At 34.3% G+C, this 144,179-nt stretch overlaps 7 protein-coding genes and 1 pseudogene across 8 annotated transcripts; 4 read left to right on the top strand and 4 right to left on the bottom strand.

Moving 5' to 3' along the window:
- The window catches only part of LOC131625764 (uncharacterized), a 19,628-nt pseudogene extending 2,104 nt beyond the window's left edge, over window positions 1-17,524 (bottom strand).
- A 24,736-nt stretch (window positions 17,525-42,260) lies between these two features.
- LOC131625754 (plasmodesmata-located protein 3-like) lies at window positions 42,261-44,220 on the top strand. Its single transcript, XM_058896592.1, has 3 exons — window positions 42,261-43,276; window positions 43,692-43,799; window positions 43,916-44,220. The coding sequence occupies exons 1-3, from the start codon at window positions 42,493-42,495 to the stop codon at window positions 43,921-43,923; spliced, it is 900 nt and encodes a 299-aa protein (XP_058752575.1). The 5' UTR covers window positions 42,261-42,492; the 3' UTR covers window positions 43,924-44,220.
- Window positions 44,221-44,351: 131 nt separating this feature from the next.
- Window positions 44,352-49,973, bottom strand: LOC131625753 (pentatricopeptide repeat-containing protein At1g25360-like). Its single transcript, XM_058896591.1, has 4 exons — window positions 47,134-49,973; window positions 46,864-47,015; window positions 46,377-46,575; window positions 44,352-45,912 (listed from the first exon to the last, which is right to left on the bottom strand). The coding sequence occupies exon 1, from the start codon at window positions 49,670-49,672 to the stop codon at window positions 47,285-47,287; it is 2,388 nt and encodes a 795-aa protein (XP_058752574.1). The 5' UTR covers window positions 49,673-49,973; the 3' UTR covers window positions 44,352-45,912; window positions 46,377-46,575; window positions 46,864-47,015; window positions 47,134-47,284.
- A 9,277-nt stretch (window positions 49,974-59,250) lies between these two features.
- Window positions 59,251-63,552, top strand: LOC131625752 (uncharacterized). The gene is made up of 4 exons (XM_058896590.1): window positions 59,251-59,515; window positions 59,625-59,738; window positions 61,152-61,529; window positions 63,093-63,552. Coding segments are annotated over exons 1-4 (750 nt in total). The 5' UTR covers window positions 59,251-59,514; the 3' UTR covers window positions 63,350-63,552.
- A 664-nt stretch (window positions 63,553-64,216) lies between these two features.
- LOC131625750 (uncharacterized) lies at window positions 64,217-66,739 on the bottom strand. Its single transcript, XM_058896589.1, has 6 exons — window positions 66,163-66,739; window positions 65,809-65,981; window positions 65,643-65,721; window positions 65,366-65,548; window positions 65,060-65,232; window positions 64,217-64,678 (listed from the first exon to the last, which is right to left on the bottom strand). Exons 1-6 carry the CDS (start codon window positions 66,634-66,636, stop codon window positions 64,621-64,623), a joined length of 1,140 nt encoding a protein of 379 aa, XP_058752572.1. The 5' UTR covers window positions 66,637-66,739; the 3' UTR covers window positions 64,217-64,620.
- Window positions 66,740-81,534: 14,795 nt separating this feature from the next.
- LOC131625740 (uncharacterized) lies at window positions 81,535-84,287 on the top strand. The gene has a single exon (XM_058896580.1). It carries the CDS (start codon window positions 81,833-81,835, stop codon window positions 84,098-84,100), a length of 2,268 nt encoding a protein of 755 aa, XP_058752563.1. The 5' UTR covers window positions 81,535-81,832; the 3' UTR covers window positions 84,101-84,287.
- Window positions 84,288-87,441: 3,154 nt separating this feature from the next.
- Window positions 87,442-89,643, bottom strand: LOC131625739 (uncharacterized). Of its 2 annotated transcripts, none has more exons than XM_058896578.1 (3): window positions 89,525-89,643; window positions 88,896-89,210; window positions 87,442-87,660 (listed from the first exon to the last, which is right to left on the bottom strand). In XM_058896578.1, the coding sequence occupies exons 2-3, from the start codon at window positions 89,200-89,202 to the stop codon at window positions 87,605-87,607; spliced, it is 363 nt and encodes a 120-aa protein (XP_058752561.1). In that variant the 5' UTR covers window positions 89,203-89,210; window positions 89,525-89,643; the 3' UTR covers window positions 87,442-87,604. The 2 variants fall into 2 exon arrangements, with proteins under 2 accessions (XP_058752561.1, XP_058752562.1); XM_058896579.1 differs by having other exon boundaries at window positions 89,521-89,631.
- A 13,100-nt stretch (window positions 89,644-102,743) lies between these two features.
- On the top strand, window positions 102,744-105,059 carry LOC131625737 (putative F-box protein PP2-B12). The gene is made up of 3 exons (XM_058896577.1): window positions 102,744-103,167; window positions 103,248-103,366; window positions 104,444-105,059. The coding sequence occupies exons 1-3, from the start codon at window positions 102,898-102,900 to the stop codon at window positions 104,859-104,861; spliced, it is 807 nt and encodes a 268-aa protein (XP_058752560.1). The 5' UTR covers window positions 102,744-102,897; the 3' UTR covers window positions 104,862-105,059.
- Window positions 105,060-144,179: the final 39,120 nt, after the last annotated feature.

Raw genomic sequence — 144,179 nt, 5'->3', positions numbered from 1 at the left:
AGAACTGGTGTAAAACAAATTTTACTTAAACCTATCCCAATTTATATCAATAACTAAATTCAGAATTTTGTAAAACTGATTCTAATATTGCACCTAAATAGATATCAATACTCATAAGTGTCTAAAACATGGAAAGAAAGAATTTAGGTGTATAGCTATTCAGACTAAAAGTTATATGGTATAAATGAAAAAATGAATTCAAGTAACATAAAGTAGATTGTTGATAACAATAAATGAATAAAAGTTACCTGGTATAAGTTGTGTGACGTAATCATTTAATTCGTCGACGACCTCAATCGTTGAAGCCAAAATAGCTCTACTTTGCAGAAAATGCGGGTCTTTGTAGTTGTCCACCAAATTGGGATAGGTACTTGAAATAATTGCTTCAATTGGGTCATTGAAGTTAGAGATTAGAAATTCTTCAGGAATTGAAAGTTCAGCATAACCATCATTAGGTTCAGAAACTTTGCCATCGCCTATCCGAAGTATCCAATTTGAGAATTGTTCAACTTCTTCAATTGATGAGGTAGAATTACCACTTTGTAGCCTCATATTCTTGGTAAGTTTCAAGACCTTACAATGGTCCCAAATGTAAGAAGCATTAATGGTAGAGTGTATAATATCAGACCGACTCCCTCTTGGTACGACAGGTAGGATCTGTCTAAAGTCACCGCCAAATACAATGACTTTTCCCCCAAAAATTGGATTTGTCCCATTATTAGTTTCACTCATTATATCTTTCAAACTTTTATCAAGTGCCTCAAAGAAAAACTTATTGGCCATGGGAGCTTCATCCCATATTATAAGATCAGTTAATCTCAGAAGTTGAGCAAGTTCGTCTTTTTTGTCTATTTTGCAAACTGATGTTTCAATAGTTGGGACAGGAATCTTAAATTTGGAATGTGCTGTTCGTCCGCCTGGTAACAATAAACTTGCAATCCCGCTTGATGCAACATTTAGTACAATGCCTTCTTTTGAACGAATTGCGGCGGAGAGGGTGTTCCACATGAAAGTTTTACCTAATAAACACGACAATATATTCAGAGTTTGCAGTTCAATGTTATTTCATTAGTTGCATGGTATAAGAAGCTATGTGTTAATATATTTATATTTCAGATCAATGTAGCCGGATGTTCAATCAAATATATGCAGTATGTAAATAGGTGCGGTGTATATAAAATGTCAGTTGTAAATAGGTGCAGTGTGTATAAAATGTAAATAGGTGCAGTGTATATAAATAGGTGGGTAAGTTGTAAAATTCAAACCTGTTCCACCATAGCCATATAGGAAGAAAACTCCTCCACTTTGTGAATCAACAGCTTCCATGATTTCCGAATATATACGCGTCTGTTCATCTATAGGCATAACCATAAAAATCTCAGCGACACTGCAATGTTATAATAAATTCGGCTAACGACATGTAACAATGTAATATTGACCTGTCAAAGAAGAAAATAGCTTTTGATGTAGAAGACTTTGAGCAGCGACATCATAGTTTCTTTCGTCATAAACTAATCGATTACCAAGAGTATCAAGGACATAATTATCCGGATATGGCATTGGTTTGAAATCTTTCAAAGTTCTTCCGTTATTTTGTAACAGCGACTCTATTTCCATCAAAGTCAGTTGCTTGATTTCGTTATCTGTGAGTGTTAGTCCTGCAATGAATTAAAGTCATATGTGGAAATTTACAAATCAAAAGTGACATAGTTCTGTTAATTATCATAACCTGGATTTTTTGCCAAGCATCGTTGCTCATATAAAATACCGTCCGATAAGTATTGCCAAGTGGTATACCACACATGCTCTGACCGATCCATTGATGCAGACAACAACATTGTGACAAATAACTTTCTAAGGAACAGACTTGAACCCCATAGGTGCACCTCTTTGATTGCTTCAATAAACTCACGATCATCTTGCAGAAATCCCATGGCGAAGCATGCATCTCTGAAGGTTTTAAGCTGGACTCCATCTACCTTTTTGATGTCGTCATAACTTATGGGACCTTTCTTCGTGGTTAACATCATTCGTAGATAATATAACTCTCTTGTACATTGCGGAACCCACATAAGTCGACCAATTGTGTATCCCCGCTATCGTGGCTTCCAAGTTCTTGTTTTTTTTACATATACAAATTTTGAAACAAATTGTCCATAAGTTAGCTGCCTTGCCTCTTCATATTGATTATTTGCCTCGAACCAAGCCGTAAACATGGATTCTGTAACAGATGGCTTAATCAAGACATCTCCAATTTGCTCGTAATCTCGAAAGTAAACTGAATGCTCTCCTTCCATGTGAAAGAACAATCTCTCCACAGCAGGTTTCCTTCCATGTATTGAGTATGAGAAAATTCGCCAGCAAGCTTCACTTGGTGAAACATATCTACAATCTAGATATTGCTTGATCTCATCAATGTTTCTATCACCACGTGTGTTAGTTGCCTCAGATGGTACGATAACAGTTGAAATTCTACCAGAACCCTTGTTAATATATTTGAATAAGTACTTGATTGAAGTACTTTGGTTGCACCATTCCATATTTATGTGTGCTTCATACTTTAACAACAAATTTGGATTATGAGGAACGACATGACCGTTATGTAGTATTATACCGTTTTTCTCAATTGTGTTACCATTGTCTCTTCTTCTGTAAATAGGGTACCCATCTTGATCAACTACAGTTGTATTTTGAAACTTTTTGGGATAATACTTTGAACACCTGCCCTCCTTCATGCATTGTGCCTTTGTATTAGCAAGACCACAAGTACCATGCACCATATGAGTCTTAACCAAATTATACAGCCTTGGTTCCAAAATTGGATCTGGTATTTCAGCCGAAATAATCTTATCGATGTCGGAAGGAGCTGGATACTTGTTTGAAGGATGCAAGAAAATAAGAATGTGGGCATGTGGCAATCCTCCCTTTTGGAACTCAATCGTGTACATGTCTACAAAATAAATGATTCAACATATTCAATTAGAAAATGCAGGGATTATAAATAACTTATAAATTATAGTGCGTGAAAAACTTACACGCAAGAACTTTGCCTAAGATACCCTTCTTAGTTAAATCTGATAAAAGTTCATCAAGCTTTAGTTTGAAGATCCTGGAAATAATATCCGGTCTATCTTGAGGCTTCAAGTGAAGAGGTGCTAGTACTCTTTTTATCTCTGGCCAATTAGGATTGCAAGTAAAAGTGATGAATAAATCCGGAAACCCAACCTTGCTACAAATTGCCATTCCATCGTAATAAAGTTGATCCATGAACCGTCTACTTCCAACGTAGGATGATGGCAACACAACTCTTTTACCTGTGCTAGAACCAAGTGCTGCACTGTCATCACCCTCTTCATTGAGATTATTATATTTGGAAACTCTTAATTTTGACTGATTGTTACGTAGCCACTTTAATCTTTCAGATTCCATCATGGTGTACCCATCAACCAAAAATTGTTGAAAAAGTCTTCTTGATGATAACAAAGTCTTTGCCTCAGCGGATCTGGATTGAATACGAAATGCAAGCCACTCCCTAATTGTGAGTCGATTACGCTTGTTGTCATCAAATATTTCCAAATCACGATGGGCCACGTTAGGTCTATAACCATCCTCACCATATGGAAAAATCAATGGATATTGATATGCTAGATAACTTGCATGAAACTCATCTATTCTTTTTAGTTTTCCACTTCTTTTTTCCATAATAATGTCTCTTTCCTCAGCAGTGTCAACATCACCAACAATTAACGCCGCAACTTCAGACACGGTAGGTTGATTGTAGATTCTACCGTCAGTTTTACGGTCAGAAATGAGTCTCAACTTTAAGTTATGGACGTTATCAATGTTAATTCTTTCCCTGGCCATTTGGAAGCTTTTTGCATGACAGTTGTGTTCATAAAACATTGCTGACAGTTCCTGCACAATTTCCGGATCAAAATCGGTGGGATTCCTAAAAAAAGAAGATTCCAATGCATTAGTGACCAAATGAGAGTTGAGTGCAACTTGGTATGGGAACTGAAATCAAAAATAAAAATAATTACGTTAGACCATGCATTCTATTTTCGACCTCATTTTCGGTGTCATATATGTATAGTTGTGCGAACTTTGGTTTTTGACCTTGAAGAGGCAATAAACTACCAATTCTATGACAAGATTGACCTTGAATACGTATTGTGGGTGGTCCACAACCATTGTTGTACTTGTTATCTAACTTGGCACCAGGAGATGTGAATGCGAACATCATGTTGTAAACTCGTATTTGTTCTTGGAATTTTCTGCTCCTTACAGATTCATGATCAAAAAGTAGCCTTTTTAGAACGGGAGGCGGTGTTTTCAATTAAGGTAGTTCAACTTTTTCGTTACCACAACACAATGAATATTTAGGATTTGCAGAGTGCTTGTGTTTCTCCATCCTCTCTTGATACCACATCAAGGCAAAACAGTATCGACATTCAATCAGTGGATCGCCAACATCGTAATATTCTATGAATATAAGTAGATAATTGAGGGGACAAAGCTCTATTAATGAATTCAAATATAGCAATCATTTTAAGAAATATTGAACCATACCGTTTGATGGGCGAGGAATGGCATAAGTTTCGGTAACGTCCTCATACTCTGAACTATAGTCATCATCAGAATCAATAACTGCTAACATAGTAAACATGAGTAATTTGTTTTAAAAAATTGCATATATACATAGATACAACAGTATATTTGGTGTGTCATCATATATAATTGAGTCATAAGAACGACAGTCATGTATTGTAGGACAAAAGTACATGTTGATTGTATATATGCAAACCTGCAAAAGGATCATAATAAGAATCATCTTCGCTTTCACTTTGAAAATCCAGATTCACAGTGGACTTGAAAACTGGAGTTGGGCTGTTAAGTGGTGGAGATTTATCGGGAACTATAGTTGGAATGTTTTCAATAGCAGCACTTTGGTTGTCAGTGATTCGAGATGTTCCAGATATTGGCAACAAAGTAGGTGTCTTTGGAGGCTGCAGCGGCAACTGTGGACTGTTTTAGAAGTCAAAATAAATTGGATTAATGCCAGCCATTGAAACGTATTAGTGTAAGGACATAATAATGCAAATAACAAATCATACACATGATTGGTAGAAGTAGAATAAGTCAGGTTCTCTTTGTACTCCATTTCACTCCTTGGCATTCTTTGGTCTTCTAATGTAGGTTTGATTGCAAAAGTTGGAAATCCAAATGATTTTGGTGGACGCCCACGTCGGGGAGTGCCACCATATTGGCATTGTGGAGTACTAACAAAAACATAATTTGAGACGGAAAAAATTCCAATATATAGTAGTGTTATGTAAATCGTCGAAGTTGAGTAAAAAAATTGAAACAGATATGAATGCCACAAAATCAAACCTGTTATGATTTGTCGACGATCCAGTTTCAATATGTCCTTGTGCATATCTTGTAGTGTTGGCATCAATTTGTAACTTCTTAGGCCTGTTAGAACAAGATTTGTTCTTATCAATTATCTTAGTTTTGATGATAACAATAATATGAATTTTGCTTAAGATAATATGGTACTCTAATCCAATGCAATTTCCCTTTCAGGAAATATATAAAGAGTACGCATAATTCAGCGCTCAGAAGTTGTATCTCAAATGGTTCAGTATGCAACATCAGAACATGGTCTGGCAAGACATCAGAAGATGGTCGAAGCAGAATCAGAACATGGGTCTATGAAAGCATCAGAAGAACATGAGATCAGAAGCACTGAAGATCAGAAGATGGTATCACGCTCAGAAGCACTTCAAGGTCAGAAGATCAGAAGATGCTGTGCACCAAGCTGTTTGACTCTGATGATATTCAAACGTCGTATTCACAAACATCAGATCAGAAGGAAGTACACGTGGCAGACTACGCTGACTGACAAAAGGAACGTTAAAAGCTACTAAAGGCTACGTCAGTAGACACAGCGTGAACAAGGCTCGAGGTAGTTGACAAAAGCGTATAACATTAAATGCAAAGCTGTACGGAACACGCAAAGCATTAAATGCATTCAACGGTCATCTTCTCAACGCCTATAAATATGAAGTTCTGATGAGAAGCAAGGTTAACGATTCTGCACCAAAACAACTTATATCAAACTTGCTGAAACGCTGTTCAAATCTAAACTCAGAATCTTCATCTTCATCAAAGCTCACTACATTGCTGTTGTAATATCTTAGTGAGATTAAGCTTAAACGATTAAGAGAAATATCACAGTTGTGATTATAGCTTTTAAGAAGCATTTGTAAACTCTTGAATTGATTACATTAAGTTGTAAGGAACTAGAGTGATCGGTTGATCAGTATACTCTAGGAAGTCTTAGCAGTTGGCTGAGCAGAAAGTCTTAGGAGTGAACTAAGCCTAGAGTGATCGTGTTGATCAGTAGACTCTAGAAAAGTCTTAGGAGTGAACTAAGCAGTTGTTCCTGGAGTGATCAAGTTGTGATCAGAAGACTCTGGAAGACTTAGTTGCGGCTAAGTGGAAAACCATTGTAATCCGTGCGATTAGTGGATTAAATCCTCAGTTGAGGTAAATCATCTCTGCGGGGGTGGACTGGAGTAGCTTCGTTAACAGCGAACCAGGATAAAAATAATTGTGCATTTTATTTTTATCGTCCAAGATTTAAAGTTACACTTATTCAATCCCCCCATTTCTAAGTGTTTTTCTATCCTTCAATTGGTATCAGAGCCTGGTTCTAAGGTGCAAGCACTTAACCGTGTTTAGAAAAGATTCAGGAAGAGAAAAACGCTTCATTTAAAAGATGGTTGATGAAAGTGAAAAGACTACATCTACATCTGGCTCTGCTGAGCAATACAACGGTAACAATGGTTATACTAGACCGCCGGTATTTGATGGTGAAAACTTTGAATACTGGAAAGATAAACTGGAAAGTTACTTTCTGGGTCTAGATGGTGATCTATGGGATCTTCTGATGGATGGTTACAAACATCCAGTAAATGCCAGAGGCGTGAAGCTGTCAAGGCAAGAAATGAATGATGATCAAAAGAAGCTTTTCAGGAATCATCATAAATGTAGAACTGTTTTGCTGAATGCTATCTCTCATGCTGAGTATGAGAAGATATCTAACAGGGAAACGGCCTATGACATATATGAGTCCTTGAAAATGACTCATGAAGGAAATGCTCAAGTCAAGGAGACAAAAGCTCTTGCCTTAATCCAGAAGTATGAAGCCTTCAAGATGGAGGATGATGAAGACATTGAAAAGATGTTTTCGAGATTTCAAACTCTGACTGCTGGATTGAGAGTTCTTGACAAAGGATACACCAAGGCGGATCACGTAAAGAAGATCATCAGAAGCTTACCCAGAAGATGGGGTCCTATGGTGACTGCATTCAAGATTGCAAAGAATCTGAATGAAGTTTCTCTGGAAGAGCTTATCAGCGCCTTGAGAAGTCATGAGATTGAGTTGGACGCAAATGAGCCTCAAAAGAAAGGTAAGTCTATTGCATTAAAATCAAATATCAAGAAATGCACTAACGCTTTTCAGGCTAGAGAAGAAGATCCTGAAGAATCAGAATCTGAAGAAGAAGATGAACTGTCCCTGATCTCCAGAAGGCTAAATCAACTCTGGAAGACCAAGCAAAGGAAGTTCAGAGGCTTCAGAAGTTCAAGGAAATTTGAACGTGGAGAATCTTCTGATGAAAGAAGATTTGACAAGAAGAAGGTCATGTGCTATGAATGCAATGAGCCTGGACACTACAAGAATGAATGTCCAAATCTTCAGAAGGAAAGTCCCAAGAAAAAGCTTCATAAGAAGAAAAGTCTTATGGCAACCTGGGATGAGTCAGAAGATGATTCAGAAGATGAGCAGGCCAACTGTGCGCTGATGGCGACAGAAGATGACGGATCAGAATCTACATCAGAATCAGATTCTGAAGAGGTATTTTCTGAACTTACTAGAGATGAGTTAGTTTCCGGTCTAACTGAACTTCTGGAACTCAAGTCTCAGATTAGTCTCAAATACAAAAAGCTGAAAAAGCAATTTGAATTTGAAACAAAGAAGCTTGAGTTGGAGAATTCTGAATTAAAAGAAAGACTTTTAAAATTATCCAATAATGTTGGATCTCCTTCTGATTCAGAAAAATCCACTCCTAGTCTAAACCATATTCTGAAAGAATATGATTTAAGTTTCAGGAAGTTCTTATCTAGAAGTATTGGCAGAAGTCAGCTAGCTTCTATGATATATGCCGTATCTGGAAACAAAAGAGTTGGCATTGGTTATGAGGGTGAAACCCCATACAAACTTGAACCTGTTGATGAGATGAAAATCACATACAAGCCATTGTATGATCAGTTCAAGTATGGCCACTCACATGATATTAGGCACACTTCACATGCACAAAGTTTTCACATTACACACACCAAAAAGCATGTGACACAACCTAGGAAATATCATGAAACTCATATTAAAAATTATCATGCTGTTCCTCTTATTGCTTATAATGTTAAACCCAAGTTCAATCAGAACTTGAGAAAATCTAACAAGAAAGGACCCAAAAAGATGTGGGTACCTAAGGATAAGATTATTCCTATTGCAGATATCCTTGGCTGCAAGAAGGACAAAGCACAACATGTCATGGTACCTGGACTCTGGATGCTCGCGACACATGACAGGAAGAAGGTCTATGTTCCAAGACCTGGTGCTTAAGTCTGGAGGAGAAGCCAAGTTCGGAGGAGATCAGAAGGGCAAGATAATTGGCTCTGGAACTATAAAGTCTGGTAACTCTCCTTCCATTTCTAATGTACTTCTTGTAGAAGGATTAACTCATAACCTCTTATCTATCAGTCAATTAAGTGACAATGGTTATGATATAATCTTCAATCAAAAGTCTTGCAAGGCTGTAAATCAGAAGGATGGCTCAATCCTATTTACAGGCAAGAGGAAGAACAACATTTATAAGACAGATCTGCAAGATCTTATGAGTCAGAAGGTGACTTGTCTTATGTCTGTTTCTGAAGAGCAGTGGGTCTGGCACAGAAGATTAGGTCATGCTAGTTTGAGAAAGATTTCTCAGATTAACAAACTGAATCTGGTCAGAGGACTCCCTAATCTGAAATTCAAATCAGATGCTCTTTGTGAAGCATGTCAGAAGGGCAAGTTCTCCAAACCTGCATTCAAGTCTAAGAATGTTGTTTCTACCTCAAGGCCATTAGAACTCTTGCACATTGATCTGTTTGGCCCAGTCAAAACAGCATCTGTCAGAGGAAAGAAATATGGATTAGTCATCGTAGATGATTATAGTCGCTGGACATGGGTAAAATTCTTAAAACACAAGGATGAGACTCATTCAGTGTTCTTTGATTTCTGCATTCAGATTCAATCTGAAAAAGAGTGTAAAATCATAAAGGTCAGAAGTGATCATGGTGGTGAATTTGAGAACAAATCCTTTGAAGAATTCTTCAAAGAAAATGGTATTGCCCATGATTTCTCTTGTCCTAGAACTCCACAGCAAAATGGGGTTGTAGAACGAAAGAATAGGACTCTGCAAGAAATGGCCAGAACCATGATCAATGAAACCAATATGGCTAAGCATTTCTGGGCAGAAGCAATAAACACTGCATGTTATATTCAGAATAGAATCTCTATCAGACCTATTCTAAATAAGACTCCCTATGAATTGTGGAAGAATAGAAAGCCCAACATTTCATATTTCCATCCTTTTGGATGTGTATGCTTTATTCTGAACACTAAAGATCATCTTGGTAAGTTTGATTCCAAAGCTCAAAAGTGTTTCCTTCTTGGATATTCTGAACGCTCAAAAGGCTACAGAGTATACAATACTGAAACATTGGTTGTAGAAGAATCAATCAATATCAGGTTTGATGATAAGCTTGGTTCTGAAAAACCAAAGCAGTTTGATAATTTTGCAGGTTATGATATTGACATATCAGAAGTTGTTGAGCCAAGAAGCAACGCATCAGAAGCAGAGCTCCTCAGAAGCAAAGAACCAGAAGATCAAGTATCAGCTTCTCTGGAGGATCTAAGTATTTCTGAAGAACCATCTGTCAGAAGATCATCCAGACTCATCTCTGGTCATTCAGAAGATGTCATTCTTGGAAAGAAGGATGATCCAATCAGAACAAGAGCATTCCTTAAGAACAATGCAGATTGTCAATTAGGTCTTGTATCTTTGATCGAGCCAACTTCTGTTGATCATGCTCTAGAAGATCCAGACTGGATAATTGCTATGCAAGAAGAACTAAATCAGTTCACAAGGAATGATGTTTGGGATCTTGTTCCTAGACCAGATGGATTCAATATAATTAGTACAAATTGGGTCTTCAGAAACAAGCTCAGTGAGAAAGGCGAAGTGGTAAGGAACAAAGCCAGACTGGTGGCTCAGGGTTATAGTCAGCAAGAAGGGATTGACTACACAGAAACCTTTGCACCAGTGGCCAGGTTAGAATCTATTCTTCTACTAATTTCTTTTGCCTCTCAGCATAACATCACTCTCTATCAAATGGATGTTAAGAGTGCCTTCTTAAATGGTTATATAGATGAAGAAGTTTATGTCCATCAACCTCCGGGTTTTGAAGACTCTATGTCTCCGAATCATGTGTTTAAACTAAAGAAATCATTGTATGGATTGAAACAGGCTCCCAGAGCTTGGTATGAACGCTTAAGTTCTTTCCTTCTGGATAATGGTTTCACTAGAGGAAAAGTGGACACTACTCTCTTTTGTAAAACCTTTAAAAAGGATATTTTAATTTGTCAAATATATGTAGATGATATTATTTTTGGAACATCTAATGCTACACTTGGAAAGGAGTTTGCTAAGTCTATGCAGGCTGAGTTTGAAATGAGCATGATGGGAGAACTCAAGTATTTCCTTGGAATACAAATAAATCAAACATCAGAAGGAACATTTGTTCACCAAACCAAGTATGTGAAGGAACTTCTGAAGAAGTTTAATCTTCTGGACTGCAAAGAAGCCAAAACTCCTATGCATCCAACATGCATCCTAGGTAAGGATGAGGTAAGTAAGAAGGTAGATCAGAAGTTATACAGAGGTATGATTGGATCTCTCCTATATCTGACTGCTTCTAGACCTGACATTCTGTTCAGTGTTTGTTTGTGTGCTAGATTCCAATCAGATCCTAGAGAATCTCATTTAACTGCTGTTAAGAGAATTCTAAGGTATCTGAAAGGTACTACTAATGTTGGTTTAGTTTACAGAAAATCTAAAGAATACAACTTAGTAGGATTCTGCGATGCTGACTATGCTGGAGACAGAATTGAAAGAAAAAGTACTTCAGGAAGTTGCCAATTTCTTGGAAGTCATTTGATCTCCTGGTACAGCAAGAAGCAAGCAACTATTGCTCTATCAACCACAGAAGCAGAATATGTCGCGGCTGCTGGTTGTAGTACACAGATGCTCTGGATGAAGAGTCAGTTAGAAGATTATCAGATATTTGAGAGTAACATTCCTATATTCTGTGATAATACTTCTGCTATATGTTTATCTAAGAATCCTATTCTTCATTCAAAAGCTAAACATATTGAGATAAAACATCATTTCATAAGGGACTATGTTCAGAAGGGTGTTATTTCTTTAAACTTTGTTGATACAGACCATCAATGGGCTGATATCTTTACAAAACCCCTGGCTGAAGATAGGTTTAAGTTCATTCTGAAGAACATCAGTATGGATTTATGCCCAGAATGAGAAGATGAGAAGTTCTCATGTATGAGTATCTTCTGAAATGAATGTGGAACATTTCTTTTAATCAGAAGTTCTGATTGAATTCTTTTAGAAATCATGATTCGGTTATTACTAACGTTTCATTGTCTAAGTTGATTCAGAACCTCTTTTAAAGCAAAACAGCTGTTACGTTTTATCTCGGGATGGTAAACTTGTCGTTACTATTCATGGATAAGCGCGCGTGCAGTTGAAGGGACGCCGACCATAGGTAACTGTGCTAGTCACCTCATTTGTCTTTATTATCTCTCCTCACGTCACGTAACATTAAATGCTTTTCATCATTCGTTTCACTTTATTTTCTTTTAAATACTCTTCAAAATGGTTTTTGGTTTCCTATCTTTTTGTTTTCCTCTTAAAAGTTTTCTCTCTCTCGGTTTTCATTTCTTCTCTCAAAACCTAGCGTTCACCCTAAGCCTGTTGAAGCTCCATGACTCAAAGGCGACAGATCTCTGTGCATCTCGGGATGGCTCTTCTAATACCGCTCAAGTCAGACTCTTCTTTGATGTTGTTATCAACTTTCATCCAAAGACAGAAGACTTTCTTGAGTTGTGGGAAGATATACTCAACTTCTATGTTGAGTTTCTTGACCGAATGTTGTATTTTTTAATTTTTGTAGTCATTTCCTCTTTGGAAATTCTACTTTGTAGTTTTCTTTTCCTTGCTGCTTCTGCTTGTTAAACATAGGAACCTTTTGTAATATCTTTTGATTATCAATGAAAAAGTTTCTTTGTTTCACATTCCAGTGTTTCTATTTGTCTTATGCATCTGAATCTTTTTAAATATTCTTTTTGATGTTATGACAAAAAGGGGGAGAAAGATAAATGATAAATGATTTGATTAAATCTATCAGTTGCTGGGTAACAAGGCTCCCACACATTCACTAACAAGAACTGCAAGTTCTATATGGTTTAAGTGTTTTGCAGGTACAGAGAAGTGAAGAAAATCTTCAGAAGCAAACACTAGAAGCAAAACCATGGAAACTGAAGCAAGCTGAGTGCTGTCAAGCTTCAGAGATCAGAAGCAAGAAAGAAGAATGAATCAGAAGCACTGATAATAGAATTTGAATATCATTGTCTATCCTGTTCTGACAAAATTCTATTTGCTCTGATACATATAATGTTATGGCTCTGATACATTATTTGCTCTGATACATTATTTCAGCCTATATGGCTCTGATACATATAATGTGTTCAAACATACATTTTATGTTCTAACTCGTTCATGCTGACTTTTGTCGTTTAGTTTTTGCTCTGTAACATTTCAGGATGTAGAGATGCTCAGATGATGCTCTGGTACATTCAACAATGTTCTGATACAAATCTAGCATGAAGTGATGTTGGTAGACATTCAAAGTTCTGAAGCTATCCGAGGGAAGCAGAAATCAGAAAATGTGAATGTCCTAAAAGATCCAGAAAATTCAAGTTCTGAAGCTGTCCTGAATGGAAGCAGAAATCAGAAGCTGTGAATGTTCTGAAGATCAAAGAAATTCAAGTTCTGAAGCTGTCCTGAATGGAAGCAAGAATCAGAAGCTGTGAGTGTTCTAAGGATCTAAAGAAATTCAAGTTCTGAAGCTGTCCAATGGAAGCAGAAGTCAGAAGCTATGAATTTTCTGAAGACAAAAGCTTATATGATCGTCTCTACCGAAATAATCAGGGAAGTCTTTTATCAAAGTTCTTCGAGTATTTATTTCAGGGGGAGATTATTTATCTCAGGGGGAGATTGTTAATCTCAGGGGGAGACTTATTCATATGCTTATGCTATAGCTGTGTAATTTGTCTTTTGCCGTCTACTCTTTCTGATCGCAAATTCATATCATTTATATATGTTTTTGTCATCATCAAAAAGGGGGAGATTGTTAGAACAAGATTTGTTCTTATCAATTATCTTAGTTTTGATGATAACAATAATATGAATTTTGCTTAAGATAATATGGTACTCTAATCCAATGCAATTTCCCTTTCAGGAAATATATAAAGAGTACGCATAATTCAGCGCTCAGAAGTTGTATCTCAAATGGTTCAGTATGCAACATCAGAACATGGTCTGGCAAGACATCAGAAGATGGTCGAAGCAGAATCAGAACATGGGTCTATGAAAGCATCAGAAGAACATGAGATCAGAAGCACTGAAGATCAGAAGATGGTATCACGCTCAGAAGCACTTCAAGGTCAGAAGATCAGAAGATGCTGTGCACCAAGCTGTTTGACTCTGATGATATTCAAACGTCGTATTCACAAACATCAGATCAGAAGGAAGTACACGTGGCAGACTACGCTGACTGACAAAAGGAACGTTAAAAGCTACTAAAGGCTACGTCAGTAGACACAGCGTGAACAAGGCTCGAGGTAGTTGACAAAAGCGTATAACATTAAATGCAAAGCTGTACGGAACACGCAAAGCATTAAATGCATTCAACGGTCATCTTCTCAACGCCTATAAATATGAAGTTCTGATGAGAAGCAAGGTTAACGATTCTGCACCAAAACAACTTATATCAAACTTGCTGAAACGCTGTTCAAATCTAAACTCAGAATCTTCATCTTCATCAAAGCTCACTACATTGCTGTTGTAATATCTTAGTGAGATTAAGCTTAAACGATTAAGAGAAATATCACAGTTGTGATTATAGCTTTTAAGAAGCATTTGTAAACTCTTGAATTGATTACATTAAGTTGTAAGGAACTAGAGTGATCGGTTGATCAGTATACTCTAGGAAGTCTTAGCAGTTGGCTGAGCAGAAAGTCTTAGGAGTGAACTAAGCCTAGAGTGATCGTGTTGATCAGTAGACTCTAGAAAAGTCTTAGGAGTGAACTAAGCAGTTGTTCCTGGAGTGATCAAGTTGTGATCAGAAGACTCTGGAAGACTTAGTTGCGGCTAAGTGGAAAACCATTGTAATCCGTGCGATTAGTGGATTAAATCCTCAGTTGAGGTAAATCATCTCTGCGGGGGTGGACTGGAGTAGCTTCGTTAACAGCGAACCAGGATAAAAATAATTGTGCATTTTATTTTTATCGTCCAAGATTTAAAGTTACACTTATTCAATCCCCCCCTTTCTAAGTGTTTTTCTATCCTTCAAGGCCGTCCACGACCACGTTTGCATTGACTAACATTACCAGTAACGTCGTCTTTATCATGCGCTGTGAACCTATTCATAAGATTAGTTCCTACATCTTGTATATTCAAACACCTCTTCTGATTCTTAAAACCATGATAGCTAGGAAGAGGTAGGGAACCTCCAAACATTGCACTTAGTGCCTCTCCTTCAGCAACAACTTGTTCCACCGATTTTTTGTTATTTACAAATGTTGTTATATCCGCAAGAGGGTTTCTCGAAGAAGTGGTAGGAGTTGTGTATATCGGATTAGCAGTAGAGCATGGAGATTGAAATGTTCCAACCCCATTGTTGGAATTAAGCGCTTTAGGTTGAAGAGCAGTTGTCTTGAGACGTTTTATGTATTTTTGTTTACGTATGAGCATTCTTCGTGCTCGCGCCCTTTTAGCCGACAAATGAGGATAGTGATCCATATATTTCAAGAAACTGTCATAGATTCACAGCAACATCAAATAGTTAACTTGGCAATACATCCATCATAGCATGAAAGTCAATAAAAAAAACCACTACATTGTTAAAAGACATGTGATCAAGCATGAAATCAATATTCTATGTATGATGCATAGAGAGATTGTGGTCAGACAAATGAATTGATAGCTCTGAAAATCCTTGCAATTTATATAGATTCACATCATGTAGTAATGTTGGTTTGTGTACATGTATTCATTCAAGGAAGGTGATAATAAGATGCACCAAGTATTCACAGTAACTTCAATGTTAATATTTGGAAGAACATTAGATTGTGTACCTGAGAGATTAAGCCTTGATATTTCTATTCAAGTGAAGCAATCAACAATAATCTGATGAAAGTATGAAATGAATGGAAGAGTGCTTAGTTAACTTTAGTCTCTATTTTATTTAAATTTGGCGCCACTTTAGCCACTTTGCACCAAGACATTGAATTCAAATGGATTTTAATATATCCTTTAAAATAGTTTTTTATTTGTATTAGACTTATTTAGCATATATAAAATAATTTTTAAAGTAACTGGTGGTTGTTGGTGGCTCCTAGCAGACCTATGTAGGATACTTGACTTTGGGAAAATGAAAATGACAACTATTGAAAGTGACTGCATGGCCACCGATAGGATGCAAGCAATATATATTGTATTATATAAATAAATTTGACATGCTTAAAAGATGAAAGTATGACCATGGCCATGATGCCGTTTCTGCACCCCTTGTTGATAGTGACATGCATTTAATGTTTAGGAAGTGTTGCAAGTCAAGTAAAGTAAAGTTGCTTTTTTATGCTTAATTACTCGAGTGCTTTAGGTTTCCAACACAATCACCATCATTTGTTTCTTTCTTGTATGTTTTAAACCATGCATGTTTGTTATTGGATTAAGTATTATTAATAATTCAAAATTTAGTAACACAACTATACATATAACCAATGTTCATTTTTTTAAGATCATTGATATTGATATTTCAAACAGCCCTACATCACATTCAGTTAGCATTGTTACGATCATTGAAAAGAACAAACTATGGTTTACACAATTGATATTTCAAACTAACTTCATTTAGGATTCAGTTAGCAATGATAATATTATGTTTACACAATTGCATCTTTAATAAAGTTCCTACTTTATTCCACCATCCATTATCTGTTATAATATCAATTCTACATATTCAGCTCAAAGGCATACATTTAGTAAAGTGATTTCACAAACAAATCTACATTTATTTAGGCATTTTATTTGCTTAACTGCATATATAAGTATTCTGCAATATGCTTTTCAAATGGTATATATTGTACACATTGTCTAGAGTAAATAGGTATTCAAGTGATATTAAATAAGTGAGCTGCAATTCAAACATCAAGCAACACATTTAATTGTATAGCTGCAATTCAAACAACAATACTGAGAGCAAGTATCTCATCATCCATAGCATTTGAGGATTACATGAAATTCAAAAAGTAGAAAACACATGTCTGGACAACAACTTTCTAAAAGTGATGTAAATTGCATAGCATAAGCCCATTCAAAAAATATGATAATCTATATATGGTAGACACATGAAGAACAACTTTACTCCTTTTTAACGTGCTTGACTTTGGTGGCAGAATTCCGGGGTGTTAGATATTTGATCGGAGAAGATTCCTCGTTTGCTATGGCATCAGCTTCCCTCTTCGATGGCGTCTTAGTAGAGCTAGTTTCAGAAATGGTTACTTCAGCAGCAAGTACCTGCTAAAACAAAACACAAATATAAGTTAACGCCAAAATTGAAAAGGCCATTTAAAGTAATTGTAAAAACAAAGAACTGACAGAATATTCAAATACAGTGCACCAACCTTATTCAGGTTAATTGGCGTTATCGGCAGCGGAGGACTGATTTAGGCAGGCACGACATTGAACTGGGCAGGCACGACAATTTGAGATTCAATTTGAGGAACATCGGCCTTTTCCAGGGTGGCAACCGTAGGAGCTAGAGTTGGAGCCAAAACTGTATTTTCTGTTCCTTGGATTTTTGAAGTGTGCTGCAAGTATACAGTTGTTGAATTATCAAATAATTGTTTTATAGTAATATATATATATATATATATATATATATATATATATATATATATATATAAGGTAAACCTTAAAGAATTTATTACCTCGTTTGGGTTAAAGAATTCGTCAATCCGGTTGTAAACTTGACTGTCAGAATTAATCATCACAATGGAGCACTGCCTAAATTTTAAGGTGTACTTCACACGGAAAGCCAGCTTTTTCTTCAGAATAACATCAAGGTAAGTAGGATATATTTGTGGGTGATCCTCACTAGCCTAAATAACAAAAAGAAAACATTATAGCTATACATTTAGCATGATAATGATTAAAGGAGGAACAAAATTATAAGATAAACCTTTTTTATTATCTCCCTCAAGCTGGCAGCAGTCATCCCAACAATTGGAACACAATCCTTGTCTCAAAACATAAAGGTACAAACATAGCCATTGTACTCAACATCAACTTCAAGTTTGTACCTACATTAAGAATATAGACAAATTCAAGTAATGACTTGCTATTTGCATACCAATTAATGAGTAACAAATAAAAAACTGAAGTTCATAGTATTACTTCGTGACTTCGATATTATTGGGTCCACCGCAGTTGCATTCAAATGGTAGTTCTGGATCCTTTACTGCCTTGCTGCAGCCCGAGCAACATATATAGTACCATCCAGATTGTGCAGTCTTGAACCTCACAGTAGTGCCAACGGTCGTGCAGAAGAAGTCCTTGTCATGAACAAAGGAAAACGTTAAAATTTTTATATATAAGTACATAATTTGAGTAGTGTGCAATTAAACTCATGCAAGGAATCATTAAATAAACCTGATGTTGTCCCTTAATTTCAGCAATGGGCCTGAATTCCCTAGAGTTGGTCCAAAATTTATCATATTCAGAAGTTTGCGTGAGACTTTGAGAGATTTGCGGGCTTGGTTTATAATCGCCTAACCTGAAAGGTAGCAAGTTGTATGAAACCTAATTAATTAATAGAACAATGTACGATATGATTATAAAGGTCAAAGGATCTTACTTAGCTTTGTAATCATTAATTTGTGGATGATCATGGTTGATGAGTAATTTACTTCCATTCCATGCATTTGACAAAGTTGGTTTGCTTATAACTGCAAGACATTTCAAAATATTAAAAATCAATTTATTTCAAAATATTAAAAATCAATTTATGCATTACCAATTTACGCAAAGGACAAACAACTTACCCGCACTCGGTTTGCACCAAGCATGGGTTAAAACAATGATGGAAGGGCTGCCATTTGAATTTGAGTCAAGGAAGTGACTTAGTTTGAAGCAAAGGAATCCCATAAAGCTGCTTCGATCATGTTACCGTCCAAGTCACTGATCATAATGTTAGCACAAGCCTTCTTGTTGTTGCCAGCAGTTTGCTTTCGAACGACTTCATGTAATATTCCGATGACATCTAGTATAATAGAGAAAAAACAAACATATCAGGTATTTTGACATAATGCAACAGTTTGGTATAATGTGAAAAATAGTAGCTTAACTTACCATACAACAAATCATGCTTGAAACTTCCAGAAAGAAAATCAGAAATAGGCTTGAAAGCAAACTTATGAGGAGGTATGTCTAGCTGCGGGTTCTTATAAAGTGTGGTTGCATTATTGAATAGAAGCTTTAGAGCATTGTCGCATGCCTTTAATTGGATATCATTTTTCAAAGGCTCACCATTATACAATGTATATGTATCATGCTCTTTCAACACATCCATCCAATGATTGTATTCTCTAGGTTGTGTAACAACTTGAATTTGATGACCCTAATCAACAATCAAATGATGAGGAATGAAAAATGAAAAACATAAACAAAAAATTAAATATGATTGAATTGGAGATGGAAATCTGTTTACCACCTTTGCATCTTGAATGATCAGCTCGACATGTAACTGGTCGTTTCTCTCTTGGACAGTCCACAAATCAGTAACCCTAACTGCCATTTTCCAAACCAAGCTTCCTATTTCCAAGTCATGCACAAAAATTGGAGGCCCAGACATCCTGCATAAAGGAGACATGAAAAAAACCAGCCTTCAATAAGTAATGCTTTAAAAGCAGTCTCATCATGCATGAAATATATGTACGTGGGAACTTAAAGCTTTAAACTTTGGAGTAAAACCGAAAACAAAAGAGGTCAAAAAAATATAGAAAAACGAAGTTCACAGAACGGTCTCACAAAATATTCCTTCACGAAATAAAACGGACAAACCTAAAAAACATGGCATCCTTAACAAAGCAAAAAGGAAAAAACCCTAATAAATGATGTCCATTAAGGAGAATAAATAAACACTAGAAAGAGAAGTTGAAGTGTGAAATAAACATCAACGTACCAGAAGCTTGGATGAAAGAAAAATGGATGAAAGAAATACTTCAAAGGATGAAAGAAAAATGAAACTAAAAGTGTACAAAAGTATACGAAAACGATAGTTTCAAGAAGGATTCAACATGCAATCAGAAGATTGAAGGAATGACAAAACGAAGAGAGAGCATAGAGATAGTTTACCTTAGAGAGTGAGCTTCAAGAGAGAGAAAGAGTTTAGGTTACAGAGTGAGCTTCAAGAGAGAGAGAGTTTTGGTTTGAGAGTGAGGTTGTTTTTGAGAGAAAAGAAAGAGAGAGAGCTTCGTGAGAGAGAAAGAGAGAGAGTCTTGAAAAGACAAAGTTGGTAAAAGCACTCCAACTTTTGGGTGTTTGACAAAACAAAAGATATGTAAAAGTGTTCTAAAATCTATTGGGTAGTACAGGTGGCAATGTGAGAAACGTTGTGGGAGGTGGAATAAAACAATGTTTATGAAAAGACAAAGTTATCCTTTTTGCAGTGTAATTTTTTAAAAGTGGATGGGCAATATTGTAAGTGTGCTTGCCTTTTCTAATAATGGATTGATAGTTGATTGACATGGCTATACACATTTCCTATTCATATATTTAGAGCTGTTAAAATATGTTAGTTCACATGGGCCGGCCCGTCAGGCCCAAAAGATCATAAGGCTTTGGCCTTAAAATTAGAGCTCATATTTTTTAGGATCTTTTTAGCCCAACCCTGAAAAGTCCGCTACCCATTAGAGCTAGCTCATATGGGTCGTGGGTAGCCCAGTGGGCTCGCATAATAAAAATTTAAGAAAATATATTAATATTTAGATTATCTTATTTCAAAATAGCATATTATTTTTCTCACTTCACTAAATTTTATCTCTATTCTATTCAATCTTTCTCTTTTAAATATTATACAATGTAATAAATATTTTTTGATCGTATTATATTAGTTTTCTCTTATAATAAATATTCAAGTATTATTTTATACAATTTAGACATATATTGTTTTTAGAAACACATTATAATATTTATAAGAGATAATATAGTACTTAAAATGTATTATGTTTAAAATAACATAATTTTTAATTTTATTTATAATAATTATTATGGAGTTTTTATTTTAATTTTTTTAAATAAAAAAGTCCCTTTAAGGCCGGATAGCCCGAAGCCCATCTAAGGTCGGACTCAGGTAGTAAATCTCGAGTCCATTTTACAGAGTCTTTTTGGCCCAGTCCTAAAAACTCAAAGGTCCGACAGAGTTGGCCCGTTTAGGGTCGGATAGCTCATTTTAACAACTCTATATATATTTCTTAGAATCTTATTTCTAAACTTGAAACAAACACACCCTAAAATTATGAAAGAATCAATTTCCGATATTATTCTAAAAATGTGTTTAGCATAATAATTTGAGTAGTTATAATTTTTAGAATGTTTCTAAAAAATGAGTAGTTCTAATTTTTTTAAAAAATTATGTGTTAAACATATAATTTGAGTAGTTAAAATGGTTTCTAGAAAAATGTGTCACCTTGATGTTAGGGATACTCTATTATCTTCTATTATGTGGACTGTCGTTGGGAGCATTTACATTGGGTCAAGAGCAATACAAGAGCACTACATAAGTAAAAGAGATACCACATATTCATCTAAAATCTTAAGGTGATAGGTGTATGGGTCCTCTCACTTATAAAGTGTTCAACTTCAACCTCCACTTTTATAAGCAATATGGGACTACAACTCACACTTGTACACAATATTCTGCTTACGTTCTATCAATCCAAACATATTTTAAATTAATTTTGTAACAACTAAGTCTTATTCTAATTACTAGTGTTTCTCTATAATATTTATTCCTAATTTCTTAACAAACAAACCTTTAATTTTTAATTGATTCCTATGGCTATTAGTTAACCATAAATAAAATTAAGCAATTCAGTTATTAAGAATGTTATAGTTTTAAGCTATTATCATGGTGATAACCAACAAATTTTTTTTTTTGAACCAATAAAAAATATGTTGATTAATTCAAAAAAACAGTTGGGGTACAAGGTGACCAAAGGTCAAACCTAACTACACACCTATAGCATCAGTTACGCATCATCAAGTGTGCGGTATACTCACGATATCTACAACTATATTACAGAGTGATGTGTTCATCTTGGGGAAGATGATGAATGCACATTGGCGGCAAAGATGAATTGAAATCTGTATATTGAATTATTGAATCGGATAGATTACATATGTTTATATATTGGACCTAATGTAGTATAAGCCCATTTAGCCATACAAGCCCATAGTGAATATAATGTGACTAAAGTCCAATATAATATTAATTGTATTCTAATAGCCCCCCATAAGCTAGGAGTAAATAGAATGCAGTCCTAGCTTAGAAAGATTATCAAGGAAAGGCGTTGTGTCCAAAGGTTTTGTGAAAACATCTGCAAGTTGTTGCTGTGAAGTAACCGGCAGGAGATGAAATAGGTGTTCTTGTAGCTTTTCCCTTACTAAATGACAGTCGAGGTCTATATGTTTTGTACGTTCATGGAAGGATGAATTACTTGCAATGTGTCTGGCGGAAGCATTGTCGCAGTACAAGTTGGCAGGTGTATGAAGAGGTATCTTGAGCTCCTGTAGAAGGTTCGTGATCCACTGAATTTCGCATACCGTTGTTGCCATGGATCGATATTCAGCTTCTGTGGAACTTCGTGAAACCGTTGGTTGTTTCTTTGATTTCCATGAGACTAGAGATTGTCCTAAGTAGATGCAATACCCTGTGATGGATCGTCTAGTGTCGGGGCAGGTTGCCCAGTCCGAGTCTGAGAAAGCTTTGATTTGTAGGTGTTGTTTGCTTGGAAAGAAAATGCCCTGTGCAGGAGTATTTTTAAGATATCGAAGAACACGCAGGGCAGCCTCGTAGTGAATGTCAGTAGGTGTTTGCATATGTTGGCTTAGTTGCTGGACAGCATAAGTGATATCTGGACGCGTGTTGAGAAGGTATATGAGTTGGCCCACGAGCCTTCTGAATTTGGTTGGGTCAGTCATTGTGATGCCTTTAGTTGCTGAGAGTCTTGTTCTCGAGCCATGGGCGTTTTAGCCGGTTTACAAGCAAGAAGACCAGCTGAAGATAGCAAATCGAGGGTGTATTTTCGTTGGTTGATATTGATGCCTGTGGTGTTCCTTGCAACTTCTATGCCCAAAAAATACTTCAATGGTCCAAGATCCTTCAAGTGAAAGTGTTGATGCAGAATTTGTTTTGTTTTGTTGATGATTTGAATGTCATTTCCTGCAATCAAGAGATCATCTACATAAATTAGAATAAAAGTAAAGGATTCTGCAGAATTATAAAAGAATAATGAATGGTCACAAGCACATTGTTTGTAGTTATTGGTGAGAAGAACTTTAGATAACTTCTCAAACCACTGCCTGCTGGATTGTTTTAATCCATAGAGTGATTTCAGAAGTTTACAAACTTGGTTTGGTGAAGAAGTAGTCATTCCATGGGGCAAGTTCATGTATACTTCCTCATCCAAGTCACCATGTAAAAAGGCATTGTGTACATCCATTTGAAATAAGCTAAGATTTAATGAGGCAACAAGAGCAAGGATAATTCTTACAGTTGTTAATTTGGCTACAGGGGAAAAAGTGTGAAAAAAATCGATACCTTCAATTTGTTTGAAGCCTTGAGCAACAAGTCTTGCCTTGTGCCTTTCTAAAGAGCCATCAGAATTATATTTGGTTCTGAAAACCCACTTACAACCTATTGTTTTCTTACCTGGGGCAGAGTGGTGATGATCCAAGTTTTGTTTGATGTTAAAGCTTGAATTTCATCAGCCATGGCCTGAATCCAGTGAGGATGAGCACTTGCTTGCTTGTAAGTGGTAGGGTCAGAAGTGGCTGTAATAGCAGTGATGTATGCATGATGTGCAGATGCAAGATGTTTGTAAGAGATGTGTTTAGATATGTCATATAATGGGGATGGATGTGAAACATGGCATATGAAATCTTTTAAATATGCAGGGGCTGATTTGTTTCTAAGAGATTGTCTTATAGTAGTATTAGGCTGAGTTTGATCAGCAGAATTAGGAATATCTTGGTGGTCAGGTATAACATTGGGTTCCTGAGATTGATTATTGGTAACTGTCTCAGTGGCAGGGGTGTTATTTTCAGGTTGTGTGTTTGGGTTATTAGCAGGTGTCATATTGTAATACAGTGAACTGACTTTTATAATCAGAATGTCGCGGTTAAGCATGAGTCGCTAGTTCTGTAATACGGTGAACTGACTTTTTTAATCGGAATGTCGCGGTTAAGCAAGAGTCGCCACCGACTTTTATTTTATCCAAATTAATTAGAAAGTCTAAAAGAACAGAAAAAGACCTTTTGAAAAGATTTTGAGTTCGGGGGGTAATTTATGCAAAGGGAAGGTGTAAGGCACCCTTTGCATCCATGGTTTTCCACGGGCTCTTAATCGCTTTGCTCTTGGTTTTTTTTTAGAAAAGTAGAAGAAAAGAGTAGGGACTTTAGCTCGTAAATGAGCGTAGCCCTGTTGAAGAATTATGAGAAAGAATATAACAAAGGTTTAGAGCAAGGCAAAGCAATTAGGGGCAATTACCTTAAACTTAGATGCTAGGTTTCTTTTAGCCTTTCATGATGAAATGGTCTATCCTTGCCATAAGAGGGCAGGAAGCCTTTCGTTTGGAGGTTGAAGGGTCATCGCGTTATCATTCGCCACAAGACTGACCCATGCCATAAAGAGGGCATGTAGTCTAAGGGAAGGATCAGAATAGCCTTTTTCGTAGGCAGCCAGAGAATACCTCAGCCTTTTCGAAGGCAACTTTCGAGGGTCGAGATCATGTGTATCGAAGGCAGCATCATTAGGGACCGTGATCTTTAATCGAGGCAACATGGCTGAGGTATCCTCGTATTCGAGGGACTGGCTATTCTGCAAAGAAACACAAGGCAACAAGGCAACAGGCAACAGAGAGGTTTACCCAAAAGTGTGCGTGTGTGCACCAATCACGTGATTATACTCGGTTATGTTATCTTATAAAATTACGTGATGCTAATTCAATTAATAAGTTGCACTCCCTAGAATTACTAACCACGCAGTTTAATATAAACAGTAATACGGGGAAGGGAAATTGTAACCAGCGGAGGAGAGGGGAATTGAAACCAGCGGGATAAAATAAATGAGTTTGAAACAAGTAATAATATAATTGAAGTTAGGGTTTAGGGTTACCGATACTCGACGCTTTGGCAATTGACAAACCCTGAAGATTGGAAAAGAAAGAATAAACAAAAGAAGGGGTGAGTGCATTATCGATTCCAATGCAAGTATGATTAACCCTAATCAAGATAAAAATAAAGAAAAGAAAAAGGGTAAAAGAAACTTAGCTTCGATTGATGAAGGTTGACAGTCGGAGGTTGCCTGAAGCATTGACTCTGACCCTCGGAGTGACAGAAGAATAAAATACAGTGAGTGTATGAAAGTTCTTTCATTGACAAGGCAGAATAAATATTTAAAAAGAATAAAGGAAAAATAACATTGTGTTATAAAAGAAAATAAAAATAAATAAAAGAAATTTGATCGGGACTTAGCTTTGTGAAGGGCGTGGCGCGTAATCGAATGGTACTTGAAAAGTCAACCCTGAAGAGAAGGCATAGAAAAAAACAAATATCTCAGTGTATGGAATGATCATTGTAAACCCTGATTCAGGCGTAAATTGACTAAGTTTAATATAATAAGTGAAATCGAATTAATTAATTGTTGGTTTTCAACCCAATTAATTAAATCGGTGAAAATAGGGTTTCGATTAAATGCCCTAACTCTAATATATATTTTTAATAATTAATTAGTTAATTTAAATAAATAATCTAAACAAATTAAATTAATAAAATTAATTAAAACAAATAAATATTTTTTACTTATTTTTTTTGTGAAAAAGGAAATTAGGATAAATTGCTTTTTAAGAGACTTTCTAAAAGATATATATTATATATAAAATATTTAAACAAAAAAATAATATATAATAAAACAAATTATTTAATTAAAAAAAAACAACTAAAAGACTTAGCTGGGTATTATTCTGGTGTGGTGGATTGCTGAGGGTGTATGATGCGCTCTCTGCATGGTGGACGTGGGATGAGATTCTGTGACGATCAGAGGGTTGTGGGATGAGGCTGCATCGTAGCGCGCGTAGACGGAGATGCATGGGATAGTAAGGTATATCTATGCAAACAAATTAGTTAAAAACATAAGTGACGTTGGGGATCGAATCCACGTCTATGTAGTTACCAGCCTTCTTCTTTAACCAACTGTACCAAATCCATGTGCTGTTAACATTATCAAACTCAATTAATATATTAGAAAATAAGTCGCTTGGAAAAATGAAAAGACCGCGCCGAATTTTTCGTGAATTTTTTTAGAAACAGAGAGAACCTTTTGGCAACGATTCTCATGAGTAGCCATAACCTGTCAATACGAAAAGGAAAATGCTATTTCTCGCGAAAAGAAGAATCACGAATTTGTCGCGAATGATGTGTCATTTTTTCATTTGTTTTATTACTTTATAATTTCCATGTATCCAGTAAAATAAAAAAGAAACGGTCATGCAGTTATTCTACAATGACTTCATTTATTTATTATCCTTCCTTGTATTCCATGAAACATGAGTTTTGATTGGCTACACTTTAATCGTGAGAAATTCGTGATTAATTTATTCGTTACCTATAGCATTGCTCATACGAAAAACCATCATACATGCCAAATAAATATCCAAGGAAGGCCCAGGTTCGGTGAATATGGTGCCCCGAGCATGCTGGCATCCATATTTTTGTCCAATTTTGCTTGGTTTGAGAAACCCCAATTATGGAGCTTCCAAACCTAACAATGGTGATCCCAGTTATCTACGCTTAAAATTAAATTAACCAGTGCAGAAAGTTCACAAATATCATCATGAACACAAATACATACTCAATTTCGATTCATAATGTGTGCACGATAAAAATCGAAACCTGAAAAAGCTTGCTAATTGATGTCGCAATTCTGGAGAATTTGATGACTTGCAATATTATGGAACGCTTCAGAGAAGGTCGGGGAGTCAATCTTGATGCTTGGAATGGCTTGAATCGGCTTAAAAACTCTGGTGCTATCTCGTTCTCGTTCGGTTCTGCGTTTTTTACTTGACACCGAGTTTCTTGCACCGCCCTTTTTCGTCTTCTTTGTTGCTTCTTTTTTTATTCTGCAAACAACAATCAATAACAACAACAAAAACTTGAAAAAAAGAAAATTCTCTTATGTTTTGTATAATAGTTCTTTGTATGTGGGTTCTCTTGTGAATGGTGAAAACAGATGGTGTGTGTGTTGGTCTGAAAAAAACTTGAAGCAAGATAGTGTTAAAGGGTGTTGTGTACGTACCTCCCCCCTCACAGTATCGGTGATGTTGAAGATACTATAGTATGGTTTTAGCCTGAAAGTATAAGGGTTTGTTGTGCATATACCGTGGGGAATCTCCTCCCAATAGGGTTGACTGCTGACCTATTTATATCTTAAGAAAACTAGGTTAAATATAATTAGTATAAAATCATACATAAATAGCCAAATTAACAAATTAAATATTTGTTTTGATTTATCTCAAATTAGAGAGAATCAAATCAAATATATTAAATGCTAGTTGTCTTGGACCAAAATCTAAGCAAATTAAAATATCATTCTATTTTTTCATGAATAAAAATGGAAAATAAATGTAAAAAATGCTTAAGTAATAAATATGAAAATTAAGAATTAAAATAAGAAGAAAAACTATTTTTTTTGTGATTTTTTCAATGAAAATAATTTAAGACTAAAGTTAGAAAAATAAAAGAGTAAAAACGTCAGCAGTGGGATCGAACCCATGACCTTATACCTGCAAGCATCACACTCTTACCAAATGTGTCAATACCTTATTTGTGGCAAAGCGTAATTCGCAAATATATGAGGGCAAATTTTGGGGTATGACACATATGTGTGGGTGTGTTATCAAGAGTAGCTGTGGAATTAGGATTAGTACTGAGATTAGTAAATGGATTGGTGTCTAAGTCAAATATGAAAGGTGTGTTAGCATCATCATTGTGTGGGGGAGAAACAGTATAGTGTGGAGGTTTGAAAGGAAAATGTGTTTCATAAAATATGCAATTTCTGGAGGTAAGTAAGGATCTGTTTTGCAAGTTGAATAGTAAGTATCCCTTAATTCCTAAAGTGTATCCTAAGAAAATACATTGTGCAGCCTTGGGATCTAGTTTGTCCCTGTCTCTAGTTAATGTTGAAGCATAGGCCAAACAGCCAAAAGTTTTGAGATTATTGAAGGATGGCAGGGTTTGGAATAGCAGTTCATATGGTGTTTTATGTTGTATAGAAGGACTGCATAATCTATTGATCAAATAAGAAGCATGACATAATGCAAATGACCAGAATGGCTTAGATAATTTTGAATGAAATAGTAAAGATCTGGTAACTTGAAGAAGATGCCTATGTTTTCTTTCTACAATGGAGTTTTGTTGAGGTGTCTCAACACAACTCCTTTGATGCACAATGCCATGGGCAGCATAGTAAGAATTCAGGTCCATTATCAGACCTTATGATTTTAACATTGCATGAAAATTGAGTTTTACAGAAATTAAGAAAGTTTTGGATATGTTGTCTTGTTTCAGATTTAGCATGCATAAGGAAAGTCCAAGTATACCTAGAGTGGTCATCCACAACAGTAAGGAAGTATCTAAAACCATCTAATGAGGGAACACTAATAGGGCCCCAAATATCCATGTGAATCAAATCAAAAGGTTTATTAGAAATAGTGTTACTTGTAGGAAAAGGTAATTTTGTTTGTTTAGAGAGATGGCATGTGTGACAAGGTGAATGCTTTTGAGGAGTAATAACAGGGAAAGATTTAGACATGTGCAGTAAAACTTCATGAGAGGGATGTCCCAATCTATGATGCCATAAGGAAACCTAATTATTATTCATATGAGTGTCATGAATGACATTATTACAAGTGTTTGGAGGATTATCCTCTTGTATAGGGGTGCTATGTAAAATGTAAAGACTGTTAATGGGGGTGACTTGGCCAATCTTCTGCTTGGTAGACACATCCTGTATGGAACAGGAATTGTGTAAGAATTCTACATTGTAGGCAGAGTTTTGGCAAAGCTTGGATATAGAAAGAAGGTTAAATCTGAATTGTGGTATGTAAAAAACATGTTGAAGTGTAAGATGTTTGTTTATATGCACAGTTCCAGAAAATTTAGCATTCAAATGAGTGTCATTAGGGAGATTAATGTGCACAGGTTTTATGTGATGCAAATCAGAGAAACAAGCCAAGAATGGACATACATGATGCGAAGCACCCGAGTCTAAAATCCAGATAGAGGGATTAAATAATGCACTACCTGTATGGTTCATACCTGAGATCACAACTTTGTCATCCTTAGGAGCTTCCTTCTTTGATTGTTGGAGAAGCTGCAGGAGAAGCTGATAGTCTTCTTTGGAGATGGAGGGCAATGTTTCTGTGGTGGATTGAGGTTTATGCTCAGTGGCATTCTTTGAGTTCTTGGTGCGATATCCTGGTGGAAAACCGTGTTTGAAATAGCATGTATCAATAGTGTGATTGGTTTTGCTACAATTTGTGCACACCATTGAAGTCTTGCCCGTGCCACGACCTTTGCCCTTGGAATTGTTGTTGTTGGCATATAAAATGGTGGAGTTGGAGGTGGTGGGGATCTGTTGCTGTGCAATCAGTGAGTATACGCGACTGATGGGTGGAAGAGGATCGAGTAATAGAATCTGTGTGCGGATATTTTGATAATTGTCGTTCAGACCTTTTAAGAAGCATGTGACGTACTCCATTTGTTTGAAATCACGAACCGCTTTGGATAAGCCACAGGTACAAGGAATAGGACAAGAACAAGAAGGATTAGGGCGCAAATCTTCCAATTCGTCCCAGAGAATCTTCATATCAGTGAAGTAAGTAGATAAAGAACGATCACCTTGTTGTATGGAGTGGATGTCGCGAAGAAGATCCGAGAATCGGAAATGGTTTCCTTTGGTGAATCGCTCTCGAAGATCTTCCCAAAGGTCGTAGGCAGAGTCAAAGCATATTGTGCTCTGCGCAATGTGAGGTGATAGCGTTCTGTTTATCCATGAGAGCACCATGCTATTGGCGCGATCCCATAGCTCGAAGTTCTTGTCCGATTCAGGTGGTCTGGGAAGTGTTCCATTGATGAAAGATACATTGTTCTTGGAAGTGAGAGCACGTTTCATGGACTTGCTCCAATTATGATAGTTGTTATCATCAAGAGGAGGTGCAACAATGGTAGCTCCAGGGTTCTCTCCAGGGTGAAGGTAATAGGGGTTTCTAGGGTTCATGGATGGATCTTGGTTGGTGTTTGTTTCTGTGTTGTGAATTGATTCAGAATCACTTCCATCGGATTCCATGGAAGGTGTGAATGAAAGAAAAGAGTAGAGGAATTATTGAAGATGCAGGTGGGTGAATGAATGAATGATTGAAAGGGTTTTATCTTCTGATACCATATTACAGAGTGATGTGTTCATCTTGGGGAAGATGATGAATGCACATTGGCGGCAAAGATGAATTGAAATCTGTATATTGAATTATTGAATCGGATAGATTACATATGTTTATATATTGGACCTAATGTAGTATAAGCCCATTTAGCCATACAAGCCCATAGTGAATATAATGTGACTAAAGCCCAATATAATATTAATTGTATTCTAATAGACTATGCCAACTCCTATGTATGATGGCCTCTATAATGTTATTTACAATATCTATGGTATCTCTATCTATTCTACTACCAAAACATATAGCATTCCTAAAAAGCCAACAATGATAAATTGTCTCGGCAATCGCAATCTTCATTATCCAAACTTTTTTTCCTTTTCCTCCACAGTAATTGATGAGCCATTGTATCTCCATAACCCAAGGAAGAGGTGGATGATCAACACAAAGCCATTTTAAAACAGCTCTCCAAATCTGATTGAATTTATTACAGGCAAAAAACAGATGATCTACATTCTCAATATCATTGCAGAAGCAGCATTGCACATCATCAATGATCCCCCACTTGGCCAATCGGTCTTTTGTTGCCAAACGACGATGGCATGCTAACCAAAGATAAGTGACAGCCCTTGGTCTAGCCATGTTCCCTGCAATCATATCAAACCACTCAACAGAATTATGATCATTATATAATAGTTTGTATGCATTCCCCATACAAAACTTTTGAGAATTAACACTGCTATCCCAGTAGCTCTGTATGTCATCAATACGGTCCCTGGCTTTCATGACCCCTTTGATGATCCACGAAGCACCCATGTTCACCTCAATGCTCATTAGATTTTGCTCTTTAATGAAGTAGGAGTGCATCCACTTCACCCAAAGACAGTCCTGTTTTTTACTCAAGTTCTAGAGTAGTTTGAGCATGGTAACCTGATTCCATATCTCTAAGTTGATAATTCCCAGCCCTCCATGCTTTATTGGTTTGCATACAGTATCCCAGGCCACAGGGCTCTTGCTGCTGGTAGCCTCTCCTCCTGTCCAGATAAAAGTGCGACAAATAGAGTGTATTTTGTGTATAACACATTTGAGAACCGGGAAGCATTGTAGCCAATAGCTTGCAATAGCCGTGCACACAGATTTGACAAGCTGAATTCTTCCAGCAATGCTTAGCAATTTGGCACTCCAGTGATGGATTTTGCTAAGAATCCTTTCAATGAGGGGAAGGTAGTGATTTAGTGACATCTTCTTGCTGGTGAGAGGCACACCAAGATATCGAAATGGTAGTTGTCCTTCATTGAATCCAGTGCTCTCAAGTATACTCTGTTTCACCTCCTCACTAACAGCACCAAAATACACATTACACTTTGATGGATTCACCCTTAGACCTGTGGATTTGTAGAAAGTGTGCATAGTGTGCATCATCATATCAACAGAACTTTTTTCACCCCTAGCAAAAAGCAAAATGTCATAAGCAAAAGTAAGGTGAGTCAGAGCTAATTTTGCACATCTAGAGTGGTGGTTGAAATTATGATTAAGCTGCATTTTTTGAAGGAGCCTACTCATATATTCCATGACCAGCACAAAAAGGTAGGGGATATTGGATCCCCTTGCCTTATTCCTCTCTTTGCCAGCATAAGCTTAGAGGGATCACCATTGATACTAAATCTATAAGAGACAGTGGAAACTCCAGCCATGATCCAATTTACAAAAATCTCAGGGAAACCAAGCTCAAGCAGGATAGTATTTATAGCCTTCCAATTAAGCATGTCATATAAGGAATTATTTGCATAAGATCATTTGTAACAGGTAAAAGACATTAAAAATAAATATAAATAAATCATTCTAAAAGCAAACACTTAGTCATTACAAATATTAATTCATGAATATAAAATGCATCATTTATAAATATTCACCTTTATCACTATGGAGTTTAGCTACTCATGACTTGAAATTTTTTTTTATAAAAGTAATGAATATTACACAATAGTCACAAGGAAGATACAATGGAGAATCACATTGAATAATACTTATCGTTGCTTCTACTATGTTTATCGTGCTCCAAAATGAATTTTTGCTGTAAAAATCCAAGATTATTTAAGAAAAATAAGGTTTTTTTCTTTAATTACGAAAAATGAGCATCCAAAGATATGGGCATCAGAACTCTGGCATGTGCGTAGGGAAACACATTTGAGAGCGTTTGGAGCATTTAGAAAATCGTTTGGGGGTGTCTGACTCTAGCATACATATTTGGAAACGTGTTTGAGCAAAGGAGAAAAAAGATTTAGCCTTTGACTTCTTCATATGAGTTTTAGAAGTTGAAGTTAGATTTCATTTGTCCTAGGTCGCCCGTCATTCCAAATTATGAGCTCTAGATATGGTCCAAATTCATCACATACATCATAAGATGTAAAATATGATGAAGATAAATTTAGGACATTTCTTTACTGATCTCCTAACCTTTTTTGTCATTCTCAGCGAAATTTTCAGAATGCCTCTATATTTCGGAAATGCATTTCCGAAATTATTTTTTTTCTGAAAAAAAGTTGATTTCGGATGTGCACTTCCGAAAACACAAAAAAAGTATTTTCGGAGATGCATTTCCGAAATCACTTTTTGTTTTGGAAAGGGGGTGTCTTCGGAGATGCATATCCGAAATATTCAAATTTTTGGTCTTAGAATGTTTCGGATATGCATTTCCGAAAAAATTCAATAATTATTAAAAAATTAAAATAAAGGAGAATCAATACAATTAATAGTATAATTAATTGTATTAATTAAAAGATATTATTAAATATATATCATTATCATTAAAATATAATAATAATTATTAACATATTTTTTTAAATTAAAATATTTTGAAGTTATTATTTATAATTAAATTTTTTCAACAATTTTTATGCACTATTACTTTATTTACAAATAAATTATTTGATACTTTATTTTAATTGAATAGAATAGAATTTAATTTTAATAAAATTAAAAAAATAATGAGAATATTTTAAAAAATTAAAAGAAACTTTTTAACTTTAATCTTTATTAATTTATTTTTTAACTATTATTAACTATTTAAAAAGTAAATAGTTGAATTATTAAATAAATTATTTATAAAATTGTAACTATTTAACTAAATTATTAAGATTATCTAAAAGTTATTACGTTAATTATAAAATAGCTAAATTATAAATATAAATAGTTTAATAGTTAATTACAAAATATAATTTTAACTTTAATTAAAATTTATTACGTTAATTATAAAATATCTAAAAGTTATAAAATTTATAAAAAAATACAATTAAAATTTTAATTTTAACAATTAAAACTTAACTCAAATTTATAAATAAATTAATAAAATTTAAAAATAAAATAGGAAAATTATTAAACTAATAATAATTTAAATTTGTATTGATGAAATGTCATAAAAAAATCATTTGAAATACACAAGTGCACCACGTGAAACTTTGCAAAAAAAAAAAATTTAATTAAAATAGTAACAAATAATTTAGAGGAATCCAAATTTATAATTTTTTTAATATACTAAAAATAATAGTTGATAGATTCAAAAGAATAAAGAAACAAAGTATCAAAATGAAAAAAAAATATTAATTGATAGAAATAAAATGAACTGAATATGGCAGTTTTTGGGTCATTCTAATTTTGTGTATCGTTATTAATTCAAGGGTTAATGAACTTTTTGGTCCCTCTAAATATTGCAGATTTCGTTTTTAGTCCCTCCAAAATTTTCCTTTAAGAAATCGTCCTTTCAAAATTTTTCGTCTAAACTATTGGTCCCTAACGTCAAATTTGCTAGAGATTAGCTACGACTTTAGCCACCGATTAGCTACGAATTTTGACGTTAGGGACCAATAGTTGAGAAGAAAAATTTTGAAGGGACCATTTCTTAAAGGAAAACTTTGGAGGGACTCAAAACGAAATCTGCAATATTTTAAGGGACGAAAAAGTTCATTAACCCTTAATTCAATATAACAAATTTCCAAAATTATTAACATATCTTTTTTTTTATTCTAAAAGGAATGTACTTATGCCATTTATAAAATGTTTTATTTGATCGGTCCAAAATTTGAAATGGTTGTTCCCTATAATTAAAATTGATATATTTGTTTTTATTAACTAATAAATAGTATAAATCTTTGAAAATCTTAATTTTAAACCACCATTTCAAAATAATTCTATAATTCAAAACTTCTGCGTTTATTCGGAAGTGTACTTCCGAAATCCCAAAAAATAGGATTTCGGAAATGCATTTCTGAATTTTAGAAAAAAAATTTAAAAAAAATTATTTCAAAAATGCATTTCCGAAATAAGGGTATTTAGGGGTTTTCGCTGAAGATCAGCTCCAAAGGGAGATGAAAAAAGAAATTCTCTAAATTTATGAATCTTTCTAAAAATTCGTCACATTTTTTTCCCCTTTTGTTGACTTACTCCAACCTAAAAAAGAGGTTAAACTTTTTCAAATCATCATATTATAAAAAAAATATCATTAACTCATTAGAAACTTCATTTGTTTCTTATTTTTTGTAAAATTTACTAGATTTTAATATTAGAAACACTAAATAATTATCAAATTTGATGAAAATGAAGGATAAAATATAGTAAAATGGTGATTAATCAGTACCTTACGGTGTTCTATATTTCACTTAAGTATATTCCAATTGAATAAGCTTCACTTATTCATTTTATCTCTCATCAATTTGTCTTTATATGTGTGACCCTATAGGTTCTCGTGACATTGACAATTATACTAAATCACACATTTAATATAATGAACAGTGATGGGTATCTAGCAATACATCAATACTACTCAAGCCGCAAAAATATCATGTGATTTGATAAAAACCTTTGTGTGATAATGTTTATGTGTATAATTAGTCTTTATGTCTATATTGAACATAAAGCTTAATTTAATATTGATCCCTTAGATATTCATATAGGTCACTCATGTACCTAAGCATGATATGTAGAGTTTCCATCAACCATATTTATCATCATCTTGTTATGAACAATGTTTGATTGACAATAAAGTACTCGACTCCACATCTAGGGTCTATAATGATTTCAGGTTGAAGAGTGCTATACACCACTATCACCTTGAGAATAACTTATGGCACTTGCATAACATTTTATGTAGTATTCTTATGGTGGGTCAATTCATTATACATATTACTCCTAATATTCATACATATGTGAAGATTTGATAACTATTTATCCATGATTCATGAGATGTGATCATCAATCTAACAACATAATAGTCTCAATGGATTAATGTTATCCCACTTCACAATAAAGTTCGGCTATGAATACTTTAATAATAAAATATTTATGTTTAACTAGTAACAAACTCGTGCATACGCACGGGTTCTGTTTGGTTACGCGAATTTGGATACATCATTTATTTTAAATAAAAATATTAAAAAAGAAAAAAAATTAGATAAATAATTGATTATTTCATATATAAAAATATTTAGATCAATAATAGATTTTTCCCGTATACCATTTTCGGATTAAAAAAATTTAATCATAATTACCACTTATCGTATATAAAAATATTTAGATCAATAATAGATTTTTTTCTGTATACAGACTTCATTTTTGTTTAGGTATCATTTACAAAAATATTTGGATCAATAGTAAATTTCGTATATAAAAAATATTTAGATCAATAATAAATTGTTTCCCGTATACCATTTTTGAATAAAACATATTTGGGTCAAAAATACCATTTTTTGTAAATAATAGATTTTTTCCCGTATATAAATATTATTTTTGTTTAGGTATTATTTACAAAAATATTTTGATCAATATTAAATTTTCGTATATTAAAATTTTTAGATCAATAATATATTTTTCTCGTATACCATTTTTGGATGAAAAATATTTGATCATAAATACAATTTCTCGTCTATAAAAATATTTAGGTCAATAATAGATTTTTTCCCTTATATAGACTTCATTTTTGTTTAGGTATCATTTACAAAAATATTTGGATCAATAGTAAATTTCGTATATAAAAAAATTTACATCAATAGTAGATTTTTTCTCGTATACCATTTTTGAATGAAAAGTATTTGGATCATAAATAACATTTTTCGTAAATAATAATACAAATATTATTTTTATTTAGGTATCAGCTACAAAAATATTTGGATCAATATTAAATTTTCGTATAAAAAAATACTTAGATCAATAATAATTTTTTTCGTATACCATTTTTAGATTAAAAATATTTGATCATAAATACCATTTCTCGTATATAAAAATATTTAAATCAATAATAAATTTTTTTTCCGTATGCAGACCTCATTTTTATTTAGGTATCATTTACAAAAATATTTGGATCAATAGTAAATTTCGTATATAAAAATATTTAGATCAATAGTAGATTATTTTCCCGTATACCATTTTGAAATAAAAATATTTGGATCATAAATACCATTTTTCATAAATAATAGATTTTTTTCCATATACAAATATTATTTTTGCTTAGGTGTCATTTACAAAAATATTTTGATCAATATCAAATTTTTCGTATATAAAAATATTTAGATCAATAATAGATTTTTTGGCCTATTCCATTTTTGAATAAAAAATATTTGGATCATAAATAACATTTTTCGTATATAAAAATATTTAGATCAATAATAAATTTTTTTCCCGTATACAAACTTCATTTTTGTTTAGGTATCATTTACAAAAATATTTGGATCAATAGTAAATTTCGTATATAAAAATATTTAGATCAATAGTAGATTTTTCCCTGTATATCATTTTTGAATAAAAAATATTTGGATCATAAATACTATTTTTCGTAAATAATAGATTTTTCCGTATACAAATATTATTTTTATTTAAGTATCATTTACAAAAATATTTGGATCAATATTAAATTTTCGTATATAAAATTATTTAGATCAATAATGGATTTTTTGAATAAATTTTTCCGTATATCATTTTTGACTAAAATATATTTCGATTATAAATACCATTTTTTGTATATAAAAAAATATATCAATAATATTTTTTTTTGGAAGAAAGAAGTGAGAAATTGATGAAAGAGAACAAAAATAGAGAATGGAGGGAGATTTGATAAGTTTGATAAAATATAAGAGTTGTATTATTTTAATAATAAAAGGAAAAAACTTACCTACAATTCCTTACGTATGGTTTATGCTATTTTCCAATGAAAATATGACAAGTGTACTTTAACATCATTTAAAGAATGAAAATAGGAGAAACTTGCATATGTGTAAGAGAAAATTATACACTTTTCATATTTTCATTGGAAAATAGTACAAACCACACCTAAGGAATTGTATCTAAGTATTCTCCATAATAAAATTATGAACTTTATGGTGCAAAGACTAAAAAATAACAATTTTAATGGAGTAGCAAAAAATCAAATAAGGGCACAGCCATTAATTCTCTTATATTATAGATAGAATCTCATGAGTAAGTTACACTTAATGTTTTACTAAACAGACTAGCTATTCTAGGGACATTATTATTTTCAAAAAATAAACATAACAAAAAAAAAAAATTTATTATTATTAATAGATAATTTGATACAATTGCCAAGTTCAATATAAAGCTAGTATGACGCAAGTGGAAAACTCTTGAAGCGTTGGCTAGACCACGGGGCGAGTTTAAGGTCTGTGAATTGGACTAGCCCTATATAAATATGGTCTTTGTGTCATGTTAGCGTAATGCATGTGATTGACATGTGGGGCGGGAGCGCGAGGCGCATTTCGAGTGTGTGATTCATAATAGTGACAGGATAGGAGATTGAGAAACATTTGATATAAAATAAGAAAAGTTCTTATGAACTTGAAGATTATTTTATTTTAACTCATATTGTAATCTCATATAACAACTCTTAAATCATAGTGAATATGAGAGTTGATATTTTATTCAGAAAAAATTAAATTGATCGAAGTGAGTAAATAAATTTTGTGTGTGCTTATCTTTTATTATATTCTTATTTGTGTGAGATTTTTAATATTGTTTGACACATTAATTTTGCTTGAACTCATTTATTGTGTTTTTCAATCTTTTTGTGTCACACATGATTATTTTCTATGTGTTTGATATAGTTTGAAAAAATTTATTAGCATTAGAAGATAATTGTTATATTTAGTAGGGAAAAGCTAACATGTGCCCCAAGGGCACAAGTTAATGAGATATTTATAGAAATATTTTCTTGGAATGCGTGCATTCAATGTATTGAAACTTTAAATATAACTCTATTGCATTTAATTACATTTAATTTTTTCTAATTATAATATCCTTAACATGTGCCCTTAGGGCACATGTTAGCATGACCCTATTTAGTATTGTGAAACAGTGACTATTTATGATTAAGCGTTGGAATTTTAAAGTTACTACTCCTTTTTATTGTAAATTTTAGAATTTATATTGTTTTTTTTCTTCTTATAATTCAAAAAAAATTTGTTGATTAATTTTATATATATATATATATATATATATATATATATATATATATATATATATATATATATATATATATATATATATATATATATATATATATATATATATATATATTACTTTGACTCACCGCTTCAACAACAGTGCAGAATTTTGTCCAAATTCAATTTTGTTTCAACCCAAAAGTAGCTACTGGAGTATGTGCCAGCCAGCTGAACAGGTTTGACGTTTTTTGTTATCATCATCACATTTGTAATTTTGCTGGAAATTATCTGTTCTTCTAAAGTTGTTAAGATCCGATCCATGGTGCTCAATATTACCAACCAACCAGGTTTAATTTTAATTGTTTCTCATTGAAGACATCAATATTCTTTTATTGAATGCCCAATTTTCAATTAATAAACGCTCCTTTCTTTGAACAAAATATTCTCTCCATGTGCCTTAAGTTTCAATATATTATTATAATATTTATTAAAATATTAGAAAATTTATTCAAATCCTTGTTAAAGGACGATCTGCTACAGTCAAACTGCATGATGTTTGTTCCCTTCCCTTCTACCAAAAACTAGATTCCTTTACATTCATGCACTCCAAAATATCACTCCAAAACTAATTTCTTCTTTCTAGATGGTGAATATTTTACTCTTTATACTTTCAACACTTATAAATTCAACCACAATTGTTCTCATTCTCTTCAAATAATAAAATACTCCTCCCTCTTCTACATTTTATAATACTCAACTTGAGTTCTTAGTTTGACCAACAATAATGAAAATTTGAGTTTCTATAACCATTCTTCTAGTAATTTATAGTTTCTAATATTGCTAAATTTTTAGGCATTAACGATTATAAAGTGTTTCTGATTATATTTCATATAAATATTAATTTACAAATCCTTTTTATATCTTACAATCAACATGGACTTGTTGAGAAAATAATATAATTTAAGCCTGTGTAATATATTACTAATAAATAAGCATTAAGTTACACCTTTGTTCAGTACAAGACAGAGATTTGACGCAAATCGATTGTACTAAATGTGCAACCGGTGGCAGGTTTGTTGAATTTCTTTTTTATCATTAGTTGATTAGTTGTATAGTTTTGTATGATGATTTAAATATTTATGTTGGATTTTTAATGTTAGAATATCATATTTTAACATTAATTCTCTCTAATTCTCTCATTCTCTCCATTACACTATTATTCTTGTGATTGTGGTTCTAACCCAATATTTGACATCAAGAGTTTGGTTCTTTGATTGAACATTTAGTGTGCGAAAATGCTTTTCATCTTTAATGAACGTAATCCTACAAATTTCTCAATTCTCGATGTGAAGAATTATAACAAGTGATGCAAACAAAGGTGCTAGTTATCAAGATATTCTTGAAGTGATTAAGGACGATATTAATCCACTTGTAGAAGGTGCATCAGTTGTACAAAGAATTGTGCACAAGGAGGAGAAGGCGGAAGATTTAAAGCTTTGTATCTCGTTCATCAATGCGTTGATGGTGATAATTTTGAGAAGGTTAGTGACTGCACATCCTCAAATGAAGTTTGGGAAATCTTGGAGAAAAGTTTTACGAGAGAAGATAAGGCAAAGATGGTGAGGTTACAAACTCACAAGAGGCAACTAGAGTTAATTCAAATGGAGGAGAACAAAACCATTAGTTAATATCGCAATATTGGTGAATCAAGTGAAAGCTTGCGGAGAGACAATCACCGAGCAGTATGTGGTTGGTAAAATCTTGAGATCGTTGACGTCAAGATTCAAAGTAAGAGTGTGTATAGGCCAATCAACACCGAGAAAAGTTTAGCAAAGATGCAGGATGCAGGACCAAGTGTCATCTTGAGATGGTGTATTCAGACGTTTGACGTAAGTTGACGCAATCGGAGGCAATAAATACTTTGTCACTTTCATTGATAATTTTAGTAGAAAATTATGGACTTACTTGATTAAAAGAAAATATGAAATGTTGGAAGTATTCAAGAAGTTCAAATCCATGGTGGAAAGATAAAGTGATCATAAAATAATTTAAAAAAAAGATGATGGATGTGAATATGTCTCAAACGGTTTTGGGAAATTTTGTGATCAAGAGGACATTGTGCATGAGGTAATACCACCCTATACGCCTCAACAAAATGGAGTCACCAAGATGAAGAATCAATCGATTATGAATATAGTGAGAAGCATGTTGAAAGGGAAAAACTTGCCAAAAGAATTATGGGGGGAAGGGGTGTCCACAACTGCATATCTATTGAGTAGGTATCAACAAAGAAGCTGGAAAATATTACACTCAAGGAATTTTGGTCCGAATTCAAGCCAAATATGAGTCGATTGAAGGTATTTGGATCGATTACGTATAGATATGTTCCATATCAGCTAAGAAAGAAGCTGGATGACAAGGGAGAGCAAATGAAACTTGTTGGGTATCACTATACAGGTACCTATAAACTCTATGACGCAGTTAACGAAATAGTCGTAATTAGTAGGGACGTGACTTTTGATGAATTAAAGGACTGGCAACATGCAAAATTTAATTTAAATGGTGTTAGAACTATTTATGTGGTGTTTGAAAATGCAGAAAATGCAGCCAGTGAAGTTCAAACTGAAGAAATTTTGAGAAGATCAACGAAGCAAAGAGGCATGCCCACAAGACTACAAGATTGTGAGTTGTTTTCGAATAATGAAGTAAATGATAATGGTGATCTTGTCCATTTTGCGCTCATGGTTAATTTCAAGAGAGACTTGAGAGACAAAGCGATAACTTCTTAGGATTCGTTGATATAAGATTTTGTTAATCTTTCAAGTTTATCTAAGGTTTGGGAAATACTTTTAAATACCTTGGAATTATATGATTCATATACTGAGAAAAAGAGAATTTGAGAAATACTTAGGTAGAAAACAAGAGATGTTCTTATGAACTTGAAGATATGTTTTTTTTTTATCTCACATTGTAATATCTTGTATAAAGACTCATGATTGACAGTGGATCAGAGAGTTGTTCTGTCCTCTAGAATGTATCATTTTAACAATACTTTATATGTGTTTTTGACGAGGTCGCACTATTATCTAACCATAATTTATATGTAATGAACACATTGACACTACAAGAATTCCAAAAGTTTGATAAAAATCAAATTTGAGACCATCTAGATTAGGAGACTTGTTAGAACACTCTTTCTAAAAAAGATACATGAAGCTACCCTTTTATTTAATGAGGATGAGTTGGAGTAAAACTTTGTGTTTCTGTAAAAAAAAAAATACAATTTTTAAAAAATTGAACCCTTATTTTATTTAATTTCACTTCTTATTACAACATCAATTTATCAGATCTACTACATTACTTTTCTAATGTTAATTATTTCAAAGACTTTAATATATATACATAAATTATTTTTCATAAAAGAATTAACATTTATTGCATAAAAAAGTATAAATTTAAAAAAGGAAAAGAAAAGAATATCAGAAGTATCACTTGAAGTGGAAGTGAGTTTTACAATAAATGAGAAAGAGAGTACTAGCATTAATTAATAATCTTGCAAGCCTAAACTAGTATAGTATAGAGGCATCATAGCATTCACATTAACCTCTCTTTGCATTTCATCCATAGTAAATGAATCCCAAGGCACTCTACTCACAAACAAAAATCCAACCATGAACCCAAACAAAACCATTGATTCTTTTCCTTAACCTGTCCCCCCTCTCTCAATCTCACAATAAACTTCCAACCTTCAAAACCATGATTTAGTAAGTTATCTCTCTCCATTCTAAAAAACCAAAAAAAATGGGTTTTCCCAAATTGTCCCTTTTCCTTCTTCTCTTCTTCTTCTCCTTCCTCCTCCTCACACCCCATTTCTCTGAATCATCATCCTCTTCAGATTACACAAACTTAGTCTACAAGGGTTGCTCAAACAGCACTTTCACAGATCCAAATGGTGCATACTCACAATCCCTCTCAGCACTCTTTGGCTCCCTCGTTTCACAGTCCACAAAAACAAAGTTCTACAAAACCACAACCGGTAATGGCCAAAACAGCATCACAGGTATCTTCCAATGCAGAGGAGATCTCACAAACTCCGATTGCTACAACTGTGTTAGCAAACTCCCGGTTCTCTCAGACAAACTCTGTGGCAAAACCATAGCTGCTAGAGTCCAGCTTCTAGGTTGTTACATGCTGTACGAGGTTACTGGTTTTCCTCAAATCTCAGGGATGGATATTCTTTACAAAACATGCGGAACAACGAATGCTGCTGGAAGAGGGTTTGAAGAGAGGAGGGACACTGCTTTTTCTGTGATGGAAAATGGGGTTATTAGTGGTCATGGTTTTTATGCTACTAGCTATCAATCTATGTATGTTATGGGACAGTGTGAAGGTGATGTTGGTGATTCTGATTGTGGTGAGTGTGTTAAATCTGCTGTTCAGAGAGCTCAAGTTGAATGTGGAAGTTCTATTTCTGGACAAGTTTATTTGCATAAGTGCTTTATTAGTTTTAGCTATTATCCCAATGGGGTTCCAAGGCACTCTTCATATGGTGGTTCATCCCCTTCTGGTTCTTCATCTTTTACTGGTAAGAACTTATATCCAACCACTCAGAATTAGTAGATAAGATTGATTTGAATTCTGGGTCAGTAAAAAGTTTTCATTTTTCTTTGTGGTTATGTTGAATCTGTTTTTGTGTTTCTTCATTTAACATCTATGAAAGTATAGACCAGACATGTGACATGCCATAGACAGTAAAATGTGACACCTTATCATTTTACAAAAGTTGAATTATTGATACGAATCACATGTATCACTGTCGTGTAGATGTCTGGACACCAGACGCCCCTTCAATCTCGAATGTACATGCTATATAGAATTCCATAGTTCATGTATAGTTGTTCAGACTTTAAAGCATTGGTGCTACTTTGTTAAATACTAGTACATACTATGAATGAAACATGAATTATTGAGTGATTTGTGGCTAAATGATGCAATGACAGGACAAAATACAGGGAAGACAGTGGCTATAATATTAGGAGGTATAGCTGGTGTGGCTTTTTTGGTTATTTGCTTGCTATTTGCTAGGAATTTGGTCAAGAAACGTGATGGTAGGTGTTGTTTTGTATATACTTTGGAATCAAATTTTTTTTACTCAGTTTATTTATACTAGTTTAATTAAAGTCATGCTTATGCTACAATTTGCAATGTTATTTTGTTTGTACAGATTATTGACAGTAGAAGAAGATGGTTTACTTTGGAGGCAGAATTGTTGTTGAGGTGATTGATGATATATATCTTTTGGATGAAAGAGATTTGTGGTAAATAGACTTGAGAGATAGAGAAAGCATCTAGGACTGTTGAATGTGGGGACAAGACTAATTCTTGTAGTTAGGTAAGAAGATTTTGTTGTGAAAAAAAGGGTGTAATTAGCTCATGAAAGTGAGATTTTTTTTGGTATTATTACAAGGGAAAAAGGATATACCCAGAAGAATGAATGTTTTGGATGAAAATTTTGTGTCTTACCCTTTAGCCATGTGAATGATTCTCTTTTTCTTCGTCTCCTTATACTATTGACTCTTCATTTTATTTGATAACTTTAACTTTTTTAAAAGTTGCATGTAGCGCTTCCTTCACTCTTTCCCTTTTCCTTTTACCCCTCCAACTCAGCGCTTGTTTGAAATTACGATGACTTTGACAAAATTACAGTGCCCGGTGTCTTACACATGTTAATGTCCGGCATGACACTGACTCTTGTAATTACATTTGATTAGTTCGTTTGTTCAAATTTTTATCGGTGTCTGTGCTTCATAGTTGTACATTTTAATTTTTTTGTCAAACTTAGGGAAAATTGAGAGATGCACTCAATTATTTTGCCTTTTGTGTTTAGCATGGACAATGACAGATACATAACTTCACAAGTCAAGACTCTAAATATTGAGGGGAGAAGGAAAAGTAGGCACAATATTTGGGGGTCTACTTTATGACATTAACCTCAAAAAGGAATCGTTTCGCATTACTAGCATGTGACTTCTTTTAAGGCTTTGCTTTCCTCTCACGTTCTCTTGGAAAATGTTTTGGCCTGTTTTCTGTTTTTCAGTCTCTCACCAAATCGAGGAGGGTGAAAAAATGCCATATACACTTTCCAATTCTTTATTGATTTTGATTGATTAACAAATTTTTTAATGCTAACCAACTTTTCCTACTATGACGATTACACTTAAGCAGGCTTATGCACCACATAAATAAGCTTCAAGCTTTAAGGACTAAACTACTTAACTTTTGTAATTTAAAATATCAAAATATTGATCTATCTACTCTGAAGAACTGAAAGTTCATTGGAGTGGTCCAATGTTTAACAGAAAATTAGTGTCAGCATCTGACCTTTTCCAGTCCGAAGTGCTCAGTGATTCAAAAAAGCGAAGAGGCATTTTCAATGAGTCTTGGTTTGAGCAAAAAGATGCTTTGTTTGATACTATCATTATCAAGTGAGTACGATGCTTCTCTAGCCTAAATATACATTGACACAAAAATAGCACTATATCAAATTCCTCAGTAAATTTATTTCATTGCTGTCAATTTGCCAAAGTTATGCTTTAAGCCAATTGTTGATACCCCAATTAAAGATTATGAGGATTGTTTATTTTTCTTTCTATTTGATTATAGCATATGGAAAAGGAAGAGGAAGTCATTTAACATGAGACAAAGGAAAACACATAATTGTTTATTGCAGAATACATATTTCTGTGTTGCTTTAATACTGCCCAGGAGACACGTTAAAAAGTCCATTCCTTAATTTCAAGCGTTATAGAGATAGATATATCTATGATTTTCACTTTATGTATGATAGCATAAATATGAAAATTTATAAATTTTATATCAGATCCTTGAGGCAGCCCAAAAAACAGCAGAACCCAGAAGGAGACGAGGTAAAGGCCATTACTTTAGCACCATTGTCTAGCACTCCTGAAAAGAAGTATATGTGTGCAATCAGGATGATTCTCACTGCTATTTTTGGTTGACTGGCCTTCAACTTTGAAAAGACAATAACAATAAAACTAAAAGTACTCCATAAGAATGCTTCTTTCCTTGTTTGTTGTGCATCCTCGGTTAGTTCAGTTAGAATCTCCACTTCATACTAGAGTCCAATGTCCATATGTTGGATTGAAAAAGCTCCTCTAAAGTAAGCTTCTTTGTAAAATCACCAGGCAGCAACAAATCCACCTTTAAATTTTTGGGAATAAAGTTTAATTCACATAAACTTCAGGATAGAATGTGGAATTACTGATCTCACTTTTCCTTTTACAAAAAGGTTTCGTTTGAATAAACAAGTTAGTTAAGAACTTAGTATATACAAGTGTTTATCACATCATTTTTAAGCAAGAATTATTTTTATAACAAAAGATAAAATAAAGTCAAACTATCTTAATAGAAGTTATAAGTTGATATTATTAGTCAGAAGCGTTTTTTTGAAAATAAGTTGAAAACAACTTATGAAGGTATCTTAAGCTGATTTTGTAACTCTCTCAAAGTGTCACAAACACTTATGTCAGCAAATAAATATAAATAAGTCAATTCAAACATGGTCCGAGTCATGTTTATAGAGAGCATAAGTGCATAACTAAAGCTTCTCAGACATTTACTGATACAGTGTTGTACTTTAGGCAGTTCTTTGGTTTTACTCTTACCTTAACATTGATGAGCACTGAACAGAGAATCGATCACAGGGTACAAAATTCTGTAATCTGTCCCTTTTTCAAATCAAAGAAGCTACGGCATTAGCACCGCCTCATAGCTCCTTCCACCCTGCCAAATTCATGGCCACCGAGATGGCATGCAACACTACAGCTACCAACCAGAAGGTACTGCTGTGTTTAATCACTGTACCTGATACATAAAAATACAAACACATGAACCAAAAAGGTGAAACAAAAAATAAAGGGAAACTGAGGGAATATGAGGTTGGTTTGGTGGTTGTGATGGGGGAGTTAAGAATTTGAATGATAAGGAGGTTGAGAGCTCGATCTCCACTCCCAGTATAATGTTAACAATTAATAACAATATTAACATTGATTGTTTCTATAAATAAAGGGAAACAGAAGTAAAAATGATAGCACGTATGACATGGCATTTGCTATAGAGGCACAACATGAACAATAAACTGATTTTTCTTACCACCTCCATTCCTTATGACATGAAATAGCAATAACCAACTCTAGCATTTGTGTGCAAGGAGGTGCAATAGGAGAAGACAAATTTCCAACCAGTAGACCGCCAAAACAAACTGAGGATCATGGACATCCATTCCAATGTGGCTTTGGCATGTCCTGTAAACAGTAGTTACTGAAAAGATGAGTCATTCAGTTTAGCAAAAGCAAAAAAATTAGAATCAGAGAGAGAAAGAGAAGGGAGGTAAAACAAGTATTCATAAGACCATCGACCAACCTTTTGGAAAACATTTTGGGGCCAATATCAGTCTTAATTTTGAATTTCATATTGTGAAAGCTCCAGGCTCCATTCATATATATTCAAAATCCACTTGATCAATTTTGACATTCGTTAACCTTTGATGACAATCAAATAACAGAACCTCTTCCTACCAGTAGTTGCCGCAAGAACATTCTCCATTTCTAAAATGATGAAACCTCTTCCTATCTCTCACAACTATCTCTCGTCCAACTACTTTGGAAATAAATTTGAATGCATTGTGGCAGTCTCCACATATTCTCAAATTTTTGAAAACACGAATCGTAGCTCCTAAAGGAAGCTTCATAATTCCGTATACAACAGCCAGTTTTTCACTGTGGGTAGACAAGGCTTGTTCCTTATGCTCAGATTCCATATCATGTAATACAAACTTTGTATCAGGAACATACCCCAATTTCCTCATTTCATGTACCAGTTGCTCCAGATATGTGTACACCGCTTGTACCTCAGGGTGTCTAGCATCATCAGCCAAAAAGACATGGACCATGTTTTCGACCTCAACCCAACTACAACCAGGTTCCTTCTTCACTCCCCGTTCCCTCATCAGTAACCTCACCCTAGCCACTTCGTCCCACTGACCTAAAGCAGCATACATATTGGAAAGAATTATGTAGGTTCCGTCTTGCTGTGGAATAAGCTCAAGGAGTCGGTCAGCAGCTTGAATGCCCAATTCAATGTTCCCATGAATCCGACAACCAGCAAGAAAAGCTTCCCAAATTGGCGCACCGGGTTCAAAAGGCATTGATTTGATTACACTCTTTGCTTCTGAGAACATACCCGCACGACACAACAAATCAATTAAACGGGCATAATGATCCTCTCCTGGGGTTATATTGTAACGAGAGCACATCGTATCAAAATAATGGTGTGCCTCTTTGACCAAGCCTGCATGGTTGCAAGCAGTAAGAATTGTGAGGAAAGTTATCCTATCAGGCAAAATATCTTCCTTCAACATCTGTTCAAAAAGCTCAATGGCTTGGACACCGTGTCCGTGTTGTGCAAGAGCTGCAATCATAGCATTCCAAGATACTGAATCCACATAAGGCATTGTGAGAAACACGGATTCAGCAGATTCAACAACACCGCACCTTGCGTACATGGTAATCAGCGCATTACCGGCAGAGAGGCCTGAATCATGGCCCAATCGAATTACCTGAGAATGAATTTGTTGTCCATTGTCCAACGACCCAAGAACAGCACAAGATGTAATCGCCCCAGCGTAAGCATAATCACAGGGTTCTAGCCCCTCTGACTTCATCTGGTTGAAGAGCTTCAAACCTTCTTCTCCAAAACCATTCTGCGCCAAACCAGATATCATCACTGTCCAAGTCAGCACGTTTCTCTTAGGCATCTCCCTGAAAATAGAATTAGCTTCCTCAATGCGCCGTGCATTGACATACCCCGACAAAACAGCATTCCAGGAAACAATATCTCTCACAGGCATTCTATCAAAGACTCGCCTCGCCTCCACCATTCTACCATACTTAGTGTAGAAAGTAATCAAAGCATTACTAACAGACAAAACAAAGTGCTGTGATGGCTCCACCACTGTCCGGAGAATATAACCATGCACCTGTCTTCCATAATTGAACATCCCCCTCCTCACATTACCAGAAGCACAAGCACTAATCAAACTGGTGTAAGTATACTCATCCTCCTGCATTCCCATAGAATGCATTCTCCTGAACATGTCAAACGCCTCTTCATATAAACCACGTCGAACATAACCAGAAATCATGGCATTCCAAGCAACATCAATAGGGTAAGTCATTCCATCAAGAAGCTCACGCGCTGCAGCGAGATCATCATTCCTCACATAACCAGCAATCATGGTAGTCCATGAAGGTTCATACACCTGATTCTTAGGAGCCTCATCAAAAACCTTCCTAGCAGAATCCATCAACTGAGATGATTTCACCAAAGGCGAAGAACCGCAACAAACATAGCAACTCAAAAGCGCATTCAAAACAGAAGGTATTGACATTGTTCCCCATTTGATAACCTCACAATGCAGCATTTGACAATGCCACTCCTCGTCTGCTATGATTGAGAGAGCAGAAAGCACACTGGAGAACGTAAAAGGATCAGGAAAAAACCCTTGTCTTCTCATTTGAACAAAGAGATTGAGTGCAGTGTGGCCATCGTTACCGTGAGAGTAAGCAGTGATCATGGCATTGTAACTGATGGTATCGCGAATAACGAGTGGGATGGCGTTGAAGAGTTGTCGGGCGAGTTTGATATCACCGGAGGAGGAATATGCTGAGAGAAGAGTGGTTCTGGCGACTATATCTGGTTTGGGAATTTTATCGAACAGTTTACGAGCGTAAGTGATGTTGGAGGATTTGCAGTAGAAGTTGATGAGACGGTTGAGGATGAAAGTGTTTGGTTTGAAACCGGAGGTGAGGATGTGTGCATGGACGGCACGTGCGATGGTTTGAGTGGCGGAAGCGTGGTTTAGTTGGGTTAAGTAACGGTATGCCATGTCACGAACGTCCATGTTTTTGTTGGAAATGAAACAAACGCGCCACGATGCTGTCTCATGCAAACCAAGGGAAGTGGTTTTCTTAGGGATTAAGGGTGGTACGAGAATTTTTAGGTTTGTTACTCAATTTCTTGCATAGATTTCTTACTAACAACTTGTTCTATCTTGCACTATGGTTGTGTTGCAGGATGGAAATGTATTTTTGAAAAGGGTGAACATATGTAAAATATGAAGTTACTTGTGCGAATGAATGCACCTGATTGATTTTCGTGTGACGGAGGACCTTTGTGGTTATGATTGTTAAAAAATCCAAATGCTGAACTACAAAGGACCTTTTATTACTACCACCATTTTTCTTCCATTTTTTTTAATCAAGCAATTGAGCTCGAGTAGTAAACAAGCTCCCGATGAATGTTTGGAGAATACTGAGTTTGCTTTCTGGTAGGAATAATATTTAGCCAGAGCTATGATCTCTCAACACGAACTCTGAATTATTAGGGTCACATTCCTCTAAGAACTAGAGCGCATAAAAAAATTAATTTTTTTTCTGTTATAAATATAAATTTATATAATGAATTTTAGTGTTAAACTACTTTACAACATTAGACAAAATCATTATGTTTCAAACTAACTCACTCAAGTCTAAAGTATATAGGCAGACTAGGAAGTAGACACATTCTAGAGACACATTAGATAGATAGGCAAATTAGAAAATAAACACGCTCTTGAAAAAGACTTGATTAAAATTAATCGGCTTTTAAAGATCGTCTAATGAAAGACATCGAAGAATCTTATGACATCTATTCTTTGAGACAACTATCTTAGAGAAGGTTTTAGGGTCTCCGAACCCTAAACTCTTACTACAAAGTCTAACACACAATTCAAACTCAAGTATATACAATTATAAATCATAAAATCTCACAGTCACAACCTCTATTAACTTGATTGTCGGCGTGTTTGCACATACACCTTTTTCTTCTAGAATTGTAAATCATAGATTGCCAACAAGTATTGACCAAAGTTCAATTCCTCAAGTCCGACCAGATCATTTGGTATCGCCTGTGAAAATAGGCTTAGCGTTTCCACCACCTCTTACTAGATATCTAACGGTGAATCCACAATGAACTCAAGCAGCGACAATAGTGCCCGCTGGAAATCCAATGTAGCTACGAACTTTGGCAAACGAGGTCATAAGGAAAATCCTAAACAGTAGGATAGGTCGTCGTCCTCTCTCAAATATTCTGTCAAACCATAGTGAGGAAGGGTTCCCGCCCAAATTAGGAGGTACACTTTTCAGATTCTAGGAACTATGAAATCCCAACCCCAAGCAAACCACGAGACCAATAACCTTCTTAGTGAAGTGTTGGTTGTCTTCTAAAGACAAATATAGGTCATCCAAGAACAAAATGACAGTCTAATTCAAGTGTAGGTCGGACAATACCCTCCATAGGCAAAACCCGTAAGGTTTTTAGATCTAATGGCTACGCAAAGCAAAAATGAAGAAAAAGTGCTTTCTCGAATAAGGTTTTTCTCCAACCGTGTCTCCGACATGTTGTGCCCCCAAGGCCTGAAACTTGAATATACATTCTGATAAAGAAGTACTAGTTGCGCTAGGAGTTGTAAAAAGGCATTAGTTTTACGAAAAACATAAGAATTGAAAAGCCTAGAAACTGCACTATACAAGCACTACTAGAATGTTGTAACCCTTCAATGCGGGAGTTATTGAACTTTTCAAATTCACGCTTCACAAAATATTTCAAACTTGTCCTTATTTCTTATCAAGTTCCACAAAATCTTCATTCAATTTCTAACAATGCCCCACTTGAATTTTAAAAATGTTTCAGAATAACGTCAAAAATTTATAAGTTTTATGCATAAACAGAGGTGTCTACAACTTAAACCTTTGCATAGTAAGTAAGATTATGATTCAACAAGAGTGACTTCTAATCTTGAAATATATATCAAACATCAAACTCTTCCACACCATTTTCTTAGGATGTATTATATAATCATGTGCATTAATGACATGCACTTTTATTCCATTTTAATGAAGGTTATAGGAATTCTGCCTCGAGATTCCATAGGAACCGAGCTAAGTTTCACAATAACATAAGTGAGTCTATCAAGATTACTCTTGTAGCTAGGTACTATACTCATACAGCGTATAGATCATGTTGTGAAATCAATGCCAAGAATAAAGTATAATAGGTGTCTTTTCTTGGAAAGAAATCCACGAGGGTAGGAAAGAGGGAAGCAAAAAGAACATAATGAAATTGGTTATAAACTGTTACTATTAACTTTTTCCTTAAAACAAGATTACAAGTGTTACAAAATAACAAATAACCTCTCTCACCCTAATTAGGATTTGTAGTGTCCAATGATGAGAGCCTAGTATGTTATGTATAATAAAACTAATACACTAAACTAATGGGCTTTTGCACACAGACCAATTACACAAGCTAACTTATGGAACAAGCTAACTTAAACAATTGGGCTTAACAAACAGGCCCAATTCAACATGCTAACAATCCTAGCATTTTGACTACTGCATACTTGAGCATACTTCGACTACAACATTGTAGGCCTTCAATTACAGCATGTGATGAATCTTCGACGGCATGCTAAGTTCCAGTCGAATTGTCGAACCAAGAAGCTACCCTTCGACCATACTAGAGTTTGCTCCAATATCTCACAGATCTCATTAATATTTTTTTATTATCTCATCATCTTATTTCTTCAGGAATCATGCTTCTCTTGTTTATACTAACATAATAATCTCATTTTACTCACAACTTGTTATTACTAATTGAACTTAATTCTTGAGATATACAGTATTTAAGGTATGGTTACCATGAACAACTCACTTGTCTATATACATTAATATCATCTTCTTAGATGTATTATGGAATTTCTCTTTAGTTAATCCTTTTGTTAGAGGATCTGCTAAATTTTCATCAATCTGTACATGGTCCACTCTTATATGTCCTTTAGAGATAAACTCTCTAACAATATTGTGTTTTTTCTTACATGACATCTCTTACCATTATAATAACAATTCTTAATTCTTGCAATAATCGTGATACTATCACGGTGGATCCACATAATTAGCATAAGTTTTTCCACCAAAGAGATCTCGACTAGCAAGCATCTCAACTAACTTTCTTCCTCACTAGAAAATGCTAATATTATCATTTGAGACTCCATTTTGGATTGAGCCAATACAAATCCTTCAACTATAATAAATACATAGTCGCTAGTTGCTTTGGAATCAACTGATAAGGTGTTTCAATTTGCATCACTATATCCTTCAAGTATAATAGGAAATATCTGATAATGTAATTTGAGATGCATGGTCCATTTAAGGTATCACACACCTTTCTTAATAGCTTGCAGATGCTCACTACTCGGTCTAATAGTAAACCTGCATAACAATTCCATGACATATGCATTTCCATGTCTAGTACAATCATTAGCATATCTAAGACTACCAACGATGCTCACATACTCTATTTACGGGTAGCAAAATGGGTCGTCCGCCCTGCCTTAAGCCCGCCAAAAAAGGAGTTGGACGGGAAAACCTGCCTCGCCAAGGTGGCGGGTAAGCAGGCGGCGGGCTTTCCCGCCTATTTTTTTTCATCTTTTAATTGATTAATAGGTTTTTTTAAACATTTTAATCAAATTTTAATTAAAATATTACATATATTCACAAATAAATGTATAAAATAAAATCATCTAGAATTTGAATTACTAAAACAGGGCGGGCTTAAGGCGAGACGGCTGAACGGATAGGCGGAACGTACTTTGACAGGGCGAGCTTTGGATGGCGGTGGGTTCAAAAATCCAAACCGCCATTTTTGGGCGGGTGTGCGAGCCGGCTCGGCGACCCGTGGCCTGTTTTTCTCCCCTAATTCTGTTTGTCTAACATTTTCATCAGTGTTCTAAAATAGGTTTACACTTGTATCGTAAGGTGTGCAAGTAACTTTACAGCCAAAGTAGTTATATTCATTTAATATCTTTTTCATATAGTAAGATTGATCCAAAGATGTTCCTTTCTCATACCTAGTGATCTTGATTCCATGAATCACACTTGCTTCTCAAGGGTCTTTCATATCAAATTTGTTGCACGTCAGTGATTTCACGGAGTTCCAAACCTGAATGTTTTGTCCAAATATGAGTGAATCGCCTCTAATCACGCCTACTCGCCCGCTGTTCGGGGGTATTTTATTGTTAAATAAAGGGTTGATGAGACAACCCTAAGGGCATTGACACTACTACAAAAAACACATTTCACCTCGGACATGAAATGCATTTAACATCGACTACAGAAGCGAGGTAACAAAGGGTGTCATGAAAAGCTGCCACTTTAACCATTAGTTTTTAAAATACCGAGGGGTAAAGTTATCTGCACATTGGTTCGAACCCCATCATTTGCACTTTTATTTTTTTTAAAACCAGCGCATCATACCTCTTGGTTTATCAATAAAACCGAGGGGTAAGACAAATTGTTTTTTTGTAAAAAAACTCGTTACATTGTTTACACAAAATATTAATAAATTAATTTGTTGACAAACTACATTGTTTATCCAGAATATTATATTGTTTACACATAATATTAATGTAAAAATTAATTTGTCAATGAAGATTAGATGTTGGATCTTCGAATCATTGAATTTTAGGGAAGTGTTGGGTGCCAGAATATTTTCAATTGCTTTTTCTAGCGTTTAATTTGTTTATGATATAAAACAAAAAAGGTTAGGTAAATAAATAATTTTTTGCTCAAATAAATATTTCAGAACACAAACCTTAAATCCAAATAATTTTCTGCTCTTGCAATCCATCATAGAGATTTTTTCATGGCAAATGCTTTTACAAGAAAGAGAACAAGATGTATAGTGGTGGATGTAGATAGTTTCAAGCGCTTCATAATGTTTCATTATCAACATGATATTCAAAATACTTTTATAATGAAATTTTTTTATGTTTCACGCGGATCACTAACGGTAGTGTCTTGAACGTTGATACTCATAAAATGGATGATAAATATGTTCTTAAGAACGGTGAATATCCTCAATAAACACACTTAATTATCCCATCGGTTATGGCAAATACCGAGGTAAAAAGTATTTAACCCTCAGTTTCAGTTGAAAACTGGGGTGAATAAGCTTTTTAAAAATAAAAAAAAAACATTACATTGTTTACACACAATATTAACATAAATTGATTACAATAAATTCAAATTCATCATCATCGTTGTTATTCTTGGAGAATAAAAAATCTTTTTTTGTAATCCAGATTGTGTTTCATACCTTGTATGCATCAAACTTATAATAAGTTATTCAAGGTTGATACCCCTTCCTTGTATAACTTGAAGCAATGATGTTTTTTCTGTACTTGCAATCCATCATAGAAAGTTTTTTCAACATTCTTTAAATTCCAAGATTTCATTATCTTGAGCAAATGATATCATGGCAGATGCTTTCACAAGAAATAAAACAAGATATATAGTGATGAATGTACATAATTTATTGTGGATTGATGTCTTGGCAATATCTTGAGTGTAGGGATTCGTTGTTGTCGCTATGTAACAAAACCCCTCAGTTTTGTTAAAAAACCGAGGGGAAAAATATTTTCTTTTTTAAATAGAAAAGTAAAATAAAATAAGAAAACCCCTCAGTTTTAGAAAAAAACGAGATAATAAGTTTTAAGAAAAAATGGTGAATGATAAATAATTAAAAGTAATGTGTCATGTTTGCATTTCAATTTTTTACCAGACACCGTTTTTTTGTGCAATTTACACCATATTTAGGAATACATTTCTCAATGTTGTCCACCGAGGAAAGTAGTGTTGTATTATTTGATTGAAAACATAGGAAGGTTATTCCAAAAGTACAACAACAACAACATCAACACCATTAGGTGAGATAGATTGCAATGGTAGAAAAAATATTTTGTTCAAGATAGGAGAACACAAAACATTGAAGATTTTTTCTGTCTTGTAATTCATCCCGAAGAATGATGGGTGCGAGTTTGGGGCAACTACATATAAGTTAGAATTAAGGTAAAATTTGTCTAACATGTTCTTTTACAGTAAAATTTGATTATTTTATCCCTCAATTGTTATGGAAACCAAATGGATAGATCATTTAATTTACAAATAAAAAATAAAATAAAAATAAAGATTCTACTTATAAAGAAAAAAAACATAGATTGCATTAGCTGGGATTCGAAGCATGTCCTGAATTATTTTTCCCGTCGGTTATATTAAAAATCGATGGAATATGTGATTTTTTTAAACAAATAAAACATGGCGCACCTTGGCATTATACCTCGATTTTTTGGTCTGTGAGGTGAAAGCTTTGTCATGATATGTATTATTTGTAGTGGTGTGAAACTGACTTGTCAAAGATAATGTTGTATAAGGAAATAACGTTCACCACCAGATAACTTATCTTTATGGCCTTAGCAATTCCCATATCCCGAACCTTGTTAAATCCATGATATATCCCTAGACTTGCACATGTTCTCTAAAAAATCCCACCAACAAACCTTTAAAAGGTTGAAGGAGATCAAAATTGAGCTTTAAACCTTTGAATGCATCCTAAGGTGGATGTCGACCAAGCAACATGGATCCTTAAGAACCCTTTGACATTCTAGTTGTGCATTTATAATCCCTCAGGGTTTTTGGAGAAGAGACTACACTATGTTGAGAAAACTATTTTCTCAATGGGTGGAATGTTGGTGATATGCATTACCTGGTGGGCATATCTTAGTCGGGATGAACTTGACTCTCCCCTATTGTGAAGCCTCAAAATTTGTTTTCAAGGTGTGATATGCTTGAATGAGATCACGTCGTTCTTCATGACTTCATCCTCTTTATGGGTTAAGGTGTCCCCTAATGATCTCCTCTTATCTAGGGGGCTAGGTGTCCTTTAATGATTTCCTCTTAGCTAGGGGGCTCTGCTGTGTAAACTCCAGAAATTACCTCATACATATCTTTGTAGGTGCCATTTCTAGATGAGCCACTTGATATCTCTCTCTCTTTCTCTCTCTCTAAGTGGTGACAATTAATGATGTGATGACCTCTTATCTTATGATACTTATACAATTTACTTGACCCACTTCCCACTACGTCTCCTTTGGGGGGAAGGGTCCAAGAATGACCCTAGTGTGATATAACGCTTGAAGGATCTACTGTCTCCTCATATTTAGCGATGCAAAATGTTCCAAAGGCCTCTTAGAAGGCTTGAATGCATCCTTTTCTAAAACTGGTATAATTTTTTAGTTCATCCACTGGTCGGGCACCTCAGACTTTCTGTCTGCTTCCTCTCTTGCATCTCAGGTTCTCTTGTCTTGCTTTCTTCTCCTTTGATATAAACATTCCGCCCTTGTCATGATTTCTTCCATTAAGATTGTCGACTTCAAGGCCAGGGACTCGTTGAAGTGCTCGACCTTGAGGCCATTTTGGAAAGCTCCAACGAATATCTCATGGTTTGGACTTGCAACCTTAATGGTTCCCTCGTTAAAGTAAGTTAAATATTCCCCCATGGACTCAGAATGACCTTGGCGAACATTAAATAGGCTCTTCGTGGAGACCTTTTGGTGTTTAGTGGCCGAGAAATGATGAATCATCTTTCAAGCGAGATCATGGTAGCTTGTTATCGAGAACCTTAGGAGACTCATATACCATAAGAGGACCGCCTCTTTCAAAGTTCCAAACATCAATTTTCATTTAAGTGAGTCGGCTGCCCCAATGATAACCATTCAAGTGTTGATGGCGATTATATGCTCTTGGGGATCATACTTGCGATCAAACTCTACCAAGGACAACGACTTGAAATTTTCGGGGATCGAAGCATTCCAAATCTCAACAGTGATTGGTCAAGGATCTGTAAGCTCTTCTTACTTGATTAAATATGGTTATGCTTGTTGGTGATGTAGGTTACAGACATTATCTTGCAGTGTTTCATTATGGCGATGTAATTCCCTCCATAGCGACTATCATCTCTGATATGGCGGCTCGATCATTATTGCTGCTACTTGTGACAACATTTACCATTGTGAGATGAAATCAAACTATTGTTGGAAATTGCTTGTGTGGCCCAAGTCAGTTTAACAAGCCCCATGATGAGCGTCAAATATATTCATAAAAGCACGCCAGTGTCACCTTACTAGCTAGGACCATTAAATTCTCATTTAAATTAAGTGATTTGTGTATGGATTAATTGTCTTCTTTGTTAATATCCATTATTGTAATTGATTCTTTGTTTGGACCTGATTCATTAATGACCATTAATTTGTCTCGAATGTGTTGTCAACGCAATAAAGTCCATTTACTTGATTTGTTTATTATCCGTAAAGGTCTTGCTGACCTTAAATTATGATAGTTTGTCCCACCACCTTGGGACAAGCTCTTTCAACTTTGCTAAAAATGACCTAAAACTCGATTTAATCTTATATTGTGCTCTCCATCGTGTTGACGATGTTCTTTATTTGTTAGTATGTCTAAAATTGACCTAACATTTACAAAGCTGGTTCCTCACATTCATCCTTGTTAGCTTTATCTTTGTACTCACAAATATTTTAGACAACCATATTAAGCTTAACTCTTAACTTCTGCCATGTTATATTTTCTTTTCTTTTCATTTATGAAATGAAGTGTATAGTAATTGACACATCTGAAATACATTAAGAAGAGGTAAAAGTAGTTGTAAAAAGGAATTAGGGAACATAAGCAAAATAAAAAATCCTTAAGGGTGTGTTTGGTTCGAGGTAGAGCGAGGGAAGGGGAGGGGAGGGGAGGGGAGAGAATATTTAAAATTAAATGTGTTTGGTTCAATTTTTAGGAGGGGAATGGAGGGGAGGGGAGGGGAGCAAAATCCCTCCAAATGACACTTTTTGCGTTCCCCCGAATCGGGGGGATTCGGAGGGGAGGGGAGGGGATCTGAGTTTTAATATTAATTTAATTAATATATTTACTAAAATATCCTCAATTTTATTTTATTATTTTAAAAATATTATTTTCTTTCATGTTCCTACTTTTCTTTTTGTGATTTTTTCTCTATTACTTCCATCAACTTATTATAATTATTTTTCACCTTCAAATTATTATTTTTTATTTAATAAAAATTATTATTACTATAATTTTTTGTTTTTTATTATAATTTATTTTATACATTCAAAAGTTGTTATCAACGCATAGTTTATTTTGTGTCAAGAGTTATAATACGAATCAAGTGTACTCAATTATTTTTAATATTTATGACTTTTTAATCACTCAGTTATACAAATATTATTTCCAAGAAAATATTTATGAAATTTTTACAATTGAATATCATATCACTTATATAAAATTACAAGGATAAAATTGTAAATTATTATTAAAATCCCTCCTCTCCCCTCGTGAACCAAACATATTTTTAAATAAAATTCCTTCCCTCCCCTCCCCTCCCCTCGTTTGAACCAAACACTGATTAAAAAAAATCCCTCACCTCCCCTCCCCTCTCCTTCCCTCTTTTAAAATCCCTCCCCTCCCCTTCATTTGAACCAAACAGACACTAAATTTCCAATAGAGAATAGTCATCTATATTAAAAACATGGGCGAGTATAAGGAAAAAGGGTTGAATTTAGCGTGGCGTTAGTCAAAAGGCATGAACAAACAGTAATGGTGTGCGTGAAGGTGCAAGTGGAACGCGGGAAAGGAATCAATCAATTCTTTCCATTTTGACCCAACACCATCATCATATTATTATTCCCTTATTTTCTATTCATCATCATCATCAAACGCTTCTATTCGTTGTTGTTATTCTTCTCACAACAACGTTTACCACCGATCACCGTTTACTTTCTGCAAATCATCAAGTAAGTTCAACGATTTCTTTTTTTAATCTGTTTTTTTTTTGTTGATAATTTTGATGAAACGTGATTTGATTATTTTGTTTGGACTTTGGATTGGAACTTAAACTCTCAGTGTATCCAAAGGTGAAATTAAGACTGAAAGATGAATTTGACGGTGGTGATGAACGGGACCTTGTTGGTTTGAAAGCTTTCCTCTCTCTATCCTTCCACTCACCTACTTCTCCAGGTTATTTTATTTCTAAATCATCTGCTTCTATTTTCTTACTTGCTAATTTTGACTTTGATTGATTCTTTTCCTATTTTGCTAATCTAAAGTGATCAAATCAAGAATTCATACTTCATCATAAACTGTTTCTCTAAGTTACTATCTTGGAAAACTTATAGAAGGAAGTTGTTTTTATAAGAGTATGTATATGGCCTATGTTAGCTTTGCTATGTATAGTACGTCCTAATACCGGATAAAAGGAGAGAGTTGTGTTAGGCAGTCGACAACTAACATAAAATTTTGTCGAAACTCTGACATGGATCAACTAGAGTTATTAATCTCAGATAGCGGAGCGGCCCACCCCAAAATTGGGATAGCAGGATAACTTTTTGGATTAATTATATGAATAATCTACATATGTTAATCCCATAAACAATGATATGAAAGAAAAAACAGTCTAAAAATGAAAAGAAAAATAATGAGTAGAGAAGAACAGGATAGAGAACAAAATAGAAAAGCAGAAAACAGAAGTAGCGAAGAAGAAGAATAGAGAGAAGCTTGAAGCAGTTGAGGTGGAGGAGGAGTTAGGGCAAGAGAAGCAGCGAACAGAAGAAACGCGATGGAGAAAGGTGAAAACGTGAATGAGGGAGGAGAAAACACGAACGACTATAATAAATTTTCCAATTTTAAATATTTTTAATGGTAAACAGGTCTTTTCACACTCCAAAAATGCTCTAAAAGCAGAAAACCGATTCAGGCCAGGAAGTGCTCCGCTCCCGCAACCCGATAGCCCTGCTTTCCCGGCCGCTATCCAAAACTAGGATGCGCGCCGCTCCTCTGTAGCGGAGGGTTGCCGCACCGGAAGAGAATTCCGTGATAGTGCCTGGAGCGGCCGCTATTAGTAACTCAGGGATCAACCACAAGAGTATGTATATGAGTATATCAGCATTTGATACGGATTTCTTACATTCCATAGTTATCCACCATACTCTAACACTGTAGTGAGCTAGAGTGCTTTGACACTGCAATTTGAATAAAGGGGAACTGTTGGTCCATACGTGAAATAGAAACTTTTTAAAATGATGTCCATAACATGCATAAACTTTCTACTTTTATGTGGCTTGAGCATATGAATCAGCACTGGTTGCTCAACAATACGGTAAAATATGCTATTTCCTTGAAAAGCAGGAAATTTATGTGAAGCAATAATTTAGGCAGTAATCACAAGGATCAGTCATGTGTTTTTTTCCTTTTTATTTTGATTATTTTCTTTTAACTATTCCCTGTCATTTGGGCTTATGTTTTGAGAGTTAGAATGTGATTCATGTTTTATTGAACTCGATATTGATATCATTATGTTGAACTTTTTCATTCTTTTGGCTATGGTTATCATCTGATTAGCAGTTAGTAAATATGCTAAGTCTAATTTTGCAGTAAAGGACCATAAAGTTGTCTCTGCGCCATCTATTGTCAAAGTTCCAAACTGTTACGTACCACAAGTATCAATTCCAATAGTATCTGTAACCGAAGATTTTGGGGACTGCACTTTGACATCCGATTCCTCCGGTTCTCCAGAACCAGAGAAGGAGGGAGATACTGATGAAAGTAAAGTATATATTAGAGCCAATTTGATTCCACGAGTATCAGTTACTGAAGATTTTGAGGATGGCGGTTTGACAACCGATTTGTCAGGATCAGGGGGACTAGAGAAGGATGGTGGACCTGAGAAGGATGGCAATACTGATGATGAGAATAAAGTAAACATTAGAGCCAGTTTGATTTCACGCCCTCGTGCTGTCATTTCAAGCCCTGGTAAATATCATACTTCATCAATTTTCTGTTTTTTGCAATTTGAATGTTTGAGCTATAATTAAAAGTTGGTATGGAGATCACAAGAGTAGTTATGCTTTATACCGTAGATAACAATGTTTTGGGGTGCTTTTGATGAGCCATTGAAGCCAAGTGATATACTAGATCCTTTAGAACTTTTATTTTAATAATTTACTATAAAAGTAGAATGATGCAATGCAACTCTAAAATGCGTTTTTAGATAAAGAGTTGAGCAAACTTGAAGTACTTTAAACTTGAAGGAATATTGATTAGTATTTAGGGCCAGGCCAAGGGCCAAACCACCAGAGCTCGGGCTTCATGCCTCAATTTTTAACTTAAAAAAGGGCCTAAAAAAACAAACTTAGTTATAAATATATAATATGATAAAATTTTAATAAGTATTTGCTTAGCTTTGTTGGTGCTTCATATATTCAATGTTTCAAGTTCTTTCGTTGGGTTGTGCAAAATTTAACTTTTTAGTTTCTTAAAGCTTCATGTTGTTTTTTAAAGCCTCGCAATAAATTGTGTTTTAGGCCTCTAAATAAGTTGGGACGGCCCTGTAGTATAATCTTGTTAGGAGACAAATTTAGAGGTCTTCTTCTTAATGGGAAATGTATTACTATTCTTGTGTAGTAAAAAAAATGCAATAGAAATGGAGAGCTATGGATCATGCAAGGTATGAATAAACATTTTATGTTAATCAGGAAGATCCCTCTGTGCTCAAGTTGAGATTCTCTTCATCACTATAGTGTATAAAGTCGTATAAATGTTTAATATATGTCACATGTTATAAACTTGTGTGCCTACACATGAAACTATAGTAATGGAACTCTCCATTTCATTTGACAAATGACATTAGTTCTGGATTGTCGTTGTGAATCATTTAAGTAATGGAACTCTCCAAAATATGCAATGACATTTGTTCTGAATTATTCTATTATGCAATGGTATCAATGTTTTCTTGGCTTGTTTAGAGTTTTTATTTCCTGTTCTCTAAACCTGAATAGCAAAACTATCGTATGTAGGCTGGTTTTCCATCATTCTATTTTAAATTTAATGCAAATTAACACATGAATTATCAATGTGATAACAAATCCAAGAATCACGTGGGCAATCACTTTTCGTTCAAATAAACAGCGGGGTTTGCTTCAAAACATAAGGTATGCATAGTGAGAATAGAGCCTCTTAAGATATTTATAGAAGATAAGCAAGATTCTAACTTCTGATTAACTATAAGAAGCTTAAAATATTCTAAACTAATTTCCACTTCTAGCTGATCGAGAAGAGAATTCTATTCGTTGTTTGTTGTTGTGCAATACAATGCTCTAACACTATTGGATATTTGTAATTATTGAAAGTACCATCAATTATACCAAATGCATGCTAATTCTAGTTTCCTCATTTTGCATCTTTGTAATTATTGAAAGAACCATCAATTATTACTGAATGCATGCTAATTCCAGCTTCCTCATTTTGCATCTGTTTTATGTGTTACTCACGATTTATTGACATGACTATAAAGTTCTGTCTCAATTTAATTTTCAGAGAATGACCTATTGATTGGGAACAGAAACAAGATTGGAAATGGAAGACCATCTACTCCGAAGAATAGTACTGTTTCACCAAATAGACATTCTCTTGCTCAATGTAAAGTGAAATCACATGACAATAATGATATTGCTTCAGACACAAGAAAACGCGTGGAGCCTAAGTCTAAAGATAAAACTGGACCTGTAGGAAAGAAAAAGGTCCATAAAGGCATCACAAAATCTGAAAATTTACATAGGCCCTGGAAGTTTTAGTTCCAACATATTATGATCTTAATGTAGGACTAGGTTTCTCCCCAAGGAAAAAGGAAAGAATAATGTAGTGCATGTTTTTATGGAAACATGAATACATGCTTAATACTTGAGCATTGATTTTCAATGTTTACTTGTGTGTGCTGTGTGGATGTAAGCTTATTAAGCAATAAGTCAATGCCCGAGGTATTATATTCTTCTTTTTATTTTGCTTCATATTTGAGCTTTTTTTAGAAAGAGTGTTTCAGGATAAAGAATTTGATGTCTGTTATCTTAATATATCAGTATATCAAAGAGATAAATTATTCTTTCATAATAACAAATGTTGAAGAGATTAATTTTTCAAAAGAATGTCAATATCTTGATGGTTAATCTGCTGTTTTTGTTGGAGAGACACATAAATGTCTTGATGGTTTTTTTACAATTTTTTATTTTAAAAAATAGTCAAAGTTTACTATAATAATTAATATTTATAATGTATTTAGAATAAGAAACTCTTTAAAGGTCTAGAATATGACATTTGGTAAAATAAATTGAACTATTTTATGTAAAGTGAAAGTAGGGTTTAAAATAAAAACAACCTTATAATTATTTGATATTGGATTAAAAAAAATGAACTTGATTGAAGGAGGATATGTATTTTTTTATTAAGATTGGAAAGGAGTTAATAAGTTTAATTAATTTAGCTAAATATATTAAATAGATTGTTTAGTATATTTTCTTTTTTGACTAGAATCATTTCATATTAATTTTGAAGATGAGAAAACTGGAAGATAGGACTTGATTATAATAATTAATTAAAAAAATCGAAAAATAGTTAAAGGACTTTAAAACTAAATTATTAGAGGACTTATTCATTTGGTGTTTTTTCATTGAAGTACTTGAATATAAATTTTCAAAATTTAATTTATATTATCAATGTAGAAAGTATTTATACTATTGGTCAATCACAACTTTTAAGTCATAAAAATATTTGTTTCTTATTTCATCTACTTCTAAAATCATGTTGATGAAGAATTGTGATGCGATGACAGTTTAATAGTTACACTAACAATGCATAGCAAATAAGACAGAATAACAGTATGGCTTTCTTTAAGCCATAGATGAGCTAATCCTGCTGCTTCCTCTATTGATTGTGTCTAGTTTTTCTTATTCTCCTACTTCTATGAGCATTATTAGTGCTCGTTCAAGCAACCTGTCTAGAAAAGTAGCAACATTCATGTCATGGCATTTTCAGAGCAGAAGATCTGTTAAACCTGGCAGCTCTTCTGGATTCAGCTTTCGCTGTCTTCTGTCTCCCAAAGAAAGCATGTATATGCTGCAAGAACATTGCTGAAAGCAAGAAAAAGCAAGAAAAGTGTTAACCCCTCGTATGTTGTATCTAAATTGTTTTATGAAGTTACTGCTAGCAAGGAAGGACTTGGTCAATGAAGCGAAAACGGAAGCACGAGAGCTTGAAAATTGAGGGAAAATCTCATAAGGAATCATGTTAATAAAGATGTAGGAAAGGAGATACAATTTCTCTATTTATAGACCTTGCGAGATGAATAACAAGATAACTAAACTCGTAACAAACTAACTAATCTCTAACATGACTAATATTCTGTAACAAACTATGAATTTCATTTTTTTTCTTTCTTGTTTTAGCTTTAATAGGAATGTGAAGTAACAAAGCATTTTCTATATCTTAAAGATGTATCTCAAGAAATGTACCTATCTTCAGGGGTAGCCTGAACTGCTTGTTCAAACAAAGACAAGGCTTTTTCCTGATCATGATGAAGCTCCCAGTGTAGTTTAGCATATTCTGATATGGTTTCACCGTTGCTGGGATCAGCTGAGACTGCTCTTGAGTAGTAACCCTCTGCTGCTTCAAGATCTTTCTTGGTCTGCACATTATTTTAAGGTGGAGTAATGCAATTTTATAAGCCTCATATACCAAGTAATAATGTTGAATCATACCATACATTATTCTTAAATGATGCGTATGCGCCTCGTGAAAAAAAGATATTAAAGTCTCACCTGAAACAGAAACTGAGCATACTTTTTCAGAAACAAAGGATTTTTAGGATTCTCATCGATCATCTTCTTCAAATAATCTGCATCATTACTGTCTTCATTAAAATTAGTTGTTGTAAGATTTTCTACACCGTTTTCCTCTTTTGAGGTCTTGACAGGTACATTCTCTTGTTTTTCCATGTCATTCTGTATTCAATTACATTCTTTAAGTACTAAATACACAATGTGTGTCATTTTTAAAACAAGGGCCCTAAGATAGAGAGAAAACAAAAAAGCACACCTGAGTTTGAGGATTCCCATCTTCATTCTCACCATCTTCTGTTTCCCAAAGAAAACTTACATATGCTGCAAGAACATCGCTGAAAAGAATGATACATGTTAACTGTTATATTTTCTTGATGGAAATCTAAACATTTTGCAAGTTTCTTCCATAACGCTGTTGTTACCTGTCTTGCGGCGAAGTTTGAGCTGCCCGTTCAAAATAGACCGATGCTCTATCTCTATCCTGATGATTCTCCCATACCAGCTTCGCATAATGCATCAAGATTTCACCATCATTAGGATCAGCTTGAGTAGCGCGATGAAAGTACTCCTCTGCATCTCGAAGTTCTCCCTTACCCTAAAAACATTTATCAAAATAACACAGCTCAAAAACTAAAATCTACATCTATTCACTCAGAATCAACGTATATGCAAATTAAACAAAAATCTAAACGATTAAAACCGTTTTCATGAGAGCTATGTAAGTCAACTAATTGAAAACAAGAAACAAAATCCCTAAAAAAAAATAAACAACTCACTTGTAAAAAGTGTGCATATTTTTTCAGAATCAAAGGGTGAGAGGGATAGTCATGAACCATTCTCTTGTAATACTCATCAAGATCCTCACTTTCTTGCAAACTGGGAACAAACAACCTATCATCATTATTATGAGATACAGCAACTTGAACACCATCAACTCCAAGTCCTGTTGCAAGATACATAGGAGGAGTAGAAGGTTGAACATCTTCATCATCATCAATATTCAAGTTCTGAATCTCAGTTGACCAATCATTCTCAACCTCATTCTCAGCTTCTTCAATCAAATCCATATTGCCTCTTTCAAAGGTGAACTCATCACTACCAATGGTTTCTAAACTCAAAGCAGTTCTTCTCAAAACTTGTTCTGGATCGTTGTTGTTGTTGTTGGAATCACCATCTTCATGATGATGAGATTTGTTGTATATTTCAAATGAGGGAGCTGAACGCAATGTTGAATGAGTCTCGTCTTCCATGGTGGTTAATTAACTACAATATAGTTAAAAAGTTACTAGATTTGTGAGGTTGAGATATTTAGAATCTATTTTTTTTTTTTGTGTTTATAAAGCAGTATTGGTTTATGATGAGCATTGTTGCAAAAAGAGACAAAAGTACTGAGATATTGTGATTGTGGCACTGATGTTATAATATTATTCCTTTTAAGAATATGTTTAAAAAATATCCAGATAATGAATATAATATGATTAGATTTTGGTATAGAAATATATATAAGAATCAATTCTAAATAAAATTAAACATTTAAATATAAAATGACAATAATGTTACAAATATTAATATTTAATTTTTTATGATGAATAGAGAAATCTTCACTCTCTAGACTATTTAAAATGAGAAATGCTAACCAGTACCCTCAGGGCACCTCAGAATAATGATTAAGATTTTAAAAATAAAAAATTTATCTCAATAATTTGCGTATTTAATGTCTCAAAAATTAAAATATTATATTTTTTATAAAATTTTTTTTTTTTTTAGAATGTTTAATCATTGCTCTTAGGGTACTCGTTAGAAAAAAAAAACTTAAAATAAATAAGGATTGAGATTGAAATTCCAAACAATTAATTGATGGTGCAAGAAACAAGATGCACGTGAGTATGTTAAAAGAAGATCAGAAGGAAAGTCTTCCCTCCCATCACATGAAAGTAGTCTAAGAAAAATTGCATCTGTCTGCTTCTTAAAGCAAATAAATGAGTTGACTTATTTACTAGAATTCTGATCCAAACTAGGAGTGCTTAATCACATACTAGTATATAATGAGTACTACATTTTAAGATTAACACGCTTAATTAATTGAAAAACAATACATTATTTTTTTAATAAACAAAATTTATTAATTAAAATATAAGGGTATTTAACCCAATACATAAGCGCTTAGTCAAATCATAGATAATTAAGAGATGAATGTAATCAATTATACAAAGTGGTACAACATGATCCTTTATTGCCAATGCTATGCTATGCTATGACTAAGCCATCACTCTGATGTTCATGATTAAATCATTGAGGACAAATCGATCGCCTTTGAATATGATCTTGTTTCTCCGTGTCCATAGCGTCCACACAGTAGCTAACCAAACTAAGCATAATCTTCTTCTTTATCTTCCCATGTAAGGTTTGAGTGAAATTCCTCAAATGATGCACACCAACAAAATCCTCCATATCTATAATATCCAACCAACCATAGATGCTACTCCATACTTTTTGACTTATCTTGCATTTGAACAATAGATGTTCAAGATCTTCTGCCTTCTCGTCACAGAATACACAAAGTTCTTGTTGTTCATTTCAAATTATCCCTCTTTTCACCAATTGATCTTTTGTAGGTAACCTATTGAGCGCCACCCTCCAACCGAAAACCTTCAATCTTGATGAGATATTAGTCTTCCAAATCCTTTTGAGTGCTAGCTTTGTTTGAATTTCCACAACATCTTCCAAATCACAATCTCGAATTAGATTGTAACAACTTTTCACATTAAAGACTCCTTCTTGGTTCGGCCACCATAACAACATGTCTTTCACCTCGACAATGGGCCTGATATTTGTTAACAACTCAATTAGACTAAAAGCTTCCTCTGTTGCAATCAGATCCTCTAACATCTTATCTTCCTCGATGTGCAGGTTCCAGTTCCAGCCGCTCATCTCACATATCTTTCTCATAGGTTTTCCAGCAAGCTTGAATAGGTTTGAAAACATGGTTTTGAATGGGGCCTCCCTAATCCATTTGTTGTGCCAAAAATAAATATTGTCTCCTGCGCCTAATTTAGCCGATAAACCACCTGCAAAACAGTCAAAGTTAGTTTTAAAAATACTGGCTGAAATCATATCCTTCCACCATGCTGAATTTTTCTTGGTCTTCTTAGCATCAATGCCGCACATCACAGTTTGTTGCAAATCCCCATATTTGGCCTTCAATATTTGTTTCCAAGTAACATCATCTTCCATCAATATTCTCCACTTCCATTTACATAGCAAAGCTTTGTTAAAATATCCTATGTGTCTTAAACCGAGCCCGCCTTCTTCTTTGCGTCTGCATATGTTATTCCAACTTACCCAATTAATGCATCTTTTATCTTCCTTACCACACCAAAGAAATCTTCTTTGTATTTTGATTATCTCCTTTATTATCTTGACTAGTGCCTTGTAGAAGGACATAGTGTAAATTGGGATACTTGACAGAATCGAGTTCAACAGTGTTACCCTCCCGCCAATTGATAACAACCTCGCTTTCCAGGAAGACAATTTTTTCTTTAAACTATCAAACACCGGATTCTAAGAATCGCATCTTCTAGGATTTCAACCAACCTGTATCCCTAGAAATTTGAAAGGCAAAGAATCTTTGCAACAGCAAAGAAAATGGGATGCAGTTTCCATAAAATTCTCATCCACGTTCACCCCGTAAATTTTACTTTTAAAGAAATTCACATTGAGACCCGATACTAATTCAAATCCCCTAAAAATAGCCTTGATGTTCCATAAATTATTCCAATTCCCCTTCCCCACCATAATTGTATCGTCGGCGAACTGAAGGAGCTTGATTTCCAAATCCTCATTCACCTTATAACCCTCATATCTTCCACCCTCCGCTGCTTTTTGAACTAATGTTGTTAGTCCTTTGGCCACCAAAGTAAACAAAAATGGCGATAACGAGTCTCCTTGTTGCAGGCCCCTCTCCACCAAAAAAATATTTAGTTGGGCTCCTATTTACGAATATTGACATTGAACTATTAAATATGCAAGCTTCCATCCATCTACACCATAATTCTCTAAAGCCAAACTTCTGTAACATAGACCTTAAGAAATTCCAATTGACGCAGTCATATGCTTGTTGAAAGTCTACTCTAAAAATGAAGCATTCTTTCTTCTCTTTTCTAGCATGATCGATAATTTCATTCAAAGCCAAAACACCATCCAAAATTTGTCTCCCTGGTACGAATGCTGTCTAAGATGGTGAAATAATCCCTTTCAAAACTATTTTGATTCTATTAGCAAGCAACTTTGCCAGAATTTTGTATAAGCAACCGAATAGACAAATAGGCCGGAAGCAATCTGTCTGAATCGCATACCGCTGCTCTAATTTCATCGCTTGAAAATTCAGCCTCTAGAAGCAACTTCTCCCTATCTGAAATATGGTTGAACCTCAACCCTTGGCATATAGGTCTTTCCAGACAATCCTCCATAAATCTGCTTCTAAACACTTTGAGTATTTCAACCCTAATACCTATAACATCTTCAATGCACTCCCCCTGTCTGTTTTGTACTGAAGTTATATCTGCCCTTTATTATTGAATGAAAGTACCTGGTGTTTAGATCCCCCTCGTTTAGCCACTTTTGCCTTGACTTTTGCTTCATTAAACTCTCTTTAAGATGAAGTTGTTTCCATAAATTGTCAACCGCTTCTTTTCTTGTCGCAGCCAGCATATTGAGATTAATCTTGAGATTAATCTCTGCATCTTCTAAATCTGCTTCATCACATTCTCTCCTTTTCGACACAACTACCTCCACCTTGAGATCAATCCATCTGAAACACTTCTTGTTCCAAACCCTCAATTTGTTTCTCAACGGCCTGAATTTTTCTTTCACTGTTACCAACAATCACCTAAGATCTCCATACCAATAATACATTTTCTTAGGCTGTGTTTGGGAGTTTGGAGGGGAGGGGAGGGGAGGGGAAGGCTTCCAAAAACAAAATTTTAAAAAAATGTAGGAAAATATTCAATATTTTTTGAAAAAATGAATTTGTTTAGAATGATAAAAGAGTTATTATCATTACTAAATTTTTAATTTTCAAAATAGTATAACAACCTAAAAGATATATCGAAAATTTATGTAAACCCTTCAAAACCCTCCAAAACCCTCCTTCAATACAATTTTTGAGTTCCCCCATTTTATGGGGTTTTTGGTGTTATGAATAAACTCATAACCTCCAAAACCCTCCTACCCAAAATCTATTTATCCTTTTCACCCAATTCCTCCTATTTTCCAAAACCCTCCCCTCCCTTCCCCTCCAAACTCCCAAACATAGGCTTATAGAATGATAAGTGTTTTGATTAAAAGTGTCGTCGGAATGAAATAAGTTAACAGACGTTGATGATTCGCGTAAAAATTGATTATAAAAATTTAAATATTAAACATATATAATATGTTATAGTTTATTCCAAATAAAAATTAAAAACCAAAAAAAATCATTTAGTTAGATTAAAAAATAATAATTATTAAGCTAAAATTTAAATTATTTTTATAATATAAATTAAACAATTAAAATCAACAAATGGTACAAGCACATTATAGTCTTTTCCATAATACACTATTCACTTTAAATATAAAAGATATAAGTTATGCTTGACATGTTATATTTTCAAGTTTATAGTTTATAATTTATAAATTTATATCACAATAAAAAATTTAATTAATAATGCTTTTTTATTATGAATTTATAGTTTATTTTATGAGTTTATATTATATTTTCAAGACACTATTTTAAATAGTATTTTAATTTATAACTTATAATTTATCATATTTTTTTATACTTTATTTTATTTTAAAATAAAATAATTATGTATTAAATGCAAATAACATTAGGCAATAGGTTTATTTTTGATTATTTTTTTTGGATTAGTATAATTATAATTAAGATTATCTTAGTGTTTATTATATGCTTATGGTAAATTTATATTTTATTATTATATTTAATTTTAAATGTTAACTAGATATGAATTTATTCTAAATTAAGAATATTTTTGTATTGTAAGACAATCGAATTTATTTTCAAGTATTACAAGTTGTCTATTGTACGTATACTTTGATGTAAAACATTTATTCTTTTATAAAATATAGAATTGAAATAATAATAAATCATATAAAAATTAATTTAATAACAGTATATAAATATATTTACATTAATAAATTTTAATTATTTTAGGCACATTTTATTATTAATTAAGAAATATTTTTTAAGTCATTTATCTCAATTGAACCGTTAATTTTATCTATCATTTTAATTAACTTACCAACTATTAATCATCAACCATCACCTATAAATTATAAATTATTAGTCATTAACCATTAATCATTTAATTAACAATCAATTTATCAATCAATCACAATTTTTATCAATTAGAACCAAAGTATTATTTTTGGTCATATTTTAAAGTCGAGTGCACTCGGGGACAGGGACACAGATCTAAACTTTGTAAGTCAGGAGCAGTTGCCTCCACTACTTATCTTACTGTAATTGGATATTTAAATATTGCCTCCACTTAAAATAATGCATTGCCGCCACTAAATAAAAACTATGGTTATGAATTAAGTTTATCTCTTATAAATTTGATGAAGAATAAACTATGATTATGTAATACACAAGTATATAGAGGATTTAATGGATAATTGTTTAGTTATATTTATAAAGAAATATTTGTTATAGTAACAAAATGAAAGAAAAAAAAAACTGCAACACTTTTAAGATATGAGGATTAATAAATGTCAAAAACATATGTACTGTGATGTTGAAAGAAAAAGTTGGAACTGGAGTAAAGATCTATTAATGTCAAAGAACTCATATGAGTGTGGAGACCTTGGATTGATGTGGAGCAGAATGTCTTGCTTATCTCAAGGATAACTGTGTAGGTTTTCTTTGTCTTGGCCTAATTAGGAAAGGTTTCCTGATTATTGTTTTCAAGGTAATTCTGGTTTAATTGGAAGATGGACTTTAAATGAAGATTTACGCTATGAAGATTTATCTCATTATGAGCTGAAAGTTTTATTCTATGATCTAAGCTTCTAGAATAAAAGGAGTTGTCAACCATGAAGAAGTAGGAGGTGATTAGCTTCTGATCTTATGTCTTAAGAGAATGAAGAAGTGTCTATGTTTTCCAAGGTGACTCTTAATCCTAAAGCTTGATATTTTGATCAAGTCTGTTAGGACTATCCAGATCTGTTGGGGGAGTTTCTTTAGGAGGGAAGATGATTTGAAGTTTAAGGAGGATAAGTTTTCATTGCTTATTAACAAAGGGAAAATTCAAAGTGACAAAAGGTTGTTTTCATCAAGAAGAAAGCAAGGTCAAGGATGTCAATCTTAATGTTTCAACATTGTGTTAGACATCAGTATACTCATGCTAAAGGTGGATGCTTGATTGAAGACGTGTCTTATGTGAAAGTATGATTTTAACAGGTCTTTTTGTTTGACTTCCTCGAAGGTCAAGTTCAGCATTGGTTAACCAAGAAGTGGTTAATGACTCATATAAGGTGGTTTTTTTGCCTTATTCTCATACCTCTCTTAGAAATTCAACTAAGATGTTTGATATTTTGGCACTAACTGTTCCAGACACTCAACTGCAGTAAAAGTGTTTTTGGTGATATGTTTAGTTTCATTCTATCAACTATTCGTGTGTTGGTGTCTTCAAAAGAAAATTTGAAGGGCATTGAAGAATTGAAGAATTCATGGTGAATTCTCTAAAGCTTATGATAGTTTGTCTTTCTACCAAAGGACTAATTACTTTGGTATTAAATATAAGTCATCTATGTGAAGTTTGAAGGTATTGTCATAAAGAAAAGGATGCTTTATATCTGATGGGGTATATGGAGCTCTTGAGAGGATTTAAGAGAAATTGCTATTTGTTTTTACCACAAGTATTTAGTTGTTTATTCTCTTACTTATGATCAAGGAAGATGAAGTCAAGATGTCACGTCTGAAGTTGCAACATTAGTGTATTGCAGAAGGTCTAGGATTTATTCTTGGATCAAATCAGTTCAATGCAAGATAAGTGTCCTGGTGGATAGAAACATCTATATGATTTTCTTTCATGGTCTATAAGAAAGTAAATCAATTATCTGTAAAGTCTTTAAAGGTTCTTATCTTTGACAACAAGGTATGATTCTGAGTTACTCTATTGAGAGAGGTTCTTTTGGTGATGTTATCAGGACCAGATTCAGTGATGTATTCATTGAAAGAAACTGATGTTCAACCAGATGTTGGAACATCATTTCAGCAGGTTGTTACTCAAAATTGTGGAAGATTCTAAAAGGCTAGAAGGCACTAAATAAGGAAGCTCTCAGCATCTTAAAAAGGGAGTTCATTGTTTGGAGTTTATTTTGGTCTGTGATCATCAGTTGTTTTAGAAATGAAACATGTAATAGTTATAAGTCTGTGAGTATGAAATCTATTTACCAAGTCTGAAGAAGATTTTATTATTGGAGGATATTGTGATCTCTTGGATTAGAATTAATTGAATCCTAGTATGTCTTGAAGATTAGGTTATCCTGAAAGAAGATGTAATTTCAATTTGGGTTAATTACTTAGAGAGTATTATGTCAAACTTGACGTCGTGACATAGTAGTGTAACATTATACTGCTATCAAGGTTCAAGGATCTTCTTCTGCTTACAGAACAAAGTCATTGGTTCTATTATCATTATAATAGAGGTCTTACTACATGCAAGTATTGGCATTTCTATACTTGGTATGGAGAAGAAGCCTTGAGAAGAATTATTCATCATAACTTGAGGTGCAAGTTATATTTATAAAATGAGGGGTAATTCTGGAATTGTTCCACTAAGAAAGTATAGTCATGATTATTTGGACGGATGTGTCAACCATATTCTCTCATCTAGTGTTATGTGCAATCTCAAAGGAATAATTTTTTTGGCATAAAGAATGTTATTTCAAATGTTGTAACATTTTCCAACAGTCAAAGGCTTGGAAAAAGAGAAAGTTGGACAAGAATCCCTATCTCTCTCACTCTCTCATGATGAGTGGTGTATTGTTACTACAGTTGATCTTTATCCTTGACTCAGGTTGGTTACAAACAAGGTGTCGTTACAATCTAAGTAACCTCCCTTGTATTTAAAAAGTCTTCCTACCTCAACATCCTCAATAGTTGCGTTTCAACATGAGTATGTTTTCTTATTTACTGATGCAAAGAAGGTTTGTTTGCTAAAAATCAAGAAGGAAATGTGTTCTGGTTCAAAGAACGGAGTGTCCAACACTATAATGAATGTTGGAACATCTACTGGATCATCCAGAACAGGGAAAACATCAATATCTAAGATGAAGTCTCTAAAAAAACATGATCAATTACTTGATTCAGACTCAGATACTGATAAGGTTTGGGTCAATGATATAGACTCAGAAGGCAGTGTTGGATAGCTATCTAATGTTATCTGTTATAAAAAAAAAAGGTAAAAAAAGGTAATATTTTTTAGTTGTTTCTTTTTCTAAAAACCCTTAGTTTGTTCCTATAGGTAAATGTCCTTAGTTTAGTGTTCCCTTCTATTTTGGACATATAGTTTATTCTGTTTGCTCCTTGGTTGTCAATTTTTGGTTAAAAAGGGGGAGAAAAAGTGCTCTGAGTCCAGTGTAAGTTTTATCTTTAAATTGTGAATTCCAACAATTTAGGGGGAGTCTGTCTATTTGAGTCTTGAGTCTATTTCTTTTGAGTGTTTCTTTTCTTTGGTGCTGCTTAAGTCTTGAGTCTGCTGCTAAGTCTGTTCTTTGTTGTGTCTGCACATTATCGTGTAGGATGTAATAACATCCTGATTGTGTATGTCTTAAGTCATGAGGTCTGATTCATGGCATAATTGTGTCTTGTGATGAGTTATGTACGTTGCTTCTGCTGCATGTTCTTCTAATATGTTGAACTAGGATGGTTCAATGTTATGTTCAGACTAGTTCTCTTATGCTTTCAGTAAAAGTTTTTCTTCCTCTTGAGAGGGAGATTTGTCTCTCTGTGATGACAATTGGTTATATATTTTAGGGGGAGAGTCTTGCATCTTCTTCCTCGTGTACAATAGATTAAGGGGGAGTATCACTCATCTTCTTACTCGTGTACAAATCTTACATGTTCAACATGTAGCTTATTTTTAGGTAATTTCTTTATGTTTGATACTTTATGCATTTTTCTCTGTGGTTTTATTCATCTTCCTGTAAGTCTGTTTCATGGTTTATTTTAGCCAAAATTAACCAAAGAGAGAGATTTTTAGTACCATGGTATTAGGATTGACACAATTTTGCTAAATACATGGTTTACTACAAATGTTATGGAAGATGTTCTAACATGTTACTCAGAAAAGATGTCCTGACAAATGTTGTGACATGTTATACCAGAACATTAACACAGGCTGTTTGTTAAATCTTGACTGATTTGATTTGATTTGATTCTGTGATATTTCTTTTGGATATATCTTAGTTTATTTCCCAGGTCATGATGATTTAATTTGGAACAATCTTTTGTATCTCCAGCTGTACAAGTGGCCAAAATTGGATGCTAAGACAATTTAGGAAACTTGATATTTGTGTTCCAAGATTTAAGGAGATTTATCTACATAATTGGTACATCAATCAACTTATGAATCAAAAAATATCTGGATACAGATTTTGAAGCCCGTGGACTGGAGAGGTGTATTTAAAGAAAAGACCTTACCTAATGTAATATGACTCTTGTAGGATTTTGTAAATTAGGGGAAGCAAAAAGTTGCATGTTTGAGAGTCTCCCGTGTAGGTGCTTTGTCACCCTTGTATCTTTTGATACTCGTGGTAGACTATGTATTGCTTGTCCATTTGTCAATCCATCTATTATCACTCAAAAGCCTTTTGGTATTGAGTTGAGTTTTTATTCTCACTCTTTAAGTTTTCTATGTTTAGAGTTGAGTGTTGTTCTTGATTAAAGCTTTTAAGCAAGATCAAGTTTTGTTCTTAGTTGAAGCTGTGAAGCAAGACTAAGTATATTTTACTAGAAGTGTAATCTTCCCTCGTCACTAGGTTGTGACTTGTTTATTTTAAGTGTGATCTTCAATTAGGAGAAAGGTCGTTGATACAGTAACTGGGACCAAGGCTGTTAGACATCGCTGCGGTGATTGGAAGTGAGATGAGATTTATCATATTTAGGAGGTTCTTACGTAGAGGTTGTACAGGGTAGTAATTAGGATGAAAAGTTGTAAGCATTAGACTTGTTTATGATTTGAACTAATACTATAATGGACTTCCTTCCTGGCTTGGTAGCCCCTAGAGTAGGTGATGTTGCACCGAGCAACTTTTGGATGGCTTTGATCTGTAATATATTCCCTTTATTTGATGCATATTTTTTCTTGTAGCAAGGTGAACACTACGGTGGAAGATTGAGCTCGAACTGATATCAAAAAATGAAGATAGATGCATGGAAAAGAGGCTTGATGGAAGGGCATTTTGTTGGAATTTTTTCATGTAGCATAAACATTTAATTTATTGATTTTTTATGATAAACGATAGATGTCTTGATCTAAAAATTATAGAATAGGTCTAAGAATATTCAAGAGTAAAAATCGAGTTAGTGGTCAAAAGTTGGCCAAAAGTCAACAATTGACTAAAAAGTCAACCATTTGACCAAAAGGTCAACTATATCAAAAAATTGTATTTTTTTTTATCCTTTTTCCTTGTAACCCATTACATTTACTTGTATCTCAAGAAATAAGTGTTGTATTATGACTTTTCATGAATGAAGTATTCCTTAGAATTTTCCATCTTTGACTTTTTCCTTTGAATTCAAGTAATCGTCTGAACTGAGCAATAATCATTCCAATCCTTCTGATAACCATGAATCTCAAATGAAGATATGATTCGCACCATAAGTAAATATGATAAATAAACCCGAATAATCACCAAGTAGTATTCCGTCTTGAAAATTCAGTTTAAACTGATAAAAACCAAAATCATTGAACCTTGACCTGATGGTTGTGCTATAAACATTGCGACGATTGGTATGTTAAATGCATGACATATTCAAATAAATTGATGACCATGTATGCATATGATTTTAACATAAGCCAAATGGAAAAAAAGGAGGGCAAATTTTGGGGTATGACAACATGCAATTTAAACTTCTTGAATTGTGTGAATACCTCACTCTTCCTTTCATTCAAATAAATCCACATATATCTAGTAAATTCACCTTTGAAAGTTAGGAAATAGCAGTCACATCCATTCGACCTAACTTCAAAAGGGCCACACACATCAAAGTGAACTAGCTCCAGTTTTTCCTTCGACCTCATGGGCAAGTCATGCTTGAATGCTTTCCTAGCCTACTTTGCTTTACAACATTTCTCACACATTTGACCTTGGTTCCTACACCTGAGGTAGGCCATACACCATCTTCTTCAGGTTGAGCATACTTAAACTTCTAAAATTTAGACGACCATACATGTGATGCCATGGTCAGTTCTTGTCTTCTTCCGCGGTAGGTCTTGTTGTCTTCCAATGGTGATTTTAGAATGATCCTTCCATCACCATCACACACTTTAATCTGATTTTTTTCTAGCTTCATGTTGTACCTTTTTGTAAGTAATTGATTATGCTTATCAAGTTACTTGTCATCGAAGATACATATAAACACATTTGTGATATTGGATTTTCGATCATCCTTTCTGACCACAAATATGTTTCCTTTTCCACCTGATGTAACATGCCTTCCATATGCAAACTTGATTAGTTTCTTAATTGATTCATCCAACTTGGTGAACCAGTTTTTAATACCAATAATGTGGTTATTGCATCATAAATCCAGATACCACATATTGGCTTGCTCATTGTTCGACTAAGTATTAACGATGAGTAGCTCATAATCCGAGTCACAATGTCCAGCATGTGCATATTGCACTTCATCATTATCTTTTGCTCTTGCTTCCCTCTTTCTTTAATAGTCTCGAGCGTAATGGCTAAATCCTTGACAATTGTAGCACTGCACCTCTTTCATGTCAACTTTATTCCTCGAATAATTATTGCACATGCCTTTCTTGGTTGAATCATCACGATTCTTTGAGTTCTTGCTTGACTTCTCATCATTAACAAATTTCTTTCTTTGCTTCGCCTTTTCTTTTTTAGACTTCTTGATGAATGTTTCTTGTAGTATTTGTTCAATCACCTTCTCCCTTTCTGAGTTCCTTTACTTCAGTCTCATCTCATGAGCCTCTAATGGAGCTTCAAGTTCTTCCAACTTCATCTCATCTAGGTTCTTAGACTCTTCAATAGATACTAGAATGTAATCAAAATTTACAGTTAGAGATCTTAACACTTTCTCAATCTTCTGCAAATCGTCGATTGATTCACCATACGCCTTCATCTGGTTCATGAGTAACACTAATCTTGAATAGTATATGTTATCTCAAACTATTTTCTCAGCATCTGCAGCTTCACCCTTTTCAATTTATCATCTTCGTCGTACAAGTTCTTCAACTTGTCCTACGCTCCTTTAGATGATTTATCTTTAATGATCTTCTCGAACACATTAGGATCCACGCATTGATGAATCAATAATAGAATTTTTCCATCTTTCTTCTTTTGATCCTTGTGCGCCTCTTTCAAAACATCATCTGCATTTACTTTCAATATCAGTACTCCATCATTCACGATTTCAATCACAACTTGAAATCTGAAGATGACTTTCATTTGCGCAACCAACCTCTCGTAGTTCTCACCTTTGAATACCAGCATATCCATTGGAAATTGCGTTGATATCGAATACAATTAAGTCTACTCAGCTTAATTCAACTATGTCGAACACAAACTTAAAACATTGAATTATTAGCTTCTAATGACAATAGGAACATTATCAAATCTTGAAGTTAAGGTTCTTATTAACTTTTTCTGTGATGAGTTGGTCTTTTAACCACTTGTCTTTATTTAATTTGTTTGTGTCTCAATCCTGGTATGCCTCCTTAAAGTTTTAAGACAAACCTTCATCCAGCATGACTACTCTCCAATGTATCCCACGCTTATTCACAGGGTTCTACATTCGATATCTTCTCAAAATTTAATTTATTACTGATGAATAAAGTAATAAACTGAAAATGTTATAGGAATAATAGTTTTCTTTTTCTTTTCATTTTCATAGTGGAAACATAACTATTCTAAAAAAGGAAGGTATCGTCTCTAACACAACCTTGCATAATTTATGTTTGATTTATAGAAAAATTCTTAGGTAGACATAGAGGTGAAAATAGATCAGGCCGATTAATAGAAGTCTACGACTCAACCTACATAGGCCTAGGCTAGGTCAGGCTTTTTATGTAAATAGAAAAGGCTTAAGCTTTTTTATAAGCCTATTTAACTAAAAATGTTAGGCCACAAGCCATATAAAAAAACCTTTTAAACCTATGAAGTCAGTCTATTTAAATCAATATGAATAATTTTATTATTATTATATTACATTTTGTACTTTGAATTAGAATATAAAAATAAATCTTAGTGATCTTGAAAAAATTATGAAAACAAGATGAACAAAAATCTTATGAACAATGTCATAAGTTGTTTCCATAAGTTCTCTCAAACAAATAGTATCATAAAATTTACTCAAATAAACCAATTCAAACAAACATTAAATCTCAATGCCGTAATCTTTGAGAATGTGATTCGTGACAGCGAGGAAATAGTCCACAATGTGAAAATATTCTCCTGGTGGTGGCTAGCTATAGGAAATAAGAAGAAAGTGCTTTATAATTTCTATGAATGGAATCATTGTCCATTAGACTTTATGTAATGGTAGGCTAGTTAGTTGGGGGGTGGCTGGAAAATGCATAACTGCATTTGTGTTGTATTCATTTTGTATCTTCCTGGTACAGTTCTTTATATATAAATATACATCATTGATTATCAAAAAAAAAAAATCTCAATGATCATGTAATTTGTTGTCTATATAAAGTTGAGTGGAATGTAGGGATGGCATGGGCTTTGGGCAGGGTACTATAGTACCCGTCTCCATACCCGTAGTTAAAAAAAATTCTCGTACCCGAGCCCAAACCCGCGTGGGTATCAATATTTATACTCGTACCCTGTGGGTACCTCAATGCCCATACCATTACTCGTTTACCTGCATTTATAGTAAAATTAAACCATTTAATTACAAAATATCATATAATTTAAGTCCTTTTAAAAATATTAAAAAAATTATGCTTATTATTGTTGAGTTGAGAAACAAATAAACACTTTTATTAAAAATGTGTAATGATTTAATAGCGATATATTTTAAAAAAATGTAGAAACATGCATTTTTTTATATAATAATATAAATGAACATTATAGAAACATGTAATGCGGGTATGAGGTGGGGTGGATAGTAAGGTACATGTGTCTGCACCCATACCCATATATTTAAATGGGTAATTACCCGTGTCCGTACCCATTTTTGTGGGTTTTACCCTACCTGATATGGATATTTTTGTGGGTACCCACTGGGGATGAGTCAAATTGCCATCCCTAGTGGAATGACTTATTTACAATAAATAGGCTTTTGAGTAGGCTAATAGGTCAATCAGGTCTTCAAAAATGTCCGACTCAGGCCAAAAAATAAGCCTGTGATAAACTACAGCCCAGACTTAGGCTTTGAATATTTTTTAGCAGCTCAAACTCAGACTTGACAAAGCCTAACTCGGCCCAACCTATTCCCACCTTAGGTAGACACAGATATAAGAAATTCTTTTACACTCAATCAATCACAAAATTTTAATTAATTAAACAATAAATACAATTTTTTTTCTCCTTTATAAACACAATCACTCCATAAATACAATTAAAAAAATTAAAATTAAAAAAAATCAAAATTTTGTTTCTATTTTTATTAATTATTTAAAAAAATATAGGTTTATGATTGTTTCATTAAAAATAATTTCTCAAATTTATATCCGTAACAGAAATTTTGTTTCTTAAAAGTATTGTTGAACGAAACGACAATGTTTGTCAAAATCCCAACAACAGAGAAAGAAAAGGAAAAATAATTAGAAAATGACAAAGAGGTAACGAAAAAACCGGAACCAAATAATGAAATGATTGGGTGTCGTTTGAGTAACAGAGTGACGGAACCGAAAAAATGACAGCAAACACCTTATTTCCATGTTTTCGTCATTTTCTTTCTTCTTCTTTAGTCCCTCCCCCCTCTTCATGCCACGCCCTCCTACGTCGTCCACCTCCCGGACGACTCCGAGTGGCACCCCTCCTCCCTCCCATCGCACCCCCCTCCATTTATCCTCCCTTTTCACCTTCTCCTGGATCAAAACCCTCAAACGCTCCAAAACTTCCGAAAGACTCTACAAAAAATACGTCAGATCCTATAAACTCAAATAAACAACATCCTCATTCTCCTTTTCATCATTCTCATTCTCCTTTTCATCGTTCTCGTTCTCATCATAATCGTTAACAATGTCGCAAATATTGGCACCGTTTCAATTACTGGAACTAAATGTCATCTCAGGACAAGATTTGGCTTCCGTGGGAAGAAACATGCGAACCTACGCGGTTGCATGGGTTCATCCCGATAGAAAACTTTCCACACGTGTGGACACACAAGGCCACACCAATCCAACATGGAACGACAAATTCGTCTTCCGCGTCGATGATGAATTTCTATACAGCGACACATCAGCGATCATGATTGAGATTTATGCTTTGCATTGGTTTAAAGATATCCACGTCGGGACCGTTCGTGTACTCGTAGGAAACCTTATTCCTCCGCCGGCTAGGCCTTTTCATAACGACCGTGCTCCGCTCGGTATGCGGTTTGTCGCGCTTCAGGTTCGTCGGCCTTCCGGGAGGCCTCAGGGGATTCTTAATATCGGTGTAACGGTTTTGGATAGCTCCATGAGGAGTATGCCGTTGTATACTTTGAATGCTTCTGCGGTTGGTTATCGGCATTTGATGGGAGAAAAAGATGCTTATGATAGCCATAATCATCTTAGTCCTCATGTTTTCGGTGGTGACAAAGGTGGTGGAGGTGGTAAGCCTGAACTCCGACGAACGAAAAGTGATACGAGTTCTGTTATTGCATGTGAAGCGGTTTTGCGTCACCAACGTGCAATTATTAATAAGGAAAGAGCTAGTTCTGCGATTTCTGGTTCGGAAGTTAGCGAAAATAAGGTGAATAAGAACAAGAAGAAGAAGAAAAATAAAAAGAAAAAGCCGTCTCATGATGAGGAAAGTTCTATCATTAGCAGTGTTCTCAGCGATGGGGTTGTTCCGTGGATAGTTAAAAATGGAAAAGCAAGTTCTGCTCCTTCTGATACACACGTGGAACCGCCGCCACCACCACGGTTTAGCCATGACGAACACGGCAACTATGATGAAAATGATAATGATAATCATCATGATCATTATCATCATGATGATATTGATAATGATATTGATGATAACGAGAAGGAAGTTTCGTTTGTTAACACTATTTCTGAAGCTGCTACAAGAGACACTGATATCAATGAAAAACAGAACTTTACCTATCAAGTTAAGGCCACGCCAAATCGTCACTATCCGAAATCTCCGATGGTAGAGTTTAAAAACTCTCCGAAGCCGAAGTTTATGAAATCCCCGACTATGCCGGAATATAAGAACTCTCCAAAGCCACAATTTAAGAACTCTCCAATGCCAGAGTATAAGAACTCTCCTAAACCGCAGTTTCATAAATCTCCGAAGCCGGAGTATAAGAATTCTCCAAAGCCTAAGTATATGAGATCTCCGACTATGCCAGAATACGAGAACTCTCCAAAGCCTAAGTATATGAGATCTCCGACAATGCCAGAATATGAGGACTCTCCTAAGCCACAATTTAAAAACTCGCCAATGCCGGAATATGAGGACTCTCCTAAGCCACAATTTAAAAACTCGCCAATGCCGGAGTTTAAGAATTCTCCAATGCCACAGTTTAGGAATTCGCCTATGCCGGAGTATAGGAATACGCCTATGCAGCAAGTTAGGAATTCGCCTATGCCGGAGTATAAGAATTCGCCTATGCAGCACGTTAGGAATTCGCCTATGCCGGAGTATAAGAATACTCCCATGCAGCAAGTTAGGAATTCCCCTATGCCACAGTTCAGAAATTCCCCAATGCCTCAGTTTCGAAACTCCCCAGCGGTGGCACCACATTTTAGGAATTCGCCGGCAGTTTCGAAGTTCAATCCTGCAATGGGATTTGGCGGTTCGCACAGGGGGACCCCGATGCATCCGTTTGGAAAGTTGAATGGTGGAATGGAATATGCGACACCGATGAGGTCCAACTTGGCTAACATGAGGCCGGTTATGATGACAGAGTCTGAGCTGGGACCATCTCCGTCAGAGGTTGCGGCTGCAATGGCAAAGAAGCCAGTGATCGATGAGGACAATTCAACAGTGGGAGGGTGGAGTTTGGATGAGAGTGTTGAAGGGTTGGGGTCAAAATTAGAGAGGTGGAGGACGGAGTTGCCTCCAGTGATAGACAATGGTGAGATGTCAAGCTTACCAACAACAAACACGACGAAAACTAAATCTAGCCGTCATTCGCGGAGGCATACAGATGGAGGGAACGGGTTGTTTTCTTGCTTTAGTAATATCTGTGGTGTTGAGTGCTCCATAGTATGTGGTGGTGACCCTAAAGCCAAGGCCAAGGCCAACAAGAATAGTCGCCGACAAACTTCTTCCGACGACAGTTCCAGCCTTCTTTGACAAGACAGCCTGAGGTAGCATTGCATGCATGCATGGTGGATCATGGGAAAGGACTAAAGTGTGATTTTCTTTATTATTTCCTTTTTTAGTTCTTTTGTGTCATTCCTATATGAAATTATTGGAATTCCACATAACTCTTATACACATTATATCATACAAAATATAATTATGTATTTATATTCATGTATTTATCTCTCTCGGTTTTCTTATAGTTGTAGACTGAGTCACTGAGATTCTCAGTCTAAGTTATCACTGCAGATATGTATATGATGAGTAGCATTTTGTAGAATGAGAATCTCGGTAAGCTGGTTGAATTTTTGGACTAGCATTTTGTTGTTCTAAAGAACTCATACTGACACAGACACAACATTGATACGACACATAAACTCTAATAATAAATTGAAAAAACGAAAGTAATTGAATGGAAACACATATTGATGTTATTGGGCATGAATTTCAACAGAAACCCTTGCATATCTTCACATGAATGCATGTATACAGGAGTTGCAAACTACTAATATGATTTATGCTTCCAATCCCTAATTTGTGTGAAAAACAGTTGACTTAAAATACAATGTTATTATAACATATAAGTTGGTATTCTTCTTATTATATATAAAGTAGAAACTGCTTTTTTGCATATGATATCACACTACAAGAACTTTATCGGATTAGTTACAAAACCTGTTAACGCAGATGTCCATCCAAACCTGAAAATGTTGTAAGGAGTGTAATGTTGAAAATACCAGCAATAAAGTTAACCATGTTTTAACACACTATTATAAACATGCAAATGTGGACCAGTTCCTATTGTAAATTATATGCAGTTTTCATGTGAAAAAGAACATGAAAGAGAAAGAAAATCATAGCTGACATACACCAGCTAAGTAAACTTTTGCTGAAGCCATAAAGTCTTGGTATTTCCACCGGTGAATGATCCAATGTATACTCTGTCAATTTTAACAGTTGCATTATCTTGCCAATGAAACAAGAGTATGATTGGCAAAACTTGTTAGTTTATATGCATAAACAGATTCAGGATCTTATCTAAAGCTAGGGATGGTAAACAGACCCAAATCCGCGGGGCCCACCCGCACCCGAACCCGAGTCAACGGGTGAAAACCCGAGTTGATTGGGTTTGGGTTTGGGTTCGGGTGCGGGTTTGAGTAGTGTGAAACCCGCGCCCGAAACCCGAAATCACAACCGAATATATATATATATATATATATATATATATATATATATATATATATATATATATATATATATATATATATATATATATATATATATATATATATATATATATATATATATATATATATATATATATAGGGGACGACTCAAGTGAGAACACTTGGTTATTATGAGAAATGAGAACAATGAATCACGACCATTAGATTTGATTTTAATGGACTGGATTAGTTTCTCTTTCTGTGTTAATTTAAAATTAAGGATCATGGAAAGAGAAACCAATCCAATCCATTAAAATCAAATCGTCCCCATATATATATATATATATATATATATATATATATATATATATATATATATATATATATATATATATATATATATTATGGAAAGTTGTAAGAAAATTGTAGGAAAAATATATTTTATGTATTTTGTTGCGGGTTTGGGTTTGGGTGAAAAAACCCGAACCCAACGGATGTGGGCGTGGGTGTTATTTTGTCACCCGAATAGCTTTTGGGTTTGGGTTCGGGTTCGGGTGGTAATTTCGGGTGCGGGTTTGGGTAGTATAAAACCCGCACCCACCCAAACCCGCACCCGCGGGCACCCGTTGCCATCCCTATCTAAAGCATTACAGAACTAGTGCATTTCACTCTTTTTTATCAAATTGAACAGTAACACAAGCATAAACACATATTACAAGCTTGATAACCGACAGAAGACATAATTAAAGAAATTGAGAATACAAAGGGCACTAATTAATTCCAAAAACCTCAAGGTACTTACTTGTATGCAGTCCTGTCAGCAGCAACAATACTATTTTTTCCTCCATCTTCTACAACCATGTTGCATAGTGTCATCCTTTCTTCCATCTACAATGCAACACTACATAAATCGTATACTTGCGATAAAATTAGCATAGAGAAAAAGAAAAACCTATGTATACATACAGTTAAACTTTCAACAGTGGTCCCAGTAATCTCCATTGTTTTGTATGTTGCACCCGACATAGATATTTCTCCAATGATCGAAAGGTTAATGGTAAATGTTTGCACATGGCAACACCAGCAAGAAAAAATAATAGTTACAGTGAATATTGTATAATATTATTCTTTTTCACATAATTTTGATTAGCCACATTTGATCCAAAAGGAAAAAAAAAACATGAGATAAAAATGTGGGTTCGAACCAACGCTGTAATATATCAAAATGTTTCATTATTTTACCATTTGAGTTAAAGTAGCTCAAAAACGAATTAATGGTCCAGTTATTAACGAACCTTTCAATTAAGTTGTAAATCAAGACACTAAACCGCAGCAGAGGGCAAGAAGTAGACTGTGATATTTGGTGATTTTGGTTGAAAACAGAGGATGTCAAGAACAAAATGGATGCTAAAACAAGTGTGATCATATGGTTACCTTTTCCATTGAATGAATGAAGCAGCCTATGGTCACAATCAACACGTCTTTCAACACCAATATTAAGATTACATACACTCAATCTTATGCATTCATCTCATGCATTCAAACTATTGATGATTGTAAGTCCAAAAACATACAATATGATTCTAAGTTAAATGTTTTAATTTAAAAACAAATTATGTTTTGCTTCGTCTATTTTTAATCTAACCAATATCCTACAAGTATTAATGCATCATCACATGTTTGGCTATTCTCCAAAATTGCCTTAAAATTACTATGATTTAATGTATATTTATTTTTTAAGAATATAATTTATATACATGCATCTAATAAAATAGCCATATAGATATTTTAAAATATATTTAAAAACAAATTTATAAAGTGACACTATAATATAATTTAATTCCATTGAATGCATCTGTTAAAAAAAACCCTTCTAAAAGTCGCAAGTAAGCTGAATAGAAGGACAGATAGTTACGAAACATGGCAACACTGTTAGTACAAACCATTTCTTTTGTTTCTCATAAATTTCTTCCACATCAAGTAATTCATATATAAATAAAAAATGACATGACCTAACAACTTTGTGCTCGTCGTGTCTTGCGTATTTGCACCAAGGCAAGTTTAATTAATGGGCTAATATTTGAAGACAGTGTCTTCTCAGCTAACAAATTTTATCTGTCTTTATCTGCTCTTCAAAATTGTTAGAAACATATGACATAACACTAATTAAAATTGTGTTTTTGTCATTTCTCCAACTCCAAGTTCTACATTTATTTGCCAATAAAACAAATTATGGTTACATGCTTCTGCTCTCTAAGAAAATATTTTATTAACAGCCATCCGACGCTAAAAACTTCTAAAATCCTGACAAGTGACAACATTGCAGATCTCAGATCATCATTTTGGTTGGAGCAGGTAAATTTGCATCTTTGCTCGCAGTATCTCCTGGAAAAACCACAAAAGCAGTAATTGAAGGTAAGAGAAACATGATGGCGCATACAATCCAATATGGTAGAAAATGAGGATTTTTCAATCAACTGATAAGTATAATACATCTCTAACTTGACTAACCAGCATCAGACCTTAACTACTGCTTTACATGATAGATATGTTATAATATTTTAAGCACAAAAACAAACATGTGAAAGAAATTCACACCAGCAGTTAAACTAAATGTGTCTAAGGCTGTGAGGTTGTAATATTGATCACTTCAGAGTTTAGAAGGGACTTTCTCTTACAGAGATAACTTACAGGATCGGAAGATATGGTGTTTAATTGTTGTCTGTTCAGTTTTTTCCTCCTTTTTTATCTTTAATAGATTGTATAGATATTTTGCCGATTATATTGTCATTCTCTTTCAAAAAATTAACATTTAACAGCTTGGTTAACTACTGTTTACCTCAAATCCCACTTTCTCCCTCTATTTCCTATTTCCCTTATCAGTGCATTTATCTCAACTGGAAAATTTCAGATGAAAAGGTAGTTGTGTAGGTAATAAGTTCACTAACAACAGCAAGACCTTATCAACATGACATGACCTTCATAACAATCAACATATATATGGCAGCTTAGACATCCTATGGCAAAATACAACAAAAATTACATCAAGGCACTTCTCAGCTGTTATAAGTGTTTTGTTTTTCCAAATTGGATTTTGACACTAAGACTATATTTTCCTAAATAATTACCATAACAGGGACGGTGAAACTAGGTTTCCTCTCATATAATTGATCAAATTTAAAGCAAATTGATTCTCATACGCATCGATTCCAACCACAGGATTGAAATAGAGGCATACAATTGCCTTCCAAATAACAAGATGGACAGCCCACCGAACAGCAAAGGAACTCACAGGAAACTTGTCTTCTTTGGATAAACAACTTCATTAAGCGCTTGTAACATAACTGTTTATCTTAGAAGTGCTTATCTATAAGTTATTTGCATAACAAAAGATAAAATAAAGTCAAAATGTTTTCAGATAAACTATAAGTTGTTTCATAAGTTATCCTACAGAACTTATATAAATAAGCTGAAACAGTCTCATGAGCTTATGCAACTAGATAACATCAAATAATTTAATCTAAACAAACACTATATGTCACAGAAAAATGATATTAACACTCACATTGCCTCATATAATTGGTTAATGCTATACGAAGAAAATAGATAAAATGAAATACCAAATGCAGAATGTTGAGGAGGAACGGCTTCTCCATAGATTGCTTGGAGTCTTTCCAGAGGAACCGGGGCCGAATCAGTTGCGGCTTCAGCGTAAAGCTGCTGTTTCCAATCCCAGAGAGTCTTTCTAATAGACTTATTGGATTTGGTTAGAGATTCCTTCTCAGCTTCTAAAGCTTCAACGGTATTTTGCTGATTCCAAGATCTCAGTCCGAGTAATGCAAAAGACGAAAACAAACCAACATTTATCACTGTATTGTTGTCTGAAGCTCTCTTAGCTATGTCAACCATTTTGTAAACAAACTCCATTTTCTACCCTGAAATCAAAAGGGACAATCCATTTCAACACAATCGTATAAAAAAACCCTAAAGGTAAGCAATTTCAACTTTAATTTTGAAAGGATTTGGTGATATACAAAAATAATCAACAAAGAGCATATTCTATCTACTTCTAACTCAATTTCATTTTCATGATTTTTGTAATCGAAATAACGTTAGATCTTAACCCTAATTTTTCATACTCGGACATAAACGGCGAACAGTTTTAGCCAATAAAGTTTAAAACCCATTTTTTTTAATGTAACTCTTAAAACTGAGACACAAGAGAATAAGAATAAGAACACTAACTTACAAGAAATGGCGGCAATCGCTGAAAAGAGTATGTTACACAGAGAGAAAGACTGGGAATTTTATTTTGGTTCAATATCACCGAATTATGTATCCTCAAACTCAAATCAGCATAAAATTATTAATTTATTGACTTAAATGTAATTTTGGTACCCTATTATCTGTTTTATTTGTGTCTTGGTGCCTCTATTTTAAAATCCAAAATTTTAGTCCCTATATTTTAGTTTTTTGAGAATTTTGGTCCCCTGCAAATTCGAAGGCAATTTTAAATGAAATGACGCTCGCATTGATGATGTGTCAATATCAGTTCAACAATGAAGTGTTCAAAAAAACTAATTTTATCTAAGATTTAGGTTGAATATGTCATCAATTTGAGTTTCATTTTATTAAAAATTGCCTTCGGATTTACACAGGGACCAAAATCCTCAAAAAAACTAAAATAAATGGACTAAAATTTTAGATTTTAAAATAGAGGGACCAAAACCAAAAAAAATAAAATAATAGGAGGACCAAAATTGCAATTAAACCTAATTTATTTTAGTAAAGTCTCTTAATGGTTATACCCTCTTTTATTCATGGCTTAACTAGAGTTTTACTCCTTCAATTTAATTCTTTATTTAGTATTGGTTCCATAAATAATTTATGTAATTTTTATGTCCTATAATTATATTTAGTTAGAATATACTTTTAAAATTTTAAATACTGTCTTAGGTTAATTTAGAGTTATCTCATGCGGATAAGTGAGAAGCGGGAAAGTGAGAAGCCCTCTATGTGGTGTTTGCGTAAAAATGATATTGGATCTTCTCAACCTTAGAATTGAGATAGTTATAGTAGCTCTTGTGCCTGGGTCTCTGGTTTTTAGAAAGTAACGGTCGCTTCCAAGAGAGTGTATGAATTGGGCAATTGATTTCCTATTATCTATAGGAGCATGGTTAGTTTTCCTCTTAATCTTTTTTTTCACCATTGTGAAACAGGGACATATCACTTTCCACATTCTCACGTTTTGTGCGAGTTATCTAAGAAACAAGCAACATATCTGAGGAATGGGTGTCTCATCCAAATGATGGACGCTCGAACTAATAAATGGGCGATCAGGAAGTCGTGTTGGACGATACATTACACCCATCCCCTCCCACGACGCCTCTTACGGTCCCTTTACATATATACCATTACACAGTCTCATAAGCACGAAGGCTTAGAAAGGACGCAATGATTTAGTCTTGTTTCTCCTCTCCTTGTCTTGATGAGACCCTCAAATAAAAGGCTAGCCCCTCGCATATAGGGTGAGTCCCTTATGTATGAGGCAAGTCTAACATATGTCTCAAGGTGTCAATGATGTGATTCATACGCCAACTGAGAAAGATCAAACCCTTGTCAGCTGAGGGGAATCAAACGTCAATTAAGGGAAAACAAACTTCATTTGAGAGAAAACATGTGTTGCATTGAATGCAGTCGATGATGATTTTCCTTGGGAAGCCAATTTTAGGGTTACTCCTTATGTGTGTCTTTGACGTGGGGAACCTTTCCCTTTTCTCGTAACTGCTGAGATGCCTAGTGTGACGGTAGTTTACCTCTACGACTGGACTTTTCCTCCCTCTAAAAATATTTTGAATTTCCTCTCTTAATCTTTTATGCACCATTTCCTTCCAAACTCGCATCCATATAGTTAAGAGCTCTTATAAGTGCAAAACACATTCATTTCACAAGTTCTTGATTGTGATTGCAGGTATGACTCTGTTCTTTATTCGCTCCCTCTATTCTTATTAGATTTTATAACGTTTAAGGAGTGGTTGCGCACTAAAATATTAAATTAGGCCTCTAGATCCGTGAGAACCCTGGTAGTTATGATAGTGACTTTATTGCTCTTCGTGTTCTTATTAAGAAGCGATGGCTAAAGAAATTGCTAAGCATTTCAACATTCAAGACTTACCGTCTCTATATTCTAATGAGGAGAATATCATTGTTTATCGGCAGAAAATCAGACTTTCCAATATCGAACATGAGGATGATGTTTTTTTGGAACCATGTTACGAGGGGAAGGGCCCTAAACTGGTTCTAAGTAGGATAGATGAATACTTGAGTGAGTTTATGGTTGAGAAAATCCTTGCTTCGAGGTCCATTATTCTTTACATTGTGTTATATTTTTCTTGTTACTTTTTTGTAGAAAAATTGTCTACAATTCCACTAGCTGAGAGGAAGGAGCGCCATGGTCAGGAAGAAGGCCAAACGCCAATTGAAGGATAACCCTAAGAGTCGCCCAAGCATCCTAATAACAATGGACAAAAAATGTCTGGCGAGGATCATACCTAGGGTGCTGCCTGCCCCCCTAAAATCCAAAAACAAGGAGAGGGTTCTTCACATGTTCCAAAAGATGGTTAGATAATAGCTGCTGAGAAAGATAGGGTTAAGGGGGATTCCTTGCCAGCAAAGGATAGTTATCACCTCAACCTTTTTTGGAGTGATCCTTCTGCAAATCAAATTAGATCAAATCATATCTAATCAAATGTTCAAATGCAATGCAAAAGGTTTTGACATCCAATCAAGCAAATCAGATATTATATTATCTCTTCAGCTTTGAAACAAATCTTAAGAGAATTCAATCTTCAATGTGCTACTTGATCCACAAAGCAAATCTTATGGTATAATAGAAACAGTTCTTCCATAAATAGAAACAACACAGGGTGCAATGTCGTAGCAACATGTCACGACATCTTGTCAACATCTTGTTGAACTTATTATTTTTACCAAAATGCAGCCAATAAGCAAAAACATAACATTAGGAATAAATACCCTTAAGAACCAGCAATCTATAGAGATGAAATAAGTTGTTACAATGTTAATTAAGGCAATCAAACGAACTAGAGATCACACTCTAATTCCTAGCATGTTTTTCTCGTATTATTTTCTATTTTATAAAATTTTCTCTTATTTTACTCTTTCGCAACAAAAACAAACTCTAAACCTTTCAATTACTTTTGTTTAACTTAATTAAGGCTCAAACCGTATATTATCACGTAGTCCTTGAGATTGACATTCTGGATTTCCCAATATTACGACATTGGCAGATTAGTACACTTGTTAATTTACCGACCACTCACCAGTTTTTGAAAATCTCTCTTGGATTACTTCCATTCGCTCATAATAGTTATACTTGATTATAAACCTTCAACACAACATCATAATTAAACCGATGCCTTTTCTAGTGAGTGTAAAATTAATCCATACATATTGGTTTATCAAACTTCATCTTCTTTGAAATTAAACAAGCACTTGGAAGACCATACATCTTTCTAAGTAAACAACAACACTTTGACCATCTTAACCTGTTTTATGTGCTTGCCTTGCTTAGTGAAATATAAAATTCAATATTGTTTGAGATATGTTACCAACAAACTATGAATAAAGGATGTTATCTTCGAATCAGTGTTCTAACACAGTAATGCTCCGACAGATGTTTGTATCTTATTATGTTGGTTTCAGAGCATTTGGTTCACGATGTCCCAATCTTGAAAAAAACCACCTTTGCTGTTTCCCAACTAATTCTACAGTGTCGCATATGCAGATTCAATTCAGTTAGTTGTTGTATTGCCAAGGTTTCTAACCTGATTGGTTCAGGCACAAGCAATATTCTCCTTCACCTGGTCCCAAATAGTACTCTTAACATATTTCAGGAAATCTAAATATCTCACGCACACTCTCCTAAAATGCATTACAAATTCGACATATAACTCTTTCGTGGAAGAATTTATTATTTTAGTCCATGCATCCATTATCTTTTCCAACACCACACAAGGTTTGACCACTTTTTCCATCTTCACCTTTGATTTGTTTGATGCCTACCATAGGTTTTAGTCGACTTCTCACATTTTTTGTTATATGATACTTACGAAGTAATGCATACGATGTAGGAAATATCGTTGCAACCGAATTCATTAGCGTCATGTCGCTATCAGTGATAGTTATATTTGGCATGTCTTCTTGGTCCTTCAACATAGTTTCACTCATTTCCCACACCCTTATAACATTTTTTTCAAACCCACAAATGCAAAACCGACTGAGAATGTCATCTCTGTAGAAATAACACCAACAATTTCCAAGAGTGAAAGTCTATACTTTTTTGTTTTGTATGTTGAATCAATTATGAAGACAACGAAATTTTTTTTGAACAACTTGAAGAAATTAGGATGAGTCCAAAATATATCTTAAGTTGTGACTTTATTCTCACAAACTTTGTACCTAGAAACATATATGTCATCCTCCAAAAGCTTCAACATTTGTTGCATTTTTTATCTTGAACCTTTTACTGTCTTATTGTTTTGGGCACGCACATTGTATACTTGTTTGATATTTGAAACATTTTAAGGTTTTTTCCATTTCAAAGTTACAAGTATTTTTTCGGCACCGTCATGTTTAATGTCTTGTTCGAAACAAGTTCCCTCTCCTCTGGAATAAGGCGACATACAATGGAATAACAAACTAGCTTGTCACTCAAGACATGATTATGTATAACAGAAACCACATCAAATTTCCATGTATCAATCGCCTTGCGACATCCGTACAATGCAAACAGACACTCATATTTTCTCGATCTAGTGTCATCAAATTTCAACTTCCTAATCAGTGGTTGGTACGTGCTACTTCTTTCACATCTCATTGTTACAAATGTATGTCTTCTATAAGAACCATTGTTAGACCTTCCGATTATAATGCCAAATTCGAATTTCCCAGCCTTCATGCAGATCCCTTGTAACATATGTTCACGAATAATAAACACTTGTTTATTTGTAAATTATTCATGGACATCTACCTCAACAACAACCGGTCCAGCACCCGGTTTAATACCATCATTCACTTCATCTAGTTTAACATCATTATTCACTTCATCCGATTTAACATCCATATTCATAGTAGCTTTGAGAAATATATCTGGGTGTACCATATCTAATACCAAAAATAACAGAAAAACAAATTTAAAATTCAAAGTTTCAGGCACATCCGGAGATTCATATCCAAAACAAATGAACTAAGCCTGGAGATGCATATCCAGATTCAACGTTCATATCTTCAGCTCAAAAAACTCATTAATGCTATGAATGAGGAATGAAATGAATGAACTTTACCTTAAATTTCAGGGGGTTTTCCTCTATTTGATGTGTTAAAATACAAGAATGATGTTTTGGTGTTGAAAAATTGATTGAGAATGAAAGAATATTTTTAAGGATTTTGAAGGTAATCTCACTTTTATCATGAAGGAGAAGAACATATAAGGTGGTGTTTTATCCGATTTCCCGCTTGACATTTTTGGATATGCATCTCTAAAAACATCACTAAATTGTTAAATAAACCAGCTCAAGGAATAAAAACACTGTAAATGAATACATGGGGTGTTACGAAGATGCATCTTCGGATACACCCCAAATAATATACGGGGATGCATCTCTGGACCAGAATTTGACAAAAATGGGGTGTGTGGCTGAATCATGAAAGTTAGTGTAGTTTTAGGTGTGTCCGAAGATCTATCTCCAACCAAACACATAAAATACATTTTTTGATTTTCAAAGATATGGGGAAGACCTTATAGGGGATGAGTATTTTCGTAATTTTTGTTGTTGATAAAAGCAAACTCAATGAGATTCATTCAACACATGATGTTCAATACAAGGAGGAATCATATGGATAACACTACGTCTAGACCAAGAATTGGCCACCTTCGCAAGGGAATGGGCAACCGAATTCGCTTGACGTCTAATAAACTTCACCTCAAAGTTGGAAAAAACATGAGATAAACTTTTAATAGACATAATAATCAAACTAAACTCAGATCCACCCTTGTGATTAGAGTGGATGGCTTGAACCACTTGTTGAGAATCACTTTCAAAAATAATATTGTCAAGGTGCAAGGCTATAGCTCCTTCAATAGCTTCTTTAAGGGTGGAAGCCTCTGCTTCAAGGATGGAGAGGTTACCAATATCCCAAGCTACACCTACAATAATGAAATTACCCCTTTTATCACGAACACACCATCCCCTATTAGTAGTCCCCAAATGATTATTAAACCCCGCGTTCACATTGCACTTTAACCATCCTTCTGTTGGCGGATTTCAACTTGTGATATTATGATGAGTATTCTCTCTCCCCTGATTTCTTTGTGCTGTAAGCCAATTATGCCAATTATGAAACGCAATCATACCCAGTTTGGTTGCTTCCTCTTTCTCATTATGCCAAATAAAATCGTTTCTATTCTTCCAAATCACATCCATCATAACTGCAAATCTATTGCTAACTGTCCTATCCTCCGATCTACATATGTCAATAATTAGAGACTTTACATCACTAAATGTATGTAAACGGGGTTCTAGAAGATATGGCAAACCTGCTTCCCTCCAACACTAAATAGTCGTATCACAACCAAAGAACACATGCAAATCATCTTCATTATTATTCCCGCAAAGGGGAAGTTACAGTCACCACCCTTGAAGTCTACTAAAATGACACTGATATCCCTTCTAATTTTAAAATATACACTAACCTCATTTGAGGTCTATTAAAATGACATTGACACTCCTCTAATTTTTAGTGGCATCCAAAATTCATAGATATAAATGGCATTTATCTATGATTTTTTATCTGTCAGTAAACATTTCATTTGTAAATATAATCTCACATAAGGTTAATGCATATTTTTAAATTAAAGGGGGGCGTGTCATTTTGATTGACCTCAAATAATGTGATTTATTTTTCCCTAAATATAAATAGGGTTAATAGTCATTTATTCTCTTTAATATAGGCGGATTTTAATTTACCCCTATAAGAAAAAGTTTGACCACCCTCTTGAAATGTTAAAATTTTAAGTCTTTTATCCCAGGTGAAAAAATTACCCCTATAACATATATTTTTTTTATTTATCCTCTTGGTTTTTACACGCTTAGGGTTACCCAAAACTACATGAATAATTCATTTTTTTTAAATGAGATAAATCAAAATCCGTCTATATTGTAGAGGTAAATTACTATTAACGCATATAAATATAAAGTTGCACGACAAAGAAGAGATACGTCAAACCTGTGCATTCCGAAAGTTTTCTTTCATACAAAACTAGTAACAAACCCGTGCATACGCACGGGTTCTAGTCTGATACGCGCATTTGTTTACATAATCTATTTATTTCAAATAAAAAATAAAAAATATTTATATCAATAATAGATTTTTTTCCTTATACAAATGATATCATTTACAAAAATATTTAGATTAATAGTAAATTTTTGTATATAAAAATATTTAAATCAATGATAGATTTTTTTCCCGTATACAATATTTAAATCAAAAATTTTTGGATCATAAATACCATTTTTTTCGTATATAAAAATATTTAGATCAATAATATATTTTTTTCCGTATACAAATATTTTTATGTTTAGGTTTCGTATACAAAAATATATGGATTAATAGTAAATTTTCGTATATAAAATATTTAAATCAATGTTAGATTTTTTCCCGTATACAATTTTTGAATCAAAATTTTTTGTATCATAAATACCATTTTTGTATATAAAAATATTTAGATCAATAATAGATTTTTTTCCCGTATACAAATATTATTTATGTTTAGGTATCATTTACAAAAATATATGGATCAATAGTAAATTTTCGTATATAAAAATATTTAGATCAATAATAATTTTTTTTCCCGTATACCATTTTTGAATCAATTTTTTTTATCATAAATATCAATTTTCGTATATAAAAATATTTAAATCAATAATAGATTTTTTTTAGTATACAAATCTTATTTTTGTTTAGGTATTGTTTACAAAAATATTTAAATCAATAGTAAATTTCCCTTATTTTGACATCATTTATAAAAATATTTAAATCAGTAGTACATTTTTTCTCGTATACTAATAAAAAATTGATTTAGTAAACTTGTTACCATTTATAATAATTATTTATATAATGAAACTACATAAAAATACAAAATAGTTATTTATCTAATTGCATAAACTATTTTAACAACAGAATATAAAATAAATTAAAATTGCTTTTGCTAACTATCTCTCTCCTCTCAAATCTCTTTTTATTTCATCTTCATCATGATTGATAACCCATAATCTCTCATGCCACATTCTGAAATTCGAGAAGCAAAAAAAAAAAAAACTTGTATGATCAAATAAAAATAACATAAGCATGAACAAATAAGATTTGGCTGCAAAAATGAGAATAGCATAACAAACTCATCAACATGTTAAACTCAATCCATTTATTTTCAACATTTTAGGTTACTTAAAAAACAAAAACAAAAACCAATACTACAACAACTAAAACCATAAACTCAGTTAATCAAAAACAAATAGAATTGGTAGTAAACCCAAAAACATTACTCCATATAGAAAGGGCCTCAGGATGTTTTTTTTTTGAAACAGCAAAAGCATTATATTAACAATCACTATGGCATGAGGCGTGCCACTGCGCCTTACAAAGAAAACATTGACAAACATAATAGCTTAATGTAGCCAGTGAGCAGTTTACCACCATACCACACCAGTACAGAATAAATCCTCAATCTAAATACAAAATTAATCCACTGCCTAAACAAACCTCAGAACTTGATAGTATCACCCCAACTACAATTCAAATAGTATGAGCTTACTCCTGCTACATAAGGCAGCAGACTGCCAAACACCAACATCCTAGTAAATTCAGAAAATTCAAGAGAATCAGCTAATGAGATACACTGCCAGCACAACATTACCGACTCCAAGACGACTCGAAATAACAATGACACTTATGCAGCCACTAACTTATGCAGCCAATAACAATGATTCTGAGCGCCTAATTGCAGCATATAACCGAACGGCGAAACACCACCAACAGCAGCACTCCACCTCTCTTACCCGCCGAGATGAATGGGGCGGGCTAGACGGACACAACAACATCGATCACCCAAAGGAAACATCCTTGCCTCTGCCCTGAAGACAGAACATTATCCACAGTTGCAAACCGATCACCCGAGACACATCCTCACCTGAATTAGACTCAGACAAGTCAAGATTCGCTGCCACTCCCCAAAAGTTTGATCTCATGACTTTGATATTCCTAAACAGGGCCTGGGATCTGCGTTCCATTGAGCTATATTTAGTTTTACGTCAATAAATTTTGTGGACAGCCATCTCCTTGCATATTCTTTAGCGTCCTCGAATAACTTTCCCGAATCTAACTCAGTGTTACGAAACAGTTTGTCGTTCCTGGCTTTCCAGATACTCCATACACATGCGAACCAGACCATGCTGACTTTAGATGACACTTCCCTACCTCCTCCACCCAGTCCTTCAAAATGGGAAAAGTGAACCAATCCTTCTCTGTGCAGAGCAGTATCTGTCCTAATCCATTTGCAAACATTCTGCCACAAACCTGCAAAAAACGGGCACTCGAAAAATAGGTGTGAGACAGATTCTAAACCCCCACATTCACCAACACAGTTGAGCGAACTGCTTCCAATTACACCCCTTCTAAAGAGATTATCCTTAGTAGCTATTTTGTTTTGAAATAATCTCCACACAAAGCATGACACTTTCAACGGAATCGAATTATGCCAAGCTTTACTCCACGTGGGGCTAGAGGGATTAGTAACACTCGAAAGCAAGTCCCTATACACCTCTTTAACAGAGAAGAAGCTTGAATTTTCCCACTCTCTTATTTCTATTCCTCGAATGTCCTTCCACCACTGTGACCCTCCTCTCCACTCTATTTCACTAAGATCCTCTAATCTACCATACCTACAAGTCAATGCGCTGTACCACAAACCATTTCTTTCTGATTTAATTTTCCACATCCATTTACCTAGGAGAGCCTTGTTGAAAATATTGAGATTTCTCACACCCAATCCCCCTTCTTCTAACGGCCTACACACCTTATCCCAGTGGACCCAATTAATTTTCCTTTCATTCTCACTCCCACCCCATAAAAATTGCTTGAAAATAGAATTGAGCTTTGAGATAATACCTGTCGGAGCTTTGAAGAAAGAGAGAAAGTATACCGGAAGCGCATATAGGACTGATTTTAGGATAACCACTCGACCGCCAATCGATAAATGAAAGTTTCTCCATTTAGAAAGCCTCGATCTAACAGCTTCTACCACTGGCTGCCAAGTTACTAATCTCTTTGGATTAGCTCCGATTGGGAGACCGAGGTAATTGAATGGAATTGAACCCAATTTACAATTCATGATATTTGCTGCTACCTCCATCCACCTTTGCTGGATGTTTATCCCCACTAGGATGCTCTTGTTAAAATTCACTTTGAGACCTGACATAACTTCATACAGCAGTAGACTAGCCTTAATTAGACGAATGTTTGACCAACTTTTTTCTCCAATTATAAGCGTGTCGTCTGCGTATTGAAGGTGGGAGAATCGTGCCTCTCCGTTCTCGAACTTGAACCCGGTAAATTTACCACTTTCCACTGCTTTTTTCATCAGCATGTTGAAACCTTCAGCCGCTATTAGAAATAAAAAAGGTGACATAGGGTCTCCTTGTCTTAAACCTCGCTCCATTTTAACTTCATTGGTCGGACTACCATTAACGAGCACGGACACTGTTGACGATTTTAAACATTCTAATATCCACCTCCTCCACTTATCATGAAATCCCATCTTTAACATCACATATTCGAGGAAGTTCCAATCCACCGAGTCGTAGGCTTTCTCAAAGTCAACCTTGAACATCAACACTTCTTTCTTCCTTTTCTTTGCTTCGTCCACGATTTCGTTAGCGATAAGGATCCCGTCCAGGATCTGCCTACCGGAAATGAATGCAGACTGAGGCTCCGAAATCACCGTACTAATAACTTTTTTAAATCTGTTGGACAGGACTTTAGAGATCACCTTATAAATACACCCTATCAAAGAGATTGGCCTATAATCTGAGACTTGCATCGGATTTCTCTTCTTTGGTATTAATACAATGAATGAGCTATTGGCACCCTTCACCACCTTTCCGTTCTCATGGAATTCAATCATAACCCTCATGAAGTCCTGCTTAATTTCTTCCCAGAATTCTTTCAGAAAGCCAAAGTTCACTCCGTCCGGTCCTGGGCTTTTGTCACTATCGCATTCCCACACTGCTCTTCGAATTTCCTCTTCCGAGAATTCTCGCACCAAGTCAATATTCTGCCCAGCACCAATTCTTTTGAATTCCATATTATCCGGGATCACTCTAACACCACGAGCTGAGTAGAGACGTTTGAAGTGCTCAAAGATCTCATTTTTTATTTCCTTTGCGTCCGTTATCCTTCTTCCATTCACGGACAGGCTCAAGATTTCGTTGTCTTTCCTTCTCTTGTTTATGCATCTGTGGAAATACTTAGTGTTAGCATCCCCGTCCTTCAACCATCTTGAACGGGCCTTTTGCCACTGAATTTTACAATTTAGACTTGAAAGATCATGTAGTTTTCTTGCAGTGTCTCTCTTAATTCCCAATTCCTCCTCTGATAGGGCTGCGCTTTCACCCTTAATCTCCATTTGGTTTAGCTTTTCCTTTACCTCGAGAATTCTTTTCTCCAAATTTTGAGTATGATTCTTGTGCCATTCTCTGAGCCTTGCCTTGATTCTTTTGAGCTTTTCTTTTAAGACAAACATCCCCCATCCCGCCACTTTTATGTCGCGCCAACTTTCGGTAACGAATTTATGATACCCTTGAACATCCTTCCAGCATTTCAGCATACGAAAAGGTTTCGGACCCCAATCTTGTACTGAATCGCAAAGCATGATAGGGCAATGATCAGATAACCCCTTATCTAGGCACCATTGAGTGCTTTTCGACCAGATTGACATCCATTTGTCTGAGTTAAGGAATCTATCCAGTCGACTCATGACTGCGCCCCCGGGTCTGGCCCAGGTGAACCTTCTGCCGTGCAGCGGGAGATCCACCAGCTCTGCTTCTGATATAAAGTTATCAAATTCTTCTATCTCATCCCTTCGAATATTTCCACTGCCCCCTTTTCTTTCAGAAGTTTCTCTTATAGAGTTGAAGTCCCCCATTATGCAGATACTTTTTCCTTGCTTCCTTTCTATTCTCGATGCTAGATCCTCCCACAGAGTTGCTTTACTCAGGATGTGGTTCAGGAAGTGACAATTCCATTTTGCTGAAAGTGACACGGTTTGCAATATTATAGAAAGGGTTTGTGTTAAACTATTTCAACTTGTGGACAAAAACATGTATAACTCTCTTCACACTTTTATAGTAAAGGTAGGACAAAATATTTGTAATATTTGAAATTTGGTGGACAAAAGAACGCTTTAGCATTTGACAAGTGGGCGGTTTAGCTTTGTTACTTTTTGAAATTTGTTATTTAAAATAAAAATACATATTTGGTCACAATTGTGTACTTTGATATAGGCTCTGTTTGGTAAGACATGTTTTCAAGTTTATAGCTTATATTTTATAAGTTCATATGATATTTTAGACCCATTTGATAACGGTCTTTTCATCACGAGCTTATAGCTGATTTTAATAGCTTATAGCTTATTTTCTATACGCTATTTCAAATAGCGTTTTAGCTTATGTCTTATAGCTTATTATTTTTTCTTCCTTTTTTATCCTTATTATTTTTATTAAAATCCATTTTAACCATTATAACTTATTTTAATTTAAAAAAATAATTATATATTAAATATCTTTTATGTAATTTTACATTTATAAGTTAATTGAACCGCTAATTTTACCAAACACTTCAATGAACTTATAAGTTATCAGTCTCAATCATCCGCTATAAGCTATAAGTCATCAGTAATCAGCCATCAGTCATAAGCTATAAGCTATCAGTTAGCTTATCAGTCAACCGCTATTTTTACCAAACATACTTAGGTATCATTTACAAAAGGACGTTTTATATCTATCAATAGTAAATTGTTATCCTACTTTAACTACAAAAATCAAAAGCCATTGCAATTTAAAACAAATTAAAGTTACCACCATTAAATTGTAACAAAAAGTACAATTTAATTTAAAAAAAAAAAGTAAATTTTAGACACAATTTGCACCTAAATCAAATCAATGAGGTGGAAGATGAAGAAAAAAAGAAAAAAAAAATTAGATTGTTCAGCGCCGTTAATTTTCTTATATTGAAAAAAAAATTAAAATTTGGTTTTTCAGAGCTATAAAAATACTTTCGTAATTGTAGTATTTCAAAAATAAATGAAATGTATTGAGAAGCAAAAATATTAAAATCTTTTGTTGTACCACCTACCTAATTCAACCTCAGTTAGTGTTTGTGCTTTGTCTCCATGAATAAATTGGGGCGACGCTTTTTTTTCGTCTTGCAGCAGCTATAACTAAATCCATTCTATTCTTCTTCGCACAAAAAAAAAAAAAAAAAGCAAAAATGACACAGTTTGAAGAATTGCCTGAAGGATGCATCGCCACCATACTCTCTCGTACTACTCCCATTGACGCCTGCAGACTCTCCGTCGTTTCAAATACTTTCCGATCTGCTTCCGATTCCGACGCTGTCTGGAATCAATTTCTTCCTTCCGATTCTCAATTCATGGACTCTATCATCTCTAATTCTCCTCCACTTGCCAACGTTCCTTCCAAAAAGGCTCTCTACTTAGCTCTATCTGATCGCCCTATCATCGTCGACAATGGTCTAAAGGTATTGTTTCTCCCCAATTTCTTGAATGTTAGGGTTTATCATGTTGAGTGTGTAGTAATTAAACTGAATTGATAACGCAGAGCTTTCAATTGGATAGAAAGAGTGGGAAAATATGTTACATGCTCGCGGCTAGATCTTTATCCATCGCTTGGGTTGATGATGGGCGCTATTGGGAGTGGATTTCTATGCCTAACTCCAGGTTAGATTAGCTCTTGAGTTTTGTATTTCTTTTCATTACTTTTTTTGTGTTATTTGTGTTAATATTACTAGCGCTGTTCATGATATAGTTAGAAAATTGAATCGAACCAAACCATTGTAAAAATATACTCTAAGTCTCTAACTAAACAACAGTTTCAATTTACTAAGAATCGAACCGAACCAATATCATTGGTTTGATATACCATTTTAAAATTCCAAACTGTTAGAAGATAATTTTCCCAAACCGAACCGTCTATTAAAGAACCGACTTGTTAAACTATTTTTTTATTAAAGTATTTTTCATTTTCAGTTTTGATTCGGTTTGGGTTCAGTTCAATTTTGCTTATTTGCTATCATATTTTCATCTGCCCGTTGGTAAATCTTCTAAACCAAGTAAGTAAAGAATGATTGACCAGAATCTACCAATGGGGAGTTCTATGTCACATCATATATCAAAATCCGTAGCTACTTCCTCAGGTTCAAACTCAAATATAAAACACATTCTGTCAAAGCAATGCTTGTACAAGTTTCTGTTTCTCAGTATCACTTCCAGTGTTGTCAAATATAGCCCGTGGTGGATTTTTTGACAACCACTATGACCAATTTGTGAAAGAAGGCGATGCCGGCGCCCCCCCCCCCCCCCCCCCCCCCCCCCCCCCCCCCCGGTTGATAACACTTCTCCACTGCTAAGTATTGATGCTCTTCACTCATTTATCGCTTGCATCCAACTTCAACTTAAAGCACCAAGATCCTTCATCTGTAATGATGGAGTTATTGCTTCATCTACTTAGTTTCTTTTTTTGATCTTAATTGCTGCAACAACTTATCCTATAAATTTTTCAATGCATCATTTTACCAAAATTTTAAAATTTCTGCCCGATTTAGTTGTTACTTTACAATTAAAGATGCAGTTCCTATTTAAACCTTTGTATTACTACACATGTTCCTGATGAATTGACTTTGCATGATTTGTTTTTAGTTCCTACATTCAAGTTTAATTTGATTTCTAACCTTCGACACCAACTGATACTTTCAGCTTTTCTCCACTTCCTCTACTCTAATCGCAACTTTTGGACAGGTTCCGCAAAGTCGCAAAGCTTCACATTGTATGTTGGCTTGATATTCGTGGGATGATAAACATGCGTGACTTGTCCCCAAATACTCAATACGCGGCTTATCTTGTGTTCAACTTGATTAATGCCTCAGGATTTCATAATCCAAATTCTCCGGTGGAAATATCAGTTGATGTCGAAGGTGGCTGCAGGAGTACTAAAAATGTCTATTTGGATCCGACTGTGGAAGATAGGTCTCACAACAGAGAAGTAGGATTGCAACAAACTAGTGTGAGAAATGATGGGTGGTTGGAGATTGAGATTGGAGAGTTTTTCAATCCAGGCCTAGAAGATGAAGAAGTTCAGATGAATGTTAAAGAGACAAATGATTATAGTTCGAAGATGGGTCTCTTTGTTGAAGGAATAGAGGTTAGGCCTAAGTAAGACCATTAAGCAACATGAACTATGCAAGGGGTCTTGCATTTTGGGATACGCATATAGTTTTGTTTCAAGTATTGTTGCTTCACACAGTTCATTACTGGTAGTTTAATTATGGTTGTTAATATATTGGAATTACTATGAACTATTACTGTATAATTTATTGTGACGCAATACCTATTTGATGCCATTTATTGTTTTTAATAGTATGAATAAATCATAATCAAAATATAAATATAGTACAAAAAATAAAGAGAGTCAATTTAAATAATTAAAAATCATAGAGAAGGAGGTTTTTTTTGTTTGTGTTTTTTTATGAATTATGAATGAAAATGTATATGGTCATATGTCAACTTACCATAAGGACACAGACACATGTTAAGAAAGAAAATTATAAATGAATAGTGTGTTAAAAAGAAATATATATATATATATATATATATATATATATATATATATATATATATATATATATATATATATATATATATATATATATATATATATATATTAATTAGAATAAAAGCAATGTCTCTTAAAAGTTTAGGGTTGAATAAACATAAAACTGTGAGTCTCTTTTGAAAATAGTTAAATTTATTAAAGTATAGAACACTACTAACTACACCCCTTTAATAAGAATAATAATTCTACAACAAGACTAATCTTTTTTTTTTGGTCTAGTGGGTTTCTTATCGATACTTATAGACCCATTAAAATTTTTGTCCTTAAGGTTTAAACTTGAAGTGACATCTGTCAGCCAAGGAATGATAGTTGTGATGGGATAATCTTTTAAATATGTTTTTGTCTTTATAAATATTTTAAAATTTATTTTTAGTCGAAGTGATGATGTTGATCGAAGTGCAGAAATATCTAACGAAGAGCTGAAACAGGTAGAAATTCCTATTGAGGTGGAGCAAGTTGATACTGAATTGCATATCCTAGATGAAGTCGAAGAAGTAGAAGATGTTGCGTAAGTTGGGAAAACTGTCGATGACTACCTATTGTGAAGAGATAAGTCGAGAAGAGTCATCAACCCACCTCAGAGACTTGGGTATGCGGATCTTATAGCTTATGCCTTAATCTTTGCAAGTGAGGTTCTAGTCAAAGAACCTAGAGACTATAAGGAAGTTATGAAGAGTTTAGATAAGACTGAATGGCTGAAGGCCATGAATGATGAGATGAAATCTCTTCATGATAATCACACTTGGGATTTGATTAAGAAACCTCAATAGGAATCTCTACCTGTTCCAACAGGTTTCTTGATCAGTTTCCAAGTGTGATTATCATGAAGAGATTTCATCTCATCATTCATGGCCTTCATCCATTCAGTCTTATCTAGACTCCTCATAACTTCCTTATAGTTTCTAGGTTCTTCGTCTAGAACCTCACTTGCAGAGATTAAGGCATAAGCTATAAGGTCCGCATACCCAAGTCTCTGAGGTGGCTTGATGACTCTTCTCGACCTATCTCTTGACAATAGGTAGTCATCGACAGTTTCCTCAACTTCCTTAGCATCTTCTACTTCTTCTTCGACTTCATCTGGAATATGCAATTCAGCATCAACATGCTCCACCTCAATAGAAATCTCTACCTGTTCCAACTCTTCGTCAAATTTTCTGCACTTCGACCAACATCATCACAACTAATAAAATGACATATTTGAGTTTCTTTTATTCCAAGAAACTTTTTAAAACATTCTAAACATATCTGCAAAATAATCATTCAAAAATATACATTGATTTAACACTAGGGACTAAAACTACGTGCATAATAATTTTGTAAGGACCAAAACATGTCTTTTTTTTATAGGGACAAAAAACAAAATTTAATATTTTATAGCGACTAAAAACATATTTAACCCTTTTTTGAATGAAATATTGTATTGCTTGGGGGTTAATTTTTGGACCAATCAACTATATATCTAAGAACAAATAATATAGATGTATTGCCAAATTTACTCTTTTGTTAAAATAAAATTACACTATGCAAGATCCATTATTGTAATTAACAAATTAACACATGACAAAAATAATGAGACTAAACTTCTCCCGATTATAGAGGCAATATAATGACACTTGCCTTTGTGTTTTTCACTTTCTTTACTGCAGCTTTCTTTACCTTTTCCATTGACTCCAGCCTAAATTGTCTTTTAGGAAATTGTCTTTTCTTTGGAATTTCTTCCCTAGTCCTCTTATCATCTTTGAAATAGTCATATAGTCGTCCTTTCTTGATAAGTCCTTTGATTGCGTCCTTGAGTTGAATGCAATAGTTGGTATTGTGGTTATAGCTTTTATGGAAACAATAGAATTTTGATCTATTATTTTAGAAGGATTCTCTGACTGTATACTGGTTTCTTATCCTAACTTCCTTAAATTATGTGTTAGCGCACTCTATAAGGATCCTTTTGCATGAAGTGTTTAATGGGGGTGTAGTAGTTAAATTTCGAGCGAGGTCTTCTCTCGTGCTTTTCTCTAGATTTATCATATTATTTTTCTATCATTTGGCTCAATCCGCGGATACGTAGTCCTCGACCTCCTCCATCAACAAACATTTCTCCTCATGCTTTACGTAGGGTTGAGCTCTACTTGGTAGTTCTTTCAGACTATGGGATTCTTTGCGGCCTATTTTTCTTTGAATGTGCTTCAGGTTAGAGTTCTTTTTCGAAGATCCACCACTTGAGAATTTCATCTGTTCCTCTAATAACTACCGCTACCTTGGTGAGTCAATCAATATATGTGTGTAGAGTTTCTTTCTTGCCTTGATTCACTCTGTTGAGGGAAACCATACTTACTTGTAGTCTTTTTCTAGAAGTAAAATGGATCGTACAAGTTTCGTAGAACTCAGACCATGGATTTATGCTTCCACCGGGCAAGGATTTGTATGAGTCTTGAGCGAATGTTGTCAAAGTAAGTTTGAACAGTTTGCAGTTTAATTCTTTGCCCGATGGTAATAGTCTAGACGCCCGTCTACATGTTTAACATGCTATTTGAGGTCTCAGTTATCGTTGTAATCATGTAGTTTTGTGGTTTTTTCTAGGGATCATGGAATCTTTCCATGTAAGATGCAAGCTCTCAGAGGATTATTTTTCTTAGGTAGAGCTGAAGTGGCTTCTTTCTTCCCTTCCTTTCTTGCTGATATACAGGCTTTTAGAGGTGTGTGGTTGCCCTTTTTCCATTCAAAATCAGGAAAATGCATGGAATGCTTGTGTTCCCGACATATTGTAGACTTCTGGAGCTCCTCTCGATCCTTCTCAAGTCTCATGAATTTCTATGAAGATGCTTCTTGGGTGGTGTGGTTCTTTAGTGTGACATTTTTTAGCCTCTCTTCTATTCGAGCGAGTTTATCCATGATGGATTAGGAGTTTTGTAGTTGGATCATTCAAAACATTCCACTTAACAACTTATGAGTTGCTTTCGTCTTAAATTGGCTTCCAAGAGCTGGAACACAGGGAGTGTTTTGCATCTAGTAACTACTGGAGGTGTATCTGGTCTGATGGAACTTCCGTCTATGTAGAATTGTGGGGAATTCACTGTGCTGGGGGAGGTTGATAAGTTCCTTGGATGGTCTGTGACTACATATGGTTTAGATGTGGAGCAAGAGAAGTAGACATAGGGCGGGTTCTTGTAGTGCCAGTGGAAGCTTCGACATGTCGTAGAGCGGAGGAATTGGTAAGTATTTATGGCGCCATTACCTGATGATCATGGTAAGACGAATTCAATGGCAAATTTAGTGAGATTGACTTGGAAATGTAGATATATGCTCTGGTTGGAGTAAATCTAGACTTGAAAATGTAGCGTGATGCCTTGCACTTCGGACAATGATTATAGTTTACTTACTCTTTTCTGTATAATATGCAATCATTAGGGCATGCATGTATCTTTTCATATTCCAAACCCATCGGACAAAATATTTTCTTCGCCTTGTAATATCGACTTGGTAGTACATACCTTCTGGAAGCATTTGTGTTAATAATTTAAGGAATTCGGTAAAACTTTTGTCAGTCCACCCGTTAATTGCCTTCAGATTAAACAATTTTAACACGACTGACAAACGTGTAAAATTTGTGCATCCCGGTTACAAAGGTTTATCCTTGTCCTTGCATAAACTATCATACGCATGTGCCATCTTAAACAAATCTTGTCCAATATCACACATCATGTCTTCCAGACGATCATCCATTTCTACACTAACATTATCTCTTTGGGACACATTTGACTTTCCTATTACTTCACCGTGCCATATCCATTGTGTATAACTTTGACAAATCCCTTCACAAATTAGATGATCCATGATTTCTTTCTTACTAAGTTTTGGTTCTTGATTTGCACAACGAACACATGGACAGAGAAAAAGCGTATGGTGACTATCTTCAGCATTACTTTTAGGAGGAGGAAGATCTTTTTTAGCATTACTTTCAGCAAACTGTAGAAATTTCATCACTCCATGCTCGTACTCAACATTTAATCAATTAGCTCTTATACAACTACAATTCATACCTATGTTTCAAAAGTAATGCATACAGATTTAAATTATTATGACGCCTACAATTGACATTAAATATTTTTCCAAAAGGCGGATCCAGACATTATTTCTAATGAAATTATTTCATGTTTAGCTTTAGTACTCATTTATTCCACTAGATAGGAATATATCTTCGCATAGAAAACTCAAGTCACAAGATATCCAACATTATAATGTTATCATCAACAATTTCAACAATTAAAGTTATGAACATGCTATTTTAATATCAAAAGGTAAGGATAACTTAATTTTTTTGTTGAAGCAAGTATACCTTGTTATCTCATTCTCTGATATATCCTTTAGCTTCCAAAATTCGAGTAAGGCCTTTCCACCACAATATATCAGTTGTTACAAATTTTTAAAACTGCATATGGCCATCATATAGCAAGTGTTAACATGGAAAATAATCCAAAATCCATTGCCAAGAATATTAAAAAAAATAAATAAACACAAGTTTACCGCTTAAGAACACAACAAGTTTTATATCAAACTTCACTTATTCTTACACTTCTAAATATGGTATTTGACTAAGATAAACAAAACTAACATATGCATAACTCATACATAGTAAGGCAACCAGAGAGTTGTTTCTATGATATAATTAATTTATAGTTCACAAAGTGATTGACTTAAGTGCTTCTATTCAAGCTTAATCTATTAAAAGTACCAACAAAACCCAACCAAACCAAACTCAACCACCAACCTCCCACATCAACCTTTGTAAACAAAAACTGTATCCCAAATATTGAAACACTTAGCACCAAAAATATAACTACTGACAAACCCATTTTCCCTTTTATCAATTCATTGCTCTTAATCATAGGCTCAACTCCATAAGATCCCTATGATTACTAGAATCACAACACCACCATTGTTATTATATCCAATCAATAGCGCCCAAATAATGGAAACTAGTATTGCCATTATATTATAAACAAAAAAAACTACCATTGTTGTTACTTCATACTACTATAAGATATAGAGTCCAACAAAGTATAAAATTTCCATGTTTACTAGAATCACAACACCACCATTGTTATTATATCCAAACAAAATATAAGATTCCTATGATTACTAGTGTTGCCATTATATTATAAACAAAAAACTAAAAAAGTGGATAACAAAAAAAAGCTTAAAAAACCTAAATAAGTGGAAGGAAGAAGAAGGAGAATCAAAAGAAGAAGGAAACTCACCGTGACGACGAGTTGCAGCAGCGAAGGAATGGCGGGTTGGAGCGGCGGTGGTGGAATCGCGGGTTGGAGGAGTCGCGGGTTGGAGGAGTCGCGAGTTGGAAGTCCTTTACGGCGTGGCGTGGTGGTTCGCATCAGAAGGAGGTCTGCGTGGTAGACGTTGGCGTGGTGGTCGCACGATCGCAGCAGAGCGGCGGCTGGATAGGTGAAAAGTGATAGTGAATAGTGAAAGTGAAAATAGGGTTTTGTGAAAGTGTAAAAACCCTATTACATCGGTGGACACTGGAACCGATGTAAAAGTCACGCGTAAAAAATTTATAAAACTGCCACGTGTATACCTTTTACATCTGTGGAAATTATGACCAATGTAAAGGCCTCCTTGGTTTTCACCTATTGGATTTTTCTCATCGTTGCATATATTGGCCTGATGTGAAATCAATTATAACAAGTTTTTAATTTAATTACAAAACTGCCACCGTGTTATTTTTTACATCATTGAAAATATATGTGTGCTGTAAAATCCCAAAATCAAATATTTTTATATCATTGCAAATAAATACCTGATATAAAATCATTTTACAAATATTTCTTACATCATATGTTTTTATACCAGATGTAAAGACTTTTTCTGAAATGTGTTATTTGTAGTAGTGGATCAATAAAAAATTCGAAATTATCATACTCATATTTAAGAATAAGCATAAGAGAGTGTATGCTAGATTTAAACTTTAATATCTTAACAAGGTATATCATCCGGTCACATTTATAAACAACACAAATATTTTAACTTTTGATCACTATTATAAGTAAAAGTTAATTATTAATAAATTATTTAATATTATAATTTCTAATATACTCTTCTGTTTTATTTTCCAACATTTCATTAAATTTAATAAAAAATTTATAAACAACACAAATATTTTAACTTTTGATCACTATTATAAATAAAAGTTAATTATTAATAAATTATTTAATATTATAATTTCTAATATACTCTTCTGTTTTATTTTCCAACATTTCATTAAATTTAATAAAAAAAATTATAGTAAATTTAATCAATATTTTTATACAAAGTCTAAAAAATTAACTACACATAATTGAATTTTAATAATCGTAAAAATAATTTTTATTACTATAAATGAGACTGAATGATGTAGATTTAAATTTGACAAAGTCTCCTTCAAATCAATCTATTTCTTTCCCTATATATGGATAGCGAGTACTCTAGATAAATAGTGACTTCATCAATAATTTATTATATAATTGAAGTGACCTCATCTATATTTTAATATCACGTATCATCTCGCAAAATTAACTAGATAATTTCAATGCGTAAGAATGATGTCTAGTATAAAAAGAAAGAATACATTAAGCCCCCAAAAGAACATTGAATAAGATCTAAGATGGTGGATTACAGTAAGAATGATGGCTATGTAAGCCTACCCAAGCGTGTGGCAATTCTGGTTGACTATAATGCTTAATATCATGCATTCTCTCGAATTAAATAAAGTATATATATGGCTACTTTTATTGTATTTGGTTCACAAATTCCATTTGAAGTGGTGTCTTGGGTAAGAAACTAGAAGAAAACTTTACAATTTTGTCATACCACATTGTTACATCATAAACTAGTAGTACTTTGCAAGTGGTGTTATTATCATCACACTACAACACGGAAGGCCTACGAAAGCGCTTATTTTGGGCTTTAAAAGCGCTTTAAAGCGCTGTGAAAGCCAGCGCTGGCGTAGGTAACAAAAGCGCTTCTAAAAGCGCTCTGGTAGACCCCCCCTATAAGAGCGCTTTTCTGGAAAAAGCGCTCTGGTATCCCCCCCTATTAGAGCGCTTTTTCTGGAAAAAGCGCTTTGATAGCCCCCCCTATAAGAGCGCTTTTCCAAAAGCGCTTTCGTAGGTTGCGTTTTTTATTTTATTTTTTATGCTTTTTTTTTATAAACCTATTATTTTTATAATTTCTAAACCTGCATTTATGGCAGCATTCTTTCATGAACCTGTAATTTACCATTGTTATCCCATAAACCTATAATTTACAATCGTAATCCCATTATTTCAGTAATCTCATTATTTCAACAAAGAAGCGATTTCGATTATATACTAAACATGCATTATAATTATACCATTGTAATTAATCCAAAATATATATACACCGATTCACATATTTCTAACATGCATGAAAACAACTAAACCAATTCACATGACATTATAACAATAAGAAAATCATCCCTAAACAACTAAATCAACTAAATCGGTCCTAGTCCTGCAAAGTCTGAACATCTTCAAATGACTGAAAATCTTCACAATCTGCAAAATAAAAATAATATAATCAAAATAAGATTATTATTATATAAAGGCTCTAAAATAGGAAGGTAAAGAGTAGAACGAGTATATATATATATGTCGTGTAAAAAGAATAATCAAATTAAATATATCAATAAATACAAATTAATTTATTAATATTTAGGACTTTATATATCTAACTTGAATACATGGAATGGAATATCATTTATTGTAAATTAGTTCAACAAATTTTGTACATAAAGTTTACCTTAAATTTAACACAGCCACGTCATATAGCCCAGAGGGATAAAGCAATATAGATCACTAACAATAATCCTGTCACAGACACCCTCAAGAACAACATTAGCTACATGTTATTGATAGGAACACTATTAGAAACTCAACCAACAGCATGTCAAACAATTACAGAATTTGAGAAGTTGTTACCAAATTGATCAAAAGAGCCCAGTATCCTTGTGAGCTTTCTACTATCTCTTAGCAATATAAGAAGTTTCTCTGCAACAACAATTAATGTAAAGTTCACAACCAATTGACAGGAAAAATTAGACACAAATAAAAGTTGAATATTAATTTCTATGACAAATAATACATGACAACTAGTTACTACTACTTACCCTTCAGCGTTTTCCTTCATCTTTGAGCTATGCTATATCTACACTTATTTTCCTACACTTGTATATTACACCGTATATTTTAACACAGATAGATACTTGTGCACAGAAATTAAGATAGAATAAATTAATAAAAAATGAATTGTATACCTTGTATGTAGAAAATTACGGTGTTGGTGTAAGCTAGGGGTGTATGTTTACTCAATCAATAAATGTTGCAATAATGAGAAGGGGTTGTTGGACTAGAAATTTGAAGGTTTTGTTGGACTTAACCTGCATCGCCTCATTTCTATCCAAGTTGTATTGTGTCACAGAATATGAATCAAATAACTGTACCCCGAAGGATCCTGCCACAGAAGACTTCGGGGTACAATACTTGATTCATATTCTGTGGAACATAATCGGCAGGGGCACATTGTGTTCTATCCTTTACCAGTCCATCCACTGTTTGAAGCTCAACCTACAATAGAAAAACGTGATTATTACTAACTACATATAGAAAATCTTGAATCATGTTAATTTCCAGATACATTATATTGAAAAAAAAAATTAGAATGTGAAAGCTAAAAGAGTTCAAAAGTGATCAATCCTGGAGGCCCTTTAAATCAATTCATACTAAATTAAAAAGTGTATAAAACTATAGATAATACATCTATAGATGTAAATACTAACTTCACGGATCTAATGAAACTTTTATTCCAAAAACAAATTACTTGAGTTTTTTTTTTCTGCATAAAAACCTAACAAACTTTGTCTTCAATACTCTAAATCACTGATAAAAACCTAACAAACTTTGTCTTCAATACTCTAAATCACTGATAAAAACCTAACAAACTTTGTCTTCAATACTATAAATCACACTGATAAAACCTAAATCAATGATAAATTAAAAAAGCCCCAATAATATTAACTATAACCCTAAATAAAATTTTGTATTTTTGAAAGCAAACAATGAAAAGAAGGAAAATTTCCGGCACAAAACCCTAACCTGAACAGAGAAGAGACGGTTGAAGGGTGGCGATGGAGTGAGGAAGGCGGTGGCGGAGTCGGTTGAAGGCTGGAGAGGGAGTGAGGACGGCGGAGAGGGAGTGAGGACGGCGGAGCAACGAAAGGAAGAAGAAGGTTCGCGTGTTTTGGATCTGAAACAAAACGCGTGTGTTTGTAAAATATATAATTTTTTAAATGGGCTACCAGAGCGCTTTTCAAAAGCGCTTTAATAACACCCCCTACCAGAGCGCTTTTATCCCAAAAGCGCTTTCGTAGACCCCACCCTATAAGAGCGCTTTTAAAAGCGCTTTCATAACCCCCCTACCAGAGCGCTTTTTAAAAGCGCTCTCATACCCCCCCTACCAGAGCGCTTTTTGAAAGCGCTCTCATAACCCCCCCTACCAGAGCGCTTTTTTTGCATCATTTTCCCTTGTTTATTAATTTTGTTTTTAGCGAGCCCTACGAGAGCGCTTTTGCTAAAAGCGCTTTAGTAGCTGCGCTGCTACAGCTTAAATTTGGCGTAGTGTCATTATTGTTTTCCGAATAAAACGAGGTTTAGCTTATATTTGGTCGGTAGTGCCAAACAACCAACACAATGTTAGAAGATCAGAACAACAACGACGATTAGTTTGGTTCGCACTACACTAGGGGTGGCAAAACGGGCCGCCCGCCCCGTCAAAAAACGAACGGGGCGGGCATGCCCGCCAAGTGAAATGGACATAAAAATTATGCCCGTCCCACCAAGATGGCGGGTTGGTGGGCGGCGGGCTTGCCCGCCTATTTTTATTTATATTTTTTTTTCATTTTTTTAATAGATTAATAGGTTTTTTTTACCTTTTAATTAAATTTTTCACTTAATTTTTAAAACAATTTTTTATAAAACCAACTTTTTAACAAATTTTACTAAAAAAAATATTACATATACTTACAAATAAATATATAAAATAAACCATCAAGAATTGGAATTACTAAAATTAACTAAAGAAGAGGGAATTTTAGAGGAGACGCGGGCTTTGACGGGTGGCGGGCATTGGCGGGGCGGGCTATGGAGGGCGGCGGGTTTTGGCGGGGCGGGCTTTGGCGAGCGGCGGGCCTAAAATCCCAACCCAACCCGCTATTTTTTGGCGGGTGCGCGGGCCGGCCCGGCGGGCCACGACCCGTTTTGCCACCCCTACACTACACTGTTCTTGTATTTTTTTTTATACATATTAGACTACAATAATTTTAATTGGGATTGAAAAGAGAAAGATCTATAAGAGTAAAAAAAAATTAATCACACGCGTGTAACATGACGGATTATGGGTGTCCGATCCCAAAGGAGTGGTTAATGTCATTTCCTAATTAAGAAAGAAACAATTTCTTCTATTTTTAAAGAAGAACGAGTCTTTAAATAGTTGGGTTGGAATCGATTCTTCATCCACAACTTGACTCATGTATCGTGACTATAAATATTCTAACCTTTAGAATTAAAAGGCATCATTTATGATTCTGATATTCAACATACCTATTTTGGATCGACCAAAGGCTCAATACGGGATGATCAATATGTTAAGCCCAACCACACAAAGCCCAATAAAAGTTATCCAACGTATATAACTAGGACACATGAGATTCAAGATACACTTTTCCGATCTCATAATTTCACTTCATTCATCTTGGACTTTGTAACTAACTTAGGTGTTGAAGTGCTAATTTAGAAGGTCCACTCCCACACCTCTAGATCGAATATCAATTCCACTGCATTTGAAGTCAATCATCATCAATCAAACACAACTCTTGTTCCACCACAGAACATTGACGTGGTCTGTGGAAAACGACTTCCAATTCCCGCGAAATTCCACAACCAAATCTCATTTGAACCAAAGTCAGATCACAATGGAGTAGCAACAACAAGAAGAAATGTACCCCTACTTCGCGGTAAGGAAATCATGAAGGAGTTGCTGCAATGACAAACTGCAAACCGCCCAGTTTATATTAGTTTCTACTTTATTATTTTGTTTTGATAATTTAGAATATTAGTTGTATCGTCAATAATTTTATATTTTGATTTTTACTTTATTATTTAAAAAGTATGTTTGGAAATTTTTGGTATTATTTTACTGTTTTGTCTGGAGTAATTTAATATTAAGGAAAAATATTATTTCTATTCAAAAAAGTTTATTACACCAGAGAGATGAGAGTGAGGTCGAGATACAGGAACCCAACCAAAACCCATTAAGGACGAGTTTGGGGTTCAATTTTTCATCCCTGGCGGGGATCGGGGAGGGTAGTGAGTATTTATTAGGAATTTTGGTTTTAGTTTGGGGAAGGTAAAAATCTTCATCGCCCCGTCCCGTCGCCATTTCTATTAATGAATACCTTATAAAGTGGAACTCCTCCCATTACTCCTACACCATCATAAATGTATGGAAATTTCTTGAAACACCTACAAAAGGGGGTTATGGCGAAATCCAAGGGTGTTCGCGGTGCGGTTTGGAAGGTTATGATGCTAAAGGTTATCTGAATCGTAACAGAAAAAAATATGTGGTTCAATTTGGTTTGGTTGACTTTTAGAAATAAAACAGAACCAAGTCAAATCAAACTAATGTGGTTTGGGTTGATTCACTTGGTTTACTTTTTACAAGATTTTTATTGAGTCATACATACACATATAGAGCACAACATAATTTTGTGTTTAGTCGTTCATACATCTATTATTATTAATATATAAAAGCAAAAGTAGTTGGAAATACCATTTAAAGCCCTTTGCTAAAAGTACTAAAACTTTTCTAATTCCATGGATACAAATGACTTTTAGCAAAAATAACTCAACCATATTGATTTGGCATTTATTGCTGCTGATGTGTCGCTCTCTTAATTTTTGTTGTTATTTTATATTTATATTTATTTTTATTTATTTATTTACACAAATTACAAAACCCTAATAGCTCCTATTAAATGCTAATGTTAAATACACAAAGTTATTCCATAATTTGGATCGGTATTTTTTGAAAACACAAAACCCTCCACTACCGAAAAATACATTTACTCTTGGCCTTCCAGATTTCTATACGGTTTCTTAGGTTATATATCTACTGAATCAATGAAATTCCACTCTTCAATTTATCTTTTTCACGTTCTCACTTCTTCTCCAACTCTGTTTATTTACTTCATATATCTTCGGTCTCTTTTTTACTTCGATTTTAATTGGCCAAATCAAGTGAAATATGTTTGTGTTCTTGCCGCCTTTTAAGCATTGTCATGGATGGCCTAATCGATTATGTGAAGGACATCAATGAGTCGAAGAATTTGTGGAAGACAAGGCCGTCTCAAGTTTTTGGAGGCCCTGTGTGAATTAACCACAGTTTTACCATATAAAAAACTAATAGAGGCCCTATGTACTCATGATTTAACCTATCAAATATTTTATGAGATCCTACTTAGCTATAGTTTAACTTTGGAAATTTTGAGGCCCTGTGCGGTAGCCCACTTTGCACGCCCTCAAAGACGGCCCTGGTGGAAGATAACAGTTAGGTGTAAGCATATATGGTCTACAACGAGTTCTTCAAACAAAGAACACATAGAGATGGTTTTATGGTTTTTGTTGATTTGAAGGTAGTATTTTGTTGCCAAGTTCAATTGTTTGGATCCTAAATATTATTTTCTGCCTTATGATTAACAAATAATTATTCTTTCTATTTTTTTGAAGCGTGATATTATTCAAGCTATTGTACCTACTTATTTGGTTTCAAACAATAATTTCTCTTTTAAGTCGACAAATCATTCTTACAAATTGGTTTTTTATGGATCAACTTCTGTTAAGAAAACATATCTTCCTGACATTCCAATGTTTTGGTTAGTAAGTTAATTGTACTGTTTGTGATAGAAACAGCTGTAATTGGAATCAAGAACTACAAAATCGAGATAGTTTCTGAAAAGAAGAAACGGCGGTGCATTTGAGATATTTGTTGTCACAGTGGTAGCGATAAAGTTAAATTCTGTTGTTGTATGTGATAATTGTTATTGAAATTATGTTTGATTTATGATTTGAGTTGTGAGATTGACGAGGAAAGTGGTGAACTTGGTTTGAATTTAGTTTGAATTTGTTTTATGGAATTGTTTGTATGTACAATTTTTTTTAATAATGGATGTTTAAACGACAAGTTTTCACTTCCTCTTTGAAGTTTTTTGGCATTGGTTGAATATTGAGATTAATATACTATATAAAATAAGAGAAAAGGGGTGATGCACAGACAGTGTAAAATATTTTTACACTGTCAACTAATCACCACCCATGTATCCAATTAAACCATTTTTTTATTAAAAAAAAACTTAATGACATGGCACATTTATGCTTTTCTATTGGATGACAGTGTAAAATTATTTTACACTGTCAGTGCACTATCTTTTAACTCATAAAATAATTACTTCTTGATATATAAAATTTTTAATATACTATATAAAATAATTACTTCTTGATAAATAATTTTAACATGACTAATATATAATTTAGTGGTGTTTTAACTCTATTTTTATTTTAAATCAGTAATATAATAGGACTAATATACAGTTTTCCTATTTGATCTTTTAATGGTGGAACTTATCATTATGAAATATTTATATTGTTTGAATTTAAAATTACAAATCTTTTGGTCAAAGGATTTTGGATTATAGAAACCATTTTTTAGTTAAGTATTGACTATTTTTTTAATCAATGTAGTAATATTCAGCGAGACAAAAAAATCTTTGTATTAATATTCAGTATTTAAAATTAAAAATGTAGAAGTTTAATATTCAGTATTTGAAATTAAAAATGTAGAAGTGGATAAAAGATAAAATATAGTAGAGTATGAAAAAAAATTAATTGATGATGATGATAAAAAATTAATCGAGGAAGATGATCCTATGATGGAAATCATGAAGATGGTAACCACTATTTTGTTATTTAGTTATTTATTTTATTTTTTATTGAATAATTTGATATTCAATAATTACAGGGGTAACAGCCCATATTAATAGATGCATTGTATCGATTCATGATTTTTTTAATGGTTTTTTTATTCATCTATTTTATAAACCTAAATATTAGTAAACATTTTTTAATGGTTTTTTTATTCATCTATTTTATAAACCTAAATATTAGTAAACGCCAATATTAAATAACCGCATTTTAAGTTTGACTTTAAAATTTGAATTATTATGATCAATGGAAAGATATTTATTAAATAAAAAAAAAGAATGAAACGTTTCTTTTGAAACTACAAACACATTCTCAATAAAAAAGAATGGAATGTTTCTCTTGGAACTACATACTAAATTTTAAAAACAATTTATTTCTTAAATTGAAAAATATATAGAACATTTAATTAGAATGAATATTTACCCAACAAATAGTAAAAAATGATGTTTCAAATGTGTTAATATAACACTAATTTAAAGATAAGAATATAAATCAATAAATAACATAAATAAAATTTCAATAGTTTTTTAGTATGCATGTGATAATTTTTTATTGTGTCTCTTTTTAAAAAATTGTATTAAATCATTATTATTGATTTGGAAACTATATCATTATGATAATTTCACACATTATGTTTTTTATGCAAATCAATCAATTTATGATGTTTGTACCTAGATTTTATTAATAAATTAAATATTTTATTAAGACTAATTAATATATTAACTATAATCAAAACTATTATTAAAATATAATAAATTACATTAACTATACTACTTTAATAATAAATATTTTATGTTGTTTTTCTTTTTAAAGTTTAGTAATATATTAACTATAATTAAAACTAATATTAAAATACAATAAATTATACTAAAATTTCAATTTATAAAAAAATGTTAGTGTTTTTTTATGATAAAATTGTATCATTTATATTAAAAAAATATTATAAATATTTGTATATGATAAAAGAACATGAGACAATTATGATAGAAATATACATAAATTTGTTATGAAAAATATAAATTTATCATTCCTTTTATATTTCTAAAATTATATATTATTATTTTATTTAATTAATACACATAACATAAAGTTCTATCACCACATCAAAAATAAATTTTGCCTCTTTATAAAAACGTAAAAAGAATGATAAATTTATAATTGTAAATTTTAATTATTATAATAATATATATTAAACGTAAAAACTTTTAAGCATTTGACAGGAGTTGTCATACATTTTAAGTTTGGAAAAAAATGAGCTAATATCTCAAGTAGATTTAATAAATTTTATTATTTAACTATGTTTAATTTTTTAATTAAAATTACTTTTTTTTAAATTATAATTTTTTTTATATTATAATAATATACATTAAATATATACATTTTTACAATTATATATTAACATTTTATTTAATTAGTACACATAACATAAAGTTTTATCATCACATAAAAAGTAAGTTTTGCCTCTTTATAAAAACATAAAAAAATAATACATTAATTGTAATACTTTTAATTATTATAATAGATATATATTAAACATAGAAGCTTTTAAGTATTTGACGGGAGATGTCATACATTTTAGGTTTGGAGAAAATGAGCTGATATCTCAAATAGGTTTGATAGATTTTATTCTCTAACTATGTTTAATTTCTTAATTAATTTTTTTTAATTATAAAATTATTTTTTATATTATAATAATATACATTAAATGTATACATTTCTACAATTATATATTATCATTTTATTTAATTAGTACACATAACATAAAGTTTTATCACCACATCAAAAATAAGTTTTGGTCTCTTTATAAAAACGTAAAAAATATATCAACTTTAATTGTAATAATTTTAATTATTATAATAATATATATTAAACGTAGAAACTTTTAAGCATTTGACGGGGTTGTCATACATTTCAGGTTTGGAATAAATGAACTAATATCTCAAGTAGGTTTAATAAATTTTATTCTCTAACTATGTTTAATTTCTTAATTATAATTATATATTTTTTAATCTTATAAAATTATATTTTTTATATTTTAATAATATACGTTAAATGTAAGAGCTTTTAAGCATTTGACATAAGTTGTCATACATTTTAGGTTTAAGAAAATGAGCTAATATCTCAAATAGGTTTAATAAATTTTTAGAATTAACTAATTTGGATTCAACTGGGGTTTGTTAACTCATATGAATTGATGGGTAGATGTGAACGTATCTATGAGATACCAGCTAATGACTAATCATTTTAATGTCTATCTTTTAACTATTTTTGTTGTTGTTGTTTTATAAAATCGAAGTTATAAAAATAATTGTACGATTTATTATAAATAGAATCAATGTTAAAAGTTTTTACATATTATTAGTATATGATTGAAACTACGTGATATTCACCGTAAAATAAGTTATATTATGTTAGATATTCCAAACACATTTAATTAAAATTTTATAAATTATTATAAATTATAACTATATTAATATTATCCAACTGAAAACATGTGTCATATTTAACAATTTTGTCTTCTCCTGTTTTTAGTCATGGACAATTGTATGTTGCAATTTCAAAAGTTACTACCAAAAGTGGTCTAATACATGACAAGGGGAATGTCCCGTGTTCGACCACTATAAATGTTGTATAAAAGAAGGTTTTTCAAGCATTTTGTTATAGATGGTAATTTTTTTCAGCCTATCTTTGTATCTGTAATGTCACACACTTTACTTATTTTTTCAAAGTTTTGCAAAATCGATATCTTATTTTATACATTTCACAATGCAGGTATATGATGCAGGTTTAGTTACTGGCTGGTTCCGATCATTTAAGAAGATAACATTTGAAATTTGTACCATCTATATATTTATTGTTTTACTTAAAGAGCTAAAAATTTAATGTATTATTAGCTCTTTCATGGTTAACTATTATGTTTTTCGGATTAACATAGACTAAATTTTGGTTGCATTTTGGTTAAACATATATATTTTTGATATATATAAAGGAATTTTACAAGTCATAATTAAATACATGTAATGTGAAATTCCGACCAGACCCGTGCGACAGCACGGGTTTCCTACTAGTTATCATAAATAAGTTTATAATTGTCAAAATACGTTTATAAATTGATGCATAAATATGAATTACAATTTACAATTTTATCATATGTCTAAAGGACGATATACATGAAATTGCATTTTTAAATAAACTTGAAATAATATATGGTGTAGTTATAAACAAGTGCATGCATGTGACTATGCTGACATAATAACACTATAATTTTTTTATTATTATTGATATTTTATATATAAAGGGATACAAAAGTAAAGTAAATTAAATTAATTTTTTTTCTTCTTTTAATCTTGTTCTTACTAGCATCAACCAATTAAAAATGAAAACAAAATAAATATATAGAATTTCAAATCAAATAAAAATAAGGGTCAAATATGTTTTTGGTCCCTATAAATATTTCAAATTTTATTTTTAGTCCCTATTAAAAAATGACATATTTTGGTCCCCGTAAAATTATTATGCATGTAGTTTTAGTCCTTACTGTTAAACCGATGTGTATTTTTGAATGATTATTTTACATACATGTTTAGAACGTTATAAAAAGTTCCTCGAAAAAAAAAGAAATTCAAAATTTGATTTCTAAGTCGAGATTTGCATTACTTTTATCATTATCTTTTGAAATTTAAAAAAATTATATTTAATTCTTCTCATTATAAAAAATTCTATAATTTGGTAAAGAAATATTTTATAATATTCTAAACATGTATGAAAAAAATTATTCAAAAACTTAAAATTTTAAGATAATTAAACATTTTTCAAAATTTTTAAAAATAGCAAGAACTAAAACTACATGCATAAAAATTTTATAAGGACTTAAATATGTCATTTTTTTAATAGGGACTAAAAATGAAATTTGAGATATTTATAGGGACCAAAAACATACTTAGCCCTAAAAATAAAAGTATTCATAAATAAATAGGGTTAAATATGTTTTTAGTCCCTATAAATATGACAACTTTCAGTTTTAGTCCCTACAAAATTTTTCTTCAAACAATGGTCCTCGCAATATTTTCCGTCCCTATTTTTGGTCCCTCCCGTTAGATTCCACTAACGGAAGCTTACGTGGCACGCCATGTGTCATGCCACGTCAATTAAAATCAATACTAATTAAAAAGAGACTGATTGCGGGGGTTTTAAACCCCCTTTAAATAACTTAAAAAATAATAATTTTTCACTTAAATAAATTTTAACGATAAAATGATTTACACAATTAACTCTTTTAAGTCATTTTTTGCTTGCTTTATATCATATAACTATTTAGCCGAAACATTTAAACATGGTGAAACAGACCATTCTACACCTTTTTACCTTTCTTAATATTTCTACATGTTTCTTTTGGCTCCACTATTTTTATACACATTAATACAATTATAAAATGCAATACATATAAGAAAATATAATACATATAAGAAAATAAAAACTCATTGAAATAACATAAATCATCATAGTTTAAACACAATTATAAAATACATTTTTGTAAAAAAAAGAGGGAAAGTGGAGATGTGTTCATACAGTAGAACGTATACGACAAAAGGTGAATCCAATTTAAAGATAACTAATGGTTATTATAAGAACATGATTATCAATATTATCATTTTCAAATTTCAACAATAATCAAAATATATATGTCATGCATAAATTACAATTGGCGTAATGCACTGGAATGAATATGCCCTCTATATATTTTAATATTCCGTTCATGTACATATAAAATAATTATGCAAGAATTGAAAATTTTTCATTATAAATCGTTGATTTTTATTTGAATCATTGCCTGTTAATGTATCATGAATTTGAACCTTGATTTAACAGTAATATTTGTCAATTAATTAATATGATTGTGGCACTGTATTGCAATATTAAGAAGCCATACATTATAATGTAAAGAAGATATATTCACTGTATCCTAATATATTCATGTATGTACACACAGGAACACACAAGAGTAAGCATAATATATGTAAGATTATATATTTTAATTTGCTTAATTAGAGTTTTTTTGAAAAGTTTAAATTGTATATAATGTTTTAATATTTTCATATACTGTGTATAATATTTGTGATTTTCTATTGGAAAATGAATATACGACAAAAAGTGGAAATATGATTTTCTATTGGAGAGTGAGCGACGTGCATATGATGCTGCAATTTTCCTTATTATTTCTCATAGCACCTCACAAAGCACATGAATTCTAGAGTTTACCAAGACAACAAATATATTTTAAAAAATTAAAATATTTCATTTGGACAAGTGTTCAAATATTTGTTAAACTTTTTTTAAACAGCATCCTCTATTATTACGTACATGTGTTCAAATATTTGTTAAACTTTTAAAAAAAAAACTTGACACTTCTTTTAACAGACATATATACCAGCACATATGCTTCCACACAATTAAAGAGATTGATCAAAAGAAAGAAAATAAAAGTAGAAAACTGCTTGCTCGAAAAAGATATGATCGTTTTTTACCTCACGGCAAAAGGACAAGAATAATATTATGACTTCATGAGTGAAACATTAGTATATAATAAATGTATTTTGCATATTATATCACCACTGAATGAATTAAACTTGTTACTGATTTTTATGTGTTGTTTGGAGATTTGGCTCTATAAAATATACATAAGATATACCTAAAAAAGGAAACAGAATAATATGTAAGAATTATAGCAGATAACTCTTAGCCTTCAATAGTCATGTTCAAAAATAGTATAAAAGAAATCAACAAGATTAAGTATAAATACAATATCATCTTGGTTAAGAAATTGGTTGTTTAATATTCAATATACATTTGTTTTCTTAATTAGTATGCACGATTTGTCAACAAAATTGAGTATAAATGCAATATCATCTTGGTTAGGAAATTGGTTATTTAACATGCATGATTTGTCAATACTTATAATGAAGAATGAGGGTAACAAATATTTCTCTACCAATTGTTTGATTAATTACTTGTGAAAAATTATTGTTTTATAAGTTATTTAAAGGGGGTTTAAAACCCCCGCAATATGTCTCTTTTTTATCAGTATTGACTTTAACTGACGTGGCGTCACGCATGGCGTGCCACGTAAGTCCCCGTTAGTGGAATCTAACGGGAGGGACCAAAAATAGGGACGGAAAATATTGCGAGGACCATTATTTGAAGAAAAATTTTGTAGGGACCAAAACCGAAAATCGCTATATTTATAGGGACGTCAAACATATTTAACCCTAAATAAATATTATTTTATTTTTTATTGATATGTAAATTTAAATAAATATAAAAAAAAGATAAAATATACACTTAGTATTTGTTGATTTCTCTGAAGAATTATATATGTACATAATTCAGTTTTGTAGCATAATCCAGTTTGGTTTGGTTTAGATCAATTTGTAAAATATAAACCGCAAACCGAACAGCACGATTCTGTTAGAAAATGACCCAAAGACATTTGAATCAAACACGGTGTTCAATATGGTACAGTTCGGTTAGCGGTTTTTATTAGACTAATTCGATTTTGAACACCCCTAGCGGCATCATTCGCAGTTCCTCAAGAATTTGGCAAGTTAGTTTTTCGTGAGTTATACGATACTCTCTAACTATCCTCCTTGCAAAGCTTCATGTCATCTATCACAATTCTATGGGCAAGGATATGAGTCTCCATAACTTAATTTGCTACACAAGTTCATCCAAGGTAGTACTTCTCCCACCCTTAATGGTGGAGAACCACCTTATGGAAACCCGAAAATGCCCCTCCTAATTCTAAAAGTACGTTTCTGGACGCACATATTTAACACCAAAATACATTATAAGTGAGTCACACCCCCCACTTTCCCATAAACTAGTTCAGAAGTGTATCTCTGGACAAATCCCTATAATGATTTTGTTAATCCAAAGCACATCCATTGGATTAAGCGAACTTTTAGGATTCGGAGAACATCAAGGAGAAAGGGGTGGGATAAATAAAATTTTGAGCCTTATATCCATTGTTTCTTAAAACATGAACCAGACCAAGATACAACATTCAAAAGTCCTAATTGAGGCAAGGTTAACTATGAAAGCATATTAAGCAGGATTTTGTTATACTGACTCCTAAAGTTTGTTAAAACTATTTCAAATCACTACGCTTCTTCAAGCATTCATTTCTAAAAACATCCAGTCCTAATTCATAACGGACTTTGATTTCAAAACTTGCATACACATTGCATTGGAGCTACTTCTCAAATGGTACAACGTCGTCTATAAATATACACTTAGCATCGAGGAGACCTCGAAATTGGTTTAACCAAAGGCGATCTTTCTAATAAAGACTCTGGAATGGGGGGAATCACATCTAGGGGGTTCCCCTTAACAGGGGCAAAAACTCGAGGATCGCAGGAGCATACGAGCAAAAATCCTATTAACTGGGGGCATTTCTTCCTAAAGTTCAATCGACTTGGGGCACATCTCGAAGCAACAACAAACAGTGGCATGTCAAACATGGGAAGAATTCAAATACAAAAGATAGAACACTAGGGATAGTCCTCCATATCCTGGAGATCAAGGGCATACTCTCCCATCTAAACGTCGAAGCATACGACAAAGTTATTTCTCGGGGCACTTCCTTCATGGCTTGGAGATCATAGGCATCTTTTTCCACTAAAAATTGGGGTATTGGATATCAAATCCATAAAATAAACAATTCAAAAGGTTAAAGGCGTGGAGTAATTCAAAGGGGCAAACTGGGGCAAGTGCACAACAAAAAGGTGTTCCCGCACTTTACAGATCTTTCTCCTAACTACGATCTTCAAAAACAGGTATTGGGGAATCGCGCTAGCATTACACCCCATCTTATCAAAAAGACCTGCAACTCCAGCGAACTATATACGCTTTGGTTATTAACAACCTATCATTGGAGCATCATACAAATACATACAAATCATGCATTACATACATGGGTTGATACATTACACCGTAACTTTTTTATGTAGTCTTCTTTAAGACAAATCTCACGATCCTTTCTAGGAGTTTCCTCAAGCAGTCTTATTCAAGACGAATTGTCATCCTTTTCGGGAATCTCCTCAGGTAGTCTTTTTCAAGACATTCTTTTCAAAAAAAAACCTTTCTAGGTAGTCTTCTCTAAGACAATCATCGCCATTTCCAAAAACCTTTTCAGGTAGTCTTCTTCAAGACATTTTCTTTTTTCTAAGTACCTTTTCAGGTAGTCTTCTTCAAGACATTCCTTTTCTAAGTTCCTTTTCAGGTAGTCTTCTTCAAGACATTTTCCTTTTTCTAAGTACCTTTTCAGGTAATCTTTTTCAAAACAATTTGTCATCCCTCTCAGGAACCTCTTCAGGTGGTCTTCTTTAAAACATTCTACGAACCTTTCTGGGTGGTCTTTTCTAAGACATTAATCGTCCTTTCTAAGAACCTTTTTAGGTAGTCCTTCTTAAAAGATATCTTTCAGCCTTTTCAGGTAGTCGTCTTTAAAGATATTCTTCATCTGTTGCAAAAAAATATTTTTGGACAGTCTTATTTAAGACAAACGTTCATTATCATCCCAAGAACCTTTTCAGGTAGTCCTTTTAAGACATCTCTCAGCTTTTACAGTTGGTCTTCTATAAGACAAATTGCTATCATTTCTAAAAAATCATTTCAGATAGTCTTCTTTAAGACAAACATTCACATCCATTCAAAAGGACCTTTTCAGGTAGTCTTATAGAAGACATTGCTTCGTTCCACTCATTACATTAATCAACATATGCATGAGCATAAGCATTATCACATACGTCGAGCCATTCAATTCAAAACTCTGGTGCTAAGCTATACGATCCACCTGCTTCCCGGTAATCCCACCGATGCCAGTAACCTTACTGATGGTTTATTTCCAATCACTTGATTGACGTTTCCCGGTAACCTTACCGATGATAGCAACCTTGTTGTTCATTCACCGTGAGCATAAGCATTACCTGCATGCATAAACATTACCAAGCCGGCATAAGCATAGCCGTGGTGTAGGTGCAAATATGGGTTTAAACAAAGAAGATAAAATCTAGGGGATGACATCAGCATCAACATCAACATACATACATACGCATTAGCATACGCATATCATCTGGGGCATTCACATACTACATATCACAAAGTCCAGTTCTCGTCCTGGAAAATCATTTTCAAAGTCAGTTCCCGTCTGACTGTTACATCAAAATCCAGTTCCCGTCTGGTAGTCAGTTCCCGTCTGACTGTTACATCAAAATCCAGTTCCCGTCTGGTAGTCAGTTCCCGTCTGACTGTGACAACAGCCCAGTCTCCGACCCTCGAGTCGTGAGTCTAAAAAACAGGTGAATCTCTTTCATGCAGGTACGCTTGTCAGAATCATGGTAGGCAATTCCTGTGGTGCAGGTGAGCTCGTCCGAACTAGGGCAAGTGATCTAAATGGTGTAGGTGAGTTTGCGATAACCCTCGCAAATGATCCTAATGGTGCAGGTGAGTTTGCGATAACCCTCGCAAATGATCCTAATGGTGCAGGTGAGTTTGCGATAACCCTCGCAAATGATCCTATTGGTGCAGGTGAGTTTTCTATAACCCTAGCAAAGGATCCTATTGGTGCAGGTGAGTTTGCGATAACCCTCGCAAATGATCCTATTGGTGCAGGTGAGTTTGCTATAACCCTAGCAAATAATCCTAATGGTGCAGGTGATTTTGCGATAACCCTCGCAAATGACCCTATTGGTGCAGGTGAGTTTGCGATAACCCTCGCAAATGATCCTATTGGTGCAGGTGAGTTTGCTATAACCCTAGCAAATAATCCTAATGGTGCAGGTGATTTTGCGATAACCCTCGCAAATGACCCTATTGGTGCATGTGAGTTTGCGATAACCCTCGCAAATGATCCTATTGGTGCAGGCGAGTTTGCGATAACCCTCGCAAATGACCCTATTGGTGCAGGTAAGTTTGCGATAACCCTCGCAAATGATCCTATTGGTGCAGGTGAGTTTGCTATAACCCTAGCAAAGGATCCTATTGGTGCAGGTGAGTTTGCGATAGCCCTCGCAAATGATCCTATGGGTGCAGGTCCTCGCTATGTAAGACTCAGGCTTTAGCAGGAAAGTTCTTTTCTCTCACGCTCGAGCAACAATATTTTCAAAAGGTTTCTCAAACGGGTTTATCACGTTAGTCCCTCGGCAGTGATCTTCTCTGAAACATCATCAATAACAATCAAAGGGGTTATCTTTCTTTTCAGAATCACTAACATACTTCAATTAACATAACTAACAGTCATGCATCATTAAATAACATACCTCATTCATACATAATGCATATACATACATCGCTCTCATTTATTTTGAGAAGTTCACTGCATCATACATCGCATGCATCATAACATTGCATAAAATTCAGGTTGCCTTTATAGGCCGTGCTACAACCAAGACACAGTGGTTCCTTTCAAAAGCGTTTGCTCCACACTCTGGAAAACGGCATTTACCTTGGATGGCATCTTTAAGCCCATTTCCTGCGGAATTCTTTCCTAACAAAGGCAAATTTCAGGGCATTTCAGTGTTCAATCATCTTCCACCTTTTAGATCACGATAGGCAGACGTGCCTATCTGCCTCTTCAGGTTTAAGAAGATTGAACAGGGGCAGCTGTCATACCCCAAAATTTGCTCGAACAGATCTATATCTTTTAATTCATCAAGGGTCAAAATTAAGATCCATGGGGTTTGACATTCCTATTGTCAAACCCGCCCTCTTATAAAATATCCTGAGTTAAAATGTAGGTAAGGTTAGAAGGTATTTAGGCCCAGTCCTCTGGCCCATCTATGCCATTTTTTGAGGTTTTTTAGTCCATTCTCACAAATTATTCACATGGTTTATTATTTATATTAATAATTGGTTTAATCATTTTATTATTATAACTAGCTATTATTTTTAATTAATAGTGGTTTTAATAATATTATTATTAAGGTTATTATTATTATAAATATAATTAGTTAATGGATTAGTAATTTATTTGGGCTAAAATGATTAGTTAGATGATAGGCCCATTAGGGTATAAAAAAACCTAATTTGTAAATATAAGAGAGGGAATTCATTGACAAAGAGGGGGGAACCGAAAAATAAAAAAAGGAAGACAAGGACTAACCCCTATTTTTTGAGTCTGGTGATAACTATTGTTTTGCAGGAAGAAAAAAGGAGGACCTCATGAAAAGGCTGGTGAGGAAACCGTGAAACAGGGAGGAGTATAGGACAAGGACCTGTTTGGATTTATACAAAACCATGCATCACAATTGATTCTGTGGAGTTTCCTGGACGAGAACCAATCTTCATCATCAACCGGATTAAGCAATTTGCCATTGATAGGGTTTAGGAGCTTCAAATTGGGATTTTCAGTCCAAGGCTAAATTAGACAAAATTAAATGGATCATTAGATTCGAAAAGTGTTTAAACTTGATTTGGGTCGTTATTTGTTATTGTTTGATGAACAAATCGCAGGTTTTTCTGGAGGAAGACCAATCGCGGCCGAAAGTTGCAGGAAAAGCCAACGTAGAAGAAGGCTGGGCGCGGGAATCTTCTGTCCAGAATTTTCTTAAATTCGTTTTGAATATAAGGTTTTCGTTTCATATCCATAGCAACATAAAGCGCGCAGCACAGTTGGTAACAGGTGAAGCCCTGTATCCAAGAGGTCGCGAGGTCGATCCTCAGCGGCGTCCTATATTTTTCATCAATTTTCTGGCAGGTGAAGTCGTTCAGATCCAACGCACCTCAAGTGCAGGTGCCTACTATGCTCCCTCACATCAAGGTCCTCAGATCTACTCCAGCCCAGATCCAACGCATCTGGAAAGGAGGTGCATATCATGGATCCACAGAGCTGCCACACAGGATGAAAACCCAGGTTCTTTTATATAATATATTTATTTATTTACTATTTATTTGGTTAGATTAAATACTAATTAATATATTTGATTCGATTAGTTTATTTTAATTAGGATTAGGATAAATTAGGATTAAGGCTATGATTAGGATTATAATATTTCCCCTGATTATTCGATTACTTCGATTAATTTATTTAATTGGTTTAATTGGCTTTAATTATTAAATCATAAAAACCCTAGGAGTGTGTAACCAAAATATTAGGGTTTGCCTGATCCCATTACCGTTTGGCAAAACATTAATCTTAATATTAATTTTCTCCCCGAACCGACTATACCTATTAGTCGCAGTAGGCGAGAAATAATTTTGATTAATTTAATTTATTAATAATAATTTAATTAATTCTTTAATCAATTCTCTCCTCGACCCGACTAAATCTATTAGTCACATTAGACGAGAGATAAAAAAAATACATAAAATTAAAACACATTTAATTTGCTGTCCGCGACGATCAATCTATCGATCTGAGTAACCAGCAATGCCCACAATCTGTTAGCTATACTGACCAAATCTATTGGTCACCGCATCTAACGGTGCCATATCAAATCAGGGTTGTACGCCCAAACATTGAAAACACATCAAACCACAAACCATAGATTTTCATCTCTTCAAACACTGCGATGTTCACAACTACGACAGGCTATTCAAAAAGCCTTCAAAACAACTTCAAACACCTTCATAATCAATTCTAAGGCGTACAACCCTGTGCCCGAACTACGTTGACTCTGATCCTCCATAAGGAGGTACGTAGGCACTTGGTAACAAGGCGAGTCTCCCTCCTTAAAATTTCAATTCATCCCTAAATTGTATTTTTACCCTTTTCAATTCATTAGCTATAAACCTCATAATGCCATAAACCTTTATCTTTGCGATGTTTGCCTTTAGGAAAGGGTTGAGGGTGCCTAATACCTTCCCTCAACCTGATTATAATAATCTTACCCCGATCTCTTAACTGCGCAGGGTTTCCTATTCGCCCTCCAGAATAGGTGGCGACTCTAAAAGCTTAATTTTTAGGGCAGGTTGCTACAGCTGGCGACTCTGCTGGGGACAACACTATTGGTGAATTATTATGCTCCTAAGGCTTGAGAGGGTTTAGGTTCGTGGTTATTGGTTTAGGTTTTGGCGAAATTTTTAGGGTTTGGCTCATTTGCCATTTTAGGGTTTAGGGTTTTTTCTATAAATATTTAAATTTTTATTTATTTATTTATTTATTCGCAATTGCATTTATTTACAACCATTTTATTTATTTACAGTAATTTAATTGAATATTTTTTTATTTGAATATTTGTTATTTTACTGCATCTTTTGGGTTTATATAAAATGCTGTTAAGCCTAAGCGTGGGAATTATAATAATGACCAGAGGGGAAATACATCGCCTACGAGTCTTATTATAATTCCACTCAGAGTGGGTTGAATATCCGGAAAGGTCTGATACGAGGCTTGACCTTGTTGAGGGCTGGACTTGGTATTTGGCTGATCTCTCTGGGAACCAACCCCTAAAACTCGAACCTCAGGGATAAATGAGTTGTTCTAAAATCCAAAGAGACAAAAAGTCTCGGCGGCTACGAACGACCCCATGAGACCTTCTAGAACATACCAATGGGAAGGGTAGGCACCCTAAGCCGTTACGTCGAACCTATGAACCTAGGGCTTATGTGCTTATGTGCTTATTATGTGGTTGCAATTTATATACTGCGAATGTCTTGCGTGTTAATTTTGCAGGTACATCTACGCGTTCCCTGGCCTACAGGGACCCTATTTCCAAAACCATGTCCTTCCTACGAAGGACACCTCCATTTACGCACGTCGATTGGCCTCTCGATGGCCATGCGATTCAGTGACTGTCTTGAACGGTCACCTCGTGCCTACATATACGCACTCCCTAGCCTGTAGGGAGTTTCCCTTTATATCTTTGTATTTTACAACTACGTGTCCTTCCCACGAAGGACATCTTCGTTTACGCATGTCGATTGGCCTCTCGATGGCCATGCGATCCAGTGACTGCTTTGAACAGTCACCATGTGCTTACATCGACGCGTTCCCTAACTTGTAGGGATTATATTTCTAAAAACGCATCCTTCATACGAAGGACATCTTTGTTAACATACGTCAATTGGCCTCTCGATGGCCATACGATTCGGTGACTATCTTGAACGGTCACCCAGTGCTTACAACTACGTATCCCCTAGCCTGTAGGGATGCTACTTCAAAAAAAAAATCGCGTCCTTCCCCGAAGGACAACTTTATTAGCATGCGTTTGATTTGCCTCTCGATGGCTATGAGATCTAATGACTGTCCTGAACGGTCACTCCATGCTTGTTCCCGCGCACCCTCTAACTTGTAGGGTTTTGGATTTCCGTTTGTACATCTTTCATCCCTAGCCCGTAGGGATTTCACTTCATCCGATATCGTCCTTATGTAGGTTGTGTTCCGCACAGAGAACCTTCCCACCAAGGACAACTTCATTGGTACATGTTGATTGGCCTCTCGATGGCCATGAGACTTGGTGATTGTCTTGAACGGTCACCAGCCGCTACCTTATGCATACTCCCGAATCTAAGGGATTTCCCTTAGCGTGTCATAACGTTTATCCTACAAAGATTCCACGAGGGTCTAATGTCGCCTCTAAGGCTATCCCTAGGATTATACGTCATACGTCTACATTGCATACACGGAGTTACAATACAAGGAGTCCCGCATACCCATGCATTCGCATTTTCATGCATCCATACATTTACATTGACATTTACATTTGCATTCATATCTTCGCCCGCACCCACACTTACCGTGCTAGCCGGTTTCCCAAAATTCCCGAAGAAAATCAAAGGATCGTAGACTATGGAGAAAGGAGGATAAATTATTGAGAAGGATCTTAGTCTTACTAAGGAAAAAAGGATGCCTTCCGCCATGCCAGCCGCATGTCCATGCCTTGTCATAACAGGATTATAAATACAATAAAGGTTGTCATCGAGCAAGGATTAGTTCAACAAAGAGTTCCCTCATAGATACACTCAAGATGTATCTAGTCATAAAGGGGTTCATCTTAGAACATATCAAACTTACAAGGATGCCTTACGATAACCTGGAGGCAAGGATTAGTCCAACTGGGGCAAAATCCTGAACAAAGATGCATAAATACGATGGAGAAATGCGACGTGTGTTAACTCCACGCCAAGGGGCAAAAGGGTCATAGGCGTTCTCTCTATCAATCTACAAACTTTAAAGGTTGCAATGGTGGGATACTATCCTTAGGGAAAGCAAAAGAGGTCCAGTCAAAGGAAACTCATGAAGTTCCGATACGTCGAAAACCCACCGCTAACAATTTATTCTCGACAGGTTTGACGTGCCCAAGGAAAATTCGAGGTTACCCTCACTTCTACATGTCTAAATAACTAAGGAGTGAAACAAGGTCAGTGGATCTACAAAGGAGATTGTCCCTAGGATCAATAGGTGTTTACCATGCTCACAATTTCAACCCTTACGACCGCTAAGTGTTACTCAGGATAGAAGTTGTACCTTCGGATTTAGCAATTCTAATGGGACGATCATGCAGGTTTTGGAATCAATTCATTCGCTTCATTCGCTCACTACTACGACTTTCTAGTCGCACACTTCTATTTTTAGAATTATTAACAAACTTGAGGGAGAATGACGAATACAAATGACTAAGTCCAGCTAAACATATGCTTTCAAGGTAAGACCGAGCCGAGGATGTACAGGCATTGCTTCAATTCCTAAACAGTGGAGATATAAGGATGTTAATCCCTCGTTACCCCCCTCGAGCCAGGAGTTGGAGTTTGTTTCTACTTTTCAAATAAACCTTGATTTTAACCAGGGGCAGGGTAGACTTCAATTAATTCAATGGTGTATTTTGGTTGTCAAGAGAATCAGTCAATCCAAGCAAGGGTTCAAGCATAAGGATCAAGCAAAGCAAAGGTTCGAGCACATCTTCTTCCTCGCATTCAACTAAGAATGAGGAAGTAATGGAGATAACATTTACAACAATCTTCTTCCTCATTACATCATTCAAGATCAAGGAAGTATCAAAGGCGAAGCTTGCAAATCAAAATCAACATAGCAGTCACAACATTCAATCAATCTCAAAAGGAGTATTCAAAAGAAAAAGGAGAAAAGCGCCCGCTAAGTCAAAACGGAAAATTTCATAAAAGAAAACAAAAATGACTTAGGCAAAATTTAGGGCATCCCGATGGATCAAACTCAAAAGGGTTGGTTCATGCAAAAATAAGGGGAAAACAAAGGAGAAATACAAAGGATAATCTTGGGACTGCTAAATCATCGAAGCTTCTCATAAACGCTTGGATCTTTACAACATTTTTCATCAGTGCTTGGATCTCTACTAGGGCTTCTGCTCAACATCAAAACCAAAGCGGTTCTCTTGCAAACAAAGCACATCCATTGGATTAAGCGAACTTTTAGGATTCGGAGAACATCAAGGAGAAAGGGGTGGGATAAATAAAATTTTGAGCCTTATATCCATTGTTTCTTAAAACATGAACCAGGCCAAGATACAACATTCAAAAGTCCTAATTGAGGCAAGGTTAACTATGAAAGCATATTAAGCAAGATTTTGTTATACTGACTCCTAAAGTTTGTTAAAACTATTTCAAATCACTACGCTTCTTCAAGCATTCATTTCTAAAAACATCCAGTCCTAATTCATAACGGACTTTGATTTCAAAACTTGCATACACATTGCATTGGAGCTACTTCTCAAATGGTACAACGCCGTCTATAAATATACACTTAGCATCGAGGAGACCTCGAAATTGGTTTAATCAAAGGCGATCTTTCTAATAAAGACTCTGGAATGGGGGGAATCACATCTAGGGGGTTCCCCTTAACAGGGGCAAAAACTCGAGGATCGCAGGGGCATACGAGCAAAAATCCTATTAACTGGGGGCATTTCTTCCTAAAGTTCAATCGACTTGGGGCACATCTCGAAGCAACAACAAACAGGGGCATGTCAAACATGGGAAGAATTCAAATACAAAGGATAGAACACTAGGGATAGTCCTCCATATCCTGGAGATCAAGGGCATACCCTCCCATCTAAACGTCGAAGCATACGACAAAGTTATTTCTCGGGGCACTTCCTTCATGGCTTGGAGATCATAGGCATCTTTTTCCACTAAACATTGGGGTATTGGATATCAAATCCATAAAATAAACAATTCAAAAGGTTAAAGGCGTGGAGTAATTCAAAGGGGCAAACTGGGGCAAGTGCACAACAAAAAGGTGTTCCCGCACTTTACAGATCTTTCTCCTAACTACGATCTTCAAAAACAGGTATTGGGGAATCGCGCTAGCATTACACCCCATCTTATCAAAAAGACCTGCAACTCCAGCGAACTATATACGCTTTGGTTATTAACAACCTATCATTGGAGCATCATACAAATACATACAAATCATGCATTACATACATGGGTTGATACATTACACCGTAACTTTTTTATGTAGTCTTCTTTAAGACAAATCTCACGATCCTTTCTAGGAGTTTCCTCAAGCAGTCTTATTCAAGACGAATTGTCATCCTTTTCGGGAATCTCCTCAGGTAGTCTTTTTCAAGACATTCTTTTCAAAAAAAACCTTTCTAGGTAGTCTTCTCTAAGACAATCATCGCCATTTCCAAAAACCTTTTCAGGTAGTCTTCTTCAAGACATTTTCTTTTTTCTAAGTACCTTTTCAGGTAGTCTTCTTCAAGACATTCCTTTTCTAAGTTCCTTTTCAGGTAGTCTTCTTCAAGACATTTTCCTTTTTCTAAGTACCTTTTCAGGTAATCTTTTTCAAAACAATTTGTCATCCCTCTTAGGAACCTCTTCAGGTGGTCTTCTTTAAAACATTCTACGAACCTTTCTGGGTGGTCTTTTCTAAGACATTAATCGTCCTTTCTAAGAACCTTTTTAGGTAGTCCTTCTTAAAAGATATCTTTCAGCCTTTTCAGGTAGTCGTCTTTAAAGATATTCTTCATCTGTTGCAAAAAAATATTTTTGGACAGTCTTATTTAAGACAAACGTTCATTATCATCCCAAGAACCTTTTCAGGTAGTCCTTTTAAGACATCTCTCAGCTTTTACAGTTGGTCTTCTATAAGACAAATTGCTATCATTTCTAAAAAATCATTTCAGATAGTCTTCTTTAAGACAAACATTCACATCCATTCAAAAGGACCTTTTCAGGTAGTCTTATAGAAGACATTGCTTCGTTCCACTCATTACATTAATCAACATATGCATGAGCATAAGCATTATCCCATACGTCGAGCCATTCAATTCAAAACTCTGGTGCTAAGCTATACGATCCACCTGCTTCCCGGTAATCCCACCGATGCCAGTAACCTTACTGATGGTTTATTTCCAATCACTTGATTGACGTTTCCCGGTAACCTTACCGATGATAGCAACCTTGTTGTTCATTCACCGTGAGCATAAGCATTACCCGCATGCATAAACATTACCAAGCCGGCATAAGCATAGCCGTGGTGTAGGTGCAAATATGGGTTTAAACAAAGAAGATAAAATCTAGGGGATGACATCAGCATCAACATCAACATACATACATACGCATTAGCATACGCATATCATCTGGGGCATTCACATACTACATATCACAAAGTCCAGTTCTCGTCCTGGAAAATCATTTTCAAAGTCAGTTCCCGTCTGACTGTTACATCAAAATCCAGTTCCCGTCTGGTAGTCAGTTCCCGTCTGACTGTTACATCAAAATACAGTTCCCGTCTGGTAGTCAGTTCCCGTCTGACTGTGACAACAGCCCAGTCTCCGACCCTCGAGTCGTGAGTCTAAAAAACAGGTGAATCTCTTTCATGCAGGTACGCTTGTCAGAATCATGGTAGGCAATTCCTTTGGTGCAGGTGAGCTCGTCCGAACTAGGGCAAGTGATCTAAATGGTGTAGGTGAGTTTGCGATAACCCTCGCAAATGATCCTAATGGTGCAGGTGAGTTTGCGATAACCCTCCCAAATGATCCTAATGGTGCAGGTGAGTTTGCGATAACCCTCGCAAATGATCCTATTGGTGCAGGTGAGTTTTCTATAACCCTAGCAAAGGATCCTATTGGTGCAGGTGAGTTTGCGATAACCCTCGCAAATGATCCTATTGGTGCAGGTGAGTTTGCTATAACCCTAGCAAATAATCCTAATGGTGCAAGTGATTTTGCGATAACCCTCGCAAATGACCCTATTGGTGCAGGTGAGTTTGCGATAACCCTCGCAAATGATCCTATTGGTGCAGGTGAGTTTGCTATAACCCTAGCAAATAATCCTAATGGTGCAGGTGATTTTGCGATAACCCTCGCAAATGACCCTATTGGTGCAGGTGAGTTTGCGATAACCCTCGCAAATGATCCTATTGGTGCAGGCGAGTTTGCGATAACCCTCGCAAATGACCCTATTGGTGCAGGTGAGTTTGCGATAACCCTCGCAAATGACCCTATTGGTGCAGGTAAGTTTGCGATAACCCTCGCAAATGATCCTATTGGTGCAGGTGAGTTTGCTATAACCCTAGCAAAGGATCCTATTGGTGCAGGTGAGTTTGCGATAGCCCTCGCAAATGATCCTATTGGTGCAGGTCCTCGCTATGTAAGACTCAGGCTTTAGCAGGAAAGTTCTTTTCTCTCACGCTCGAGCAACAATATTTTCAAAAGGTTTCTCAAACGGGTTTATCACGTTAGTCCCTCGGTAGTGATCTTCTCTGAAACATCATCAATAACAATCAAAGGGGTTATCTTTCTTTTCAGAATCACTAACATACTTTAATTAACATAACTAACAGTCATGCATCATTAAATAACATACCTCATTCATACATAATGCATATACATACATCGCTCTCATTTATTTTGAGAAGTTCACTGCATCATACATCGCATGCAACATAACATTGCATAAAATTCAGGTTGCCTTTATAGGCCGTGCTACAACCAAGACACAGTGGTTCCTTTCAAAAGCGTTTGCTCCACACTCTGGAAAACGGCATTTACCTTGGATGGCATCTTTAAGCCCATTTCCTGCGGAATTCTTTCCTAACAAAGGCAAATTTCAGGGCATTTCAGTGTTCAATCATCTTCCACCTTTTAGATCACGATAGGCAGACGTGCCTATCTGCCTCTTCAGGTTTAAGAAGATTGAACAGGGGCAGCTGTCATACCCCAAAATTTGCCCGAACAGATCTATATCTTTTAATTCATCAAGGGTCAAAATTAAGAGCCATGGGGTTTGACATTCCTATTGTCAAACCCGCCCTCTTATAAAATATCCTGAGTTAAAATGTAGGTAAGGTTAGAAGGTATTTAGGCCCAGTCCTCTGGCCCATCTATGCCATTTTTTGAGGTTTTTTAGTCCATTCTCACAAATTATTCACATGGTTTATTATTTATATTAATAATTGGTTTAATCATTTTATTATTATAACTAGCTATTATTTTTAATTAATAGTGGTTTTAATAATATTATTATTAAGGTTATTATTATTATAAATATAATTAGTTAATGGATTAGTAATTTATTTGGGCTAAAATGATTAGTTAGATGATAGGCCCATTAGGGTATAAAAAAACCTAATTTGTAAATATAAGAGAGGGAATTCATTGACAAAGAGGGGGGAACCGAAAAATAAAAAAAGGAAGACAAGGACTAACCCCTATTTTTTGAGTCTGGTGATAACTATTGTTTTGCAGGAAGAAAAAAGGAGGACCTCATGAAAAGGCTGGTGAGGAAACCGTGAAACAGGGAGGAGTATAGGACAAGGACCTGTTTGGATTTATACAAAACCATGCATCACAATTGATTCTGTGGAGTTTCCTGGACGAGAACCAATCTTCATCATCAACCGGATTAAGCAATTTGCCATTGATAGGGTTTAGGAGCTTCAAATTGGGATTTTCAGTCCAAGGCTAAATTAGACAAAATTAAATGGATCATTAGATTCGAAAAGTGTTTAAACTTGATTTGGGTCGTTATTTGTTATTGTTTGATGAACAAATCGCAGGTTTTTCTGGAGGAAGACCAATCGCGGCCGAAAGTTGCAGGAAAAGCCAACGTAGAAGAAGGCTGGGCGCGGGAATCTTCTGTCCAGAATTTTCTTAAATTCGTTTTGAATATAAGGTTTTCGTTTCATATCCATAGCAACATAAAGCGCGCAGCACAGTTGGTAACAGGTGAAGCCCTGTATCCAAGAGGTCGCGAGGTCGATCCTCAGCGGCGTCCTATATTTTTCATCAATTTTCTGGCAGGTGAAGTCGTTCAGATCCAACGCACCTCAAGTGCAGGTGCCTACTATGCTCCCTCACATCAAGGTCCTCAGATCTACTCCAGCCCAGATCCAACGCATCTGGAAAGGAGGTGCATATCATGGATCCACAGAGCTGCCACACAGGATGAAAACCCAGGTTCTTTTATATAATATATTTATTTATTTACTATTTATTTGGTTAGATTAAATACTAATTAATATATTTGATTCGATTAGTTTATTTTAATTAGGATTAGGATAAATTAGGATTAAGGCTATGATTAGGATTATAATATTTCCCCTGATTATTCGATTACTTCGATTAATTTATTTAATTGGTTTAATTGGCTTTAATTATTAAATCATAAAAACCCTAGGAGTGTGTAACCAAAATATTAGGGTTTGCCTGATCCCATTACCGTTTGGCAAAACATTAATCTTAATATTAATTTTCTCCCCGAACCGACTATACCTATTAGTCGCAGTAGGCGAGAAATAATTTTGATTAATTTAATTTATTAATAATAATTTAATTAATTCTTTAATCAATTCTCTCCTCGACCCGACTAAATCTATTAGTCACATTAGACGAGAGATAAAAAAAATACATAAAATTAAAACACATTTAATTTGCTGTCCGCGACGATCAATCTATCGATCTGAGTAACCAGCAATGCCCACAATCCGTTAGCTATACTGACCAAATCTATTGGTCACCGCATCTAACGGTGCCATATCAAATCAGGGTTGTACGCCCAAACATTGAAAACACATCAAACCACAAACCATAGATTTTCATCTCTTCAAACACTGCGATGTTCACAACTACGACAGGCCATTCAAAAAGCCTTCAAAATAACTTCAAACACCTTCATAATCAATTCTAAGGCGTACAACCCTGTGCCCGAACTACGTTGACTCTGATCCTCCATAAGGAGGTACGTAGGCACTTGGTAACAAGGCGAGTCTCCCCCCTTAAAATTTCAATTCATCCCTAAATTGTATTTTTTCCCTTTTCAATTCATTAGCTATAAACCTCATAATGCCATAAACCTTTATCTTTGCAATGTTAGCCTTTAGGAAAGGGTTGAGGGTGCCTAATACCTTCCCTCAACCTGATTATAATAATCTTACCCCGATCTCTTAACTGCGCAGGGTTTCCTATTCGCCCTCCAGAATAGGTGGCGACTCTAAAAGCTTAATTTTTAGGGCAGGTTGCTACACATACGTCACAAGTTAGTCGGCCATCCCATTGCATGTCGCCTAAAGGCTAAAGAGAAGGAAATTTTTTCTGATATATCATTGAACATGGTGCATCCAAAAAACATACTTGTAACTTTGCAATGGAAAAGTCCTTAAAATATCTCAAATATCAAGCAAGTGTACAATGTTCGTTCCCGAAACAACAAGGCGATAAAAGGGGATACAACTTAAATGCAACAATTGTTTAAACTTTTGGATGATAATCATTATGTATCTAGGTGCATAATGTGTGAGGATGGAGAAACCGTTCGAGGTATATTTTGGTGTCCTGATTCCATAAAGGTGTTCAACACATTTCTTATTGTACTCATTATTGATTCAACAAATAAGACCAACAAGTGCAGTCTTTCACTATTGGAAGTTGCTGGTGTTACTTCTATGGAAAATACTTTTTTTGTTGGGTTTGCATTTTTGGAAATTGAAAAGCAGGACAATGTTACTTGGGATTTAGAAGTGTGCCAGACTATGTTGAAGGACCAAGAAAACACGCTAAAGGTCATTGTCACTGATCGTGATACCGCATCGATGAATTCAGTTGTGAAGGATAGAAAAACACTTAGAAAAGGGGGGGGGGGGGTTGAATAAGTGTAGCTTAAAAAAACTTGACAGATAAAAATAAATTGCACAGTTATTTTTATCCTGGTTCGTTGTTAACTAAACTACTCCAGTCCACCCCCGCAGAGATGATTTACCTCAACTGAGGATTTAATCCACTAATCGCACGGATTACAATGGTTCTCCACTTAGTCAGCAACTAAGTCTTCCAGAGTCTTCTGATCACACACTGATCACTCCAGGAACAACTGCTTAGATACCCTCTAAGACTTTTCTAGAGTATTCTGATCCACACGATCACTCTAGTTACAACCTGCTTAGATAACCTCTAAGACTTCCTAGAGTATTCTGATCCACACGATCACTCTAGTTCCTTACAACTTAATGTAATCAATTCTAAGAGTATTACAATTGCTTCTTGAAAGCTATAATCACAAACTGTGATATTTCTCTTAACGTTTAAGCTTAATCTCACTAATATATTACAACAGCAATGTAGTGAGCTTTGATGAAGATGAAGATTCTGAGCTTTGAGTAGAACAGAGTTTCAGCAAGTTAATATGAGTTGTTTTTTTTCAGGATCGTTAACCTTGCTTCTCATCAGAACTTCATATTTATAGGCGTTGGAGAAGATGACCGTTGAGTGCATTTAATGCTTTGCGTGTTCCGTACAGCATCGCATTTAATGTTATACGCTTTTGTCAACTACCTCGAGCCTTGTTCACGCTGTGTCTACTGACGTAGCCTTTAATAGCTTTTAACGTTCCTTTTGTCAGTCAGCGTAGCCTGCCACTTGTACTTCCTTCTGATCTGATGTTTGTGAATGCAACGTTTGAATATCATCAGAGTCAAACAGCTTGGTGCATAGCATCTTCTGATCTTCTGACCTTGAAGTGCTTCTGAGCGTGATACCATCAGAACTTCAGTGCTTCTGATCTCATGTTCTTCTGATGCTTCCATAGACCCATGTTCTGATTCTGCTTCGACCATCTTCTGATGTCTTGCCAGACCATGTTCTGATGTTGCATGCTGAACCCTTTGAGACACAGCTTCTGAGCGCTGAATTATGCATACTCTTTATATATTTCCTGAAAAGGAAATTGCATTGGATTAGAGTACCATATTATCTTAAGCAAAATTCATATTATTGTTATCATCAAAACTAAGATAATTGATCAGAACAAATCTTGTTCTAACAATCTCCCCCTTTTTGATGATGACAAAAACATATATAAATGATATGAATTTGCGATCAGAAAGAGCAGACGGCAAAAGACAAATTACACAGCTATAGCATAAGCATATGAATATGTCTCCCCCTGAGACTAACAATCTCCCCCTGAGATAAATAATCTCCCCCTGAAATAAATACTCGAAGAACTTTAATAAAAGACTTCCCTGATTATTTCGGTAGAGACGATCACATAAGCTTCTGTCTTCAGAGAATTCATAGCTTCTGACTTCTGCTTCCATTGGACAGCTTCAGAACTAGAATTTCTTTAGATTCCTAGAACACTCACAGCTTCTGATTCCTGCTTCCATCTAGGACAGCTTCAGAACTTGAATTTCTTTGATCTTCAGAACATTCACAGCTTCTGATTTCTGCTTCCATTTAGGACAGCTTCAGAACTTGAATTTCTTTGATCTTCAGAACATTCACAGCTTCTGATTTCTGCTTCCATTTTGGACAGCTTCAGAACTTGAGTTTTCTGGATCTTTAGAACATTCACA

This window comes from Vicia villosa, unplaced genomic scaffold (genome assembly GCF_029867415.1).
Source record: "Vicia villosa cultivar HV-30 ecotype Madison, WI unplaced genomic scaffold, Vvil1.0 ctg.000236F_1_1_1, whole genome shotgun sequence".
Classification (NCBI taxonomy): Eukaryota; Viridiplantae; Streptophyta; class Magnoliopsida; order Fabales; family Fabaceae; genus Vicia; species Vicia villosa.
This window is presented reverse-complemented; position numbering and strand designations above follow the sequence as displayed.

Bases quoted from the DNA above. Each gene is read 5' to 3' on its own strand.
- LOC131625754 (XM_058896592.1), top strand. From the start codon at position 42,493: ATGGGTTTTCCCAAATTGTCCCTTTTCCTTCTTCTCTTCTTCTTCTCC. The intron at 43,277-43,691 runs GTAAGAACTTAT...ATGCAATGACAG, and splicing joins TGGTTCTTCATCTTTTACTG to GACAAAATACAGGGAAGACA.
- LOC131625753 (XM_058896591.1), bottom strand. From the start codon at position 49,672: ATGGACGTTCGTGACATGGCATACCGTTACTTAACCCAACTAAACCAC.
- LOC131625752 (XM_058896590.1), top strand. The intron at 59,739-61,151 runs GTTATTTTATTT...CTAATTTTGCAG, and splicing joins CCACTCACCTACTTCTCCAG to TAAAGGACCATAAAGTTGTC. The intron at 61,530-63,092 runs GTAAATATCATA...TTTAATTTTCAG, and splicing joins TGCTGTCATTTCAAGCCCTG to AGAATGACCTATTGATTGGG.
- LOC131625750 (XM_058896589.1), bottom strand. From the start codon at position 66,636: ATGGAAGACGAGACTCATTCAACATTGCGTTCAGCTCCCTCATTTGAA. The intron at 65,982-66,162 runs GTGAGTTGTTTA...AAATGTTTTTAG, and splicing joins AATATGCACACTTTTTACAA to GGTAAGGGAGAACTTCGAGA. The intron at 64,679-65,059 runs GTACATTTCTTG...TCTTGCTTTCAG, and splicing joins CAGGCTACCCCTGAAGATAG to CAATGTTCTTGCAGCATATA.
- LOC131625740 (XM_058896580.1), top strand. From the start codon at position 81,833: ATGTCGCAAATATTGGCACCGTTTCAATTACTGGAACTAAATGTCATC.
- LOC131625739 (XM_058896578.1), bottom strand. From the start codon at position 89,202: ATGGAGTTTGTTTACAAAATGGTTGACATAGCTAAGAGAGCTTCAGAC. The intron at 87,661-88,895 runs GTATTTCATTTT...TGGTTTTTCCAG, and splicing joins TCCTCAACATTCTGCATTTG to GAGATACTGCGAGCAAAGAT.
- LOC131625737 (XM_058896577.1), top strand. From the start codon at position 102,898: ATGACACAGTTTGAAGAATTGCCTGAAGGATGCATCGCCACCATACTC. The intron at 103,168-103,247 runs GTATTGTTTCTC...TTGATAACGCAG, and splicing joins TCGTCGACAATGGTCTAAAG to AGCTTTCAATTGGATAGAAA. The intron at 103,367-104,443 runs GTTAGATTAGCT...ACTTTTGGACAG, and splicing joins ATTTCTATGCCTAACTCCAG to GTTCCGCAAAGTCGCAAAGC.